The sequence below is a fragment of the Adiantum capillus-veneris genome, chromosome 30, assembly GCF_014529385.1.
Source record: "Adiantum capillus-veneris isolate H3 chromosome 30, ASM1452938v2, whole genome shotgun sequence".
Classification (NCBI taxonomy): Eukaryota; Viridiplantae; Streptophyta; class Polypodiopsida; order Polypodiales; family Pteridaceae; genus Adiantum; species Adiantum capillus-veneris.
Genome location: NC_140960.1, coordinates 105,043,823 through 105,188,001, shown reverse-complemented (window position 1 = coordinate 105,188,001; position 144,179 = coordinate 105,043,823). Strand labels below are relative to the sequence as shown.

At 40.7% G+C, this 144,179-nt stretch overlaps 1 pseudogene; it reads right to left on the bottom strand.

The window, feature by feature from the left end:
* Positions 1-99,417: 99,417 nt before the first annotated feature.
* On the bottom strand, positions 99,418-100,307 carry LOC147418565 (uncharacterized; annotated as a pseudogene).
* Positions 100,308-144,179: the final 43,872 nt, after the last annotated feature.

Below are 144,179 nucleotides of genomic sequence, written 5' to 3'. Positions count from 1 at the left end.
CAGTCCCAGAGACTCATGTTTGCCACATGTGGAATATGTATCAACTAAGGATGTCTGAAAAAACAACATCAAACAAGTACAAGATGTACTTGTGTGTGGAGGTAACTGCAAACACATTACGACGGTAGTGAGAGGGACCCTTATTAGCCTTGCTCCACACTGGCTAAACCAAACTCCCTCAGTCCCTAGACCATGTTGTATCCCATGTGACAACATGTCCCAAATCGAATTTGACAATTGGGTTCATAACAGCATAATGTACATTGGACACTACGGCCCAAAATACTTGTTGTGACATGCCCTTGGCATGGCCCTGGGGATTGAACTGAAACTTCAGTTACCCGTATTCAAATGCACAGGAGCACTTCTCATACCTGTGAAAAACAAAGCATCATTGCACTAGAAACCAAGGGTGTTGCCTTTGCAATCCAAGCCCATTGGGTAGAATCTACATAGTCAAACCCCTTGGTAAGACCCTTTGGAGAAATTGCTCAACTAGCACGTAACGGTAATCAACATAGTCAACCGTGTACCGAATGATTGGAATCAAGTTGAAAATTTGAATTTTCCCACTACCACATGGTAAATTGCAGAATTCGTTCCTTGAAAGTGTAACGGGCATAGATCAAACTGTGATCCTCAATGCCTATGGGAAGATTTAGCAATCACCCGTTGGGTAGTATCCCAAAACAGTATGTCCATAGACACTCCATACTGCTATAGAAGGAGTAGGAAACCAACAAAAGTGAAATGCCTAGCTCATATGGACAACAATGCTGTATCAACTGATTGCTGCATCGATACTTCCTTGTAGAGATCAACTGCTATGAGTTGAACATTATCAAAAACTCAACTTGAGTGTTGCACTGAAAACATGTAGTGCAAAAATGACACCCTTGACATCCGTACTGACAAGACGAGATTTGAGACCATAAGCAAGTGTGCTTAGGTCTTAGAAACTTGTCCTAAAAGTTTCGTTACGTTTGGATGTCATTTGATGTTGTAACGGATGTGATTTGTTTCCCGATGAGTGATTGGTTTTTGGTGATTTCAGTCACTTGAGTGTACAGTTAGATGCGAGTTGTTAGTTGTTTTCCGGGATATTGACAACCTGTTGTAGCCTCTATGCACTAGCTGAGTCAGCTTCGTCCCATGGATTGACAATCTAATCGTGGTTCTCCTTAAAATTGCAATAAGATAGGATAGTGAGGTTAGACACGCCTCCCACATCTACTTTCATCAATAGAGGAAAGATGCATACTTTTGATGCATCATTATTACGATTGGAGATCACACATGTGACCTCAAAACTATCCAAAAACTCCGTAATTAAATCTTCTCCCTTTTTCCCTCTAAATGTGGGGAACGAGACACCCACCATGGCGCCTTGCTTTTGAGCATAACAAAATGACACTTGCAAACTTAGTAGAAAAGTTATTTCCTTTAAAAAGAATTACTAAGTGAAAACATAAATCACAACATCATAAGAGAGTTGATAGTGGAGTCATGATGAATGGATGATTTGAGGCATTGATCTCTCGATAGAGGATCACCAAAATTATTTTGTACAAAGTTACAATTTACTCAGGCCACATTGGTCCTTAAGTGGGAGATTGTTGGGGTAACGGCCATGTGGATGGCCCTATATATAGGAAACTTATTATCTCTATTATATATATTAGTCAAACTAACATAATAAGGTGCACTTGGTAACACGAGGATAAGGGTCTCTTTGTGCCTGCTCTCTCTACCTCTTTCCTCCATCTCCAAGCTCCCCCTTGCCTCCTTGTCCTAGAGTTATAGAGAGGCATAGTTGTGATAGGTCAAAAAAATAAGATTAAAGAATATTTCAACTACATATACAATAATATGTGGGCAACATCTTTGAGACAACCAAATTGATGAACTACGTTAGACTTAAGATTCTTACAATGTCTCATCTTTTAGGCAATAGCCATGTGCACGTGCATGAGACATTAATATTATTGAAAACAAGTCAGCCTATGTGAGAACCATAGTCAATATTTATGAGCTAGGCTACCACCATAACTACAAGAGGGTAATATCATATGATAATAGTTGACATTTCTAGATTTATATTTTTCTAAAAAAATGCTATAAATATTGTACATTGACAAGGGAAAGTTGAAACGAGAACCCTCTATAGCTTGCCTGCGTTGCAGTTTAGAAAATATTCAGTAGACATTAAAGACATCTACTATTGACGTTGAAAATCATCTTATTATCAAACTTGAGACAAAACACAAGCCAATTGTATAGCTGGTTAGCTGAGCACACTAAATCAAGATAGGAAAATATGAATCAAGAGGGTGGCTCACAGCTTCATCACACCCTTTCCATAAGGCCCAAAACCATCCAGCCAAACCCGACTTGTGCATCCCAAAACCATCAACCAAATGAGGCTTAACAATCAGCCTGAATGCTACAGCTTTGCAGTATGAAATGCTCCTTCTCTAAAAGAGAGCATACACAAGAGAAAAGTTTGTTCTTACTAAACACGAAGTAGTTTTGTGTGGCAAGCCTAACATGAGCTACATAAGCGACAAAATTCCCCAGATGAGAAAATGGACAACTCTACAGGAACTCGAAGTGGAGGTGAACTGTGAGAAGAGGTGGAAGCCAACTGCAAATACATCAAGACCCTATCATCCCAAACCAAAAAGCAATAGCCGTAGAGAAATGGGGTTCAACAGTAGACCATAATGGGCAAAAATCCCTGAAGTGCAAGCAAAATCTTACTCAGCAAGAGCTGAGAAGGGCACTAAACCAAAAGATAGAGGACGATCATTCGCCATAGCCAGAAGTCTCCGAAAGGAGGCTCTGCCTCACCTTTTTTCCTTAGTGATGGTGCTTCTTTTCTCTATCTCTCGGCTTCCTTACACACACAATCTGCACCCTCTATTCCTCATGCTTGGAGGAGGTATGTGTTGTCTCGCCTCTCCATCCCTTACACCTAGCTCGATGCCTGATAACCCCTCTCCCTTAGCATGATTCATCATGCCTCATGAGCATGGTTGTAACCCTTTCTTTATGCATACTTGGTGCTTTCCTCTATGGCATAATCTCTCACGCTCTTGGCTTCTCATGCTGCCTCCCATGATGCCCATGTGCTCTCCATTCATTACTTTTGTCCATATTGGAAAGCCCCCTAGGTTGTTTATAAACCCCCCAATCCGCTAGAGCATTCATGCCAATTAGCAAACAAGAATTTATACAAATGTCAATAACTCTAAGCTTGTTGTTTCCTTATTGTCACATGCCTTGACCAAAAACAGTATTGCATACATTTGTTTTCAAACAAGAAATCTTCATCCCATTTGTATACATCCTCAAACAGTAGGAGTCGAGAAGGGAAGAAAACCAGAAGATAGAGGACAATTATCTGCTATATCTAGAAGTCTCCAAAAGGAGGCTCGTCGTCACCTTTTCTTCCCTGGTGATTGCGCTTCTTTTTCTTATCTCTCGGCTTCCTTACACAGACAGTCTGCACCCTCTTTTCCTCATCATTAGGAAGAAAATGGGGTCTAGGAGGGCCTCTTTATTTGCCATGATCTTATGGAGGCGATTAACATTTTGACCAATAGGTATACGCCATGTGTGCAAAAATGGTGGGTTTGTAAGAGATGTGTAAGACTGGTCAAAGGATGCACTTTTCCCCCCAAAAAGGAGGTAGACAATTTTACGATTTTTGGCCTTCCATAACTCCCATGAATGATCTTCGATTTAAGCGGAGAACATAAATCTACAATCTACACGTCGAGCTCTTTCCATAGATATGCTACATGATATGGTTTTACCCACTAGATTTTAAATTTCATTTTAGAGGGAAAATTTGAATTCAAATAAACTAGCCGTTTCGCCTATTTGAATTCAAAAGCTACCCTTTGATTACTTTCTTAATAGTAAAGGTTTAACTTCCTTAAACTGCCAAATAAAGAGGCACTCTTAGACCCCATTCTCTTCCTAATGGCTTGCAGGAGTTCTGTGTTGTCTCGCCTATCCATCTCTTGCACCTAGCTTGATGCCTGATAACCCCTCTCCCTTAGCCTGATTCATCCTGCCTCACGAGCATGGTTGTCCCCCTTTCTTTGTGCATACTTAGTGCTCTCCTCTATGGGAGCATCTCTCACTCTCTCGGCTTCTCATGATGCCTCCCATGATGCCCACATGCCCTCCATTCATTACTTTTGGCCACATTGGCAAACCCCCTAGATCGTTCATGTTGGCCACATTCCTCATATGATGGCTGCCCGCACCTTCGAGACAAAAAAAGTCGGCAAGAAATACGTCCAAAAACGTGAATAGGTTATGTTGAAGGTTGACTAGTTCTATGCTAAGTACAAACAGAGTTGGAGCACAATTTTTGGTTATTCAACTCTTAACTCCCATTACAAACAATACATATTATCCACATGCTATGAGCAGGCTTTGTTTTTTGTTGCCCCCGATTCTTGTAGTCCATGGAGGAAATTTGTGTTGTAAATCCTTAAGGAGGATGGTTGTGTGGCACCACCAACCAAGAGATGAACCAAGAAATTCTAATGGATGCGGAGATGCAAGATATTTCTTTTGAGAGTAGAGCGTCAACCACCTATAGCTCTACCACCCACTCTCGTTCTTGACATAGATTTGACAAAAGAGCATATTTGAGAAGTAATGAAGGACAATGGAGAGATTGAATTGATCATCAATCTCTTTCCAAACATGATTGAATCATAAAATCCAAGGTATAATATCAAGTTTGTGTTTGCAACTTGTTCTCAATTTAGAAGCAACTAGGTCTTAGATTCCTATCACTTTCTTGTTGATTGTAGGAAGATCATATATTATGCAATAGATCCATTGTGCTGACACACAAGGGTTTATTGGTAAGGACTAGCATTTTATTCACTGATCTTTTTAATCTTATGTACAATGGGTGGGTTGGGTAGGGAGTCTTGTGGATGATATCCTCCTTTGATTAGATCCGGGGCTCAACTTCCCACAAACTCATTTTTTTGTGTTGGAACAGGCTTTGTAGGAGCATCTATGATTTGTCTTTAAATTCTCAAGAACTAAAGGAGTTATTGGATGCCAAAACATCTTGTAATTTTTTAAGGAAGCTCATTTTAACACACAAAGAGAACTGTCTTGGGCTTCTCCTACTAGAGATACACAAACACAGAAAGACGCTACTTCAAAGTTCACTTTCAGTCAAAGTAATGACACAAAGATAGGTCACAAATTTCTTTGAGGGTTGTCATCCTCATCAAACCCAAAGAAGTCTCTAAACACCCACACAATGAACTCTCACAGATTTCTTTGAAGGTTGTCATCCTCAACAAACATAGAGGAGTCTCTAGACACCCACACAAGAAACTCTCATAGATTGAGCTACATAGATAAGCAGATTGAGATGACCAAGATTACATCTCTACAAATCACACCGTTGTATGATTCCTAGTAGTATTCACACCATCATTGAGAGGCATAGAGTGGCTTCAACCAGGGTCTTCATGTAGGAGGAGATTGAGGTACTGAGCCTTGAGGCATACGATTAAGAGAGACTTCATGTGATTCCCTTGTTTGGTATTTCTTTAATTTTTTTATTCAATACTTGCTGGGATATGGATCGTATAATCATGATGATGTAACCTCTTTTGGTGTCATAGGTTGTTTAGGCCCTTTGGAAACATTAATATGCATTTGTTATATTCTCTCTCTCTCTCTCTCTCTCTCTCTCTCTCTCTCTCTCTCTCTCTGATTCACACACACACACCAACTGCAAGAAGAGAGAAAGAGAGACAGACAGGTATACCTGTCCAGGGAGTGAGAGCTAGAGGTCTCTCTCTCTGTCTCTCTCTCTCTCTCTCTCTCTCTCTCTCTCTCTCTCTCTCTCTCTCTCTCTCTCTCTCTCTCTCTCTCTCTCTCTCTCTCTCTGTCTCCCTATCTCTCTCTATATGCGTGTGTGTGTGTGTGTGTGTGTCAGTGAGTGAGTGAGTGAGAGAGAGAGAGAGAGAGAGAGAGAGAGAGAGAGAGAGAGAGAGAGAGAGAGAGAGAGAGAGAGAGAGAGAGAGAGAGAGAGAGAGAGAGAGAGAGAGAGAGAGAGAGAGAGAGAGAGAGAGAGAGAGAGAGAGAGAGAGAGAGAGAGAGAGAGAGAGAGAGAGAGAGAGCGAGAGAGGCAAGCGGGGGGGGGGGGGGGGGTGGAGATCTGAATCTCTTGCACACACTTGCTCCTAAGGTAGTCATGCCAGAATTAGCCCAGTCCGTGAAGAATACAAAGAGAATTTGAACTGGCGGGCATTGCCTAAGTGACGGTTTTCATGCTGCAAGCATCGCATGAGGCATCACAAAGTTGCATTGCTTATGCAACCCAAACTGATATTTCTTATGCAATGCACAAGTATTGCATAAGCGATACCTGCTTATGCTAAAGATGCATGTCTCTACCCCCCGTGCTTCTTTTCTAGTGGTGTATAATCCTCCTTAGATGTCTTGGGTGGAAACACATTCTCATTGTATATGTGATAAAGTGTGTGCTAGACAGACAAAATGCTTGAAAGACTAGTGATATCAACCTTCTAGTAACATTATAAATGGTATGATCATATAGATCAAGGTATTTGGTGAGTCCGTACACTAGCTATTATTTCAAGCACGCATGTATGTATGGGTGTGTGTATATGTTAACCTGCCCTAAACCCAAACATCATACTCTATGTGGAAATTGGTCCATAGAGTATAAGCCATGTACCTAATTGAGGTGATGAAGTCCCTGTGATGAGCCTTATCCTAGCCCAATTACCTTCCTATATGGAAATTGCCTTTGTTATATGGAAACAAAAGATTTTTATAGGACTTTACTAAATTTTCTCAAACGCTACAAATGGACTAGAAGCAAGGATTTCATTACCGTAATCATGATCGGGTGATTACGTCAATAAATCTAGTATTTACACAAAAAAATCACGTGATCACGTTAATTGTTAATGTGACTTTGATTTTGACTTGCAAAAACCTATAGAGCCGGTTAGCCATCCGGGGTTTCTATTTTTCCCTGCGGAGAACGCCGTGCTTTTTCATTTTTCCGGCGGGAGTAATTATATATAGGAAATAGTGTGCTAACCCCAGTCTTTTATCTAGGAAAATCCTTGAGGAGTGTCTTTGAGTGCCGGGAATAGCCATCTCCTTGTGAATTGACCTAAGGTTGCAGAGTCACAGGTCCTTTTTTTGGGCCGAACGTGATTCTTAATTCGGTATCCACTTCTAAAATTTTTTAATTCGTTTACCGACATAAACGTACAAAATCAAAACAACTAAAAACTTGGAGAATCATGCTCATTGCGAAGAATCCATTGGTCCAAATGAGGGTTGTAATTGGTTTTAGAAGATGAGCATATGTAAATGATGAGTCGATAGTCAAGGGTCGAATGTCCTCTACTAGTGTACCGGGCATATAAAGATCCTTGAAGCCTTGCATTTGAGTTGATTTACACTTGTCACTCCACAATATAAGAGCTATAATCCTTGATTGGGTTAAAAAAGCTTTTATATATTGGATTGGTTGCATGGGTGGGCTACAATCCTTCACTGGGTACAAGTAGTCCTCAATTGAGTGATTATATTGAAAAATTATTTGCGTTAGTTCATGCATTGGTTTATACAGAGAGTGCATTATGTACTACGATAGATTATTAGTGCATGAAATGACCAATCATATATTTTATTGGTTTCCTTTGTTTTTTTGTAGCAAATGAAATTAAATGTGTCTTATTGTTTGGAAATCAAAGTGGACATATAAATAATCATTATAATAATAATTGCATAGAGAGATTCATAGCATTGTTATAGTTATTATGCCATGCATAGACTACATTGAAATGTGTATGGTTGCTCACAATATATGTGATCGATATGTGGATTGACTAGCGTGCATTGAAAATCTCATATTGTGCATCATGGTTACTTTCATATTGAATGGTTTTTAAATTATAATATATATTGAAAATAAGAAAAATGTTTCAAAAATTGAACATCTTGTTCTTTTGTCTTCAGTTTAATTTAAAAGCAATGGAGAAAAATGTGGGCACAAGTGGTACGGAGAAGCCAAAGAATACAAAAGCTCCCGGCAAAGAGTAGGATTATGCTTACAACATATGCGGCCGATATATGGAGTGGCAACGTAAATTTTGTCACACAACAAAATCAGGCGGTGCACCACGTATTAGGGATCATTTTTTGGGTAGCGCTAAGAATAGTTGTAAGAAATGTGAACATTCTCACGCACCTGTAGTTGCAAAGCATTTGAGAGAAGAGCTCGCCAAAAAGGGTGGCAAGAGACAACAAATATATAGCTGTGTGCCTTCGAGTCAAGAGTTCCCAGAGCCAAATATTAACTTTGCAGATCTTGTAGTGATGCCAACTAACCTTGGAGAACAACCTGCACAAGGAGAGAAAATTCCAGGCAGTGTTCCTTTTAAACGTTGGTACAGCTGAAGATGGTCAACCTATGGAAGTGCAAGAAGTCGAGGCATGGAAGTTTGTAGGCAAATGTCAAGGACCTTGAGCAGGTATTTGATGGAGCCAGGAGACAGGTACACTGAGTTGGAGCACTTGCTAGTCAAAACTGCAAGTGTTCTTTTGCTATCACAGGTGACAGGAGCAAATGTTTATATCACAAGGTTGGGAACGAGGCAAGTGGTACTGGATGCAGGTGCTATCAGGTTTATGCTATGGGATTTGGAACGAGATGTCTGCAGGACACTCTACTTGCCGGGATGTGTATGTCAGATATAGCATTTGGTAGGGCAAGGATGGCTTTCCACAATGTTGATTGGGAGACTCAAAGGTATTGAGAAGATTGATGGATACCTCTGTCAGATCATGCTGTAGTGTTGCAAAATGAGGGCACCATTCGACGGTTTCAAAGCATTTTGAATTCTTAAAAGTTGAGGGCTAGTAGCTCGGCTCCAGTTTGTCAACGGTCATGGTAGCCATGCCATTCTCGGTGTAATGCTTTTCATCCGAGATACATTGTGCGAAAAGAGTTCTATCAGATTGCAACACAGCTTGTTGGTCCTCATAATGGCTTTGCGCTTCCCGGAGAAGTGCGCCATATCAAAGTGTTCTGAGAGACCGGGGGGCCCGAGCTTGCATGGCAAGGCGGGATTGGAAGGGGAGAGAAGGCTGATTCTTTTAGCACCGGGGAGAAAATCCTCATGCTGATGATATGAAAGGATGCCACAACAAAGTTTTCCCGCATTGGTGGTTTGCGAGCATGTGAAACCAAGCCAAGTTAAAGTTTTTTAAAAAAAGAAAGAAAGTGGAATCTTTTTTTTCACTGCACTTTTTCTCCAACTAAGGTTGGTGTACCCCATGCAATCTTGCTACAAGGCGCCTTGGTTATGCAGAGTTGAAGAGAGGGGAGTGTGACATTGGGAGGGCAAGAAAGGGACCAATTGGCATAGAAAAGATGGCCACTTGTGTCAAGCGATGGGGAAATCTGCATGCGGCTGAAGGCTGAGAGCTGCGGTGCTCTAAAACAAATATAGAGTAGATACATCAGGGGAGACGTGGGTGGAAGTTGCATGGGAGTGGGCCAGGTGGGCAATACATGAAAAGCAAGGACCGCCTCCACTGCATGAAAGGTCTAATCAAGAGAGGGAGAGTGAGTAACAACTGCAGGGGAGTAGGGCCGCCAAGTGTAGAGATGAGGAGCTGCCCTTGAGGAGGAGTGCCATACAAACATGAAGGGATGATCGGTGTGGCCGGGGGGAACAAGAGGAGGGCGTCAAGATTTCCGAGAGAGGAGGTTGCTTCCCAAGGCGCTATAGCTAAAGACTGCACGGTCACGAGGGGCAAAGGACTGCGAGATGAGGAGGGCCCATGAGCTTAAGGGTTGAAGAAGGTCAGAGAGAAGCAAAGAGGTTGGCCGAGTGTAGAAGGTCAGGAGAGCTGAGGGCTTTAGGTATGAGGGGTTAAGGGAGCTTTTTAAGAGCTGCAAAAAAGGTCCATTATCTTGTAATGCCAGAGATAAGGACTGCCATATGAAGGAGGTAATCGAGATGTAAGACGAGCCTACTAGGTGGGTCCCTTGATGTGTGGCAGATGTCAAAGGCGACATGGAAAGAGTGTTGTCCATGGTGTTTTTTTTGAGGACGATATTTGAAGAGGAAGTGTAGCCGAAAGCATCGGAAAGAAGCCAATCAAGACCATCATTGTAAATTAATCCCATACTGTTGAATTGAGTTTAAGTGGGTCATAACCTGAAAGTTTTCATTTTCCGTCATCGTCTCTATCTCGGCTCGATGATATCTTGGGTCTTTGCTTCGTTGAGTGCATGTGTTGCCTCCCAAGTTGCGTGTGTGTGCGTCTCAAGAAAGAGCGAGAGAGATTGTGTGAGAAGATAGGAGAGAAGTGTCTTGTATGAGAAAACATATGTATAGGTCAATTATGTGTGGGTGTTCAGGAGTGATTGTGTATGTTCGGGGATGCTAGTAGGCAACCTATGCATTGGAATTTTACAAAAAAGTGAGTGTGTGTGAGAGTATTTGTGTGGGTAGGGGTGCGGACTATTACCTTGGGCTATAGACAGGCTGTGTATTGTGTGCTGGGTGTTGGTCCCTTTTCTCCCATCCCATTAGTGGTTCCCCCACCGAGGATCTACTGATTGCTCCTCGGTGAAGTTATAAAGCCTGAAGATGATGCATAATATTGACTTGGTGCTTGCTGGAGAAGAAGAGGCTACGGACTGGTTTTTCGATATAGAGCTATACTTGTTGCAGTTGAGAATTTATGGACATGAAGCCAAATTGAAGGCCCTACCATTGGTTCTATAAGGATGATCCAAAGCCTGATTTGAAGGATTGAGGTTTGCAGATCGTCAGTCGTCAGTGAGCAAGATTCGTAAACAGTTTGTTGAAGCTTTTGAGAAGCGGGTTTCTCCATCGGACTTGGGTGAGCAATTGAGCAAGCTAAAGCAGGATGTAAGTGAAGATTTTTCTTTGTTTTTGGGTAAATTTGAGTCTATTTGGGAGAGACTAGTTGCTGTTACATGTGTGCAAAATGGAGACCATTTCAAGCGAGAGCAGTTTCTAGCCTGCTTGCATCCGCGAATCAAAGAGAAGGTCGATTGCGGTGGTGCAGAGGACTATGAGCAAATGGTTTTCTTGGCAAAGGCAAAGAGTAGGAAAGCAAAGAAGAAGCTGGAGATGGGTTTTTTGAAGCCGACAGACTATGGATATAGCTCGACAACGGAGCTTCATCATGTGTCAAAAGAAAATTCAAGCGTCAAAGGGGTAGCTACTTTGTCATTGCTAAGCCATTCTGGTCATTCGTTTCAGTTTGTACCTCCAATTTGGTGTGCTGTTGTACAAGAGTTTTTAAGCCCGGCTAGCAAGGATGCGGTCCTAGCTGAAGAGTGTATGCACGAAGAATCAAATGAAGCTAGGGATCAGGGATCACAGGATACATTTGAAGATGTTGGCAAAGCAATGGTTGAAGCTGTACAGGAAGAAGCTAGCCAGGGGGTTGGCCAACCTTGCCCTATCAATTGTATTGAAGAGCGGCAGTGCATTCCAGAAGGTGTGGATGGTGTCGACATACCAGAGAACGCGGTAATAGATCATGGATTCTCTCTCACTTAGTAGATGATATGGTCATACAAGAAGTCCTTTAGGAGTAGGTTAATGTTCAAACAAAGGTGGTTGAGCAATCCGATTTGCTCTCGCATGAAGTGGTTGAAGATAAATCATCGTAGGCTATAGTGGCCGCAGATTGGCATGGTAAGTCATGTATAGAATGTATGTCATTTGAAGGACCTATAATAGGGGATATGCTTGAAAATTAGGAGGCTTGGTTCTCCAAGAAGCAGTGGTAGTGGAGAACAGGTTGCCAAAGGTGGCTGTTATGCTATTGATGGACATGCTTTTGAAAGTTTCTTTACAAAACGTTTTGCACGGTTTGCAAAGCTATCGTGATGAGAGGTATGCTATGGAGAGCTCTCTAACAGGTGAGGAAATCATGATGTATGGTGCAAATGCTTCACAGGTTGTAATACAAGCTTGTTTTGTGTATGAAGCCCACGTATGGATACAGGTAATTGAAGATCGATGCTATGCCAAACTGCATGAGAGGCTTATTTCTGGGCTTACACGTGAAAAAAAATGGCTGATTATGCATGTAGTAGAGACAAATGGCTGTGTTCAATGCCATGTATTTGATCCTCGCGGAGTTTGCATCACAGTTGGGAAAGCTCGAGGCTTTCCATTGGATTCGGGGGGTTTATGCATCTGATACGATCTCCCTCTCTATCTATCTATATAGCTCTACATATTACATCTAGCTTCTTATTATGCTATCATGTTCTCGCTTCTTATGCAATTTTCTAATACCTAAATAATACTATGGTTCAGCATGAATGCTCAACGAGGGGTTGGGAAATGATGGTACAATTGAAGATGGTCGACCTATGGAAGTGCAAGAAGTTGAGGCATGGCAATTAGCAGGCAAATGGCAAGGACCTTGAGCAGGTATTTGATGGAGCCAGGAGATAAGTACACCGAGTTCAAACACTCGCTAGTCAAAACTGCAAGTGTTTTTTTTTCTATCACAAGTGACAGGAGAAAATGTTTATATGACAAGGTTGGGAACGAGGCAAGTGGTACTGGATGCAGGTGCTATCAGGTTTATGCTATGGGATTTGGAGCGAGATTTCTGCAAGACACTCTACTTGTCGGGATGTGTATGTCAGATATAGCATTGGGCAGGGCAAGGATGGCTTTCCACACCGTTGATCGAGAGGCTCAAAGGTATTAAGAAGATTGATGGATACCTCTGTCAAATCATGCTATAGTGTTGCATAATGAGGGTCAAAGCTCTTTGAATTCTTGAAAGTCGAGGTCTAGTAGCTCAACTCCAGTTTGTCAACGGTCATGGTAGCCATGCCATTCTCGGTGTAATGCTTTTCATCCGAGATACATTGTGCGAAAATAAATCTATCAAATTGCGGCACAGTTTTTTGGTCCTCATAACGGCTTTGCACTTCCCGGAGGAGTGAGCCATATCAAAGTGTTCCGAGAGACCGGGGGGCCCGAGCTTGCATGGCAACGCGGGATTGGAAGGGGAGAAAAGGCTGATTCTTTTAGCACTAGGGAGAAAATCCTCATGCTGATGATATGAAAGGATGCCACAGCAAAGTTTTCCCGCATTGGTGGTTTGCGAGAATGTGAAACCAAGCCAAGTTAAAGTTTTTTAAAAAAACAAAGAAATTGGAATTTTTTTTTCACTGCGCTTTTTTTCCAACTGAGGTTGGTGCACCCCATGCAATCTTGCTACAGGGCTCCTTGGTGATGCAGAGTTGAAGAGAGGGGAGCGTGACATCTAGAGGGCAAGCAAGGGACCAGATGGCATAGAAAAGCCGGCCACTTGTGTCAAGCGATGGGGAGATCTGCATGCGCTTGAAGGCCGAGAGCTGCGGGCTCTAAAATAGATATAGATCAAATACATGAGGGGAGACGTGGGTGGAAGTTGCATGGTAGCTGGCCAGGTGGGCAATACATGAAAAGCAAGGACCGCCTCCACTGCATGAAAGGGCTAATCAAGAGAGGGAGAGCAAGCATCAACTGCGGGGAAGCAGGGCCGCCAAGTGGAGAGATGAGGAGCTCCCCTTGGGGAGGAGTGCCATACAAACATGGATGGCTGATCGGTGTGGACGGGGGGAACAAGAGGAGGCTGTCAAGATTGCCGAGAGAGGAGGTGGTTGCCCAAGGAGTTGTAGCTGAAGACTGTACTGCACGGTCACGAGGGGCAAAGGACTGCGAGTTGAGGAGGGCCCATGAGCTTAAGGGTTGAAGAAGGTCAGAGAGAAGCCAAGAGGTTGTTCGAGTGCAGAAGGTTAGGAGAGCTGAGGACTTGAGGTATGAGGGGTTAAGGGAGCTTTTTAAGAGCGGCAAAAAAGGGGCACTATCTTGTAATGCCAGAGAGAAGGGCCGTCATGTGAAGGAGGAAATTGAGATGTAAGACAAGCCTACTAGGTGTGGGTCCCTTGATGTGTGGAAGATGTCAAAGGGGACATGGAAAGAGTGTTTTCCATGGTGTTTTTTTTTAGGACGATATTTGAAGAGGAAGCGTAGCCTAAAGCATCAGAAAGAAGCCGATCAAGACCATCATTGTAAATTAATCCCATACTGTCCAATTGAGTTGAAGTGGGTCATAACCTGAAAGTTTTTATTTTTCGTCATCATCTCTATCTCGGCTCAATGATATCTTGGGTATTTTCTTGGTTGCATGCATGTGTTGCCCCCCAAGTTGTGTGTGTGTGCGTGCCAAGAAAGATCGAGAGAGATTGTGTGAGAATATAGGAGAGAAGTGGCAGGTATGAGCAAACATATGTATAGGTCAATTATGTGTGGATGTTTAGGAGTGATTGCATATGGTCGGGGATGCTAGTAGGCAAGCGTGTGCCTTGGAAGTTTACAAAAAAGTGAGTGTGTGTGTGAGTAGCTGTGTGGGTAGGCGTGCGGACTATTACCTTGGTCTATAGAGAGGCTGTGTATTGTGTGTAGGGTGTTGTTCCCTTATCTTCCATCCCAACGTCACAGTGAAGGTGAACTTTGTTAAATGCATCAAAAATCATTACATCAAAGCTTTCCAGTGCAGTCTCTAGAAGAAGCACAAGCTGCACTCGCCAAAGAAAATATTCTTTACTGGAAGTGCTTTGGTCATGGTAGACAACAATCATTGGAAGGCCGCTTGGAAGAAAATTGGTGAGTTTGATTTTCAGCTCCTTCTTATCACATGATAAGAATTTTTTTCTTGGACAAATATTACATCGAAGTCAAAGAGCCTGTTGGCAAAATAATACTTGGGAATATTTCGCTTTCAGGATGTACGATTGTGAGTGATGGCTGGTCAAATGTTCAGAGAAGACTGTTGATCAATGTAATGCTGGTTTGTCCAAGGGGAGAAACATTTATAAAGGTTATTGATAGTTCTGGTGCAATTAAAAGTGGCAAATACATTTCTGAGGTCTTGGTTAATGTAATTAAAGAAATTGGTGTTGAACATGTCATTCAAGTAGTCATGGACAACGCAAAGAATTGTAAAAACGCCAGTAAATTAATAAAGAAGTGCTTTCCACACATTTTTGCCAATGGTTGTAATACGCACAACTTGAACTTGGTGCTGAAATATTGGTACACTAGCGAAAAAACCACATGGTTCGCCAAAATAATTGATACAGCATATCAGGTTGAGAAATTTATCTTGAAACGACAAAGAGTGCTCGATTTGTATAGGATGCACATGTTAGTGATGAGGACCATATTAGGTATTTTGGTGAAAATCTCACATTATGGGAATCTCCAAATCGACTAAATTCATGTAATTTGGGAATTTTCCACTTAAAGTGGAAAAAATTGAGGTGTCTAGTTAGTAAATAAAGTGAAAATCTCATAGGATTGTGGTGTTGATAAACACCAAAAGTCAAGAGGATGCACAACACATGGATTTGAATAAAAACTACGAATTAAATAAAACAAAGGAAGATACAAAAAAGATTTTGTTTACAAAATTGACTAGTATAGTCATAATAGAAGCTCCACATAATTCTACTCCACATTCGATCGCATATCTAAACTTTGATCCAAGTGTGGTTGATGTGCACGAGTGAGGCCTTCTTTGGCTTTTATAGCATGCCTTTCTGGAATCTTTATTCTAGAAAATGGTCCTTCTTTGTTGGGTCTCTAGGACCAAACAATTGCATCTACATTTTCCCACACTTGTGGGTCCTTATAGTTGACAGCCCAATAGCCCTTCCAACAAGTACTGTAAGCTTGAGTATCTGTCATCTCACTTTTTCTCGTGCAAAGTGCCCAATATTGAATCAAGATTTTTCTATAGTTTGGTGAAGTAGGCTCATTATCAATGTCAGATAAAGCCATTGCAAGCCACACTGGATAGATTTCTGTGTCACTTGGAACAAGCATAAGAAAGTCACCTTGGTGCACATCAGACATAGGGTCAAACTCTTCCCTTGGCCTGTCTCGTTGAGGCCCACAAAAATGATCATTCAACTCTTCAAGGACTAGGAATCTTTCTGATCCTTGTTGAAAATTCATTGTAGTGCTTTGTAAGTGAGAATATTCTTGAGTTTTTGGCCAAAACATTTCATACAAGACTCCCTCTTACATGATTGGTTTTCCAATATCTTCAATACCTTACTCCAATAATCTATGACGGGTCTATAATATGGCGGAGTACTTGAACCATTCCCTAAATTTTTCCAAAATTTTATATAGCTCTTTAGCCCCAAAATGACTTCTTCGTGGACCTTAACATACTCCGCCATTGGTACTAGAGGTGGATCTCCATGTGGTAACATTGGCTTGCCTTCTGTGTCTGTTTTCCAAAGGCGAATACTTCCACTCCAACTTGATACACCTACATGTGCCTTATATTGCATCATTGGTGTCTCATCCTGCATAAAGAACCTGAACTGAAGCGGTTTGGAATGTCCAACAAGTATGTCTTGTCCATCACAAAGATAGCCATCACAATATTTCTTGAAATCGGGGATCTTTGTGAGAAAAAAATGGAGCTGGAGATGAAGATGAGCTGTTTCGTAATGTATCCATCAAATGTGGCAAAGTATAGGTTTGTGTAACTCTGAAAACCTACTAAACATGGCGTCTATGTCCTCATGTGTATGCCCAACCATTAAAAATCCTAGCTGGATGGTTTTGAAAACACCCCTTGCAACAAGCATTGACAAATAGGAAAATAAGTATCGATTTTTGTTTTCCCCTGCACAATTATCCAATTGTAGCAACAAGTTCTCTAGCAACCTGCGAAATGATGACCCCAATTCCTCTTCTGCAATTTCTGATGGCTGCACAATGGGCTCTTTTCCATCACTCAAGTTATGGTAGTCCAAATCATCCCTTGAGTTCAAAGCATGTAGTAGTGAAATATTTCTCCTTGGAAGTCCATTTGTTATCAGATCACCAAGAGGATGCTTATCTATCCTCTCTAGGTTATGTAAACAATTAGCAATTGAGCCAATTGTAAGATTTGGATCAGATGGCCACAAACCATTCAAGACAAAGTGTCCGTAATGACCTTCTCCATGTCCATGAGTGATGATGCCAATCAATGCCACCTGCAGATTATATCGTGAATCCACACTCTTAGGAACAATGCGTAATCTAGGAATGGCAGTCTTCTTTTGATCCATCTTATCATGGATTATGCATACATATTTTTGTGGTTGAGTTTCTGAATATGTGCACCATGCATAATATAGGCTTCTTCAACTCTTTTGTTGTGCCATGTGAACTTCTCTCTCCCTCAAGAGAAGATCTCTCTCTTTAAGAGAAGGTTTAGCTTCTAACCTTGCCTTGATTGAGCTACAAATATTGCACTTAGAGAACTCACTCGTCTTTGTTAAAGTGACAAGTGGGTACTCTTTGTTCCAAACTCTACCAAAAGAAGATTGGGATAGCTTCTTCTCATAGCCCATTTGGTCAAGTGTCGTGTTGATTCCACATAAAATATCCACTTGTTTGTATGTTGATGGAATCACCAATTGAGTCTCTCTTGAGCCATCTAGCAGTGTTCTACTTCTATGTGGCATCTTCTCAGAGTTGTTTTCCACAAACTCATTTAGTAGTGCTCTTGCTAAACTAGTATGTTGAAGTCCCCTTCTCAATGTACATGTGTTCCCATGTACATATTGGTGCACACCATTTTCAAAGTTCTCCTTGTATCGATAAATGATGTCTTTGGTATTCCATGCAGCTCATACCATGCTCTACAACAAACAATAGATCCATTTAGCCTGAATTGGTGTCGTGACTTCTCATCTTTCTGATAACATATAGAAAGAACATCATAAACATAATTAGTGCGTGATTTTTGAGACTCTCCCCAAAATTGTTGTCGTAACCTTGTCACCATATCACGATCTGCAAGCTTGCAACATTTTTGTGCACAACAATCAATGCATGATACCCTTTGAATTGATTTGTTTGAAAGGTAAAAAGTGGAAGCTGGTGCTGCTTTTGATTTTTGGGTCCTATTCATGAAAGTGTATCGTCTCTTCCTTGAAAGCTGGACAACATTACTCCCATCAAGTGTTTTTCCAACATTGTCATCATTGGATGCATCCTCATATGTAGCATGCATGCCATCAACAAGAACAAAGCGTTGTAATGGGCTCACATTCAACATTGTTGTTTTCTTGATGGGCCACTTTAGCAAAGTGATGCTGCCCACTTCAACCACATCATCAATGCTTGGATTTTCTTTTTCAATACCCACACCCACACAATCATGACCAAGTTCTTGAAAGTTGACATAATCATGTGGAAATACATATAAGATGGTCCCTTCATTCATGGTTTGCATCATTGTGTCATCTTTTAAAAGGACCTTGTTATTTCTCCAAGACTCTCGAATCACTTCTTCAAATTCTGGTCTGGTCATAGGTATTGCATCTAAAACTAGAGGATCAGAATGATCCTGTTCTTCATCACCATTGTAGCTTTCCTGTGGATCAATTAAGTTCCCATTCAATGTAAAAGATCGCTAAAGAATCTTTGACCATCGAACATCACTCCATAATGAAGCTTGGAGAGATGAAGTATCCATTGTAGGAAAAGGTAGGACCACATCCTTCAAGCATTCCTCCACTAGTATGGAGACATTTCCGTCCATATCTTTGTACCACCACAAGTGGAATCTAGATCTGTTCTACACACACAACCAATACCAACAATTTCATTGTCAAGTATCATATGTACTTTCTCCCCAGATTTGAAGTCCATCTTGTAAGTGAAAAAGATTACATTGTTATATCCATAGTCATAGAAAAATACTCTTCAAACAAAAAATCATGCAACAACATGAAAAAGGTTTGCATAGGTTGGACAAGTGGTGAACCTTGAGACCAAATCCTCCTTGCTATATTAATGGAAGCAAGGTTGGAAATTATTGCGGATCTTGAAACCAAAGCCTCCTTGCTATATTAGAGCATAGGTTGGACAAGTGGTGGACCTAGTTGTAATACCCACTGCCACCCATCAACTCTATAGGACTATGCTTTCCAATGTCCAAGTATCCCTTGAGTTTTGCAAGGTTGAACACGTGGTGGATCGTGAGACTAAAATCCCCTTTCCATATCAGAGCATAGCTTGGACAAGTGGTGGACCTAGTTATAATGCCCAATATCCAAGGTGAAATACCTTCGGACCTTTCTGCCTTGCTTGCCAATGTTTACGTAGCCCCTCATTTCTTTAATGGAAGCAAGGTTGGACAAGTGGTGGACCTTGAAACCAAAGCCTCTTTGCTATATTAGAGCATAAGTTGGAACTAGTTGTAATATCCACTGCCACCTATCAACTACTATAGGAGTATGCTTTCCAATGTCCAAGTATCCCTTGAGTCTTGCAAGGTTGAGCACGTGGTGGTTTCTTGAAACCAAAATCCCCTTTCTATATCAGAGCATAGCTTGGACAAGTGGTGGACCTAGTTATAATGCCCCTCCTTTCTTTAATGGAAGCAAGGTTGGAAAAGTGGTGAATCTTGAAACCCAAACCCTTTGGCTATATTAGAGGATAGCTTGGACAAGTGGTGGGCTTAGTTGTAGTATCCAATGTCCAAGGTCCAAGGTGAACTATGTAAAGACCTTACTTCCAAAAACAAAGTCGTACAAGTGGTTCTCCTTGAAACCAAAACCTTCTTAGTGTATTAGAACATAGCTTGGACAAGTGGTGGACCTAGTTGTAATGGTGAATGTCCAAAGCAAACTATTATAGGACCTTGCTTCCCAAATCAAGTTTGGACAAGTGGTGGATCTTGAAACCAAAACCCCCTTGCTCTATTAGAGCATAGCTTAGACAAGTGGTGGACCTAGCTGTCATGAAAAATTTTCAATGTGAGTTGCTACATGACCTAGATATTAAATGTCTAAGTAGAGCTAGCTTCTTTAATGGAATCAAGGTTGGGAAAGTGGTGCATCTTAAAACCAAAAGCGGTGAATCTTGAGACCAAACCACTCATGCTACTAGGGATAATAGGTTGGAAAAGTGGTAGACCTTGAATTTCAACCCCACATGTACAAAATATCGTGGGTTTAAGGTATTTCAATGAAGCCTAGCATCTTGGAGACATGGTGGAGCTTGCTTCTCTGCATGTTTCAATGGAGCTTATCTTGGAGAAATGGTGGAGCATCCTTCTCTCTATGTTTCAATAGAGTTAGCTTGGACAAGTGGTGGACCTTGGAACCAAACTCCCATGTAAAACATATCATGGTCATTCCAAGTGGTGAGAAAGAATACCCTTTAAGATATAGCTTTCTAGGTTGGAAAAGTGGTAGACCTTAATACCTAGATCTTCTTCCTATAATGACATAGAGTGGAAAAGTGGTGAATCTTGAGACCAAACCACTCATGCTACTAGGGATAATAGGTTGGACAAGTGGTCGGCCTTGAATTTAAACCCTGCATGTATAAAATATTGTGGGTTTAAGGTATTTCAATGGATCCTAGCATCTTGGAGAAAGGGTGCATCTTGCTTCTCTTCATGTTTCAATGGAGCCTCTCTTGGACAAATGGTGGAGCATCCTTCTCTTCATGTTTCAATGGAGCCTTTCTTGGACAAATGGTGGAGCGTCCTTCTCTTCATGTTTCAATGGAGCCTAGCTTGGACAAGTGGTGGACCTTGCACCAAACCCCCATGTATAACATATCACGGTCATTCCAAGTGGTGAGAAAGATTTTTTTTTAAGATATACGCTTATAGGTTGGACAAGTGGTGGACCTTAACACCAAGATTTTCTTAATATAGTGACATAGAGTAGAAAAGTGGTGAATCTTGAGGCCAAACCACTCATGCTACTAGGGATAATACGTTGGACAAGTGGTGGACCTTGAATTCAAACCCCACATGTACAAAATATTGTGGGTTTAAGGTATTTCAATGGATCCTAGAATCTTGGAGAAAAGGTGAAGCTTAGTTCCCTTCATGTTTCAATGGAGCCTCTCTTGGAAAAATGGTGGAGCATCCTTCTCTTCATGTTTCAATGGAGCCTTTCTTGGACAAATGGTGGAGCATCCTTCTCTTCATGTTTCAATGGAGCCTAACTTGGACAAGTGGTGGTCCTTTGCTTCTCTCTATGTTTCAATAGAGCTAGCTTGGACAAGTGGTGGACCTTCGAACCAAACCCCAATGTAAAACATATCACGGTCATTCCAAGTGTTGAGAGAAAATACCCTTTAAGATATAACCTTATAGGTTGGATAAGTGGTTGACCTTAACACCCAGATCTTCTTGATATAGTGACATAGAGTGGAAAAGTGGTGAATCTTGAGACCAAACTACTCATGCTAGTAAGGATAATAGGTTGGGCAAGTGGTGGACCTTGAATGTAAACCGCCCATATACAAAATATCGTGGGTTTAAGGTATTTCAATGGAGACTAGAATCTTGGAGACATGGTGCAGCTTGCCTCTCTTCATGTTTCAATGGAGCCTATCTTGGAAAAATGGTGGAGCATCCTTCTCTCCATGTTTCAATGGAGCCTAGTTTGGATAAGTGGTGGACCTTTTCTTCTCTCTATGTTTCAATAGAGTAAGCTTGGAAAAGTGGTGTACCTTGGAACCAAACCCTCATGTAAATCATATCATGGTCATTCCAAGTGGTGAGAAAGAATACCCTTTAAGATATAGCCTAGTAGGTTGGACAAGTGGTCGACCTTAACACCCAGATCTTCTTGATATAATGACATAGAGTGGAAACGTGGTGAATCTTGAGACCAAACGACTCATGCTACTGATAGCCGTTTTTCGGCTTTCCATAATTTCCATAGTAAGCTACCTCACCCTACCAAACTCACCCAAACACTATGGCTATCCCTACCATTTCACTGTACATAGGAGTGTGTGAGTTACGGGACTTTTCCCATATCTCCTTAAAAACCCTGAGCTAGCTAGTCACTGGGCTAGTTGAGCCAAAAAAATAAAATATATTATGGCCCATTTGTGTGTAAATATTGTATTATATATATGGCTTAAATATAGGGATTTTTATAATTATTCTGGTATTTTATTTAAATATTTATACTTAGGTGTGTGTTTTATTAAACCTATGTACACCTTCTTTCATCCTCTTACACAATAAGTATATTTTTTGCCAATATGTACATACTCTAACCTTATATTTTTCCTTTATACAAATCACTCCCACATTTTCACCCTCACCCTCGTGAAAACAAAAAATTGATTTCTACTCATTGGTCACGTTTATTATATTATTTACTTGCATACCTTTTCCTCTTTCACCCAAAATAATTCAAAGAGGGACCATATCATATGATTCCAATATCTTTCCATATCCATAACTCCTCCATATTTTTATTATTATTTTTACTTATTATTCTAACACCATGTGTTCATTGAGCTAAAGTCCATGAATAGTCCATACACTAGTCCCACCATGTATATATTTCTTTATTCACCAATAATCCTCCTCCATGCATGTGTTAAGGGCAACTTGGATGCTTTGTATTATGATATGACAAAGGAGGGGCTCACTCTTGGATGCATTGTACAAATTCAACAAAGGAGGGGGCCACTGAAGACTTTTTGTGAAGAAAAAACAGGTCTTTTGGTGGGATTTCTAATATCCATCTCCACTCCGAATTTGAAGCGGTGGTCAAAAGAGAAAATGTAGCCCACGCTTCGAATAATCATCTCAAAGTTTTTCATGATTTTTGAAGTAACCACCGCTGAGCTATGATTTTTTGAGTGGACCCCAGTCTGCCCACTTTTCTCACAAGTAGCCCATAGTCTTCTCTCACCTCTTTCCACACTTCTACACACACACACACACACACATCCGTCTCAAACCTGCACCTTCAATGGTTTCTCTCACATTCTTCACCATTAACCTCCCCACTTACTCCCATAGCTCTCATATGAGCTCTCCATGTACATACACCATCGCTATGCCTGTCTCTATTATCTCCAAAGTACAATTCCATCTTACTCCTTATATATATACACACATTCAGTATGTGTACCATGCTTAACCTCTGCAAATCAAGAGATCTCATCAACGGAATTACCATTTTCATCACGATAATCAACCTTGGTGGCGGTGGCGTAAAGAAGGGAAGACGAAGAAGAAGATCGATAGTCATTTTGAGAACCTACACAAGTAAGTCCAAAACTTCTTCAAGATTCACCATCACAAGGATTTCCTCACTTCATTCAACCATCTTACTTCAACCATCCACCTCATTCTATCCATTGTAAATTCATCATTAACTTTCTAGTGATTACTAACACTAACCACTAACATACTAACACAAAATAGCATTGGCCTAACCATAAAAGACACCTCACCTCAAGATATGTACAAAGTAACTCTCTCTCTCTCTCTCTGTCTCTCTCTCTCCTTTTCCTTAAAACCCTACTTTCACCTTATTCACCATCAATAATGCTCTCTTTTGAGCCCACACCCATGACTCAAGCAGACAAAGAAGGCCCGCTATGTTTTGATATTCAAAAAAATCATAATCCTGATTTGTTAGCTTGTAAATTAGGATTTCCAATAATCTTAATGAGGGGTCTCCAACCTATAAATAGGCCCCTCTCCTTCTTGTAAAACAATCTCCAACATCTCACATAGCATCCCAACACTCTATGCGTGAGGAGAGACTTAGGTGTAGCAACCACTTGTGAGCTTCACTCTTGGTGTGAGAGAAGCCTTCAAGCTACACACACTACAAGAGGTTGTGTGCTCTTGTGACGCTGTTAGCGACGGAAATACATTGGGTTTTTATAACCCCCGGCGTCGCTAAAATCGTCGCTACGAGAGCGTCGCTATTTGCGTCGCTATATAGAGACGCTCATAGCGACGGTCATAGAGATGCTTATAGTGACGTTTAAACAGAAGTCTATAGCCACGCTCATAGCGACGCTACAGAGCCATAAATAGCGACGGTTATAGCGACGCCCGAGAGAAATTTTTTTGGTGACAGGGCATTGAATGCCCTGCCACCCATCAACCATATTGTACTTGATTCACTTTTTAAAAAAAGTGCAAGGGTAGATAATAAACCCAAAATAGTCACCCACAAGACGCATTGTTTGCAAAATTGACAAGCGTAAAATTGACAATTGTACACATCATAGGCAAAATGAATTGATTGGCAAATGTAATAATGACAATTGTACAATATCATAGGCATAAAGAATTGATTGGAAAAATGAACTGCGGTGACAAATGTAATAATATACATGGTTCAAAAAGACGTATAAAATCCGTCTCATGATACATAAGCTATGAGAAACCCTAAACTAATGCTATCTAGCTACGGCTAAACTGACGTCGTCTAGTCCGACGTCTCATCGCGTCCAAGCGGTGTATCTGTCGGATTCTGCAAAAAAAGACAATAAGACAGCTTTCAGTAAGTATAAACATATAACGACATTTATAAAACAATACAGAAAATAGAAAAGAGTAAACCCTAATACTAACCATGCCGCCGCGAGAACTGAGAATGTCCATCAGGGCGTTTAAGCCCTTCCTGCCTGCGTACTCGCGCTCGTACGGTGTGGGATCACGTCCTGTCATCGACCACTGTCAAAACATACAAAGAATTCATTATGTTAGAATTAAAAAACTCATAAACCCTAAACTATCGAACATAAAGAGCAATGCGAAAACACTTACAAAATCGGCTTCAAATGATGCCCATCCACCGCTCCCCAAGTGGTGCGAGCTCCCTGCCTCTACTCGCGCTCTGGCTGCATCCTTTTGTTGCTTCCACTTGTCGGGATTCTCGCGCGCTGCTTTCTTCGCATTCTTCCAATCTTCTTTGGCCAGCCAATCTGTCCTGTTCCACCCATGCTTGATTGCTTTTTGCACTTCGGAATGCTTGTGTTTGCAGTATTCGCGTATTCGAATCTTCATCAGGTCTTCATTGAAGCCCTGATCCCGTGTTGGAACGGGAAACTCATCATGAAGTATGCTGATGACTCTGTTTTTTAAATCACTTGGTACTTCACTCCATTTGTTTAGTATGTAGTGTCTAAACAGCCGAGAGCAAAGACCACGCATGCGCGAGATCACCTTCTTGCCATCATCATCCATGATGATGTCGCCGCTGAAGTCGACGGAGTAAGGCAAGCCCTCTGGCCGGTGACGTGTGAACCTGGGTGTCCCGGCAGGGGTCTCTAGCGGCGTGTTGATGGGGGTACGGACGTCAGGTGTCTCCACCAGCGTCCGGGCCCCGAAGCGAGGAGTGTCGAGTGGGGTGGCCCCTGGCGAAGTAGGTAGAGGTGTGTAGCTGCTAGGAACCGTCAGCCGTGCAAAACCTGGTGTAGATGGCGATGCTGTGGCTGGTGTGGGGGCGGGCAAACAAGGGGAGGGTAAAGAGCCTCGTCGAACACGAGGCGGTGTGGAGGCATCGGTGGGGGAATCCCCACAACAACCGCCACCACCATCACTAGAGCGCCGGTGTCTAGACGAGTGTGAAGATCGTCTCGTCGACACCGAAGCTTCGGAGCACGCCGAATGCTCCGAAAGAGAGGGAGATACGGATGGAGTAGGAACGCGCGATGATGTGCCAGAGCAATGACGCTCCACGTACTACTGTCTCTGCTGCGGTGACAAAGAAGAAAGAAACTCCTCATCATCCATACCTGCATTAAACACACGAATATTTAAACTTAATATTGAATGAATATAGTAGACAATGACGCAAAGACCATTAAATACAATGACGTAATGACGCAATGAATTGAGTGATAGAAGAGGCAAGTCGAAAACTTAGAATTTTCAATCAAAAGATGTGAGCGCCATGGAAGGTACTTAGAGAGCCAGAGCTTTTACAACCCGGAGCAAAATTGTTCAAATACAATATTTGTGGCTTTAAGAGATCTCTCTCTCATCCTCGCATAACTTAGCATAACTTCCTATATCTATATAGAGCTCTCTGTTTAAACACATATCCTCTGTTTCATTTTGTAGCTCCTCTGCATGCACCCCATATAGAGTAGTAGCATCTTGATGCTCGTTTCGCACCACCGCAGCGGCTTCTGATTGAGCATCTTCTCTGATCTCCTCCATTGATGCCGTTGTGATTGGCACATGGTAGCCTTCATACGTCCTTGCACTATGAGGGGCTACCTCTATGACGTACCACCTGTTTGATGTAGACTTTGTAGGATGAAATATTACCTGCCAGAGCCACATAACTTACATGAGAGCTTTCAAGCACATAACTTGTAAAAGGGGGATGTTAACTATTTACATACTTACTTGTTCACAATGCTCTGGTAGTACGAAAGTGTCTCTTAGGTCAGTCCATTTCTTAGTAGAATCCACCTCAAGAAAACCAGACTCTCCTCTACGCACAGTAGCGTTGCGACCCTCCACGATTATCTTGAACCATTGCACGTCGAACATGTCGACAAAAAATCCTCTGTAATCGATCCTCAAAATCTCTTGCAGCGTGCCGAAGTAAGTGAGTTCCGCCACCACAGGATCTGCATCAGAGGAACGTCGTCGACTAGACTGTTCAAATTTTGCCATGATTCCACAATCTCGAGTAAAACGCTTTTTGTCGATTCGTTCCACCCTAAAATGTCGACCTTTACACCATGCTGCTGTGTATGACTTATACTACAACGAACAAAGATTATGAGTGGCCGTTCAAACGTTTAGAAATAAAGTCACTAGCATGTCGTACATTGCATGTCGTACATTGCAAACCCCAAGAGTACTCCCACTCTTCCTCAGTCACTTCGTCACCGCATTGTTGTGCGCTTTTCAATTGGTTGTGCAACCATCTTAAGATCATGAAGGTTGGTAGGCTCTCCAGAACCGTCGGATAGTGCATCGATGGTCGTCTTCCCCGTCTCCACTCGATTCGTGCCCTCCAGAACCCGTCGGCTAGTGCATGGTAGTAGGAAAATGTTTCTCAAATATGCACACAAGCTCCGCAGCATTTAGTTTGGCGAATGGTATGGAGTCTACGTTGGTCTCCTTTTGTGAGATCCATTGCACCAGCTTTGCAAGTTTGTAGATTGTGTTACGGATGTCGAGAGACAAACATCCCTCAATGGCAACCGGTAAAATAAACTGTAAAGTATGTGCAACAATGATATTAAAGTCCACATTTTATGCAATGATATTAAAGTCCACTATGAACGTACCTGACACATTTTATGCCAATCGTGTGACTTCAAACCGGTAAGCTTTCCTTATTTAGTAAAACACGTTCGGAGCGAGTGCATTACGCCAGTGGGGGTCGGCAAAGATCGAATGGTCTCTTTTACTTTGCGTTCTTGGGCTCCTGTGAAAATCCATGGTGATTTAGGGAGTTTTATCGATCCATCAGACGCTGTTTGCGGCCAATATTGCTCCATACGATCCACATTTCTAAGGTCAACTCTGGCTCCCAAAGTATCTTTCTTACCGGTCAGATGGTCCCATAGTAGATTACCCACATTCTTGAATATGTGCATTTGATCGAGCAAGTGATTGATCATGAGTCGAGGCCAGTATGGTAACTCGTACCATAGAGATAGTCTCTTCATCCTTGGAGGCAATCCGTCATCGCACATCTCCTTCTGCTCTAACCATGCTTGTGCAGACATCCTTGGTGGCTCTCTTCCCAAAAAGCCGTCGCGTAACACATGATTCTCTGGAAGATACGCTTGATGACCTTCGTAGATTTGCTTCTTCAGTGAGGACGCCCTACGTGCATTCAGTCTAGGTCCACATGTGACACATGCTATGTATCCGCTTGTTTGAAGCCCTGCATGTATACACATGATAATAGATCAACTATGGGAAAAAACAAGATTTACAATGTCTGAGTGAGGAGTGTCAATAGATCACCTGAGCATTCTGTTAGCCCGGGATAGTCATGCATGGTCCACATTAGAATGCCTCTGATCAAAGCATTCCGTCGTCCTGTGTGTTGGCTCATATCCACCACCTCTATGCCAATCCACAATTGTTGTAGCTCTTCCAATAGTGGACGAACATACACATCCATATTCCCCACTTTATATCGCCCTGGCACAATCAAGCTTAGCCATAGGTGCCCCTTCTTCGTAGTCAACCACGGGGGAATGTTGTAGTTGACGATGACAACGGGCCATACACTGTAAGATGTTGATCTTTGACCAAATGGATTTACGCCATCCATAGCCAGGCCTAAGCGCAAATTTCGACCTTCCCTGGCAAAATCCGACCATGTTCCATCTATATGTTTCCAGGCTGCGCAATCTGCAGGAATTCGTAGCACACCATCCGAAGATTTATTCTCCTCATGCCATGATGCTAGGGCGGCCATGGACTTACATTCGAAGAAATGCTTGATGCGAGGAAGCAGAGGAAAATGTCGCAAAACCTTTTGTGGAATTTTTGTCCCGTGGAGATCTACTCGATATCTTTCGGAATCACATTTCGGACACTTCTCCATGTCTATGTATTCCCCTCTGAAAAGAATGCAGTCATTAGGACAAGAGTGGATAGAATTGTAATCCATCCCCAAGTTTCGCAAAATATTTCTTGCTTCATCTCGGGAATCTGGCATCACATTGTCAGCTGGTAGTATGTGCTCTTTAAGCAATCTACACAACATAAAAATACGATACAGTCGTGTAAAAATCTATCAGATCATTATACATTTAGAGTTTTATTAAAGTAAACTAATTGTAATAGATCACCTGAAAAGCGCTGTGATGCTAGTGTCACTCCATCCAAACTTTGCCTGCATGTTGAGAAGAACCAGGAGTGCTTTCAATCTAGACATACGTGCTCCATTATACAATGGCGTATCGGCTTCACTTTTCATATCATCATAGATAAGCCTTTCTGAATCCATGATCGTCTCGATCATTTCATCAATCTCGGGCTCAAACATTGCATCGTTGGGAATGTGCTCTGCATGATCATCCCCCAAGCTGTCAGAGGCTACATCTTGTGGCCTCACATATGCTGCTTGACCAAAGCGCCTGCAAACACGTCTATTGGGTTGCAAGATTGCTGCTTGTTGGCCAGCGTCAGAGTCCGACGAGTTATAATTCGCAACAACTCGATCTATAATAGATGGATCGAACTCACCAAATTCGCGAACGTGCTGCAAAGAAACACGTCTTGTCCGTCGCACAGCATGCTTGCATTGATTACAAGGACATAAGACCCTCGTTGAGAGATAGGTGTTTCGGTTGGACGGTCCCACATCCTCATCACTACTCATAATGAGGATAAAAATCTTATAACCTGGACCACAAATTTAATATTCTATTGGCATTCTTCGTCTTATCTCTCTCTCTCTCTCTCTCTCTCTCTCTCTCTCTCTCTCTCTCTCTCTCTCTCTCTCTCTTTACCTCACATTCTCTAGTCATGTCCAATCCCCGCACACCTCGGTCTAGAGGTGCACGAAGATCAAAACCACCGGGTTATAATCTCGTCTTTATTGGTCAATACCTATATTTGTGGGTACAAGAAATCTACAAACCCACGTCTACATGATACTGCATGTAGTGGACAAAACCCCTTTGCCTCTTCTCTAGCTGTAGCACTTCACAGCATCTTAACATCTTTTCACAGTAGATCTTTTCACTGTTCGTCTAACTCTAAACCCTAAACCGTAAGTAATTCTTGCGTGGACTCGATCTAACGTAAATAAGCGTAAATCTAAATAAACGTAAATCTAACTAAAAATAAACCTAAATCTAATTTAACGTAAGTCTACATCTAACCTAATCTTTAACGTCTTTTGGGATAGTTTCCTACGACGTTAAAACTCTCTTCTTCTTGTGTGTGTGTGTGTGTGTGTGTGTGGGTAAACCTAAATAAACCTAAGTCTAATCTAATATAACATAAATCTAAATCTAACGTAAATTATGTTATATTTAAAACAAAGAACTAAACTAACAGGGATTATAAGAACCTTAAAACTGATTTAACACATAATTTTTCACATAACTCGGCAAGAGTTGGCATTCTCATCACTAAAGATGTGAGAGTCAACTTCCGGCGGTGACGCTGCCTCATCTCCATCCACATCTGATGACAGCAATTGGCCCTTTAGACCGTTCTTGCTCTTGTTACTAACTTTGAAGTTGCTGTTGAATGACTAGAGGTTGTCTAGATGGTCATTGTGTCGGGGATGTAGTGACTCTTGCCGCCCTGAAGATCCACCTTCTTCCCTATCTTCTGAAGACATTTCACCAGTACTTTTGGATCGACGGAGCCCACCATGAGTGAAGGCAGCAATACCCTATATTCCATTGAGGGCTTTCTTCACCCGCTTCATGCAGGCATCGCAGTCTATGGAGACCTAAATCTAATCTAATATAACATAAATCTAAATCTAGCGTAAATAAACGTAAATCTAATTAAAAATAAACCTAAATCTAATCTAATTTAACTTAAATAAACCTAAATCTAATTTAACGTAAGTCTACATCTAACCTAATCTTTAACGTCTTTTAGGATAGTTTCCTACGACGTTATAACTCTCTTCTTCTTGTGTGTGTGTGTGCGTGTGTGTATGTGTGTGCCAATAAAAAGAGATAAATGGTATAACCTTTCTATCACCCATGCCAAGTATGATAGATTGGTTATGCCATTTCCCTCTTGAATAATAGGTCTTGAGTTCAACTCCTCGTCGGCTAGATCTTTAGGTCTTTTAATTTTAATTAGTTTCCTACGACGTTAAATTAGTTTCTCTCTCTTTCTCTCTCAATGTGTGTGCGTTTTTTGGGATCGTATGCATGTTTTCTCTCTCTTTTCCTCTCTCAATGTGTGCGTTTTTTGTTTATGCATGTTCTCTCTCTCTTTTCCTCTCTCAATGCGTGCGTTTTTTGTCTATGCATGCTCTCTCTCTCTTTTCCTCTCTCAATGTGATTGTGCATTGTTTGTTTATGTATGTGTGTGTGCATTTTTGTTTATGTTTGTACTCTCTCTCTCTCTCTCTCTCTCTCTCTCTCTCTCTCTCTCTAAAAAACACTATGTGTGTGTGTGAGAGAGAGAGAGAGGGAGAGAGAAAGAGGGGAAGGGAACATGAGAGTGAGGAGAGGGAAGGAGCATACCTGGCTCTCCTTCCTCTCCTCGTGTGTGTGTGTGTGTGTGTGTGTGTGTGTGTGTGTGTGTGTGGAGAAGAAAAAGAGAGAGAGAGAGAGAGAGAGAGAGAGAGAGAGGGAGAGCGTTACTTGCTCCTTGCTTGAGGGTGCCAAAAAACTCAGATCTGAGATCTGAGTTTTTGGGCGCACTCTGTTATTTTTAGCCCAGTCGGCGTCGCTATAAGCGTCGCAAATTTACAAAGAAATTTGCGACGCTCATAGCGACACCGGGAAATTTGTTTTTGAGCGTCGCTGTGTGAGCGTCGCTAATATGAATAGCCTCTTGTAGTGACATTGCAAGTGAGAGAGCGTGAGTTTCTCAAATCTCAAAACCACTATTGTATATGCTCCTTCATCATCAATAAATTGAGGTTTGGTGCATCAAAGGCGTGATTCGACGTTCAAATCTTCGTCCTTCCATTTGTGCAATAGGGTCTGGTGAATTCAAGGTGACTTGTGTATTTTGAGTTTCCATCGGTTGATCTTGATTTTAGAAAGTGTTTTAGTGTGTTTTTCATTGCCAATTTTGTGTCCATTGTAAGAGGGTATTGTGGTGAGAGGTCTCCCACACCCTAAGACAGTGTGTGTGTGTGTTTTGGCAATGATTAGCAATCACTAAGCATTGAGTGAGTTTTTGTACAAGCTCTACAATAGCATCATAACAAACCATCTCTATTTGCAAGTCACAAATAAGGTATTACGCAAGATCCTTTTCTCTCTCTCTTCCCTTTGCTCTAGCTCTCTCTGGTCCATTTTGTGTGTGTCTTGGTGTGAGGTTGCTTGTGTGTGTTGTGTGGTGCATCTTCTTGGTTGTACCAAAATCTCTCTTGCGTCCTAGTTCGCATACCATAACTAGGTGGTGCCCCTATCTTGTTTGGGTTTGGCTGTGGGTTTGCTGTTTTGTTGTACTTGTGGTTGCCCCAGCCCCAATTGAGCAACACGGGAGCCTTGAGGGGTGTTTAGAGGTCGCCTCTCTTGTTGCCCGCCCCGGACCGCCTCAATTTTGGTGCCCCCACTGAGGAACGATCGTGTGCTTAGTGTTGTTGTATTGCATGAATGCTTGAATTTCAGCATAATCAAGTAGATTTTATGAATCATGAAAACATGTATGACCGAGTTTAATTTCAAGGAAACAAAAATTGATCTAGAATATGGTTCGAATTATGCATAACATAAGAAATGAAAAAAACATTTTCACATAAAAGTCTAGAATTCATGTTGAAAGACCTTTCAAAACTTTGTATAGTTAGTTGATGATTGTTTGGAACTAATCTTTGTGTGGTTCTAGCATTGAGAGACTATGACACGCTATACCTTTGATGATATCCCAATCTTCTTCGGAAATCCAGAAGAAGATGTTGATGATTTTCTTGCTGATTTTAGAATGGTTTGTCATATCCTTGGTAAAAGGGATGACATTGAAAAAGGGTATTTTCTATTGTTATGCCTTAGAGGCAACGCTGGGCAATGGTTTTGGAGTATGTCTTCTCAGATTGAAGATGGATATACCCAAATTTCCAAAGCTTTGAAGGCCAGATTCTCTAAAGTTCCAACAACGGAGAAAGCATGGGCTTCACTAGGGAGACTTCAACAACATGGTGAAGACTACTATGCTTATGAGGATATTTTTTCTCGTCAATGGGAAGGATGTGGATTTAGTTCTACATTTCCAGATTATGTGAAAATGGATCAATTTATTTCGGGTTTGTCTCCTTTCCTAAAGACTAAGGTTACTTGTAGTGGATCCTCTACCTTTGAAGAAGCGGTCACTATTACCCGAAGGAAGTTTCACAAGTACTTCTACGTCAAAAATGGTTTCCTTCATGCTGGAAGAACCAACCATCATGAAAGTGTTTCTATCAAGAAGTCATCTCCTTTGCCATACTTGTCTCCTTCTACTCTGACAAATGTTGAAGAAGTTACTTACATGCCAACTGATTATTCAAGTGCTAAAGTGTGTGGCCAAGATTCAAATGTGGAATCTCTTTCTTCTACCTTTATCACAAGCATGAAAAAATCGACACAAGATATCTCAAATGGCATTGATGATTCAATAATGGATACATCCAACCTTTTGGCAGAGGATCAATTTCTAGTCCGAGCAGACGAAGCTTTTGTGCAACATGACTCTATGGAGAATGAAGACCTTGAAGGTAACCTTGATCTTATGGAATGTTCTGAGAGTGTATCTTGCCTAAAAGAAGAGAGTGAAGAAGAAGATGAAATCATAGGTGGAGAGATCATAGACCACATTGATCATAAAGAGATGATTGTGTACATAGAATGCCAACTCCAAAACAAAGTAGAAGAGTGTGAGTTGAATCCATGTGAGGATAATCTTGAAGAAGTGTTTGAGGATGTTGAAAAGCATTGGTATGACCCATGTATGTTAAGCATGGAGGAACCTATCATGCAAGAAGCCAAAGTTTTCACAAAATCAAACAGTAATCCATCAACCTTTGAGGTGGTACGATGTGAGGAGTTACAACCTTGCCAAAGGGGGGGCTTAGAAGGGGATGAAGAACATGGGAGAGTAGTAAAAGATAAAATCATAAAAGGAAACTATCAGAAGGGTATCATTCTCTCCAATGGTGTTTTAGTGGGTGGCTCTTCATTCATGGGACAATCTCTTAGCAAGGAAATCCAAGCTTTTGAAGCCCCAATCATCTTCACATTGGGTTTCACCTCTTCAAGGTCAACTTCTCCTCTCTTCACATATACCTTTCATCGGGGACACCATACCTTCTTAAGTGGAAGAGGACATGAATACTTGGTGATAAACGGATGTTTCCAAATCTTCTTCACTTGGTTCTTTGGTGTATGGAGGTCGCACATTGTGATGCTTCTGGTCTTCATCATAGATGAAAAACTTGTTGATTGCTACATGTGGATATTTCATCAATCGGTACCAAAATCTATTCTCTTCCAATGTGTTGGAAGCAATAAAAACCTTCATCTATTATCTACTTATGTGGTTAACTATTTGCAATACCTTCCAACAGCAGCTAGAAGCATGGATCAAGCTTTCCTAAATCATAAAGATCATAGAAATTTTGACTTGATGAGCCTACCCAAGTTGAATGAAATTTATGAGCTACAGTTCAGGAATTTGCTCATACAAGCTCTTGAAGATCGTAGCAGATACATCAACTTTACACAGGAGAAAGAGCAACAAATATTTTATATCACATTCATAGTGATATATGCAATGATGGACAACAGTAAAATCTACAAAGTTCTTCAATCAAAATCAGTAAGTGATTCCATACCATACATCTCGCTTTGGGAAAGATATTTCAAGATCTTTGATCCTGGGGGGTGCTTATGGAAACTTTCTCGATGGAGGAGGTTTACTCCGTCACTTCATTTCATCCTGCTATTGGCTCTGAGAACCTTTCATATCACACAAGGTTTCTTAATCATACAAAGATGAGAGCAGACAAGGACAGACGTTACACAATCTACATGTTGTATGATCGGATAAATGGTACATGAATGTACCATTATCTAAGGGGGGGGGCTAATGATAGCCGTTTTTCGGCTTTCCATAATTTCCATAGTAAGCTACCTCACCCTACCAAATTCACCCAAACACTATGGCTATCCCTACCATTTCACTGTACATAGGCGTGTGTGAGTTACGGGACTTTTTCCATATCTCCTTAAAAACCCTGAGCTAGCTAGTCACTGGGCTAGTTGAGCCAAAAAAATAAAATATATTGTGGCCCATTTGTGTGTAAATATTGTATTATATATATGGCTTAAATATAGGGATTTTTATAATTATTTTGGTATTTTATTTAAATATTTATACTTAGGTGTGTGTTTTATTAAACCTATGTACACCTTCTTTCATCCTCTTACACAATAAGTATATTTTTTGCCAATATGTACATACTCTAACCTTATATTTTTCCTTTATACAAATCACTCCCACATTTTCACCCTCACCCTCGTGAAAACAAAAAATTGATTTCTACTCATTGGTCACGTTTATTATATTATTTACTTGCATACCTTTTCCTCTTTCACCCAAAATAATTCAAAGAGGGACCATATCATATGATTCCAATATCTTTCCATATCCATAACTCCTCCATATTTTTATTTTTATTTCTACTTATTATTCTAACACCATGTGCTCATTGAGCTAAAGTCCATGAATAGTCCATACACTAGTCCCACCATGTATATATTTCTTTATTCACCAATAATACTCCTCCATGCATGTGTCAAGGGCAACTTGGATGCTTTGTATTATGATATGACAAAGGAGCTCCCCACTTACTCCCATAGCTCTCATATGAGCTCTCCATGTACATACACCATCTCTATGCCTCTCTCTATTATCTCCAAAGTACAATTCCATCTTACTCCTTATATATATACATACATTCAGCATGTGTACCATGCTTAACCTCTGCAAATCAAGAGATCTCATCAACTGAATTACCATTTTCATCACGATAATCAACCTTGGCGGCGGTGGCGTAAAGAAGGGAAGAAGATCGATAGTCATTTTGAGAACCTACACAAGTAAGTCCAAAACTTCTTCAAGCTTCACCATCACAAGGATTTCCTCACTTCATTCAACCATCTTACTTCAACCATCCACCTCATTCTACCCATTGTAAATTCATCATTAACTTTCTAGTGATTACTAACACTAACCACTAACATACTAACACAAAATAGCATTGGCCTAACCATAAAAGACACCTCACCTCAAGACATGTACAAAGTAACTCTCTCTCTCTCTCTCTCTCTCTCCCCTTTTCCTTAAAACTCTACTTTCACCTTATTCACCATCAATAATGCTCTCTTTTGAGCCCACACCCATGACTCAAGCAGACAAAGAAGGCCCGCATTGTTTTGATATTCAAAAAAATCATAATCCTGATTTGTTAGCTTGTAGATTAAGATTTCCAATAATCTTAATGAGGGGTCTCCAACCTATAAATAGGCCCCTCTCCTTCTTGTAAAACAACCTCCAACATCTCACATAGCACCCCAACACTCTACGCGTGAGGAGAGACTTAGGTGTAGCAACCACTTGTGAGCTTCACTCTTGGTGTGAGAGAAGCCTTCAAGCTACACATTGCAAGTGAGAGAGCGTGAGTTTCTCAAATCTCAAAACCACGATTGTATATGCTCCTTCATCATCAATAAATTGAGGTTTGGTGCATCAAAGGCGTGATTCGACGTTCAAATCTTCATCCTTCCATTTGTGCAATACGGTTTGGTGAATTCAAGGTGACTTGTGTATTTTGAGTTCCATCTGTTGATCTTGATTTTGGAAAGTGTTTTAGTGTGTTTTTTATTGCCAATTTTGTGTCCATTGTAAGAGGGTATTGTGGTGAGAGGTCTCCCACACCCTAAGACAATGTGTGTGTGTTTTGGCAATGATTAGCAATCACTAAGCATTGAGTGAGTTTTTGTACAAGCTCTACGATAGCATCATAACAAACCATCTCTATTTGCAAGTCACAAATAAGGTATTACGCAAGATCCTTTTCTCTCTCTCTTCCCTTTGCTCTAGCTCTCTCTGGTCCATTTTGTGTGTGTCTTGGTGTGAGGTTGCTTGTGTGTGTTGTGTGGTGCATCTTCTTGGTTGTACCAAAATCTCTCTTGCGTCCTAGTTCGCATACCATAACTAGGTGGTGCCCCTATCTTGTTTGGGTTTGGCTGTGGGTTTGCTGTTTTGTTGTGCTTGTGGTTGCCCCAGCCCCAATTGAGCAGCACGGGAGCCATGAGGGGTGTTTAGAGGTCGCCTCTCTTGTTGCCCACCCCGGACCGCCTCACTACTAAGGATAATAGGTTGGGCAAGAGGTAGACCTTGAATGTAAACCCCCCATGTACAAAATGTCGTTTGTTTACGGCATTTCAATGGAGCCTAGCATCTTGGAGACATGGTGCAACTTGCCTCTCTTCATGTTTCAATGGAGCCTATGTTGGACAAATGGTGGAGCATCCTTCTCTCTATGTTTCAATGGAGCCTAGCTTGGACAAGTGGTGGACCTTTTCTTCTCTCTGTGTTTCAATAGAGTTAGCTTGGAGAAGTGCTGTACCTTGGAACCAAACCCCCATGTAAAACATATCATGGTCATTTCAAGTGGTGAGAAAGAATATCCATTAAGATATAGCCTTATAAGTGGTCGACCTTAACACCCAGATCTTCTTGATATAATGACATAGAGTGAAAAAGTGCTGAATTTTGAGACCAAACTCCTCATGCTACTAAGGATAATAGGTTGGGCAAGTGGTGGACCTTGAATGTAAACCCCCCATGTACAAAATATCATGGGTTTAATGTATTTCAATGGAGCTTAGCATCTTGGAGACATGGTGTAGCTTGCTTCTCTTCATGTTTCAATGGAGTCTATCTTGGACAAATGGTGGAGCATCCTTCTTTCCATGTTTCAATGGAGCCTAGCTTTAACAAGTGGTGGACCTTTGCTTCTCTCTATGTTTCAATAGAGTTAGCTTGGACAAGTGGTTGACCTTGGAACCAAACCCCCATGTAAAACCTATCATGGTCATTCCAAGTGGTGAGAAAGAATAACCTTTAAGATATAGTCTTATAGGTTGGACAGGTGGTGGACCTTAACACCAAGATTTTCTTAATATAATGACATAGAGTGGAAAAGTGGTGAATCTTGAGACCAAACCACTCATGCTAGTAGCGATAATAGGTTGGACAAGTGGTGGACCTTGAATTTAAACCCCACATGTACAAAACATTGTGGGTTTAAGGTATTTCAATGGATCCTAGCATCTTGGAGAAAGGGTGCAGCTTGCTTCTCTTCATGTTTCAATGGAGCCTCTCTTGAACAAATGGTGGAGCATCCTTCTCTTTATATTTCAATGGAGCCTTTCTTGGACAAATGGTGGAGCATCCTTCTCTTAATGTTTCAATGGAGCTTAGCTTGGACAAGTGGTGGACCTTTGCTCCTCTCTATGTTTAAATAGAGTTAGCTTGGACAAGTGGTGGACCTTGTAACCAAACCCCCATGTAAAACATATCATGGTCATTCCAAGTGGTGAGAAAGAATACCATTTAAGATATACCCTTATAGGTTGGACAAGTGGTGGACCTTAACACCAAGATTTTCTTAATATAATGACATAGAGTGGAAAAGTGGTGAATCTTGAGATCAAACCACTCATGCAACTAGCGATAATAGGTTGGACAAGTGGTGGACCTTCAATTCAAACCCCACATGTACAAAATATAATGGGTTTAAGATATTTCAATGGATTCTAGCATCTTGGAGACATGGTGCAGCTTGGTTCTCTTCATGTTTCAATGAAGCCTATCTTCGACAAATGGTGGAGCATCCTTCTCTCCATGTTTCAATGGAGCTTAGCTTGGACAAGTGGTGGACCTTTGCTTCTCTCTATGTCACTACAAGAGGTTGTTTGCTCTTGTGACGCTTTTAGTGACTGAAATACAGTGGGTTTTTAAAACCCCCGGCATCGCTAACAGCGTCGTTATTAGCGTCGATACGGGGATGTCGCTATAAGCGTCGCTATAGGCCATCAATAGTGACGCTTATAGCAACGCTGCAGAGCCTAATATAGCGACGCTCATAGCAACGCCCAAGATGAAAATTTTTGGTGCTAGGGCATTCATCAACCATATTGAATGTTTCATTTGTCTACCTTTGAAAAAAAAGTGCAAAGGTAAATATAGACCCAGAATAGTCACCCACAAGACAATATAATCATTAACTCCATCATCCATAGTACGTATTGTTTGCAAAATAAAGATACAAAAATGACAAGTGTGAATTGATGAAAATAAATCAATGACAATTGTACATAGCAACAAAATCACTTGATTGTTAATCAGTGCAAATGTAATAGTTACAAACCATTGTCATTATTTAAAAAATGTACATGGTTATCAAAAAGACATAGCTACATGGTCTCATGATACATAAGCTATGACAAAAAGAAACTAATCCTATCTAGCTATGGCTAAACTGACGTCGTCTAATCAGACGTCTCATCGCGTCCAAGCGGCGTATCTGTCGGATTCTGCAAAAAAAAACAATAAGATAGCTTTTTGTAAGTATAAACATATAGCGACGTTTATAAAACAATACAATAAATAGAAAAGAATAAACCCTAATACTAACCATGCCGCCGTGAGAAGTCAGGATGTCCATAAGGGTGTTTAAGCCCTTCCTGCCTGTGTACTCACGTTCGTACGGTGTGGGATCACGTCCTTTAAACGACCACTGTCAAAACATACAAAGAATCCATTATGTTGGAGTTTCAAATCCCATAAACCCTAAACTATTGAACATAGATGCGAAAACACTTACAAAATCGGCCTCAAATGATGTCCACCCGCCGCTCCCCAAGTGGTGCGAGCTCCCTGCCTCTACATGCGCTCTAGCTGCCTCCTTTTGTTGCTTCCACTTGTCGGGATTCTCGCGCGCTTCTTTCTTCGCATACTTCCAATCTTCTTTGGCCAGCCAATCTGGTCTATTCCACCCATGCTTGATTGATTTTTTCACTTCGGAACGCTTATGCTTGCAGTATTCGCGCATTCGAACCTTCATCACATCTTCATTGAAGCAGTCATCCCGTGTTGGAACGGGAAACTGGTCATGAAGCATGCTGATGAATCTGTCTTTTAATTCATTCGGTACTTCACTCCAGGTTTTTAGTATGTAGTGTCTAAACATCTGAGAGCAAAGACCGCGCATGCGCGAAATCACCTTCTTGCCTTCATCATCCAAGATGATGCCGCCGCTGAAGTCGACAGAGTAAGGCAAGCCCTCTTGCCGCTGCTGACGCGTGAACCTGAGTGTCTCGGCAGGGGTCTCTAGCGGCGTGTCAATGGGGGTACGAACGCCAGGTGTCTCCACTGGAGTCTGAGCCCTGAAGCGAGGAGTGTCCACTGGAGCGACTCCTGGAGGAGTAGCTACTGGTGTGTAGCGATGGGGAATGGCAGTCAGCTGCGCAAAACCTGGTGTCGATGGCGATGTCGTGGCTGGTGTAGAGATGGGAAAAGAAGGGGAAGGTAAACAGCCTCGTCGAACACGATGCGGTGTCGAAGCATTGGTGGCGCCACCCACACAACAACCACCACTCCCACCACTAGAGTTCCGGTGCCTAGACATAAGATCCTTGTTGAGAGATAGGTGTTTCGGTTGGACGGCCCCACATCCTCGTCACTACTCATACTGAAGGCAAAAATCTTATAACTTGGACAACAAATTTAATCTTCTATTGGCATTCTTCGTCTTTTATCTCTCTCTCTCTCTCTCTCTCTCTCTCTCTCTCTCTCTCTCTCTCTTTGTTCACACTGTAAACTACCTCACATTGTCTAGTCATGTCCAATCCCTGCCCACCTCGGTCTAGAGGTGCACGGAGATCAGAACCACCGGGTTGTAATCTTGTCTTTATTGGTCAATGCCTATATTTGTGGGTACAAGAAATCTACACACCCATGTCTACATGATACTGCATGTAGTGGACAAAACCCCTTTGCCTCTTTTCTAGCTGTAGCATTTCTCAGCATCTTAACATCTTTTCATAGTAGATCTTTCTTTGTAGCATGCAGGTACGCCATTCTTGCAATGTAGTTGATGTCTTCTCAAGGAACTTAATTCTTAATCTAGATTTGACGGGATGTGGTGTGTTTGTGTGTGTGTGTGTGTGTGTGTGTGTGTGACCCTTGGAATCATCATCTTGCATCACTAATTTCTGTATAGGCTCAATTTGCTCTTCCATTAGGTGAACATGACAGCTTATTGTATGGTAGCAACAGTCAAACATACAGGTGGAATTGTTGGTCCGCATGGACTGTCGAGGCTGTGAGCGCAGAAATTTTTCTCGCCATTTCTTCTAACCTTATCTTAAACGATTTTCTCGCCATTTCGTCTAACCTTAAATAACCTAAATCTAATCTAATATAACATAAATAAACCTAAATCTAATCTAACATAATGTAAATCTAAATCTAACGTAAATAAACCTAAATATAATCAAACGTAAATCTAACTAAAAATAAACTTAAATATAATCTAATTTAACTTAAATAAACCTAAATCTAATTTAACGTAAGTCTACATCTAATCTTTAACGTCTTTTGGGATAGTTTTCTACGACGTTAAAACTTACTTCTTCTTGTGTGTGTGTGTGTGTGTGTGGGTGTATGTGGGTGTGTGTGTGCCAATAAAAAGAGAAAAATGATATAAAATTTCTATCACCCAAGTGTGGTAGATTGGTTATGCCATTTTCCTCTTAAATAACAAGTCCTGAGTTCAACTCCTCGTCAGCTAGATTTTTAGGTCTCTTTAATTAGTTTCCTACGACGTTAAATTAAACTCTCTTCTTCTCGGGTGTGTGTGCACGCCAATAAAAAAGGAGAAAAATGGTATAACTTTTCTATCACCGAAGTGTGACACTACAAGAGGCTATTCATATTAGCAACGCTCACATAGCGACGCTCAAAAAAAAAATTCCCGGCGTCGCTATGAGCGTCGTAAATTTACAAGTAAATTTGCGACGCTCATAGCGACGCCGGCTGGGCTAAAAAAAATAACAGAGAGCGCCCAAAAACTCAGATCTCAGATCTGAGTTTTTCGGCGCCCTCAAGCAAGGAGCAGGTAACGCTCTCCCTCTCTCTCTCTCTCTCTCTCTTTCTTCTCCACACACACACACACACACACACACACGAGGAGAGGAAGGAGATCTAGGTATGCTCCTTCCCTCTCCTCACTCTCATGTTACCTTCCCCTCTCTCTCTCTCTCTCACACACACACACACACACACATACACACACATAGTGTTTTTGAGAGAGAGAGAGAGAGAGAGAGAGAGAGAGAGAGAGAGAGAGAGAGAGAGAGAGAGAGAGAGAGTACAAACATAAACAAAAAGGCACACACACATATATAAACAAAGAATGCACACACACATTGAGAGAGGAAAAGAGAGAGAGAGAGCATGCATAAACAAAAAACGCACACATTGAGAGAGGAAAAGAGAGAGAGAACATGCATAAACAAAAAACGCACACATTGAGAGAGGAAAAGAGATAGAAAACATGCATAAACAAAAAAACGCACACACATTGAGAGAGAAAGAGAGAGAAACTAATTTAACGTCGTAGGAAACTAATTAAAATTAAAAGACCGAAAGATCTAGCCGACGAGGAGTTGAACTCAAGACCTATTATTCAAGAGGGAAATGGCATAACCAATCTATCATACTTGGCATGGGTGATAGAAAGGTTATACCATTTATCTCTTTTTATTGGCACACACATCCACACACGCGCACACACACAAGAAGAAGAGAGTTATAACGTCGTAGGAAACTATCCTAAAAGACGTTAAATATTAGGTTAGATGTAGACTTACGTTAAATTAGATTTAGGTATATTTTTAGTTAGATTTATGTTTATTTACGCTAGATTTAGATTTAAGTTATATTAGATTAGATTTAGGTCTCCATAGACTGCGATGCCTGCATGAAGCGGGTGAAGAAATCCCTCAATGGAATATAGGGTATTGCTGCCTTCACTCATGGTGGGCTCCGTCGATCCAAAAGTACTGGTGAAATGTCTTCAGAAGATAGGGAAGAAGGTGGATCTTCAGGGCGGCAAGAGTCACTACATCCCCGACAATGACCATCTAGACAACCTCTAGTCATTCAACAGCAACTTCAAAGTTAGTAACAAGAGCAAGAACGGTCCAAAGGGCCAATTTCTGTCGTCAGATGTGGATGGAGATGAGGTAGCGTCACCGCCGGAAGTTAACTCTCACATCTTTAGTGATGAGAATGCCAACTCTTGCCGAGTTATGTGAAAAATTATGTGTTAAATCAATTTTAAGGTTCTTATAATCCCTGTTAGTTTAGTTCTTTGTTTTTAATATAACATAATTTACGTTAGATTTAGATTTATGTTATATTAGATTAGACTTAGGTTTATTTAGGTTTACCCACACACACACACACACACACACACACACACAAGAAGAAGAGAGTTTTAACGTCGTAGGAAACTATCCCAAAAGACGTTAAAGATTAGGTTAGATGTAGACTTACGTTAAATTAGATTTAGGTTTATTTTTAGTTAGATTTACGTTTATTTAGATTTACACTTATTTACGTTAGATCGAGTCCACGCAAGAATTACTTACGGTTTAGGGTTTTGAGTTAGACGAACAGTGAAAAGATCTACTGTGAAAAGATGTTAAGATGCTGTGAAGTGCTACAGCTAGAGAAGAGGCAAAGGGGTTTTGTCCACTACATGCAGTATCATGTAGACGTGGGTCTGTAGATTTCTTGTACCCACAAATATAGGTATTGACCAATAAAGATGAGATTATAACCCGGTGGTTCTGATCTCCGTGCACCTCTAGACCGAGGTGTGCGGGGATTGGACATGACTAGAGAATGTGAGGTAGAGAGAGAGAGAGAGAGAGAGAGAGAGAGAGAGAGATAAGACAAAGAATGCCAATAGAATATTAAATTTGTTGTCCAGGTTATAAGATTCTTATCCTCATTATGAGTAGTGACGAGGATGTGGGACCGTCCAACCGAAACACCTATCTCTCAACGAGGGTCTTATGTCCTTGTAATCAATGCAAGCATGTTGTGCGACGGACAAGACGTGTTTCTTTGCAGCACGTTCGTGAATTTGGCGAGTTCGATCCATCTATTATAGATCGAGTTGTTGCCAATTATAACTCGTCAGACTCTGACGCTGGCCAACAAGCAGCAATCTTGAAACCCAATAGACGTGTTCGCAGGCGCTTTGGTGAAGCAGCATATGTGAGGCCACAAGATGTAGCCTCTGATAGCTCGGGGGATGATCATGCAGAGCACATTCCCAACGAGGCAATGTTTGAGCCCGAGATTGATGAAATGATCGAGACGATCATGGATTCAGAAAGGCTTATCTATGATGATATGAAAAGTTAAGCCGATATGCCATTGTATAATGGAGCACGTATGTCTAGATTGAAAGCACTCCTGGTTCTTCTCAACATGCAGGCAAAGTTTGGATGGAGTGACACTAGCGTCACAGCGCTTTTCAGGTGATCTATTACAATTAGTTTACTTTAATAAAACTCTAAATGTATAATGATCTGATATATTTTTACACGACTGTATCGTATTTTTATGTTGTGTAGATTGCTTAAAGAGCACATACTACCAGCTGACAATGTGATGCCAGATTCCCGAGATGAAGCAAGAAAGATTTTGGGAAACTTGGGGATGGATTACAATTCTATCCACGCTTTTCCTGATGACTGCATTCTTTTCAGAGGGGAATACATAGACATGGAGAAGTGTCCGAAATGTGATTCCGAAAGATATCGAGTAGATCTCCACGGGACAAACTTTCCACAAAAGGTTTTGCGACATTTTCCTCTGCTTCCTCGCATCAAGCATTTCTTTGAATGTAAGTCCATGGCCGCCCTAGCATCATGGCATGAGGAGAATAAATCTTCTCATGGTGTGCTACGAATTCCTGCAGATTGCGCAGCCTGGAAATATATAGATGGAACAAGGTTGGATTTTGCCAGGGAAGCTCGAAATTTGCGCTTAGGCCTGGCTATGGATGGCGTAAATCCATTTGATCAAAGATCAACATCTTACAGTGTATGGCCCATTGTCATCGTCAACTACAACATTCCCCCGTGGTTGACTACGAAGAAGGGGCACCTATGGCTAAGCTTGATTGTGCCAGGGCAATATAAAGTGGAGAATATGGATGTGTATCTTTGTCCACTATTGGAAGAGCTACAAAAATTGTGGATTGGCATAGAGGTGGTGGATATGAGTCGACACATAGGACGACGGAATGCTTTGATCAGAGGCATTCTAATGTGGACCATGCATGACTATCTCGGGCTAACAGAATGCTCAGGTGATCTATTGACACTCCTCACTCAGACATTGTAAATCTTGTTTTTTCCCATAGTTGATCTATTATCATGTGTATACATGCAGGGCTTCAAACAAGCGGATACAGAGCATGTGTCACATGTGGACCTAGACTGAATGCACGTAGGGCGCCCTCACTGAAGAAGCAAATCTACAAAGGTCATCAAGCGAGTTACCATACTGGCCCCGACTCATGATCAATCACTTGCTCGATCCAATGCACATATTCAAGAATGTGGGTAATCTACTATGGGACCATCTGATCGGCAAGAAAGATACTTTGGGAGCCAGAGTTGACCTTAGAAATGTGGATCGTATGGAGCAATATTGGCCGCAAACAGCGTCTGATGGATCGATAAAACTCCCTAAAGCACCATGGATTTTCACAGGAGCCCAAGAACGCAAAGTAAAAGAGACCATTCGATCTTTGCGGACCCCCACTAGCGTAATGCTCTCGCTCCGAATGTGTTTTACTAAAGAAGGAAAGCTTACCGGTTTGAAGTCACACGATTGGGATAAAATGTGTCAGGTACGTTCATAGTGGACTTTAATATCATTGCATAAAATGTAGACTTTAATATCATTGCTGCACATACTTTACAGTTTATTTTATCGGTTGCCATTGAGGGATGTTTGTCTCTCGACATCTGTAACACAATCTAAAAACTTGCAAAGCTGGTGCAATGGATCTCACAAAAGGAGATCAACGTAGACTCCATACCATTTGCCAAACTAAATGCTGCGGAGCTTGTGTGCATGTTTGAGAAACATTTTCCTACTACCATGCTAACCATTCAGGTGCATCTTCTTGTTCACATAGTTGATGAGGTGGAAATAGCTGACACAGTTCATTCGAGATGGATGTTCTTCTTAGAACGTTTCATGAAAACGCTTAAGGGATATGTGCGTCAAAAGGCACGTCCGGAGGGTAGCATGGCAGAAAGTTGGTTGGTATCAGAGTCCCTAGTGTACATTGGAGAGTGGCTAGACAGATTTGATAAAGCCCGGGACACGCTATGGCGAACCATAGATGATGAGCGCATATCTGGGATTGTCATGTGCAATCTCGGTGTTGAGAAGAAGATGACGGAAGATCTAGAGGCTAAAATCAACCGATTTTGCATGCTTCACAATCCAGTGATGCAAAAGTGGATTTCACAATATGAGGATGCAAAGCAAGAGCGACAAAGGGCACGAATCGAGTGGAGACGGGGAAGACGACCACCGATGCACTATCCGACGGGTCTGGAGATCCTACCAACATTCATGAGCTTAAGATGGTTGCACAACCAATTAAAAAGCGCACAACAATGCGGTGACGAAGTGACTGAGGAAGAGTGGGAGTACTCTCGGGGTTGCGCGACCAAGGTAAGTTTGCAATGTACGACTAGCTAGTGACTTTATTTCTAAACGTTTGAACGGCCACTCATAGTCTTTGTTCGTTGTAGTATAAGTCATACACAGCAGCATGGTGTAAAGGTCAACATTTTAGGGTGGAACGGATCGACAAAAAGTGTTTTACTCAAGATTGTGGAATCATGGCAAAATTTGAACAGTCTAGTCGACGACGTTCCTCTGATGCAGATCCTGTGGTGGCGGAACTCACTTACTTCGGCACGCTACAAGAGATTTTGAGGATCGATTACAGAGGATTTTTTGTCGACTTGTTTGACGTGCAATGGTTCAAGATAATCATGGAGGGTCGCAACGCTACTATGCGTAGAGGAGAGTCTGGTTTTCTTGAGGTGGATTCTACTAAGAAATGGACTGACCTAAGAGACACTTTCGTACTACCCGAGCAATGTGAACAAGTAAGTATGTAAATAGTTAACATCCCCCTTTTACAAGTTATGTGCTTGAAAGCTCTCATGTAAGTTATGTGGCTCTGGCAGGTAATATTTCATCCTACAAAGTCTACATCAAACTGGTGGTACGTCATAGAGGTAGCCCCTCGTAGTGCAAGGACGTATGAAGGCTACCATGTGCCAATCACAACGGCATCAATGGAGGAGATCAGAGAAGATGCTCAATCAGAAGCCGCTGCGGTGGTGCCAGACGAGCATCAAGATGCTACTACTCTATATGGGGTGCATGCAGAGGATCTACAAAATGAAACAGAGGATATGTGTTTAAACAGAGAGCTCTATATAGATATAGGAAGTTGTGCTGATTTATGCGAGGATGAGAGGGAGATCTCTTAAAGCCACAAATATTGTATTTGAACAATTTTGCTCCGTGTTGTAAAAGCTCTGGCTCTCTAAGTACCTATCATGGTGTATAACGCTATTTTCTACTTGCGCTCACATCTTTTGATTGAAAATTCTGAGTTTTCGACTTGCCTCTTCTATCACTCAATTCATTACGTCATTGTATTTATATGCGTCATTACGTCATTGTATTTAATGGTCTTTGCGTCATTGTCTACTCTATTCATTCAATATTAAGTTTAAATATTCGTGTGTTTAATGCAGGTATGGATGATGAGGAGTTTATTTCTTCTTTGTCACCGCAGCAGAGACAGTGGTACGTGGAGCGTCATCGCTCTGGCGCATCATCGCGCGTTCCTACTCCATCCGCATCTCCCTCTCTTTCGGAGCATTCGGCGCGCTCCGAATCTTCGGTGTCGACGAGACGATCTTCACACTCGTCTAGACACCGGCGCTCTAGTGATGGTGGTGGCGGTTGTTGTGGGGATTCCGCCGCCAATGCCTCTACACCGCCTCGTGTTCGAAGAGGCTCTTTACCCTCCCCTTCTTTGCCCGCCCCCACACCAGCCACAACATCTCCATCTACGCCAGGTTTTGCGCGGCTGACTGTTCCTAGCAGCTACACACCTCTACCTACTCCACCAGGAGCCACCCCACTCGACACTCCTCGCTTCGGGGCCCAGACGCCGGTGGAGACACCTGACGTCCGTACCCCCATCGACACGCCGCTAGAGACCCCTGCCGGGACACCCAGGTTCACGCGTCACCGGCCAGAGGGCTTGCCTTACTCCGTCGACTTCAGTGGCGGCATCATCATGGATGATGACGGCAAGAAGGTGATCTCGCGCATGCGTGGTCTTTGCTCTCAGTTGTTTAGACACTACATACTAAACAAATGGAGTGAAGTACCAAGTGATTTAAAAGCCAGAGTCATCAGCATACTTCATGATGAGTTTCCCATTCCAACAAGGGATCAGCGCTTCAATGAAGACCTGATGAAGATTTGAATGCGCGAATACTACAAACACAAGCGTTCCGAAGTGCAAAAAGCAATCAAGCATGGGTGGAACAGGCCAGATTGGCTGGCCAAAGAAGATTGGAAGAATGCGAAGAAAGCAGCACGCGAGAATCCCGACAAGTGGAAGCAACAAAAGGATGCATCCAGAGCGCGAGTAGAGGCAGGGAGCTCGCACCACTTGGGGAGCGGCGGATGGGCATCATTTGAGGCTGATTTTGTAAGTGTTTTCGCATTGCTCTTTATGTTCGATAGTTTAGGGTTTATGAGTTTTTTAATTCTAACATAATGAAATCTTTGTATGTTTTGACAGTGGTCGATGACAGGACGTGATCCCACACCGTACGAGCGCGAGTACGCAGGCAGGAAGGGCTTAAACGCCCTGATGGACATTCTCAGTTCTCGCGGCGGCATGGTTAGTATTAGGGTTCACTCTTTTCTATTTTTTGTATTTTTTTATAAATGTCGTTATATGTTTATACTTACTGAAAGCTGTCTTATTGTCTTTTTTTGCAGAATCCGACAGATACGCCGCTTGGACGCGATGAGACGTCTGACTAGACGACGTCAGTTTAGCCGTACCTAGATAGCATTAGTTTAGGGTTTCTCATAGCTTATGAATCATGAGACGGATTTTATACGTCTTTTTGAACCATGTATATTATTACATTTGTCACCGCAGTTCATTTTGCGAATCGATTCTTTATGCCTATGATGTTGTACAATTTTCATTATTACATTTTCCAATCAATTCATTTTGCCTATGATGAGTACAATTGTCAATTTTACGCTTGTCAATTTTGCAAACAATGCGTCTTGTGGGTGACTATTTTGGGTCTATTATCTACCCTTGCACTTTTTTTAAAAAGTGAATCAAGTACAATATGGTTGATGGGTGGCAGGGCATTCAATGCCCTGTCACCAAAAAACATTTCTCTCGAGCGTCGCTATTTATGGCTCTGTAGCGTCGCTATAGACTTCTGTGTAAACGTCGCTATAACTGTCGCTATGAGCGTCACTATATAGAGACGCTTATAGCGACGCTCTCGTAGCGACGCTATTAGCGACGGTTTGAGCGACGCTGGGGGTTATAAAAACCCAGTGTATTTCCGTCCCTAACAGCGTCACAAGAGCACACAACCTCTTGTAGTGTGATAGATTGGTTATGCCATTTCCCTTATGAATAACATGTGTTGAGTTCAACTCCTGTCGACTAGATCTTTAAGGTCTCTTGGGATAGTTTCCTACGATGTTAAGAATCTCTTCTTCTTCTTCTTTTCTCTCTCTCTCTCTCTCTCTCTCTCTCTCTCTCTCTCTCTCTCTCTTTTGCTCTCTCAATGTGTGTGTGTGATTTCTTTGATTATGCATGTGTGTGTGCACATTTTTGGTTTATGCATGCTCTCTCTCTCTCTCTCTCTTTTCCTCTTTCAATGTGTGTGTACTTTCTTTGAATACGCATGTGTGTATGCGCGTTTTTGGTTTATGCATACTCTCTCTCTTTACCTCTCTCAATGTGTGTGTGCTTTCTTTGTTTATGCATGTGTGTGTGAGTTTTTTATTTATGCTTGTGCTCTCTCTCTCTCTCTCTCTCTCTCGTTCTATCTATCTCTCTCTCTCAAAAACACAATGTGTGTGTGTGTGAGAGAGAGAGAGAGAGGGAGAGAGAAAGAGGGGAAAGGACCATGAGAGTGAGGAGAGGGAAGGATCATACATGGCTCTCCTTCCTCTCCTCGTGTGTGTGAGAGAGAGAGAGAGAGAGAGAGTGAGAGAGAGAGGGAGAGAGAAAGAGGGGAAGGGAACATAAGAGTGAGGAGAGGGAAGGAGAATACCTGGCTCTCCCTCCTCTCCTCGTGTGTGTGTGTGTGTGTGTGTGTGTGGAGAAGAAAGAGAGAGAGAGAGAGAGGGAGAGCATTACCTTGCTTGCTTGAGTGCGCACGTCGAAAACTCGGATCTGAGATCTGAGTTTTCGGACGCTCTCGGCTATTTTTTTACCACTGTCGACGTCGCTATAGGCGTCGCCATGAGCATCTATATGTTACTGAGATCCAAGTTTTCGAACGCTCTCGGTTATTTTTAAAGCCATGTTGGCGTCGCTATATGCGTCGCTATGAGCGTCACTATGTTACGAGTAACATAGCGACGCTCATAGCGACGTTGTGCTTTTTCAATTTTGAGCGTCGCACTACGAGCGTCACTATCATTAAGCAGGTCTTGTAGTGTGTTTCAATAGAGTTATCTTGGACAAGTGGTGGAACTTGGAACCAAACCCCCATGTAAAACATATCATGGTCATTCCAAGTGGTGAGAAAGAATACCCTTTAAGCAATAGACTTATAGGTTGGACAAGTGGTCGACCTTAACACCGAGATCTTCTTGATATAATGACATAGAGTGGAAAAGTGTTGAATCTTGATACCAAACTACTCATGCTACTAAGGATAATAGCTCCGGCAAGTGGTGGACCTTGAATGTACACCCCCCATGTACAAAATATCATGGGTTTAAGGTATTTCAATGGAGCCTAGCATCTTGGAGACATAGTGCAACTTGCTTCTCTTCATGTTTCAATGGAGCCTATCTTGGACAAATGGTGGAGCATCCTTCTCTCCATGTTTCAATGGATCCTAGCTTTAACAAGTGGTGGACCTTTGGTTATCTCTATGTTTCAATAGAGTTAGGTTGGACAAGTGGTGGACCTTGGAACCAAAACCCCATGTAAAACCTATCATGGTCACTCCAAGTGGTGAGAAAGAATAACCTTTAAGATATAGTCTTATAGGTTGGACAAGTGGTGGACCTTAACACCCAGATCTTCTTAATATAATTACATCGAGTGCAAAAGTGGTGAATCTTGAGATCAAACCACTCATATTACTAAGGATAATAGGTTGGGCAAGTGGTGCACCTTGAATGTAAACCCCCCATGTAAAAAATATCGTGGGTTTAAGGTATTTCAATGGAGCCTAGCATCTTGGAGACATGGTGCAGCTTGCTTCTCTTCATGTTTCAATGGAGCCTATCTTGGACAATGGTGGAGCATCCTTCTCTCCATGTTTCAATGGACCCTAGCTTGGACAAGTGGTGGACCTTTGCTTCTCTCTATGTTTCAATAGAGTTAGCTTGGACAAGTGGTGGACCTTGGAACCAAACCCCTATGTAAAACTTATCATGGTAACTCCAAGTGGCAAGAAAGAATACCCTTTAAGATATAGCCTTATACGTTGGACAAGTGGTGGACCTTAATACCCAGATCTTCTTAATATAATGACATAGAGTAGAAAAGTGATGAATCTTGAGACCAAACCACTCATGATACTAGGGATAATAGGTTGGACAAGTGGTGGACCTTGAATTTAAACCCCACATGTACCAAATATCATGGGTTTAAGGTATTTCAATGGATGGTAGCATCTTGGAGACATGGTGCAGTGTGCTTCTCTTCATGTTTCAATGAAGCCTATCTTCGACAAATGGTGGAGCATCCTTCTCTCCATGTTTCAATGGAGCCTAGCTTTGACAAGTGGTGGACCTTGGAACCAAACCCCCATGTAAAACATATCATGGTCATTCCAAGTGGTGAGAAAGAATACACTTTAAGATATACCCTTATAGGTTGGACAAGTGGTGGACCTTGAATTTAAACCCCACATGTACAAATTATCGTGGGTTTTAGGTATTTCAATGGATCCTAGCATCTTGGAGACATGGTGCAGCTTGCTTCTCTTCATGTTTCAATGAAGCCTATCTTTGACAAATGGTGGATCATCCTTCTCTCCATGTTTCAATGGAGCCTATCTTGGACAAGTGGTGGACCTTTGCTTCTCTCTATGTTTCAATAGAGTTATCTTGGAACAGTGGTGGACCTTGGAACCAAACCCCCATGTAAAACATATCATGGTCATTCCAAGTGGTGAGAAAGAATACCCTTAAAAATATAGCCTTATAGGTTGGAGAAGTGGTGGACCTTAACACCAAGATTTTCTTAATATAATGACAAAGAGTGGCAAAGTGGTGAATCTTGTATTAGATCTAGCTTGAACAAGTGGTGGACCTTGTATTCACACAAACTTAATCCATTACAAAAAGTATATGTTAAAATAACATTTGGTTTTTTTTTTGTTTCAGGAAAGATGGCTCCAAAAACACAGGTTGCAAGGGTTGTTGTCTCAGTTGACTATACTTGCAATGTTCTTAGGAAATGGTATTTGGACATACATGGTATAGAGGGTGCACAATTTCATAAGGTGCATCTATTTATTGCCAAAAAGGAGAATGATAGCTTGTTTGAAGATGTTGGACAAGTTGTGGAAGCATCTGTCTCTGTAGTTGATAGTCATCCGGAGGTGGAACTCATTGACATTCTAGTTCCAATGAATCTAGAATTTCAACTATCTCAAGGAGCATATGCATTGGAGCGCATGTTTAGAAACAAAGAAGAGACAATGTTTTCTCGAGGATGGAAGTTTGTAGAATCAAATCCAAATTTCACAGCAGATTAACTTCAAAGATCCATCATTGCCACAGTACAATGAAAAAAGGTGAAAGCTTCACGACCACCATCCACAAACAAGCAAGCAAAAGTGCAAAAAGTAGCAGCTAAGCGAACTAGTTCCATTTTGGATGTAGACAAGGCATCTTTGGCATCCTCATCAACAGAGGGTTCAATGTCAAAGATGAGAATTGTGGCTCCAGATGTTTTAGAAGCTGAGGCCATGAAAGGACAAGAAAAAGATACAGGAGGAATGAATAAGTACATAAACTATTTTCCTTTCCTATATAGGGAATTTGATATCCCTATTCAAAATTGTTGGCTTGCCCTGATTAGAGGAACACCCCATGCCAATTGATTGTTCTTTTCTTTAAGTAGTAGATAAAGATAGGTCAGATTTGCAATATTTGGAGGCCAAAAAAAGAGCTTTGGTCAAGCACTACATTCGTACATATTTTTTTGAAGACCGCAAGCTTGTTGATGTTTTTGGTGATGGCTCCTTGGTTGCACAAGAAGGAATACAACAGAAAAAAGAAGTTATATGCTTAGTTGACAGTGTGGAGGAGGCAAAAAATGTGGAGACCAGGCTGCTAGACTTTGTTAAGTCTCATGAAGATATAGAAAAATGGGATGGACTTCAACAATCCACTTTGCAATTAGATGACACTGTGTCTATTACAAAGGAGTGCTCTCCACGAAGAGAAGAAGAACAACAACAACATCCTCTGTCAATGGAGGACTTTTTGGAAATGGAGACACGTATGTTTTGAGCTCATTGTGCATGCTAGTGTTTCTTGTTGCTGATTTGATACTTTTAATGTTAGATTTTTCTTTATATAGTATTGATTGAGTTTGTATTTTTTATCTCAAGCATTCAAGGTTTGAATGTAGATAGTAAATTACTTGAGTTTTTGAATGGTGGATCTTTAGACTAAAACTATAACATTTAATACTCATGAAGACTTAATTACTTAACAGCTTGAACTCAATAAGTTTTGGACCTTTTATCAATACCCCCTTGATATGCTACATTAGATCCTAGCATGGTTAAATGGTGATGCTTCATAAATTGAACCTAGCTTAGACAAGTGCTGGAGCCTAAATTTAAACTAACCTTGCTAGAAGGGATCTTATGTTTTTGGACTTTGAGAACTAGCATAAGTAATCAATTAGAGCATAGATTAGACATGTGGTGGTGGCCTTAGAGACCAAAATCTTAATGAGCTTGAAAAGGTATTTAAGTACTGAAATTTACTTAGTTTTAGTACTCACTGAAGGCATAGCTTGACAAAAGGTGGACCTTACATGGATCCTAATTTCAAGAGGTGTGGTAGACCTTCAAACCAAGCTCATATAGCTTGGACATGGGGTGGACCTTGCATGGAGACTAGTTTAGACAAGTGTGGTACACCTCGTAACCAATACCCATTTGTTACATTAGCTTGGACAAGTGGTGGACCTTGCTTCTATGTTTCCATGGAGCATATTTTGGACAGGTGGTAGACCTTGTTTCTCTCCATGCTTCAATGGAGAGAAACATTAGCTTGGACAAGTGGTGGACCTTGCTTTTATGTTTCAAAGGAGCATATTTTGGACAAGTGGTAGACATTGTTTCTCTCCATGCTTCAATGGAACCCACCTTAGACAAGTGAAGTACCTTGAAACCAAACCCCCATAATACAACATATTAAATAGGTTGGAAAATTGGTGAGATATGAAACCATCCATGATAGAGCATAGTATAGGTGAAACGTAGCGGTCCTTATATCAATTACCCATGCATAGCTTGGACAAGTGGTGGACCTTGATTCTCTCTATGTTTCAATGGATCCTAGCTTGGACTAGAGATATATCTTACTTATTTCCATGCTTCAATGGATTCTAGCTTGGATAAGGAGTGGACCTTCAAACAAAACTCCACAACATAGCATATATTAACAATTCATGGATTTTACAGATATTTTCTTGCCTATTTTGGAGAGTTGGTAGATCTTTGCTCTCCATGCTTCAATGGATCTGAGGTTCGACAAGCGGAGCTGGAGAAGTGGTCAACCTTAAAATGAGACCTCCCATGCTACAACCCATCATAGATTGTATATGTAGTAGACCTTGAAACTCTATTATGTCCCTAGCTTAGAGAATAATTGCACTCTTGATTATCTCCATACATGAAGGCAAGTTTGGACAAGTGGTGGACCTTCAAACAAAAATATCTATGCAATAATAGGCAAGTGGTGGAGCTTGTTTTCTCCATGTTCCAATGGAGCCTAGCTTAGACAAACAATGGAGCTTGCTTCTCTCCATGTTTCAATGGATCCTAGCTTAGAAAAGTGGTGGAGCTTTGCTTCTCTCCATGTTCCCATGGACCATATCTTAGACAAGTGGTGGACCTTGAAAAACACCCCCCGTATACAACATATTATGGGTTTTTCATGTTTCAGTGTCACCTAGCTTGGATAAATGGTAGAGCTTGCTTCTCTTCATGTTTCAATGGATCCTATCTTAGCCAAGTGGTGGACCTTAAAACAAGAACCACCCCCCCCCCCCCCCCCCCCCCCCCCATGTACAACGTATCATGGGTTTTGAAAGCACAGGGAGAAAATAATATCTTTGATAAGTGGTGGACCTTGCTTCTCTCCATGCTTCAATGGAGCCGAGGTTGAACACATGTTGGAGAGAAGATGGTTCCCCATGAAATAAGACCCTGCATGCTATAATCAATCATATGTTGTACACATGGTGGACCTTTCAATTGTTTTATATGCCTAACTTGGACAAGTGGAGGACCCTTGATTACCTCCAGATATCAACAACAAGCCAAGTTTGGACAAGTGTAGTACCACCAAACCAGAATCTCTATGCTACAATAGAGTATAGGTAGGACCATCCATGATATAGGTAGGACCAAACTTGATATCAAACCATCCATGCTACTAGAGATGATAGGTTTCACATGTGGTGGAACCTTGTATCAATGTTCTATCTATAGTTTTTGACTAGTGATAGACCTTGAAACTAATCCCTCTAGGCTACAAGAAAAAAGAGATGGATGAGGAGTCTAGACTAATTTTGTTGCATCAACGCATCCCATGGTACCACATATACTATAGGGTTATTGGATAAGGGTTGGAACTTGTGTCAATGCTCCATGTCTAGCCTGGACAAGTGGTGGACCTTGGTTCTCTCTATGCTTCAAATGGGCAATAGATTGGAGACACAGTGGCGTTTTTTTTCAATGATTTTATTTTTTGGAAACCTTGGAGGCACCATGTAAGAGGCACTCTAAGTCTTCCATACAATGGACCTATTGGACTATAAAATAATGATATCTTTCTTTGATCTTGTCATTATTTTATGCATAATATTTTCTTCTTTTTGCAGACACAAAGGAGTTAAGTGATATAAAAACTAGATGTATTTCACACTATGATTGGCATGAAGATCCTTTTGGGACACCAACTTTTCCTATTCCCAAAGATGTAATTTTCCATATTAACGGGGTGGATTTTGAAGTGTGACTTTCATGTATTCAAGGAGCTGGTTATGGGCTATTTGTGCATACTACCCTGGAAAGTGGTGTGACTATTATAAACTATGGAGGGCATAAGTATAGATTTCAAGACTGGAAAAAGATATGCAAAATATTTCCAAGAGCTTCTAAATATTCTCTTCTAGAGGATCCAAACATAGGAGAAGAGGAAGATCAATCATACATTATTGGTTGTGTAGACGAAGGAAACATGTCGGGCTATATAAATAGTTCTCACAGTACAAATGGCTGTCCCAATGTACGCTATACATTTGATCCAAATTTTCCACCATGGCATAAATGCACCTCTTCACACCAAGTCAGAAGAATATGGCCATGTATGCATTGAGACTATTTGTCAAGTTGAAGCAGGAGAAGAGTTGTTTGTTGACTATGACTTACTTGACATTGTAAAGTATTGTACATGGATGGAAATCTCAAGTAAATGCATCATTTTCATTTTTCATGGATGAAATATGAAGTGAATGTAACATTTGATTATTGTTTTCATGGATGAAATCTGAAGTGAATGTAACATTTGATTATTGTTTAGTTTATGCTCAACAAGAATCTAGAGTGCTCTTATTCTTTGTGTGTTGTCTAACTTATTTGATTACCTTGGCCATAGAATCTTGATTCTACTCTAGATTTGTGATAAATTTACCAAAATTTAATCAATGTCTAGGTTGGACAAGTGGTCGGGCTTCAAACATTACTTTCTTAAACAAGTGGAGTTATCTTACTTGAATAAGCGGTGGCCTTTGAATCCAAATCTAAGACAAATCTCTAATTGTTTGCTTGTAGTCTAGGTTGGACATTTGGTGGACCTTGTATTCATGTTTCCTGAACAAGTTGTGTCTTTTAGTTTTCACTTTAAGTACTCATCTTTAATAAAGTGTAGGATGGAAAATGTTGAGTTAGTAGATTGTATTTTAGAATAGTGGTGTTTTGTGTACGAATGCTGAAAATGGTTGCAAGGATTCTAACAACGATTTTACCTTAAATAAATTTCTTACTAGGAGTTCTACATGTAGATATGGTGAATAAAATTCTAGTGGTTTTGAGATACCATTTGTGTGTGTGTTTTCTTAGATTCACAAACTGGGATGGATAATGCTCCTATGGTTCAGTCAACAACTATAGAATCGATAGATTCTATGGTTTCTGAAGTACCCAAGATGGATGATATTTCTATACTAGAGTCTAGTGTTGTGCAGCTTGAGCAAGATTGCAATAATGAGAACCAAGAAATCAATGATTCAAAAATGCAACATACATCAAAAGAGATTGAAAAGTCCATTAACGAGCTATTGCCAATTGCTACTACTTCATGTAGTGTAGATGTTGAGAAATCCATGCTTACAATTATACTGGATTTAAATGGTCTATTGTTGAAACGTTTCTCTCAAACATCCTCACACCACAACTCAGTGCAAATGGATTCAAAACGATATATTATACTTAGGCCAGGTTGCATCCATTTCTTGAAGACTATTTTAGAGAAGTTTAATGTTGCAATTTGGTCGCCAGCTACTAGGAATAATGTGTATCAAATCCTTGGAGCACTAAACAACTTACCTGAGGATACATTGCCTTTCTTTGCAATTTGGTCGCAAGATGTTTGCTACACCGCTCAAACTCAAAAAATGTTTAGACCCGACAATCCGAACGTTGAGGCAATGTTCAAGCCTCTAGCCAAAATTTCCATGGGATTTAATTGTGATCCACAAAGAGAAATGCTTATTGATGACTCTCCTTACAAGGGATGTATTTCACTAGCAAACAATTGCATTTTCCACCACAATTTGATGCTGAGAAGATGGTTGACAATATGCTCTTGGAGTAGCTACTGCCATACTTGTTTCAGCTTGATGAGAAAAGGAATGTGCGTGATTTAATTGCTTCTAATCCTTCTTATTAAGATTGCTGATCTTCTTCTTGTTCAAAACTTTCAATTGTGATTTATAGTTTTGTTAGCATTAGATTGTGCTTTTTTAGTTTGAAAAAAACTGTCAAAGATCCAAGTCTTTTTGGCTTTACTTAAGTTATTAATTGTGAAAGATCCAAGTCTTTTTTCTTTACTTAAGTTATTGATTGTTTATGTAATAGTCCTGAAAACAATATCGGATGGCTTTAATGCTCCCATGTCTCACATTGGTCTTTAGGTAAGACAAGTGGTGACCTTGAAAGTATGGTCTCATACCTCGATCAAGTGAAGAGACATGAAGCTTAAATATCACTACTATGTATCTAGCGTTAAACTCCATCAAGACAAAGATACTAGAGTGCCAAATTGTAATATAGTTTAAGTGAAAATCCATTTGAGCTAAGGTATAACTTATAGTGCCTCATTTTTCTAGGATTCTACCCCATCAAGAAAGCTAAAATCTAGTACAAACCAATTAAGACTCTTTTGGAGCGTAGATAGGACAATTAGTGGAACTTAAGAAACTTATTATTGAGTTAGAGTCTAGTTTAGACAAGCAAAAGATCTTGAAACCAGCACTTGATTTTCTTACTATTCAATATTCAAAGTCCCTTGAGGCTAACAAATTACATACCTACTTGTAACCTAACTAATGAGTAAGTATATAGATCTAAGCAAGTATATATAATGAGTCTTCAAACTAATGATAGACGTTTTTCGGCTTTCCATAATTGCCATAGTAAGCTACCTCACCCTATCAAATCACTCAAACATTTTGGTTATCCCTACCATTTCACTATACATAGGCGTGTGTGAGTTAGGAGACTTTTCCCATATCTTCTTAAAAACCCTTAATTAGCTAGTCACTGGGCTAGTTGAACCAAAATAAAAATAAAAAATATAAGTATATTATGGCCCATTTGTGTGTAAATATTTCATTGTATATAGGGCCTAAATAAAAGGATTTTTCATAATTATTTTGGTATTTATTTAAATATTTCTACATATGGTGTGTTATTTATGCTATGTACATTGACTCATCATTACCATATTTTTTCTTACCATTTTGCATACTCTTTATTTCATATAAAAATAATTTCATGCAAGCCTCTCTTATTTTTTGTGTAACTCTATCCCAACAAAAATCCAAAAAAACTAGTTTTATTTATGTGTATATTTTTTCACTATTGTGATTTTTCCTTCCTACATCTATTCTCTTTTACTCTCATAAATTAAAACACCAAAAATATTCATCTTTTTATGGTAGACTTATACTGAGAGAGATTTATTTTGACCCCTTTATATTTTTTCCACCTATATTATTTATGTTTGACATGTATATATTTTTTTAGACCCCTCAATATTTGATTTTCTTAGTTGTACTATTCACTTATATCATGATCTCAACAATATCTTCAATTATAGACCTACCAAATAAGGTCAAGGGTATGTGGCATGCATGCATGCACCATGGGGAGCTCACTCTTGGAGGTATTCAAAAGAATCATCCAAAGAAGGACCTCACAAGGACCTTGTGTAGTGGAAAAAACACTCGGTTTTGCTGAATTTTTAAAGATCACATGCTCCCCGAATTTGAAAAGGTAATACAAACAAAAGTTGTAGCTCGGGAGTTGAAATTTCACCTCAAATGTTTTCATACTTTTTTGAGCTACGAGCTATGAGCTATGAGTTTGCCCATGCTATGTAGCCACACTCCCTCTTCCACTTTATCATTTTCCTCTTTCACACACACTCCTCCCTCTCCTTCCCACTCCCAAACCTGCAACTCCCATGTCTTAATTCACCCTTTTCATCATTGCCACATCTCTCACACTTCCATAGCCTTCATCCTCCATTTCTACACCCTATGTGTCCCCCTTTCTCTCTACATATATGTCCATATTACCATACTCTCTTCAACTTTGTAAAGAACTTCAAAAAATCAGCAAAAATCCAAGGATAACCTCTGCAAATGAAGGCTTTTATCATGAATTTTCCAAGGTTTGAAAGAACATAGCTTCATTGACACGCGCTGCTTCGCCATGCTAACTGCTTCTTCTTCCGGTGCTGTAAAGAGGTGAATGTCAACTTCTCCAAAGCTTCAACCTCTATTTACAAGCTCATCCCTTCTCTAACTTTTCTCATCATATATCTCACCATTTGGTGAATGATTTTGTAAATATTTTTTAGTGATAATTATTAGCTACTAACCACTAACCTTATTGTAAAATGCACCCTCTACTAGAGTAGGCACTCCCAAATTATTCACTCAATCCTCTCTTCTATCATCCTCAATAATTCTCTTCCCTTGAGCCCACATCCATGTGACTCAAAGGACAAGAGAGACCCACCCTCATTAAAATAAAAAAATAAAAAAAATAGGCATAATCTTTTATTCCTTCAAATAAACTTGATTAGGCCTAATCATAATCGGGGCTTCTAAAACCTATAAATAGAGCCCTTCTCTCCCTTGTAAATCATCACATGATCACACTACACCACACCATTCTCAACACATAACACACCACTCTTCAAGCATAGTTGTGTAGAGTGTGTGCATCGTGAGTGCTCTATTCCATCATTACACATAGGTGCATGGAGAAGCTTGAAGTTAGTTATGCCATCTAGAGGAGTGGATTATATGCCATACTCTTCACCACACTTGTAGCCTACTCTTGTGCATAAATAAGATTTATAGTTTTGGGTGCATTTGTATGCTGCAACTACGACTCTTCTCTCCAAATTGACTTGATAAGTTGGCTAATCAGGTGGTTGAAGGTATATTGTCCTTGAAGTTTTTTGTGCCATTTCATGCTTGGTAGTTTGAGGGCTTGTTGAATTGTTTGCCTAAAAGGTCAATTGTAAGAGGGTGCTCGGTGAGAGGGCTCCCGTGACCCTAAGACAATTTTTGTATTGGAAACAAGGTCAAGTTTTGTTTTGTCTCTCTATTTCTCATCAAGCTTTGTGTGCATCTAGTCTTTAAGGCTAAGACTGAGTTTCTCAAGTTGATTTGTGCTTCATCTCTCTCTGGCGTGGTGAATGTTTGTGTTTGGTGTGTGTGGCTATCTTGCATTCCCCTCTCTTTGTGCGTTTGAGTACAAGGAGATATCACGTGCGTCCTAGTTCGTATCTACAACTAAGTGGTGCCCCTTTTCTTGTTTGGTTTCTGGCTGTGGGTTGTTGTTGTCTCTGATTGTGCTTGCCCCAGGCCCAATTAAGCAGCACAGGAGCCTTGAAGGGTGTTTAGAGGCCGCTCTTCTTGTTGCCCGCCCCGGACCGCCTCACTAATAAACCAAGGGAAGAGAGTAGCAAGGTCCACTACTTGTCCAAGCTCAGCTTTAGACAACATAGAAAGATGCTAGTTCTACTATTTGTCTAATTATAGGCATGGAGAAATGATAGAAGGTTGACCACTTGTCCAACCTATCATCTCTAGTAAGATGGGAGGTTTGGCCTTAAGATTCACCATGTAACCAACCTATACGTCATTGTATTATAAAGAGTGGAAAATAAAAGTTCCACCACTTGTCCAAGCTAGTTCTAAAATCCACATGGAGATAAGTAATCTCCACCATTTGTTGAAGCTCTCTTCTATTAAAACATGAAAAAACTTAGCTATGTTGTATAGGGGGGACTTTTTTCCAAGGTCCACCACTTGTCCAAGCTAGGATCCATTAAAACATGGAAATAGAGAAAGCTCCACCACTGGTCCAACCTTTCGAGTTGCAAAGTATATGGGTTGTCTAAACTAGGTATGGGAAAATAATTGAAGGTCCACCAATTGAAACATGGAGAGAAGCAAGCTCCACCATGTCTCCAATATTCTAGACTCCATTGAAACACCCTAAACCCATGATATTTTGTACATAGGGGATGTACGTTCAAGGTCCACCACTTGTCCAACCTAGTATCCCTAGTAGCTTGATAGGTTTGGTCTCAAGATTCACCACTTGTCCACTCTTTGTCATTGTATTAAAAAGGATTGGTTGTTAAGTTCCACCACTTGTCCAACCTATAAGGTTATATTTTAAATGGTATTTTTTCTCACAACTTGAACTACCCATGATATATTTTACATGGGGTTTTGTCTCAATGTCCACCACTTGTCCAAGCTAACTCTATTGAAACATAGAGAGACCAAAGATCCACCACTTGTCCAAGCTAAGCTATATTGAAACATGGAGAGAAGGATGATCCACTATTTCTCCAAGATAGGCTTCATTGAAAGATGGCGAGAAGCAAGCTCCACGATGTCTCCAAGCTAGGATCCATTTAAATACCCTAAACCCATTATATTTTGTAAATGGGGGTTTTATTTCAAGGCCCACCACTTGTCTAACCTATTATCCCTAGCAGCACGAGTGGTTTGGTCTCATGATTCACCACTTGTACACTCTATGTCATTATATTGAGAAGAGCTATGTGTTAAGGTCCACCACTTGTCCAACCTATAAGGTTATATCTTAAATGGTATCCTGTCTCACCACTTGAAATGCCCATGATATGTTTTACATGGGGGTTTCATTCCAAGGTCCACCACTTGTCCAAGCTAACTCTATTCAAACATAGAGAGAAGCAAAGGTCCACCATTGTCCAAGCTAACTATATTCAAATATAGAGAGAAGCAAAGGTTCACCACTTGTCAAGGGTAGGCTCCGTTGAAACATGGAGAGAAGTAACCTCCATCATTTTTCCAGATAGGTGCCATTCCAGCATGGAGAGAATCAAGATTTACCAGGTCTTCAAGATGCTAGGCTCCATTGAAACACTCTAAAACCATGATAATTTGTACATGGGGTATCTACATTCAAGGTCCACCACTCGTCTAACCTACTATACCTAGTAGCATGAGTGGTTTGGTCTTAAGATTCACCACTTATCCACTCTATGTCATTATATTAAGAAGAACAGGGTGTTAAGGTCCACCACTTGTCCAACCTATAAGGTTATATCTTGGAACCTAGCTTGGAATCCACCTATAAGTGATAGACATTGTTTCTCTCCATGCTTGAATGGATCCTATCTTGGACTAGAGATATATCTTACTTATTTCCGTGCTTCAATGGATTCTAGCTTGGATAAGGAGTGGACCTTCAAATAAAACTCCACAGCATAGCATATATTAACAATTCATGGATTTTATAGAGATTTTCTTGCCTATTTTGGAGAGTTGGTAGACCTTTCTTCTCCATGCTTCAATGGATCTGAGGTTGGACAAGCAGAGCTCAAGAAGTGGTCAGCCTTAAAATGAAACCTCCCATGCTACAACCCATCATAATTCATATATGTAGTGGACCTTGAAACTCTATTATGTCCCTAGCTTAGAGAAGCATTGCACCCTTGATTATCTCCATACATGAAGGCAAGGTTGGACAAGTGGTGGACCTTCAAACAAAAATCTCTTTGCAATAATAGGCAAGTGGTGGAGCTTGTTTTCTCCATGTTCCGATGGATCCTAGCTTAGATAAACAATGGAGCTTGCTTGTCTCTATGTTTCAATGGATCCTAGCTTAGAAAGGTGGTGGAGCTTTGCTTCTCTCCATGTTCCAATGGACCATATCTTAGACAAGTGGTGGACCTTGAAAAACACCCCCCGTATACAACATATTATGGGCTTTTCATGTTTCAATGTCACCTAGCTTGTATAAATGGTAGAGCTTGCTTCTCTTCATGTTTCAATGGATCCTATCTTAGCCAAGTGGTGGACCTTGAAACAAGAAACACCCCCCCCATGTACAACATATCATGGGTTTTGAAAGCACTGGGAGAAAATAATAGCTTTGATAAGTGGTGGACCTTGCTTCTCTCCATGCTTCAATGGAGCCGAGGTTGAACACATGTTGGAGAGAAGATGGTTGCCCATGAAATAAGACCATGCATGCTATAATCAATCATATGTTGTACACATGGTGGACCTTGCAATTGTTTTATATGCCTAACTTGGACAAGTGGAGGAACCTTGATTACCTCTAGATATCAACAACAACTAAGTTTGGACAAGTGTAGTACCACCAAACCAGAATCTCTATGCTACAATAGAGTATAGGTAGGACACGTGGTCAACCTTGATATCAAACCATCCATGCTACTAGAGATGATAGATTTCACATGTGGTGGAACCTTGAATCAATGTTCTATCTATAGTTTTTGACTAGTGATAGACCTTGAAACTAATCCCTCTAGGCTACAAGAAAAAAGAGATGGATGAGGAGTCTAGACTACTTTTGTTGCATCAACGCATCCCATGTTAGCACATATACTATAGGGTTCTTGGATAAGTGTTGGACCTTGTGTCAATGCTCCATGTCTAGCTTGGACAAGTGGTAGACCTTGGTTCTCTCTATGCTTCAAATGGGCAATAGATTGGAGACACAGCGGCCTTTTTTTTCAATGATTTTATTTTTTGGAAACATTGGAGGCACCATGTAAGAGGCACTGTATGTCTTCCATACAATGGACCTATTGGACTATAACATAATGATATCTTTCTTTGATCTTGTCATTATTTCATGCATAATATTTTCTTCTTTTTGCAGACACAAATGAGTTAAGTGATATAAAAACTAGATGTATTTCACACTATGATTGGCATGAAGACCCTTTTGGGGAACCAACTTTTTTTATTCCCAAAGATGTAATTATCCATATTAACGGTGTGGATTTTGAAGTGTGACTTTCATGTATTCAAGGAGCTGGGCATGGGCTATTTGTGCATACTACCCTGGAAAGGGGTGTGACTATTCTAAACTATGGAGGGCATAAGTATAGATTTCAAGACTGGAAAAAGATATGCAAAATATTTCGAAGAGCTTCTAAATATTCTCTTCTAGAGGATCCAAACATAGAAGAAGAGGAAGATCAATCTTACATTATTGGTTGTGTGGAAGAAGGAAACGTGTGCGGCTATATAAATAGTACTCACTGTACAAATGGATGTCCCAACGTACGCTATACATTTGATCCAAATTTACCACCTTGTCATAAATGCACCTCTTCACACCAAGTCAGAAGAATATGGCCATGTATGCATTGAGACTATTTGTCAAGTTGAAGCAGGAGAAGAGTTGTTTGCTGACTATGACTTTACTTGACATTGTAAAGTATTGTACATGGATGGAAATCTCAAGGACATGCATCATTTTCATTTTTCATGGATGAAATCTGAAGTGACTGTAACATTTGATTATTGTTTAGTTTATGCTCAACGAGAATCTAGAGTGCTCTTATGCTTTGTGTGTTGTCTAACTGATTTGATTACCTTGGCCATAGAATCTTGATTCTACTCTAGATTTGTGATAAATTTACCAAAATTTAATCAATGTCTAGGTTGGACAAGTGGTTGGGCTTCAAACATTACTCTCTGAAACAAGTGGAGTTATCTTACTTGAATAAGTGGTGGCCTTTGAATCCAAATCTAAGCCAAATCTCTAATTGTTTGCTTGTAGTCTAGGTTGGACATTTGGTAGACCTTGTATCCATGTTTCCTCAACAAGTTGTGGCTTTTAGTTTTCACTTCAAGTACTCATCTTTAATAATCTGTAGGATGGAAACTGTTGAGTTGGTAGATTGTATTTTAGACAAGTGGTGTTTTGTGTACGAATGTTGAAAATGGTTGCAAGGATTCTAACAACTATTTTACCTTAAATAAATTTCTTACTAGGAGTTCTACATGTAGATATGGTGAATAAAATTCTAGTGGTTTTGAGATACCATTTGTGTGTGTGTTCTCTTAGATTCACAAACTGGGATGGGTAATGCTCCTATGGTTCAATCAACAACTATAGAATCCATAGATTCTATGGTTTCTGAAGTGCCCAAGATGGATGATATTTCTATACTAGAGTCTAGTGTTGTGCAACTTGAGCAAGCTTGCAATAATGAGAACCAAGGAATCGATGCTTCAAAAAATCAACATACATCAAAAGAGATTGAAAAGTCCACTCACGAGCTATTGCCAATTGCTACTACTTCATGTAGTGTAGTTGTTGATAAATCCATGCTTACAAACATATTGGATTTAAATGGTCTATTGTTGAAACGTTCCCCTCAACCATCCTCACACAACAACTCAGTGCAAATGGATTCAAAAAGATATATTATACTTAGGCCAGGTTGCTTCCAATTCTTGAAGACTATTTTACAGAGGTTTAATGTTGCAATTTGGTTGCCAACTACTAGGAATAATGTGTATCAAATCCTTGGAGCACTAAACAACTTAGCTGAGGATACATTTCCTTTCTTTGCAATTTGATCGCAAGATGTTTGCTACACCGCTCAAACTCAAAAAATGTTTAGACCCGACAATCCAAACGTTGAGGCAATGTTCAAGCCTCTAGCCAAAATTTCCATGTGGTTTGAATATGATCCACAAAGAGCAGTGCTTATTGATGACTGTCCTTGCAAGGGATGTATTTCACCAGCAAGCAATTCCATTTTTCCACCACAATTTGATGTTGAGAAGATGGTTGACAATATGCTCTTGGAGGAGCTATTGCCATACTTGTTTCAGCTGGATGAGAGAAGGGATGTGCGTGATTTAATTGCTTCTAATCGTTATGGACAACCTATAGTGACAAATGATAGTGAATACAAATAATTCATGGAGTATTGGAAGCAAAAAAATGATGTTTGGTCAGCTAAGGTGTTCTTTACAACAAGAATACCACTTGCAAAAGGTGACAGAGATGAAACTATCATTGAAGACACAAGTGACACAAGCCACCGCAATGAAATGAGAAGAGCCCAAATACAAGAGATCTTGGAAAAGGAGCGTACACCCATTGAAAGCATGAAGGCATCACAATTGACCACTTTAGCTAGGCAATTGGGTTGTAACACAAAAGGAGTTTTGAAGGCAGTCACAACAAAGGCTTATAGAAATAAGGTGAAAGCTGAGAACAATCTTCTAAGGCTGGATAGAAACCAAGCCTAAGGTACTAGTGACATGTCATATATTCTTGATACACATGCTTGAACACTCATGTGCATGGTATCTAACAAATCTAATTTCTTTTTATTCCTTTCTATAGGATCTTACAAAGGATATTACTAGATGGAGCTCAATCAATAGAGATTTTGATATTTTTGCTCAAAATAATGAAGCAATCACCTACATTTTTTATTTATCAATTTCTTGAGACATTTTCTTTTAATTTGTAATCATCAAATGAAATGAAAAGTATCCTTCTTATTAAGATTGCTGATCTTCTTCTTGTTGAAAATTTTCAATTGTGATTTATAGTTTTGTTAGCATTAGATTGTGCTTTTTTAGTTTGAAAAAAACTGTCAAAGATCCAAGTATTTTTGTCTTTACTTAAGTTATTAATTGTGAAAGATCCAATCTTTTTGCTTTACTTAAGTTATTGATTGTTTATGTAATAGTCCTTAAAACAATATCGGATGGCTTTCTTGCTCCCATGTGTCACATTGGTCTTTAGGGAAGACAAGTGGTGACCTTGAAAGTATGGTCTCATATCTCAATCAAGTGAAGAGACATGAAGCTTAAATATCACTACTATGTATCTAGTGTTAAACTCCATCAAGACAATGATACTAGAGTGCCAAATTGCAGTCTAGTTTAAGTGAAAATCCATTTGAGCTAAGGTATAACTTATAGTGACTCATTTTTCTAAGATTCTACCCCATAAAGAAAGTTAAAATCTAGCACAAAAAAATTAAGAATCTGTTGGAGCCTAGATAGGACAATTAGTGGAACTTAAGAAACTTATTATTGAGTTAGAGTCTAGTTTAGATAAGCAAAAGATCTTCAAACCACACTTGACTTTCTTACTCTTCAATATTCAAAGTCCCTTAAGGCTAACAAATTACATACCTACTTGTAACCTTACTAATGAGTAAGTATATAGATCTAAGAAAGTATATATAATGAGTCTTCAAACCAAAAAAACCAAGGGAAGAGAGTAGAAAGGTCCACTACTTGTCAAAGATCAGCTCTAGACAACATAGAAAGATGCTAGTTCTACTATTTGTCTAATTATAGGCATGGAGAAATGATAAAAGGTTGACCACTTGTCCAACCTATCATCTCTAGTAAGATGGGAGGTTTGGCCTTACGATTCACCATGTAACCAACCTATACGTCATTGTATTATGAAGTGTAGAAAAGAAAAGTTCCACCACTTGTCCAAGCTAGTTCTAAAATCCACATGGAGATAAGCAAGCTACACCATTTGTCGAATCTCTCTTCCATTAAAACATGAAAAAACTTAGCTATGTTGTACATGGGGGACTTTTTTCCAAGGTCCACCACTTGTCTAAGCTAGGATCCATTAAAACATGGATAAATAAAGAAAGCTCCACCACTCGTGCAACATCTAGAGTTGCAAAGTATACTGGTTGTCTAAACTAGGTATGGGAAAATAATTGAAGGTCCACCACTTGAAACATGGAGAGAAGCAAGCTCCACCATGTCTCCAATACGCTAGAATCCATTAAAACACCCTAAACCCATGATATTTTGTACATAGGGCATGTACATTCAAGGTCCACCACTTGTCCAACCTAGTATGACTAGTAGCTTGATAGGTTTGGTCTCAAGATTCACCACTTGTCCACTCTATGTCATTGTATTAAAATGGATTGGCTGTTAAGGTCCACCACTTGTCCAACCTATAAGGTTATATTTTAAATGGTTGTTTTCTCACAACTTGAACTACCCATGATATATTTTACATGGGGGTTTTGTCTCAATGTCCACCACTTGTCCAAGGTAACTCTATTGAAACATAGAGAGACCAAAGGTCCACCACTTGTCCAAGCTAGGCTATATTGAAACATGGAGAGAAGGATGCTCCACCATTTCTCCAAGATAGGCTTCATTGAAACATGGAGAGAAGCAAGATCCACCATGTCTCCAAGCTAGGATCCATTTAAATACCCTAAACCCATTATATTTTGTACATGGGGGTTTTATTTCAAGGCCCACCACTTGTCTAACCTATTATTCCTAGTAGCACGAGTGGTTTGGTCTCAATATTCACCACTTGTACACTCATGCCATTATATTAAGAAGAACTATGTGTTAAGGTCCACCACTTGTCCAACCTATAAGGTTATATCTTAAATGGTATCTTTTCTCACCACTTGAAATGCCCATGATATGTTTTACATGGGGTTTTCATTCCAAGGTCCACCACTTGTCCAAGCTAACTCTATTCAAACATAGAGAGAAGCAAAGGTCCACCACTTGTCCAAGCTAGCCCTATTCAAACATAGAGAGAAACAAAAGTTCACCACTTGTCAAAGCTAGGCTCCGTTGAAACATGGAGATAAGTAACCTTCATCATTTTTCCAAGATAGGTGTCATTCAAACATGGAGAGAATCAAGATCTACCATGTCTCCAAGATGCTAGGCTCCATTGAAACACCCTAAAACCACGATATTTGATACATGGGGTGTTTACATTCAAGGTCCGCCACTCCTCTAACCTATTATACGTAGTAGCATGAGTGGTTTGGTCTTAAGATTCACCACTTATCCACTCTATGTCATTATATTAAGAAGAACTGGATGTTAAGGTCCACCACTTGTCCAACCTATAAGGTTATATCTTAAAGCATATCCTTCACTACTTGTCAAGGTCCATCACCACTTTGCCAACCTATAAGGTTAGATCTTGAATGATATTTTTTCTCATCACTTGTAATGCCCATGCTATGTTTTACAAAGGTGTTTTGTTCCAAGATCCACAACTTGTCCAAAATAACTCTATTGAAACATAGAGAGAAGCAAAGGTCCACCACTTGTCCAAAATAGGCTCCATTGAATCATGGAGTGAAGGATGCTCCACCATTTCTCCAAGATAGGCTCCATTGAAACATTGAGAGAAGAAATCTCCACCAAGTCTCCGAGCTAGGCTCCATTGAAATACCCTAAACCCATAATATTTTGTACATGAGGGGTTTACATTCAAAATCCACCACTTGTCCAACCTATTATCCCTAGTAGCACGAGTGGTTTGGTCTCATGATTCACCACTTGTACACTCTATGGCATTATATTAAGAAGAACTATGTGTTAATGTACACCACTTGTCCAACCTATAAGGTTATATCTTAAATGGTATCCTTTCTCACCACTTGAAATGCCCATGATATGTTTTACATGGGGGTTTCATTGCAAGGTCCACCACTTGTTCAAGCTAACTCTATTAAAACATAGAGAGAAAGAAAGGTCCACCACTTGTCCAAGCTAGGCTCATTGAAACATGGAGAGAAGGAACCTCCACCGTTTCTCGTAGATAGGCTCCATTGAAACATGGAGAGAATTAAGCTCCACCATGTCTCCAAGATGCTAGGATCCATTAAAATACCCAATACTCATGATATTTTCTACATGGGGGGTTTACATTCAAGGTCCACCACTTGTCCAACCTATTATCCCTAGTAGGTTTGGTCTCACAATTCCCCACTTGTCCACTCTATATGTCATTATATTAAGAGTAATTGGGTGTTAAAGTCCACCACTTGTACAATATATAATGTTTTATCTTGAATGGTATTTTTTCTCACCACTTGTAATGCCCATGATATGTTTTACATGGGGGTTTTGTTCCAAGGTCCACCACTTTTCCAAGCTAACTCTATTCAAACATAGAGAGAAACAAAGGTCCACCACTTGTCCAAGCTAGGCTCCATTGAAACATGGAGAGAATGATGCTCCACCATTTATCCAAGATAGGCTCCACTGAAACATGGAGAGAAGAAATCTTTACCATGTTTCCAAGCTAAGCTCCATTGAAACACTCTAGGGGGTTTTATTTCAAGGCCCACCACTTGTTTAACCTATTATCCCTAGTAGCATGAGTGGTTTGGTTTCAAGATTCACCACTTGTACACTCTATGTCATTATATTAAGAAGAACTATGTGTTAAGGTCCACCACTTGTCCAACCTATAAGGTTATATCTTAAATGGTATCCTTTCTCGCCACTTGAAATGCCCATGATATGTTTTACATGGGAGTTTCATTCCAAGATCCACCACTTGTCCAAGCTAACCATATTCAAACATAGAGAGAAACAAAGGTCCACAAATTGTCCAAGCTAGGCTCCATTGAAATATGGAGAGAAGGAACCTCCACCATTTCTCCTAGATAGGCTACATTAAAACATGGAGAGAAGTAAGTTCCACCATGTCTCCAAGATTCTAGGCTCCATTGAAATACCCAAAACCCATGCTATTTTGTACATGGGGGATTTAAATTCAAAGTCAACCACTTGTCCAACCTATTATCCCTAGTAGGTTTGGTCTCACGATTCACCACTTTTCCACTCTATGTCATTATATTAAGAGGAATTGGGTATTAAGGTCCACCACTTGTCCAACCTATAAGGTTATACCTTGAATGGTATTTTTTCTCACCACTTGTAATGCCCATGACATGATTTACATGGGGGTTTTGTTCCAAGGTTCACCACTTTTCCAAGCTAATTCTATTGAAACATAGAGAGAAACAAAGGTCCACCACTTGTCCAAGCTACGCTCCATTGAAACATGGACCTTACTACCAAATTATTCCTAGTAGCATGAGTGATATTTTGTATATGGGGGGTTTGCATTCAAGGTCCACCACTTGTCCAACCTACTTTTCCTAGTAGGTTTGGTCGCAAGATTCACCACTTGTCCACTCTATGTCATTATATTAAGAATAATTGGGTGTTAAGGTCCACCACTTGTCCAAAATATAAGGTTATATATTGGATGGTACTTTTTCTCACCACTTGTAATGTCCATGATATATTTTACATGGGGGTTTTGTTCCAAGGTCCACCACTCGTCGAAGCTAACTCTATTCAAACATTGAGAGAAACAAAGGTCCACCACTTGTCCAAGCTAGGCTCCATTGAAACATGGAAAGAATGATGCTCCACCATTTATCCAAGATAGGATCCATTGAAACATGGAGAGAAGTAAGTTCCACCATGTCTTCAAGATGCCGGGCTCCATTGAAATAGCCAAAACCCATGATACTTTGTACATGGGGGGTTTACATTCAAGGTTCACCACTTGTCCAACCTGTTATCCCTAGTAGCATGAGTGGTTTGGTCTCAAGATTCACCACTTGTCCACCCTATATCATTATATTAAGAAAAATTGGGTTTCCATATCTAAATGAATCTTTGCTTGGATAAGTGGTAGACCTTGAGACCTAAATACCCATTCTACACTAGAGCATTGGTTAAGCCTTATGCACTTCAAGCATACCTTTAACAACAAGTAGTAGTTATAGTTGACTTAAGTCTAGTTGAACTCCATGGTATTGAGACTAAGAGGGAGTGTAGCATAAAAAAGAGTCAAGATTTTAATTTGACTTTCTTTCTTTTAACGAGTAGATCATAGATGGATTTTGGTATCTAATACACCCTTAGGGTAGACAATGTAAAACTCATGTCTATTGTTGTGTTTTCATTAAGTGTTCTTGTTCTTTAATTTCAGAATCATTACAGAAAAATGGATTGGCTATATGCTGGCATAAATTGAAGAAAACTATTGAATTACCCATCCAACCTCATCCAAGACCTTGTCCAAGGAATCAACCACCTCCTTATCACCTACCACTTTCTTTCAAGGACATCAAAAGAGTACTTATCTTGGATCTAGAGGGGCTACTTCTCAAGACAATTGAAATGAAACATGGAGATTCTATGGCAGCTTGGGCTCAACACATGCGACTTGTGGAGGATAAAGATGAAGTTTATCATGTGGTGCGACCAGATGCACAAAAGTTTTTTGGATTTTTGTGTTGAATACTTTGAGCCATGGATATGGAGTTGCTATAACTTAACAAGGGTGCAACGCATCACACAAAAATGTTTTCATGAGCAGTATACCAAGTTCAAGGTGTTTATGAGTAACAAAAATTGCCAAAATCCAAATATCATGTTAGGATTTACAAGGGTTTATCACAAAAAATTGAGTGATATTTGAGGATTTGGATGTAAACAATACCTTAATTTTTTATGACACTCCATATAGGGTGATGTGGAACATGCCAGGGACATATCTTATATTTCCAAAGATGTGGAGGCAAACTTTCGAGAAACTTCAAAACTTCTTGTAGAGAACAATAATCCCATGGTTGGTAGGACGGTTGTATGCAAGAGATAAGAGAGTCTATACATACAACACAATTTTAAATCAGTATAGTGATTCTGAGACAAATTATGTCCTTGGTGTGTACTTGTCAACACAAAACCATTGAATAAATATGGCCATAAGATGCTTTCTTTATTCTAGTGTGTATCTTTCAACATTTGTATAATTTAATATAGTCTTTAAAAAAAAAAACAAAGGTGTCAATTTTATGAACACTTCAATGGAGTGCACCCTACTCTAAGGGGACTTCAATGTACTATTGGAGTGCATCCTATTGTAAGAGAACTCTGATGTATTGCTAGAGTGCACCCGAGTTTTTGGGGACTCATTTTTTATTCGATTGGGGCCTATGTTGGATCATATAGTAAAAGAAATTCATTTTTTGTCAATTCATATCGAGCTTGCATTTATTTTTAACTAGGAAATAATTGATGTTTGATGTCAAAATAAAACTTATAAGTGTGGATTAGAGAATTCATGGACTTTAAATATGTGAGAGGGGTCTTTTTCTTGGGCACAAATGTTTGCTTCAAGAATTTTATCACTACATCCTTTATGTAAAAGAGTTTTAGAACCTAAAAGACTTTGAAAAGAAAACTATGGAATCTAAGTGCATGTATTATTATGTGCATTTGGAACCTAATTGCTTGACCTTCAAACCAAGATTCCTATGTTAGTTTTTCATATACTTTTTTGTAATGGATTAAGATTGTGGATACAAGGTCAACCACTTGTTCAAGCTAGATCTAAGAAAGTATATATAATGAGTCTTCAAACTAGTAAACCAAGGGAAGAGAGAAGCAGGGTCCATCACTTGTCCAAGCTCATATCTAGACAACATAGAGAGATGCTAGGTCTAATAATTGTCTAATATAGTCATGGAGAGATGATAGAAGGTTGATCCACTTGTCCAACCTATCATCTCTAGTAAAATGGGAAGTTTGGCCTTAAGATTCACCATGTAACCAGATTATACTTCATTGTATTATGAAGAGTAGAAAAGCAAAGCTCGACCACTTGTCTAAGGTAGTTCCAAAATCAACATGGAGAGAAGAAAGCTTCACCATTTTTCCAAGATAGGCTCCATTAAAACATGGAAAACCTCATATATGTTGTACATGGAAGATTTTTTCCAAGGTTCACCACTTGTCCAAGCTAGGATCCATTAAAACATGGATAGAAACAAGGCTCCACCACTCGTCCAACCTTTAGAGCTGCAAAGTGTACCGGTTGTCTAAACTAGGCATGGGAAAATAATAGAAGGTCCACCACGTATCCAATATATTATCTCTAATAGCATGGGAGGTTTGGTCTCAAGATTTAGGAATTGGTTGACCTGTATTTCATTGTATTATGGCGAATTTGGTTTTAAGGTCAACTACTTATCCAAGCTATAAGTTTATATCTTGAATGTTAATCCTTCCCATCACTTAGAAAACCAATGATATGTTGTACATGGGGGGGTTTGTTACAAGGTCCACCACTTGTCCACGCTAGTTTCATTGAAACATGGATGAAGGCAATCTCCACCATTTGTTAAAGCTAGACTCCATTGAAATCTAGAAAATCCATGCTATGTTGTACATGGGGTTTTTGTTTTAAGGTCCAACACTTGTCCAAGCTAAGCTCCATTGAAACATGGAGAGGAGAAACACTCCACCACTTGTCCAAGCTAGGAAAAATTTATAGTAGTTGTTTTAGTTTGAAGATCCACCACGTGTCTAAGCTAACTCTATTGAAACATAGAGAGATGCAAAGGTCCACCAATTGTCCAAGCTAGGATCCATGGAAACATGGACAGAAGCAAGCTCCACCGTTTCTCCAAGATAGGCTCCATTGAAACAAGGAGAGAATCAAAGGTCCACCATTTCTCCAAGGTAGGCTCCAATTGTCCAACCTATAAGGTTATATCTTAAATGGTAATATTTCTAATCACTTGGAATACCCATGATATGTTTTACATGGGGGTTTTGTTCCAAGGTCACCACTTTTCCAAACTAACTCTATTGAAACATAGAGAGAAGCAAAGGTCCACCACTTGTCCAAGCTAGTCTCCATTGAAACAAGGAGAGAAGCAAGCTCCATCATTTCTCCAAGATAGGATAGCCTGGATAAGTGCACCTTGAAACCAACCTTCCTATGAGGCAATAGAGCATATGCTACATATTTTATGTATGCCCCATGCCTCAAATTAATAAGTTCTAGATTAGAAGTGGACCTTGCTTGAATATCACATGCAATAAAGTAAGGAAACATATCCAAGTGGATTGTATTCGTCAATGGATCCTTGCTTTCACAAGTTGTGGTGACCTTGAGTCACTTTTACATTAACTTGGACAACTGGTGGACCTAGAAACCAAGCTCTCCACATTGAGATAAGTTGTAGGTTAGACAGTAGAACATAGACAATGATAATGGATGCAATATACTCCTCTCCTAATAATCCAATTGATTGCAACCATGGAACTTTAGTTGTTTTCATTGTGTATTGTATGTGCATAAAGTGGAATGAGACTTTAAGAAAACTCAAATTTTTGACAAAGTCTCTATATTTTGTACATGATATATTGAAAGTTGTCCAACCTGGGAATTGGGATTTTCCCACTTTACCTAATATGGTCTTGATGCTAAAACTTCCTGTTGAAACTCGGTTCTGCACACACTTTTACACCTTGGAATCACTTCTCCGTAATAAATGTGTTGTGATTGATACATTCAATTGCACGCCCTTTGATGAATGGCAACTTGAGCAGAAAGAAAAAGTGAAAGATAAAATTACATCTCTACGTGGCAATGTAAACAAGGTTTCTTGGTGGAGGAGTGTACTGGATGCATACCATGTAATGATGCCTGTTATGTTCGCAATCCGCAATCTTGATCAAAGGGCGCCAAACTTGGGCAAAGTGTGGATCATGACATGGTGGTCAGTCCAACAGAGTCTTGAAAATCCTAAAGAGTTGAAAATCTGTAGTAGAGGAGTGGCGATTACCATTCTCTGGCAAACAACGACAAATTTTGGCTAAGTATTTTCATGCAAGGTGGAAGAGCGCTCATAGTCCACTCCATAACGTGTCTTACATACTCGATCCAGAGTATTGAAATTTAGATCTGATATCCAATACTGAGATGATAGGTGATTTCTATCACGTGGTCAACACGTTCTACTCCAACATTCAGGACCAAATTGATTGCATCAAAGAAATGAGTGCATTTAGATTAAAAGAAGGTCCTTTTGTGAATGATTTTATACAGGTAATGGCAAAAGAGCAACGTGCATGGAAGTGGTGGATGATGAATGGTGGAGAGCATTACTCTACCTTACGTCCCCTTGCAACAAAAGTACTCGCATAATGTGTAGCAAACTCAAGTTCAGAGACAAACTGGAGTATGTAGAAGTATGTTCACAACACTATTCGCAACAGACTATTAGCAGACAGAGCGGAAAAGTTAGTGTATATGTATTGCAATGAAAAGATACTGAATCACATCGAAAGTGTTACCTACGAGGAGGAAATGCCAACCTAGTTGTATGATTGTCAAAACGAAGATGAAGAAGAGTTCAATGTTGGTGTATCTCAATGCACTGTAGACAAAATATAAGAGAATTTGATAATAGATGTGGAGGTTGAATTACAAGGAGAACCACAACACTCAGGCTTAGAACCAGATAGCAACTCAACTGATTCAATATAGCTTGAGAGTAGAATGAGTGAATGTCAAAAAACATTGTAAAAGAACTTGTATTCAAATGTGTTTTGAGTAATTACGATGCTTCATATTCGCGATAGTACATACTTTGTCGATCTCGATTGTGTTGCCCTGAAGCATCATCTTGCTCATCAAATAGATTTCTAATTGTGTTAGGGGTATCTGGGCGTGCTTGCTTGAATTTATATTCATTTGCCATGCCAAACATAATATATATTCCTTCCAGAATATCTTGTGAATAGATTGCACATCGACTACTATTTTACATCAAATGAATAATACAAACTAAATGATAATAATGACCACATATCAATGTATAATATCCACTCCATCCATCAAAATTCTTGTAGAAAATTGGACATTGGGAAGATGAGGATGCATCTGAAGTAGACGAGGGGACCAACTCCGGATGCAAGATAAGGTGGCTGATGTGTGTCCCTTGTACATGTGTTGGATTCACTCACTGTGTCAGATTTTGAACATCCGGACTTAAGTGGTGAATGCTTTTCTCCATCCGAACTTGTGAGGGTTGCGGTGTCTGGGTGGCTATAGAAAGCCGTGTTATTTCTTCATCTTTCCCGGCCAATTGTGTCGTGTAAATATCCTTCTCCCTTTTTAACTGTAGGTCGGCGCATTCCACTATCAATGCCATCTCATCTCGGGTGAAAGTGACACAACTCTCCCTTAAATCATGAGTGGTAACAGTTGTCTCCTTTGACGAGAAGTCTACTGTCGTTGTTGCACAAAGTGAACATACAACATTTTTGCAAAATATAGCGCACAATCTGCATTGTGCAGGGGATGGCCATAAACCTCCAAATAAATCCTCTCAGCATTATCTTTGATCGCATCATGGTTGCACTTCAAAACCTTCCACCTTCCTTTCTTGATCTCTACGTCCTCACATGGCCATATTGTCTTGATCATGTCCTTTGTCACTTCTTTATTGATCTCTTTCCGTTGCATATGGTTTGGATTTGCCCACTTTAAGAGTCGACGAGCAGTACGCGTCGCTTGTTGTGTCGACATGCCGTGTGCCAGAGATTTCATGCGCTGAAATGCATTAACAGCCGCTTATTGTTGATCATCAGGTAGTGATTAGGTGCCAATATCTTGTTCTTCATCGGCCATTTTCTCTTAGAGTTGCAGTCAACAAATAGAAAAATATTCAATATCATTGGCAAATATATATTCTCACTCATTGGGACACTGCGCGGAATCCACTAAATCAAACCACAACAAATGCGACTAATTGAACCACAATGCAAATTTTAAATACTGCCAAGTAAATGACAAATTTGAAATGACTAAAGATAATTGACTCAATTAGGTGAACCACTTCAAATCAGAAAATAAACTTCAATAAAAAAAAGAATACCCTGGACAAGACATATGTATATCATAGAAATGTTTAAATCGGATAAAATCATGGTGCAAGTTCAACAATTGGACGTTGGATAGGGTTAGGGTCTGTCTTTAAATGTTCTTTGAAAAATATCAACACGTCAGTTCCTTCTTTGGTCCCTCTCTTTTAACTTCATCCAACAATATACTTTAATTTGAATAGCCCTCAAAATATCTTCGTCCAGGTGGTGAAAAACTTCTTCTAGAAAATAAACTTTTTTGACTGCACTCCAAAAATCTGCTAGCATGTCGAATAGGTAGCCCAATGCATAAATGTCGCTTGCTTTTGTGTATGCATTTGTGCACCGTGGATAGTATAGTTCGGAAGCAATCCACGGTCGCTTAGCCATCTTGGAATTCCATGCTCTCTGTGCATTCAAAACTGCTTCGTCCGACTGTGCGCTTGGATGTAGATAATTATTTGCTACGCGCTTAGCTAGTGTTCTTAGCATCATACCCAAATCAATGATGCCGACGCGGGGTTTATTGGCACAAGTAAAGTCCAACATCACATTAAACGGGTGCACGTCATTGTGCACTATACCAGCCGAGTGGGCAGCCGCAACGCCGTCGATTAAGGCATGACATTTTGCTGCACTACAAGAGGTACTTAATATTAGCGACGCTCGCAGTGCGATGCTCAAATGAGAAAACCCAGGGCATCGCTATGGGCGTTGCTAAGTTATAAGTAACTTAGCGACGCTCATAAAGACACCCACAGGGGTAAAAAAATAACCGAGAGCCTCTGAAAACTCAGATCTCACATTTGAGTTTTCGGCGCGTGCTCAAGCAAGCAAAGGTAACCCACGCTCTCCCTCTCTCTCTCTTTCTTCTCCACACACACACACACACACACAAGGAGAGGAAGGAGATCCGGGTATGCTCCTTCCCTCTCCTCACTCTCATGTTCCGTTCCCCTCTTTCTCTCTCTCTCTCACACACACACACATTGTGTTTTTGAGAGAGAGAGAGAGAGAGAGCACATGCATAAACAAAAAACGCACACACACATGCATAACAAATAATGCATACACACACATTGAGAGAGGAAAAGAGAGAGAGAGAGAGAGAGAGAGAGAGAGAGAGAGAGAGAGAGAGAAGAAGAAGAAGAAGAGAGTCTTAACATCGTAGGAAACTATCCCAAGAGACCTTAAAGACATAGTCAACGAGGAGTTGAACTCAAGACCTGTTATTCAAGAGGGAAATGGCATAACCAATCTATCACACTTGGGTGATAGAAAGGTTATACCATTTTCCTCCTTTTATTGGCATGCACACACACCCACACACACACACTCGAGAAGAAGAGAGTTTAATTTAACGTCGTAGGAAACTAATTCAAGAGACCTTAAAGATCTAGCGGACGAGGAGTTGAACTCAAGACCTGTTAATCAAGAGGAAAATGGCATAACCAATCTACCACACTTGGGTAATAGAAAGGTTAAACCTCTTTTTATTGGCGCACACACACACACCCACACACACACATACACACACGAGAAGAAGAGAGTTTTAACGTCGTAGGAAACTATCCCAAGAGACGTTAAAGATTAGGTTAGATGTAGATTTAGGTTTATTTAAGTTAGATTAGATTAGGTTTAGGTTTACTTTTAGTTAGATTTACGTAAGATTAGATTTATGTTTATTTACGTTAGATTTAGATTTACGTTATATTAGATTAGATTTAGGTTTATTTTGAGTTTAAGATTAAATTAGATATAGATTTATGTTCGATGGACTAGCTTTTTTAGATTTAGGTTAGATCTTAGTGCATGTCAATGAAGGTGCGCTCATGATGGTAAGCATTGTATGAAAAACACTTGCTCATATGAAAAACACTGAAAAAGACTCAGTTTTCCTACATGATAAAATTTCCTACGCTCACAGCCTCCACAGTCCATGCGGGCTAGCAATTCCACATGCATTTTCAACTGCTGCTACCATACAAGCAGCAATCTTGCAACCCAATAGACGTGTTCGCAAGCGCTTTGGTCAAGCAGCATATGTGAGGCCACAAGATGTAGCCTCTGACAGCTTGGGGGATGATCATGCAGACCACATTCCCAAGGAGGCAATGTTTGAACCCGAGATCGATGAAATGATCGAGATGATCATGGATTCAGAAAGGCTTATCTATAATGATATGAAAAGTGAAGCCGATACGCCATTGTATAATGGAGCACGTGTGTCTAGATTGAAGGCGCTCCTGGTTGTAACAAGACTTGATTTTGAAGTGTTTTAGCAATAAATTTTGTTTTTCTAGGAAGTTTTGGTCGTGTTAAAGTTAGTCCACTGTGTAGAAGGATGTGTGGATTGTTTTCATCCAATAAAATTTTTTGATCCGGAAGGCACTTTCTGGGGCATTTTTGAAGGTGTTAACGTGGGATTTTGGAAAAGTGATGTATGAAGCCATTGAAGCCTATGTTATAAGGAACAACTTTGGTTCTCAGAGTCTTTAGAGATTTTGATGTTTGATGCTCGTTGAGGGCCAAAGATTAAGAAAAAAGTGGGATTTGCTGTTTTTGCATCGTTTTTGTAGAAAAGGTTGTTTTCCAGGTTGATTTTCAGCAAATCAGAGGAGGCTATGGAAATTTTCCATCACATAGCCATCGAAGAGCACAGCGAGGGCAACAAGATTGTGTGAGACAGACTTGGGCTGTTTTGGCTCCGTTTGGGAGTTATGTTCAATTGAAGACAACTGAAAATTTGTGGATCTAACCTTTACGGATCGCTTCACGATCACGTTTTTACCTTATTCTTGCAGGTATACTTGGCGCGCAAGTCGAGTTGACCGAACGCCAAAATTAGAAAAGCGGCTATTTTGGGAGGTCGCATGCTTTTGGAGGAAAAAAACCAGAAAAGAAAGACGGGTGGTGCGTTTTGGGGATCATTCACCGATCTCTCTTCTGCGAGTGCGAGTGCGAGTGCGAGTGCGAGTGAGAGTGAGAGTGCGAGTGCGAGTGCGAGTGCAAGTGAGATGTTGCATGCAAGCGAACTGAAGCTCGGGGGTGGTCGGGAGGTTCGAGCTCCGTACAACGGAGTGCGCCCATATATTTTATTGCTCCTCTGTTGTATCAAACACTATCAATACAAAGATCTCTTTCTCTGTCTTTGTTGTCTATCTCTATTATTCTGTTGCTGTGACACTGGTTCTTCTCAACATGCAGGCAAAGTTTGGATGGAGGGACACTAGCGTCACAGCGCTTTTCAGGTGATCTATTACAATTACTTCACTTTAATAAAAAACTCTAGATGTATAATGATCTGATAGATTTTTACACAATTGTACCGTATTTTTTTCGTTGTGTAGATTGCTCAAAGAGCACATACTACCAGCTGATAATGTGATGCCAGATTCCCGAGAGGAAGCAAGAAAGGTTTTGCAAAACTTGGGGATGGATTACAATTTGATCCACGCTTGTCCTAACGACTGCATTCTTTTCAGAGGGGAATACATAGACATGGAGAAGTGTCCGAAATGTGACTCCGAGAAATATCGAGTAGATCTCCACGGAACAAAAATTCCGCAAAAGGGTTTTGCGACATTTTCCTCTGCTTTCTTGCATCAAGCATTTCTTCGAATGTAAGTCCATGGCCGCCCTAGCATCATGGCATGAGGAGAATAAATCTTCAGATGGTGTGCTACGGATTCTTGTAAATTGCGCAGCCTATAGATGAAACATGGTCGGATTTTTCTAGGGAAGCTCAAAATTTGCGCTTAGGCCTAGCTATGGATTGCGTAAATACATTTGGTCAAAGATCAACATCTTACAGTGTATGGCCCGTTGTCATCGTCAACTACAACATTCCCCCGTGGTTGACTATGAAGAAGGGGAACCTATGGCTAAGCTTGATTGTGCCAGGGCGATATAAAGTGAAGAATATGGATGTTTATCTTCGTCCACTATTGGAAGAGCTACAACAATTGTGGATTGGCATAGAAGTGGTGGATATGAGCAAACACACAGGTCGACGGAATGCTTTGATTAGAGGAATTCTAATGTGGACCATGCATGACTATCCCAGACTAACATAATTCTCAGGTGATTTACACTCCTCACTCAAACACTGTAAATCTTGGTTTTTCTCAAGCTTATCTATTATCATGTGTATACATGAAGGGCTTTAAACAAGCGGATACAGAGCATGTATCGCATGTGAACCTAGACTGAATGCATGTAGGGCGCCCTCATTGAAGAAGCAAATCTACGAAGGTCATCAAACGTATCTTCCAGAGAATACGCGATGGATTTTTTGGGAAGAGATCCACCGAGGATGTCTGCACACGCATGGTTAGAGCAGAAGGAGATGTGTGATGACGGATTGCCCCCAGGGATGAAGAGACTATCTCTATGGTACAGAAGGCACGTCCCGAGGGTAGCATGGCAGAAGGTTGGCTGGTATAAGAGTCCCTAGTGTACATTGGAGAGTGGCTAGACGGATTTGATAAAGCCCGGGACACGCTATGGTGAACCATAGATGATGAGCACATATCTAGGATTGTCATGTGCAATCTCGGTGTTGAGAAGAAGATGACGGAAGATCTAGAGGCTAAAATCAACCGCTTTTGCATGCTTCACAATCCACTGATGCAAAAGTGGATTTCACAATATGAGGATGCAAAGCAAGAGCGACAAAGGGCACGAATCGAGTGGAGATGGGGAAGACGACCACCGATGCACTATCCGACGGGTCTGGAGAGACTACCAACATTCATGAGCTTAAGATGGTTGCACAACCAATTGAAAAGCGCACAACAGTGCGGTGAAGAAATGACTGAGGAAGAGTGGGAGTACTCTCGGGGTTGCACGACCAAGGTAAGTTTGCAATGTACGACTAGTGACTTTCTAGATGTTTGAATGGCCACTCATAATCTTTGTTCGTTGTAGTATAATTCATACACAGTAGTATGGTGTAAAGGTCGACATTTTAGGGTGGAACGGATCGACAAAAAGCGTTTTACTCAAGATTGTGGAATCATGGAAAAATTTGAACAGTCTAGTCGATGATGGTCCTCTGATGCAAATCCTGTGGTGGCAAAACTCACTTACTTCGGCACGCTACAAGAGATTTTGAGGATCGATTATAGAGGATTTTTTGTCGCCTTGTTCGACATGCAATGGTTCAGATAATCATGGAGGGTCGCAACGCTACTGTGGGTAGAGGAGAGTCTCGCTTTCTTGAGGTGGATTCAACTAAGAAATGGACTGACCTAAGAGAAACTTTCGTACTACCTGAGCATTGTGAACAAGTAAGTATGTAATAGTTAACATCCCATTTTAGAAGTTATGTGCTTGGAAGCTCTCATGTAAGTTATGTGGCTCTGGTAGGTCATATTTCATCCTACAAAGTCTGCATCAAACTGGTGGTACATCATAGAGGTACCCCCTCGTAGTGCACGGACGTATGAAGGCTACCATGTGCCAATCACATTGGCATCAATGGAGGAGATCGGAGAAGATGATCGGTCAGAAGCCGCTGAGGTGGTGCCAGACGAGCATCAAGCTGCTACTCTCTATGGGGTGCATGCAGAGGATCTACAAAATGAAACGGAGGATATCTGTCTAAACGGAGAGCTCTATATAGATATAGGAAGTTATGATGAGCTATGCGAGGATGAGAAAAAGACCTCTTAAAGCCATAAATATTTTATTTGAACAATTTTTCTCCATTTTATAAAAACTATGGCTCTGTAGGTACCTTCCATGTTGTATAACGCTCTTTTGATTTTGCTCTCACATCCTGGGCAGTCCATGGCCACATGTAGCTCCACCACCTGGTTTTTCTACTGCAAGATTTGATTGTGTGCGTGCTCTCTCTCTCTCTCTCTCTCTCTCTCTCTCTCTCTCTCTCTCTCTCTTTCGATTGAAAATTTTGAGTTATCGACTTGCCTCTTCCATCACTCAACTTGAATAGAAGAAGAACGCGTTCTGTTGTTGCTAGCCTTTGAACATTCCAAAGCTACAAGCACCTTCAAGTTCTACGTCAAAAAAGAAAGAGATGGTTGGGATTCTTGTAGGATTCTCCATTTTGAACAATTTTGCTCCGTTTTATAATATATATTGTATTCATGTGGCTTTTTGTCCATTTCTGTTTATATGCGTCATTGCGTCATTGTATTTAATGGTCTTTGCGTCCTCTCCAGGTATGTATGCTTTAGGTATTTTCTCACAAGCAGGGACGACGAGCACTGCTCTCGAGTGGGATGGAGACTAAAGCTGCAATCGCAAAGGGAGTGATCTGTCTCTACTCATAGATGCAGCTCGTCCCACCGCTAGATCTAATTGATCGGGTGAAAGAGACACTAAGAAGCACTACTACTGATTACTTAGCATCTCTTTCACCCGATCGACTAGACTTAGTGGTGAAAGAGATGCTAAGGAGCACTACTACTGCTTCTTAGAGTCTCTTTCACCCGATCAACTAGATTTACTGGTGGGACAAGCAACATCTATCAGCAGATACTGACTTCCTTCACGCTTGCAGCTTCAGTCTCCATCGCACCGAGAGCGCAGTGCTTTTACAAATTCACAAAAATTCAACGAAAACTCTCTGCACAAGAATCCCTCCCCCCCCCTCTCTCTCTCTCTCTATCTACTTATCTATGTTTTCTACTCCATTCATTCAATATTAAGTTTAAATGCTCGTGTGTTTAATACATGTATCGATGATGAGCAATTTCTTTCTTATTTGTCACCCGAGCAGAGACAGTGGTACGTGGAGTGTCATCGCTCTGGCGCACCATCGCACGTTCCTACTCCAGCCGCATCTCCCTCTGTTTTGGAGCATTCAACGCACTCCGAAGCTTCGGTGTCGACGAGATGATCTTCACACTCGTCTAGGCACCGGCGCTCTAGTGGTGGGGGTGGCGGTTGTTGTGGGGATGCGGGCGCCGATGCTTCAACACCGCCTTGCGTTCAACGAGGCTCTTTACCCTCGCCTTCTTTGCCCGCCCCAACACCAGCCACGACATCACCATCGACACTAGATTTTGCGCGACTGACGGCCGTTCCTAGCGGCTACACACCACTAGCTACTCCTCTAGGAGTCACTCCAGTGGACACTCCTCGCTTCGGGGCCCAGACTCCAGTGGAGACACCTGACGTTCGTACCCCCATCGACACGTTGCTAGAGACCTTTGCAGGGACACCCAAGTTCACACGTCACCAACGAGAGGGCTTGCCTTACTCCCTCGACTTTAGTGGCGCATCATCTTGGATGATGAAGGAAAGAAGGTGATTCGTGCATGTCCGGTCTTTGCTCTCAGGTGTTTAGACACTACATACTAAACACCTGGAGTGAAGTACCGAGTGATTTAAAAGACAGAGTCATCAGCATGCTTCATGATGAGTTTCCCGTTCCAACACGGGATGAGAGCTTCAATGAAGACCTGATGAAGGTTTGAATGCGCCAATACTGCAAGCACAAGCATTCCGAAGTGCAAAAAGAAATCAAGCATGGGTGGAACAGACCAGATTGGCCGGCGAAAGAAGATTGGAAGAATGCGAAGATAGCAGCGCGCGGGAATCGCGACAAGTAGAAGCAACAAAAGGAGGCAGCCAGAGGGCGAGTAGAGGCAGGGAGCTCGCACCACTTGGGGAGCGGCGAGTGGGCATCATTTGAGGCCGATTTTGTAAGTGTTTTCACATTGCTCTTTATGTTTGATAGTTTAGGGTTTATGGGTTTTTAAATTCTAACATAATGGATTCTTTGTATGTTTTGATAGTGATCGATGAGACAGGACGTGATCCCACATCATACGAGCACGAGTACGCAGACAGGAAGGGCTTAAACGCCTTGATGGACATTCTAAGTTCTCGCCGCGGCATGGTTAGTATTAGGGTTTACTCTTTTCTATTTGTTGTATTGTTTTATAAACGTCGCTATATGTTTATACTTACAAAAACCTGTCTTATTGTTTTTTTTTGCAGAATCCGACAGATACGCCGCTTGGACACGATGAGGTGTTTGATTAAACAACATCAGTCTAGCCGTAGCTAGATAGCATTCGTTTCTTTTTGTCATAGCTTATGTATCATGAAACGACTTTTATACGTCTTTTTGAAAACCATGTATATTTTTTCAATAATGACAATGGTGTTGTAACTATTACATTTGCAAAGTTTAACAATCAAGTGATTTTGCCTATGATGTGTACAATTGTCATTGATTTACTTTCATCGATTTACGCTTGTCATTTTTGTATCTTTAATTGGTAAACAATACATACTATGGATGATGGAGTTAATGGTTATATTGTCTTGTGGGTGACTATTTTGGGTCCATATCTACCCTTGCACTTTTTTTCAAAGGTGAATCAATTAATGAAACATTTCAATATGGTTGATGGGTAGCAAAGAATTCAATGTCCTGCCACCAAAAAATTTCCTCTCGGGCGTCGCTATGACCACGGCTATATAATGCTTTGCAGCATCGCTATAAACGTCGCTATAGATGGCCTATAAATATCGCTATAATCGTTGCTATAACCATCGCTATATAGCGACGGTTATAGCGACACATAAAGTGACCGCTATAGCGACGTTCCCGTATCGAATTTGTTAGCGACGGTCTTGGCGACGCCGGGGGTTATAAAAACCCAAGGTATTTCCATCGCTAACAGCGTCACAAGAGCACACAACCTCTTATAGTGCTGGCATCTTCTCAATCACTGCTTTGATCGGCACTTTGTCTATCTCGCTTACACGAAGATTTGCTATAGGAAATGACCTCCAGGCGTGTTGTCGCATGTGCATGTGTCGTCTGAACAATCCGTGAGCGAACTGTAAGTGACACATCATGTCGCCCACGGTACGCACATTGTAGCATGGTAATATCGTGATCCAAGGAGCTTGTGTAGTAACCCAATGCACCTTAGAATGGAGGGGTGAAGCGTTTTTCATTTCTTTCTCTGTCTGAAAGCTTTCAAATTTCACCTCACTCCCTCCCTTGTAACATTTTCCCACATATGTAATGTGGTCTGGAAAAAATGAGATGCCTTTGATGGTGTACAATGTGCACACACCGAAGGATCTTGCTCCAATCCTCATACCTTCTACCAAGGCTTTGTTAGGGATGCCAACAATATGAGCGCACTTTGCATTCAAAGTAGTGCGCATGATTGTGCTGGTGCCGCTGGCATTGGATCGACCTCCCAAAGCTGCTTGCGCATCTTGGGCCATCTTCAATCTCTTGGGTAAGGCTACTTGGTCCTGCGCTTTCACAAGCTTCATCTTTACCTTCTGTTCTTCCCACAATTTATTCCAGAGCTCTAATTTTGACATGTCACAGACAGATGGGATATCTTCCTTTAAGTCTCTGCAACATACTTTCATATTGCCCAACACTGTCCTCACCTTGTGGTGGGGGTCAAATTCTTGTATCCCAGCTGGAAGCAACAACTTGTATTGGCCTTGAAGTTGCAACCTGCGCTCTGTGTTATCCCATATAGCACTCGTGATGTCTTTGATGTAGACATCACTTTCACTAATCTGCTGTATGCGATCAGCTGCACATGATCAGATTGCCAAAATACATTCTTTACGAATGGTACGCATAATACATTTCTTTTGATATGGCGTCATATTTGCACTAGACAATAGAAAAACAACATATCAAATACAAATTCATGGTTGCGAATGACACTAACACTCTCACACAATCTCACGTAAACTCTTAACCACCACTTAAAGACTTTAACAAATGTGTAAGGAAATATTGATAAAAATTGAAAATAATCTTCACTTAAAATTGCAATCTGTTACACGTGTAAAAAGAAGTTCAAACAAATGGTTTATAAGAACTTAATTCAGATCAAACAATACATGTTAACAGTCTGGCACATTTTAGCATATATTGAATTTCTAACTTATATTTTTCTTCGTGCGCACATACTAATTCAAACAAAGCATACACCAACTTAAAAACTTAAATGACATTTAAAACATTGGAAGTATACAAATTGGACTAGCAAATTGTGTTCCCACACTTTTTCACATAGAATTTATGTAAATGTAGCAATCAAAATGCAATGATAATTGATGCTCTTTTTAAAAGATACAAAAGAATATTTAACATGCAAACTGTGCGCATTTAGATTTTTTTACAGAGAATTTATGTAAATGAATCATTAAAAATAGCGATAATGCTTGAGAGTCCTTTAAAAGATTAAAAAAGAATATTAAACATACAATTTGTGTGCAAATACTTTTTTACATGTAATTTATATCAATGGAACATTTAAAATAGCGACGATTGATGAATAAAGTATTCTTTTGAATATGATTAGCTAGTATATAATTTCAAATGGATAGTTAAAAACAACAAAATCAAACAATTCATACATTTGTATGTGAAATAATCTTCACAGCCACGTTACCGACCAAGTATGTCATATACTTAATACTTAAAAAATTAATTACACATGCACATACAATTATATGACATTCGTACGGCCCGGTTAATGACCTGAATGCCACATTTATGCAAAAACAGATGCTTCTAACAAATGACACTCTATTAGCCGCGTTACTGATCAAGTGCCGCATGAATCTAAGGAAAAACAATGGCCTGCATAGGAACATCATATAGCCGCGTTACCGACGGATGCCCATATGTTTTTTGGGAAAGGGGAAGGGAAGTTGACTTACCATAAGGATACGAGATTCGTCGTGTTACCGACGTAGTACCCAGACAATAAGCCAATACTTACCACAAGGACATCATCTTCCCCAGGTCACCGAGGTGATGCCCCATGATAAGCATTGTTCCGTAGAGCACCTTACACACACACCCCCATTGTGTGGTAAGGTACATTATTATTGCTGCACACTACAACAAAAGGAATGCTACCATACAACGCATACACACGCACAACACATACCCGGATCGTGTGGTCAGGTACTCTACTACTGCCGCGCACTCCGACGCAGAGCACGCTCCCACACGACCCCCTCTCTCCCTCTCTCCTCTCTCCTCTTGACGTACCTGCAAAGTTGGTCGCAATCTCTCTCTCTCTCTCTCTCTCTCTCTCTCTCTCTCTCTCTCTCTCTCTCTCTCTCTCTCTCTGAAGATTAAAGCAAGACAAAAATACACCCAGCGGCCCCGATAGGGCCCGCATATATATAACGCTAAGAGCCCGCCGGGCTTTTTAGTAATCCCAACGGGCCCGTAGGGAAAATGGTGAATCTCGGCGGGCCCGCAGGGGATACTGAAAATCCCGGCGGAAATTTTGTGGGTTTGCAGGTCACTATCAACCGGGTTCTGTGTGATTATGTTTACTGTGATCATGTAAATGTGTCAATAAGACCTTGTGATCACACAAAATTTCACGTAATTACATAAATATTAAATCCCTAACTAGAAGAGGAATACATGATTAGATATAGCATCCCTAAGAAAGTGTGGAAAGTTTCTTTTGATCATATGCTTTTTTTTCCAACAAATTAAGATGGTAGGATATTCAATTTAGCTCTTTTCCAGTTATTGTTACCATATACATGTGGTAGTGATGTGTGTGAACACACTAGGTCGACGGCCGGGGCATTTTTTCCCTCTTTAGGAGGTTTTCTCCCCCGTGCATTGTATATACGCCCATCACTCTAGGGCTATCTATCTTTCCATTGCACACTAAGTAACACACTCTCTATTTGTATGCCTTGAGCTTCCTTCGTCTTCTCCAAGCTGTGTGTGTTTCTCTGCAACCCTAATTCCAACAATTGGTATTCTTCGTAGGTTACGTCCTCCCGGGATTAGTCGCCATCTGCTCCAGCACACGCCTACTCACTTTCTCTGATTGGCTCGTTTCAGCCTCCGTTTCCACTATAGGCAGTACTGCACAGGCTATTTCGTTATTTTGCGCAGAATTTGTGTCAGTGCTGTTTTCTGCATAACAGGTGCCTTATAGTCTTCTACTGTTTGTGCTATATAGCACAGGTTGTTCCTGCTCCGTTTCTCCTATTTTTGGGCAGTTTTCACATCAGGTGCAGCATTTACCATGGCTGACAACAACAACACAGATGTGTTCCAGATGTTTGCTGCTGAGGACAGGTTGGATGGGGACAACTACCCTATGTGGGCTTATATGATGCAACATGTTCTTGTGTCAAAGGGTGTCTGGAACATTGTGCAGGGCATTGATGTACGTCCTGGTTCTGAGGATGTTTCAGGTCTTGCTGCAAGGATTGCAACTGTTAGAGTTGTTTTTCCTACGGCAGAACAAGCTCGTTGGGATGTTAAGGATGGGCAGGCTCATGCATTGATTGCGTTGTCTGTGAAGCGCACCATTGTTCCTCACATCCGTTCAACAAAATCTGTAAAACAGGCTTGGGATATTCTAGCAGGTCTTTATGCAAGCCGCAATGAGGCTAAAATTGCTTTGCTGCGTAAAGAGCTGGAGTCGAAGATTATGCATGAGGAAGATGATATGGACACTTTCCTTGCTATTATCAAGGATATCAATGAGCAACTTATTTCTGCAGGTGAAGTTATTTCTGTAGGTGAAGTTATTTCAGACAGTTCCCTTGTGCAGACTGTTCTTGATGCCTTACCAGATTCTTACCAGAATTTTGCTAGTACTTGGAGACTTATGACCCAAGGAAATCCAGAAGTCGTCAAGTTTGATGCATTATGCACATTGCTGTTGCAAGAGTCACTTTCCAGAAAAAATAGGACTAGACAGCGTGCAGTTGAACAGGATTTTATTGCTTCTCAAAGAAAGGGTGGTAACAGCAATGCAACCACTTCTTATGGTTCTGCTGCGAGTGGCAAAAATTCTGTTCCTAATGCTTCTGCTGGCAGCAATTCATTTGGAAATTCTGGTGATAAGGGCAAAAAGAAGATGTGTTGCCATTATTGTAAATACAATGATCACTTGATCAAGTGGTGTCCTAAGTTGAAGCCCAAAGAGGCTAAGAAGAAAGAGGGTGGTTCCACTGCAAATGCTGGTTCCACTACAAATGCAGCCATTGTTGACTCTTCTGTGAAAGGAGACTACGTTGCTGATGTTGATGCGGAATGGGCTTTTAGCGTAGAGTGCACTTACAATCCTGTTGTCCATGATGCATGCTTGTCAGTTGCTGCAGATTCACATGTGTGGTATTTTGACAAAGATGCTACAAAGCACATTATCTCACATCATGAATTGTTTACCTCTCTCGAGTCTGTCCCTCATGGGAATTCAGCCACTTGTGCCAACAACGCCTCTTATCCAGTTTAGGGAGTTGGAAAGATTGTGCTCACTGCTGCTAATGGCATTTCCTTCACACTTGTTGATGCACTTTATGTACCTGGGATCAAGAAGAATCTCTTATCCGTATCCGCACTTGCTAGACTTAGACTTGTAGTCAAATTTGTGGATGAAAGATGTACAGTTCATGATCTCAGTTTTGGTGATGAAATTGTTGCATCTGGCCTTTTGTGCCGTGGGCTGTATAAGCTCACTTTGTATGACAAGTGTGGACAGAATTTTGCAAATGTTGTTTCAGATTCAAGGGCTATTTCAGATGCAAAACTTTGGCATGCACGTTTTGGTCATCTGAATTTTGCCAGTTTGCTACGTTTGCACAAATCAGATATGGTTGCTTCTTTGCCGCCTCTTGAAGCACCCGTCAAACATTTTTGTGAAGGTTGTATTTTGGGTAAGATGCAGCGTTCTAAATTTCCAAAGGATGGTTCAGTTCGAGCCACATGCCGATTGCACCTTGTGCATAGTGATGTTTGTGGGCCCATGCAAACTCTGTCCTTGGCCAATTACCTGTACTTCATGACTTTCATTGATGATTACTCCAGGCATGCATGGGTATTTCCGCTTAAAGTGAAGTCCGAAGTTTTTATGTGCTTCAAACAATTTCTATGGGCACCCTTCGTTCCGATCGAGCGGGGGAGTATATGTCTCATGAATTTGATACATTTCTGGCTAGTCGTAGGATAAAAAACCAATGTACAGTGCCTTATACACCTCAGCAAAATGGTGTTGCTGAGAGGAAAAACAGGTCGCTGACGGAAATGGCACAATGTATGGTCAAAAGTCAAGCTTTACCGCATTCTTTTTGGCTTGAGGCCATCATGTGTGCCACTTATGTACTTAACAAGTGTCCTACAAAAGCTTTGCAGTCTATTACTCCATATGAAGCATGGCATCATAGAAAGCCTTCTATTGAGCACATGCGTGTTTTTGGCTGTTTGGCATATGATTTGGTGCCACAAGTGCAGCGCAGAAAATTGGATGATAACGCTGTCAAATGTATTTTTGTTGGTTATAGTGCTGAAAGCAAAGGTTACAGGTTGTATCATCCGCAAACAAAACGTATTCTGGTTTTTCGGGATGTAGTGTTCTGTTTACAGGTTGTATCATCCGCAAACAAAACGTATTCTGGTTTTTCGGGATGTAGTGTTTGTGGAAGATTCTGTTCAGCCCTTGCTATCATGTACTAGAGACAATAATGTAAGCTCACAGGACATTTATGGCACTTTGTTGCCTCTTTTCAGTGGTGGAAATACGAGTGTAAGTTCCAATGAAGCAAATGCACAACCTATGGGGTTTCTGAAAATGTTTTAGATCAGCCTATTACTGATGCAGATGTACATGATGTACTTGATGAGGAAAGGGCTGAAAATGAGCAGCCTAGAGGTATGCCAAAATGGCTGGTGCACACTTTGCGTGACAGTAAATTGGATGCACCTTTGTCTATTCGTACTCGTTCACGCTCTCGCCATGCTTTTTATGCATCGGATTGTTATGCTTTGGCTGTGTCTAGCTTACATGATGTTGAGGAGCCTTTGTCTTTTGATGAAGCACATAATTCAGAAAATTGGATGGCTACCATGCAATCAGAATATGATGCACTTATAGAAAATGACACATGGACTTTATGTGATTTGCCTCCTAGAAAAAAGGCCATTGGTACGAAGTGGGTTTACAAGTCAAAACTCAAGCCGAATGGTGAGATCGATCGCCATAAGGCTCGAAAAGGCATAGATTATGAAGAGACTTTTGCTCCCACTTGTCGTATGACTACTGTGCATTTTCTATGTGCATTGGCAGCTCATTTTTGTTGGGATGTACATCAATCAGACATTGTTACTTCTTTCTTGAATGGTGACATATTTGAGGAAGTTTATGTAACGCAACCTCGCGATTTTGTCATAAAAGGACAAGAGGACAAAGTGTGCAGATGTAAGAAGGCTTTGTATGGGTTGAAGCAATCTCCTCGTGCTTAGTATGAGAAACCTGACACTCATTTGGTGAAACAAGGCTTGTGTAACTGTCCAACAGAAAGAACATTGTATGTAAAGCGTGAGGATGATGTACTTCTCATTGTGGTTCTTTATGTTGATGATTTGCTGATCACTGGACCAAATGAGAGACATATTGCTGAATTTAAGGCTGATTTGAATGCTACTTTCAAGATGAAAGATTTGGGGCTATTGCATCATTACTTGGGTATACAGTTTAAGCAGTGTGATGGTGGTATTGCCTTGTGTCAGAAAAGTTACATAGAGACATTGCTATGTAAGTTTGGACTAGAGGATTGCAAACCTATTGCCACTCCCATGGAAACAGGTTTGAAGTTGAGTCTACATGATGATGGCGATCCTGCTGATGTCACTCTTTACCAAACTGCTATTGGCTGCCTCATTTATGTATGCAACATGAGGCCGGATATTCAGTTTGCAGTCTCACAGGTCAGCAGATTTATGCATAACCTAGGGTCTAACTATTGGCAGGCTGTCAAGAGTATTTTCCGCTACCTTAGTGGCACTTTACATCTTCGCTTGTTTCATCCCAAGGGGGGATCATTGCCGCCAGACTTACATGCTTTTTCGGACTCAGATTGGGCTGGTTGTTTTGGCACGTGAGTGTCCACAAGTGGTTTTTGTTTCATGCTTGGCAGTTCATGGATATCATGGTTGATCAAGGAGCAACCTACTGTGGACACTTTGAGTTGTGAGGCTGAGTACAGGGCAGTCTTCACAGCTACGGTTGAGTGTGTATGGCTCAGACACCCTATGGCTGATTTGGGTGTTGGACAGAACACTGCCAACACTATCTACACTAAGAGTCAGAGCGCATTGACAGTTGCGAGGAACCCAGTTTTTCATGCTCGCACAAAGAACATTGAGGTGCATTACCACTATGTCAGGGAGAGGCTCTCAGCAGGAGAGATCAGCTTGGCTTATGTGCCAACACAGGACAACCTTGCAGAGCTTTTCACAAAGGCATTGTCTCGTGAGAAGCTTGAAGCTTTCCGCAAAGCTTTGGGCTTACTCACCTTTGTGGACTGATCCTGTCCTCAGGGCATGGCACTTCCCTTTACTCATGTGCTAGCTCTCGTTCACCGCATCACTCCAGGGGGGATTTGTTACCATATACATGTGGTAGTGATGTGTGTGAACACACTAGGACCGTCGGGGCATTTTTTCCCTCTTTAGGAGGTTTTTCCCCCCGTGCATTGTATATACGCCCATCACTCTTGGGCTATCTATCTTTCCATTTCACACTAAGTAACACACTCTCTATTGTGTGGCTTAAGCTTCCTTCGTCTTCTCCAAGCTGTGTGTGTTTCTTTGCAACCCTAATTCCAACAGTTATATCTAACTATAAATTCTCCTGCAAATGGAGGTACCAAGGTGATCTCCATGTCTAGGTAACACATTTTTGTAAGAAAATGGACTTGTCAATACATTTAACTTTAGAGAAGGTTATTTATTGTTTGATAACATGAGGATAGATCTTCCTCGACTCCTCGACTCCATTTTTGTTATTGGCATCTATATTTAAGCAAAGAGTTCTTATGAGATCAAGTAAACACTCATATTTTGTTGGATCCTTCATACCTAAGGATTGAGATCCATTGACACTCAAAATAGGCAAAGATTTAGATTACACATAACCAGAGAACAAGCAAGTCTTTTGGGTATTCAATGAATTTTGTGTGTCCCATCCGTATAAAACAATTGTTCAAGATCATAATGCATATTGAATTACATTGTTCTTATCAAAATCTTTGGGGGGTTAATCTTTAAATTTCTCATCCATCACTAATGAGGTTCTTGTAAGCTTTGACTTCTCCTTTGTTTCTAGAGGCCATATTAATTACATTTTCCAGCGCTACACTAATTGCATTTTTTGACTGTCCAAAAGGGATTTACAGGGCCAGATATTACACACACGGAGAGAGAGAGAGAGAGAGAGAGAGAGAGAGAGTAGAGAAGAGTCTGAAGGTTGCATGACTCATGAATGAATTCAATTTAAATAATGAATACAAAGACAAACTTGAAGCAAATCTTACAGAGCCCTTAGATACTCAAGAAGTACGGGATTCATGGGATTCCATAACATGTCGTAAGCTTGTAATAAAGCTCAATGTAATATACAATGAGAAATGTCTTAGGTTGTTCCTACTAGAGATACACAGACACAAAGAGACACTACTTTTAAGTTTAGCTTCAATCAAAGTAGTGACACAGAGGTACATCACAAATTCCTTTGAAGGTTTTCATCCTCAACAAACCTGGAGGATTCTCTAGACACCCACACAGGGAACTCTCGTAGATTGAGTTATATAGATTAGAAAAGCGAATCTATATATTTCCAAAAATAAGATATATATATCTTTATATCTAGACACCCACACTAAGAACAACTCATGGGGATTATGGTCCAGGTTAGTGTGGCTCTTATGAGAAAAGAGAGTCAAAATCTGAGCGAGACCTATCACAAGAACTTCATGACCAATTCCTTGTTGGAAAAGTAACCCATTTTTCTATTGAAATTTCTAGTTTCAAGTGGAAATGTATACGGGTATTCTGATTTCCATTATGAGAAAAGAATGGCGTTTTCATTTCCATGTTGGAATGTTTTCCATTATGTAAAACACTTCTAAGAATCTTTGCCATAAGGAAATCAAGACTTTCCCTCATAGGTTTCTTTGTGGCATGTGGAAATCTAGTTTCCTATGTGGAAAAATCTTTCCCTCCCAACTTGAAAACGTCTCCACTTGACATATTCAAATTTCCACATGAAAAAAACTAAGTTTCCTTATGGAAAAATTAAATGTGCTCATGCACTTCAAATCGTATAAGAAGAGTTAGTGTTAATTTTTGACACCTCCTTTGTCCTTCATATTTTTAGCGTTTTCCGTTGCTATAACTCGACAATATTACCCCAAGAGATTGCACAACAAAGAGCAAACATGGCTATAGTTTATTTAGTGACCACTAGACCATATCCATAACTCATCCCCTTTACAGTCTCATACCCTCATGCATCTACAATTCATTTCCTTATCTTTATTTAGTGAAATACAAGTGATGTGTATCTTTTACTAACCTACATGGCACACATATGGAAGATTATACTTCTAATTTATAAACAAATTGGTCTCATAAATGCTAAATGCTAGAAAAAAATCACATGATCACATTGAACCAACGCTTTAAACAACCATTTGTCTTTCCTTAAGATTATTTTGATATATTTAAGAGACAATCAAAGAAGATAACTTATCAAGGCTTCATTCTTGAAGTGATTGAAATTAAGTAAAGCCTTCAAAAAGCTTTAGTGGCAGCAATCCACTCTACACAACATCTCAAAAGATGTTCTTGATTTGATTTGCTAGTACAATGTTTGAAATGTGCTTTGTGTGTGATCTTTAGAACCCTTATGGTTGGCCAAAGTGATCCATACATCTCATCTACATCATTTAGGCCAAGTACAACCATTGCAATTTCCTCCATGCGATCAATGCTCAAGAGCTCCACCACAATCTTAGACATCCCATAACACAATAGTTAGTGATTTGCAAGACACTAGTTTTCAATAATTGATTGACCGTTGAAAGTCACACTTTGTCAATCTTACCTCTTCTTCATAGCTCTCATTGAACCTTGGTGGCTTTTTAATAATTCTACATGACCTAGTTGCCTTAGGCATCTATACACAAGAGGAAACCATTTATCAAAGAGTAGCATTAGCTAAGTGAAAACATCTTCACATATTCAAACATGAGTTTCACACTCACTGCTGATGATTTTCATTGCACATGGAAGGTAGAATTTGATTGGAGAGGTCACATAGTGCCTACACAAGATAGAGAATATTGAGATTTGATGTATAATTTTGAAATCTAAGTTTATTGCACAAACGCACCTTCCTTTCACTTGGAGGTGGTACCTTCTTTCTCTTTTTAATAAGATCCTCGCTAGAGGTGCTCTAAGATAAAAATTTCTTGTTAAGTGCAAGGCATACGTCTCCTGTAAGCATATCTAACAAACATAAAATTAGATCAACTCAAGTTGCTAATGGTTACCATCACCGAAGATAGGCTTGCAATTTTTTTTGTCTTCTTCTTGGTATTGATTGATTTTTCTTATGAATCAAAACTACAATTTAACAAATAGCTCATAACATTTATGTAAATGGGGAGAGAGAGAGAGAGAGAGAGAGAGAGAGAGAGAGAGAGAGATGGGAAAATAAATAAAGCAATTTTCATACTAATATTACTTACAAAAATTTCTAACTCTATGCTGCAAATCTTTTGTTGAGAAAAATCATCCCTCACACTTGAATGCTCATTACCACCCAAACATTGCACATTGGAATCGTCGCTTGGCTCATTAAGCTCTTGTAAGACACTTGCGTGAGAGAGAAGTATGGTTTCCTACACATGTTTGCAATGAATTACTTATAAAATAAATTTTTGAATATTTCATTTTTAAGAGTTTATTAGAACTTAGTTTACTTTTAAATACAAATAAGCCACTTAAGGAAGAGAGAGAGAGAGAGAGAGAGAGAGAGAGATGTAAGAGGATAGTGCTTTTATTTTTGTAGTAGGTGTAGAGAGAACATATCCCTAAGTAAATTAAAAAAGAGATGGTGAAGGGAAAGAATTATTTTTAGTCTAATTGATATGAAAAAAATGATTGCTGCTTTTCCCTACTATACTTATGCATATTTATAAAGGCATAGAGCATCGACACACTTTGCAAAAAAGAACTTGTGGAAAAGAGAGAAAACCCCCTTTCCTATTTTACAATAGCATGAACGTACACTTCACAAAGCAGACAAGACCTCCTCCATTTTACATAAAGCATGAACATACACCTTACAAAATAAAACTTGTGAAAAGAAACCCTTTCCTATTTTACAATAGCTTGAGAACCTATTTTACAATAGCCTGAGTAACATAAAGAATAGACTTATACAAAACAAGAGAAGGTAAAAAAACCTTGCGTTAGACTTTCTAAACCTATAAACAAAAGATTAGAGCATAAACACACACATACTATCCTACATTCATGTAAAAGTATATGACAGTGTGAGAAATGCCATCAAATTCACTTACAGAAAACACATTTTCCAAATTTATTGGAGTTTGCTTATCTTTGTAAAAAGAAAGACTCATTGTGCAATCTTCAAAGTTACTTTTAGGGAAATGTTCCTCCACAATACCCATCGATTCCTGTCAATAAAACCATCAAAGGAACTATGAGTGCAAGATATAAGACAATAGCACAAAATCAAATAAGTACTTAAAACTTGCTAGAATAATGAGCTTTTTAAACCTTACCAGTTGATAATGACTACTATGGCAATCTTGTGTATCCAAGATATCTTTATCAGTACAAGGGTGGAGGGTTTCATAGCTTGCTTGTAATTGTCCTTGCAACCAAGCCTCCTACAATGTGTATAATGCATAATTATTATAATAATATTATAGGTTTTCAATAAAATTTTCCAACAATTATCTCATCATTGTCATCGAGGGCAATGACCCCTTGGACGAGACCCGTGTAGAATGCACTTTGAGGCTGCCCTATTTAAGCAATGTTTTAGATGTAATACTCACATCATAACAATGGGTGCTCTTAATAGGAGTGTCATTCATGAATGCCTCATTCTAAAAGATTGACAAATTGAGATAAAAATTAGAATAAGAAGCAAGAAATACATAAAACACTAAGACATATACAATACCATTTGTTTTTCGATGTGCTTAGGAGCGCCACTTTGATCAATGTTGTCGTCTTGTGCGTAGCAACGCTGCCTCTTTGCATCGACCACCGCCTTGCCACATTTCCTGATGTAGTTCCTATGTTCCAAGACCTTCATGTACACATCTTCGACTCGCCATGGCAAGGGGCCAAGTTTTCCAAAGTCGAGAGGTGGAATTTTCTTCATATTTGCCTCAATAAAATCAAGAATTTGATTCGATTTTTCTCGACTATTGCGTAGATTAATGGACGAAAAATCCTCCTTGTCTTGCCCGCAAAATCCATTTCGAACAATTCTCTAATTTTCACCATGCCCTTATTAAAGGACACCCATGCCTCACGATAATGTTTTACAAGAAAGGCTTTCCCCACAGTGGTGTACATTTCCTTAACCTTCCTAGGATAGAATATTCTATCATATGTTATTGGCCATGCATCATTAGTAGGGGTACCAATATTACTTACATTAGGAACATTGAGAACATCAGGCAAAGTAGGTTTGTCTTGAGATTGGAGATTGTATTCTAGAGCTTCGTTCCCTAAGTTTGTACTCATATTTTGTGATGAATGAAGACTCGATGATGTTTGAGGCTTTGGAACAAAAGTGTGACCACCCTCTAATACTCTATTGGACCAACCTACCAAAGCATGCCTATGGGCCTCTGACCTTATACCTATTTCATTCCAGCCTTCAATGGTCATGTAAAGGAAAAGTTTTCCATCAATGAAATTTGTTAAAATTGCCTCAGAGTAATGAGATGTACCCAAAAACTTTTCAACAAATTCAATCACTATTGGAGTGTCCCATGCCACCACCAAACTAGTGTCAAGGTTCACATTTGGAGAACTGCACATTGCACAACTCACAAGAGTGAAAGGGAATAATTAAAACACTAAAGCTAAAGACAAGACAAGACAGGAGTGAAATATTTTATGTTGAAACACTACAAGCATGGAAAAGGTATCCAGTAGCAAAAATTGAGTGTTATATACCATTGAGAAGCCATCTCAATCCTTGAGCTAGAGGTATGGCGTGCCTTCAATTGAAATTTCGAAGTTGGAGATGAGGGTGGCCAGACTGAGTAGAGTGATTTTACGTTGGCGCAATTGAAGATCATGATGATTGTGATGAAGCGCCAAATTCATGAGAAGCAACGTCTCGATGCGTTGTTGAGGAGAAGGTAACGAGTGGGTATTGCGTTGCAATTGAGAGAAAACTAGTTACAGCTTGAGTTTAGAGAGCATGAGAATCACCCTCTTGTCATATCTCTAGGGAATGCAGATTGTAGAGAGGCTGAGGTGCAAAAAATGGGTGCTCCATAATATGTGACATGTGTGTGTGGAGGCGGGAACCCAAAGAACTTCAACTTTCCCCAAATCCTCCAGCACTGTGAAGAGAACGAGCTATATACTTATTCCACATCGTTCTACAGTGTGTGCACTGTTTGTGTGTGTGTGCGTGTGTGTGTGGGTAATTGGGCCCGATGTTGGTAGGGGCAACTGCTTGGAAGTAGCGCCACCCTTACAGAGTGTGCGTGTGTGTGTGTGTGTATGTGTGTGGGGACGTCGGGCCCGATATCAGTTGGCAGGGCAGGTGCTTGGAATTAGTAGTGCCATGAAGCAGCATGTGCCAACGCCTTTAAGGCTCCAGAGTCCAGACTCAAATTCGCCAAGTTGGCTGGCCCTCGAGCCTACAGTCGAACTCCGTTTTTTAGTACTCTGCAAGCGGCACAGAAGTTTGCGCATTTGACTGTACAGCGCCAGGTTGTCGAATTCCTTTTTTTAGTACTCTGCACAAAAGTTTGCGCATTTGACTGTGCAGCGCCCGTGCCACGACACCGCCCACGTGTGTATAACGTGTGCGCGCAGTCTTCGGGAAGTAATATCATGCCGTTTTCAATTTCAAAGACGCCCATTGAGGGCATGAGGCAGCGTCCTGGAAAAATGATACAAAATTCCATTCCTTGCAGTTTCGCGAAAATTCATTTCCAAACATGCAAAATTCCTTTCTTTGATAATGTCAAGAGGAAATTTTAGAAAATTAGGGTACTTTTTTAGATTTTTGCACTATTTTTTCCTATTTTAGGGCGGAATCTCTCCTTTTCCTCTTGCCCTCAATAGGCATTTTTGAAATTGAAAACGGCATGATATCAAGTTGAGACACATATTTCTCGAACACTGTTTCCTTGTTTATTTCAAGAGGAAAACTAGGCTATTTTTTAAATTTATACACTTTTTTTGTCTATTTTGGGGCGCCATATCTCCTTTTCTTTGTGTCCTCAACCGGCATTTTTGAAAGTGAAAACGGCACGATATATTAAGCTGAGACACATTTTTCCCGTACATTGTAGAAACTTGAAAAAATTAGGCTAATTTTCTAAAATTTCCTCGAGGTTAATTCAAAGAAAATAGTTTTGTATTTTTTTTAAAAGGATTTTTCTCGAACGGTGTTTGTGAGAGAGTCTAGAGAGAGAGAGAGAGAGAGAGAGAGAGAGAGAGAGAGAGAGAGAGAGAGAGAGAGCGGTTCAGCATTGCAGAGTGTACAAATTACGATGTTCGGAAAAAATGTGTCTCAATTACGAGCACTTATTTGGGGGCAGAGAGAGAGAGAGAGAGAGAGAGAGAGAGAGATATGAAATGAAATGTTATATTGAACGTATTTAAAAGGCCATAACTACCTACGACGCAAAACTAATACAATCTTGGTGGATCTACACATCTACGATTTAGGATATGAAATGTGCACAATATAGATGTGATACCCCTATATAGATGGCTAGAAGATTAACGATTATGCATGATAATGTGCACAATGTAGATGTGATACCCCTTTATATATGGCTAGAAGATTAACAATTAGGCATGATAATAATACTATCTTTGAGCTACAATATTAATATTGCATGGTAATAATTATGGTATTCCTAAGGTAGCTGTGATACCCCTATATAGATGGCTAGAAGATTAACGATTAGGCATGATAATAATACTATCTTTGAGCTACAATACTAATTTTGCATGGTAATAATTATGGTATTCCTAAGGTAGATGTTAGAATATAGTGATATACAATATAAACAAGAATCTACGATAACTTATTGTGGGTGTATGTGTGTTTGGAGAGAGAGAGAGAGAGAGAGAGAGAGAGAGAGAGAGAAATGTTATATTGAATGTCTTTAAAAGGCATAACGACCTATGAGACCAAACTAATACAATCTTGGTGGATCTGATGTTGGTGGACCAAACAGACTTAAAACTGACTTGGAGAGGAGAGTCCAGTAAAATGAATGTGTCGCAAGAGCGTTGGAGTAGCGGATGGCTCATTCAAGAAGAAAATGGTTTTCATGGCCTGCGTAACGACTATGACAACTAGTTGGGTACTCATGAATGAGTGCCTACTGGTGTAGCCCTTCCCCTCTCAATTATAGGTGATGTGCCTTAGCTCGTCCATTGTATGTATATATCGAGCATTGAAATATCTTAAGATTAGACATATACATGTTGAGAGTTATAGGACTTGTTGTATTTCCATGCATGTGTATGCAAGATCCATTTGATATTATCTCCTTCCACATATCTACGATTTAGGATATGAAATGTGCACAGCAGACATATGATACCCCTATATAGATGGCTAGAAGATTAACAATTACGCATGATAATAATATTTTCTCGAGCTACAATATTCATAATGCATGATAATAATTATGGTATTCGACCTGAGGTAGCTGTTAGAATATAGTGATAGAGAGAGATGAAATGAAATGAAATTTTATAGTAAATGTCTTTAAAAGGCCAAAATGACCTATGAGACCAAAGTCATACAATCTTGGTGGATTGAAGCATATGCACAAAATATAAGAATTGATGTTGTATAGAACCATCTGAATAAAAGATCTCAAGATTAGAAATATACTCGCAAAGAGAAACGGGAAAAGAGTATCTAGACAAGGGTTGAAAATATAATCCTTGAATTACTGCAAGTACATTTCTATACATACCTAGAATATTAATGATTATGCGCTGTGAAAATAATAATATACATTGTCTAGATGGATAGTGATGTAAAAATATATAACATAGAAACCATTTAATGATGTATCTAGAATATTAACAATTAGGCATGATAATATATAATAATATCCATGAGCTATGATATCGATATTGCATAATCATAATTATGTTATCCCTAAGGTATTTAGAATATAGTGATGGAGATGTTATAATATAAACATAGACCTGTGAGAGGTATCTAAGTAAATAAGATATCATTGCTTATTTAGATAGCCATTCCTGTAAATCGTTAAATTAGTTGGATATATATCCCAAATTTTAAAAGAGGTATGACACCCCTAGGCTCAAGGATAGTGATGATACCCTTTCTGTAAGAGCCAAAATGATTCTAATCCTCTAGTTTCAACAATAGTCTATCTAATAATCTCATTGATATTGTCAACAAACTTGTTCTCCAGCCAAAGGGTAGATTGTACATTTCTTTTTTAAAAATGTCATTTTTGATATATACCTCTAATATTAATGATTATGCATGATAATAATAATACCTTCGAGCTATGATATCGATATTACGGTGATAATGATTAATAATGGTAACCCTAGGGAGTTGAAATATAGTGAGGCATGAAACCACATTTAAAATTGAACGATTAGAAAGATGTTGGAATAGGACAGTATTTGCCAAACAATATGAAAACATTAACCTACTGGAGTTATCATACCCCTAATCTGGATGGATAGTGACATAGAAATATATATCTTAGCAACCATTATCATTATATATACCTAGAATATTAACGACTAGCTATGTGTGATAATAATTATGGTACAACTAGTATCAATAATGATAGCAGTGGTAGTCTAGCTGGATAGGGACATTGGAATATATAACCCAAATTCTAAAAGAGGTATGACATCCCTTGCTCCAAGGATAGTGATGATACCCTTTCTCTAAGATCCATAATGATTCTAATTCTCTTGCCTCGATGGCTCTCTACATGTATCTAATAATAAACATTGAGACCTAAATGGCTATATATGACATATTTTTAAATATAGTAGATATACATATGTCTATCTGGGAGCTTACTGTGTGAGTGTGTGTGTGCATGTGTGTGTGCTGGGGGGGGGGGGGGGGGGGGGGAGAGAGAGAGAGAGAGAGAGAGATGAGCTGAAATGTTATATTATATGCCTTTAAAAGGCCAAAATGATCTACGAGACCAAACCAATACAATCTTGGTGGATAGAAGCATATGCATAAAATATAAGAATTAAGTATCATTGTTTTTCTATTTGCTCATAGCGATTTGTTTTCAATGTAATTTTTCTCAACGTTTAGATCCACAATTACTCTCTTGCTCTCTTACAATAGAGCCCCGGGAGTTCACCTAATAAAAATGTAACCTATCACGTGAGTTCAACAGAAGGGTATTTAAAGTTCTTGAAACTTACAGAAATATATATACAGAAGGGCATTATTTTTTCAAATTTTAAAAAAACTTACAGATTTTAAAAGAAAAGGGTACATTATATTCTTAACAAAATTCACATATAAGGGGTTTTACAAACATGTCTTGAACGCACGTGATATTGTAGTTTTACACATAGTGAACCCCCCGAGCAATAGGGCTAAAAGTCTCGGCATCTAATTTAGTGACTCACGTACTTACAATGGCAAAGTTTACATACAGTATCATATGTGTTTGTTTCTTTTTAAGGTAAGCGCTTAACCATGTTGTAGTTTCTTCAATGCATTTTGATTTTCTTGATTGCATTGTTATATTATAACATTGTATCACATTGGCTTGTTGATTAAAAGTTGTCATCATGTTGATGAGTAATATTTTGTAGTCATTTGTTTTTCATTTTTCCTAGATTTATGAATTTGTGAATGGTACATATTTTGTGTAGGTTCTCCATAAATGACGACTAATAAAGTCACAAAATTGAGCGTCAAGTTGTGATGGAGTTCATATACCTCTAGATTTATTCCATTAGAGAGTATAATCTCCAATTCTCATTAAAAGAGTTGAGATACAAGCCATTTCATGATACTTTATGCGTGGATACATTTAATGCTTTCGCTCAAAAAAATGGCAAAGCATGTGGCAGCATAGAGGTTTTGGTAGAAGGGAAACTAAAAAACAAATCCATGCAGATTTTTGGGTAAGTATTAAGGGTTGTTGAGAGTCTTAATCTAGAAGTGGATACTTGACCAAGATTTATGGATCTATTTAATCTTGTTGAAACTCTTTATGTCAACTAGAATAAGAACAGCAAGTGTCCACACACTAATGATGATTATATCCATACTAGAGAGACTAGCGATAGGAGCGTCTACTATTGTAAGACTGAGGGGACTAGAATGTGCAACTCTCCACCCATCCATGCCTTATATAGGCCATACCTTGCTAATAATAGGCCCCCCTTGATCGCATGGGTCCTTCTTTGCCCTTGGCATGCCCAATATTACCCTAGGCCTAACATTACTCCCCCCTTGGGGAAGCGTTTTTTTCCTCAAAAACAAATTTATTGTATCTTCCTAAGAACACTAATGGTTTCTGCAGTGGCATCCTTCATGGATCCGAATATTTGTTTTACCAAAACACGATTTATTAGGAGGTTTAATGAAATTAAAAATAACAACTTGATTCTCCACATTGTTGTCCCTTTGCAACGTCTTATGTAACCGGGCCATATCTAACATAGCATATAACTCCATTTAGAAGGCACATAAGCGTGCTAAACAGGTTATAACAACAAAGATGTACCGTAAAGAGTACCTCTTTTCATTTTTCATGAAAGTAATTGGCTGACGTAACTTATCAGCAAAACTTAAGTCCTTGACTTGGTATCTTATCAAATCGGTAAGCAACCCCACCATAACTAGTGTTCAAGGTTGAGAACCTGACTTAAACATGAAGGGACCAAGTTGAGTAACAAACATGCTTTACCTTATGGTAAACAAACTTCAACAAGAGAGATACATGCTTGCTAATTGGAGTCTTGGTGCTAATGTACTCTCTTTGCATATCCTTTAGCACAAGATTACACTTGTAATATGTCTATCCTCTTTAAATAACTAACAATACTTATTTTAGGGTGTGCAAGTTCCCTTAACACTGGAGAAGGTTGACAGTTGACCTACAAGAAATCAAGCGTGCTTAGGCTTGTTGCGTTTGTGCTACCATCAAGGATATTTTTTTTCTATGGTGGCACCCGATTTGGCCTCCTCTACGGGTCATTTCGACTCTATTCATTGGGGCGACAAAACATACACGTTGCCATGGCCTATTGGGAACGGATTTTCAAACCAAGGCACCCAATTAGGGTACCTTGGCCACCCTGAAATAATTTAAGGGTGCATGCCCACCCATCACTAGTCACAACAAGGAAGTCCAGGTTGCAAAAATCGGAAACAACTTTGGAGATAAACTAGGCAAGCATGCAAGGCATGCAGGCAATAGGCTCACACCTCAAAGTTTGTATGAAACAAGAGCCTACAACTCTCCATATAGCCATGCCCTATATAGGCCCTTTCTTACTATGAATAGGGACCCCTTGACTGCATGCCTCCGTCCTGGCCCTTGGCCTACCTAGTCTTACCCTAGGCTTGACAACTACTCCATCACCACCAATAGATACAGGCTGCAACGTGCCTCATGTGCTCCACATTTGCACCATTGTTGCATTTTCTATTTGGAAATTTTTAATGCTGGTGCTCAAAGTAAAAGTTGTTGAGGATAGATTTCAAGAAGATGTCTCTATAGCAAAGGTGTTCAAAGGACAAAATATTGATGTTGTCAAACTTGTAACCTAGAAATATTGTGCCTATTACAAATGTAGGTATTAGTTCACTATTAGGGATTCCTTCCCACCTTCATGCCTACTAATTCTGATGTTTTGATTTTGGAATGGAGGCACCCTTGATGGTTGGCTAGAGAGACTAAGCAAGAAAGAAATAACCTCCAGTACAGCAAGTCCATTAAAGATGTTGAGGGCAGTATGGATCAAATTAAATCCAACACATGTAGCATCATTGATATATTGTCACACACCATCAACTTTTTGCATACACACGTAACAACACCCATGGAAGTCATATCATGCTTCAATTTGGATGGCATGTCATCTATATGAGCTCGTGCATATGGGGTCAACCTACCCTTTATCTCACTAAAAAGAGGTATCTAGATTTCCAAACCATTTGTTTTCCACAATTGAGGAGTAAACAAGTTGATATTGAAAGGTTTCACATACATTCGTATCTATAAACCCATCAATTTTCACCAAACCACAAGATATGTATGTATTGGTAAATTATACACTATATTTCTTGAAGTACGTACCAATGGATGAAGACACCAATTATTTCCAATGGGAGTCCTAACTATAAAGGATCACAGAGATATACACAATCTTTTAGAAGGCTTGGGCAGGTTAAAGCAGATAGGCTATGGATTATCACCCACAATAGGGTTACAACAGCCAATTGATGATTCGTAGCACAAGTCACATTTTTGTAGACCCATTTTTGTGACCCTAAAGTACTATTGATTATAACATTGATTATTCTACATCTTTCAAGTGTTGTTATTATTTATGTGCACCTTTAAATGGTTTAAAATGTTTATTTCGAGTATTGATTTTTTTTGTGAGCTTCCACTTTGGTACTGAGGGATGTTGAACTTTAAGCTATTCGTGTAGAATTTGTTTTCCTAGAACCTTTGGAAATGGTTTGATATGGTTTTATTTGATAGTAAATGACTGCAACTCAAATTCTAGATGTTGCCACCAAGATTGATTATGATGAATCACATTGCATCCTATAAGAGGAGTCCCACAAGTTTGGCATGGAGGGACTATCTTGCTTTTCTAGATAGGATGTGGATCTTAAGGGGCTCTAAGGCAAGCCTCTTGACCTGATCTTGCTGGTATATGTTTCCATCTGCATCTTGATATGCATATGTGAGCTTGGTTTCATGCAATCACTTAAACACTATTGGGTCGGTTGGATTTTGACTTTGACTTGTTGAAGTCAATTGAAACCTTTTTACTTGATGATTTGCATAGAGTCATTTGTTAGCAGATTATGATGGAATCTGGGTCAACTAGGAACTTCGAACAACCATATGGTGTGGTAATGGATTTTATGTATGATGATGCTTCTTAAAGGGAGTCTGTTAGGATTGTGAACTCTGGTAGTTTCTCCAGATTCTTCTTGTGGCTCCACTTCTATGGGTTGCCCTTGGTTTCAGGCTTTGTAGCTCTTATAAAAATTTATCATAGTTTAGTGAACTGTCAGAGCTAAATTTTCCATTTCCATGTCCCTAGGCATTTGTTGGACTTGATGGTGTTCACTCTTGCTTAAAACAATAATATAAACCATGCAAAGTTTTCAAAAACTCAAAAATCATTCCTTACATGCAAGATGAGGAGAAAAACATGTTGTTTTCCTAATTGTGATGAATAGCAAAAAAAATTGGACTCAGACTTCATGGGCTTGATGTATAATGTAAGAATAGGTCTTGGTGTATAAACCGTGATAATTGGATGAATGGTTTGTCTAGAGATGAAAAAAAAAATGTGTTTTCTTCTACATAGCAAAAAGAAGAAATTTCTCAATCATGCAAACATCCACAGATGTCATGTACTCCTTTAAGATTCATTTGAGGTGCCACTTCAATAGTTGGTTGGTATAATGGACTTGGGTATCCACACCCTTTAAAAGATCCTTTGGGATCTCTGAATTGGACCCAAAGCTATTGTAAGCCACAATGCAGCATAGAGGACATGTGGGGATTTGACCTATGGAGGCCATGAATGAAGTACCGCCCCATTCTAATGCCACATGCACAGTTTGCAGCAAATTAATGCTTTCTTTGTCCATGGAGATTTTTTGATGTTAGTTCACTCTCACCCATGTTTTTAACTAATGTCCCTTCACAAAATCTGTTATTCTATTTGTCTCTAAACAATTGGTGAAATTAGGTGGTCAAATGGCTAAAAGAAGAAAATGCATTTTTTAATGTAGGGTTTCTTTTTGGGGTCTGTCATGGTTTTGAGGCACCCCCCCATGGATTTTGGTAGGGTTTGGTTAGACACGATGAGTGCTATGTTCTGATTGGTGTTGTTGCAGGTCAAGGTCCCACACAGTCTCTACACATTCTTTTTTACATGCAAGCAAATAAAACAGAAGCGCACGTGGTAGAGAGCATACCTCGCATGGTTGGTGTCACAACTTGATGTGTGCATGGATAATGGCATGCTCAAAGGATGCACCACAAAGAAGCTCCCTCTCTCTCTCTCTCTCTCTCTCTCTCTCTCTCTCTCTCTCTCTCTCTCTCTCTCTCTCTCTCTCTCTCTCTCTCTCTCTCAGCCTCACGAAGTAGAAATGAGGCTCCTAAAGGGAGGTTAGTCTATACACACCTTGGGCTGCAGACTCACTTTCTATAGAAACTTCATAGTTAGTCCTACCTCATATGTGCAATGATCCTTCAATCCAAATACTCTAAAAAAAACATTGTATGGCCAATTTTCATCAATTTTGTCAAACCTAGGCGTTTCAGCTTTAAAAATGATTTCCACAATTTAAGTGGCCATGGCCAAATCTTGATCAAGCAGTCTTCAAATCTATATGTTACTATCACTTCATAGACTCTATGTGCCTGTACCCTGCTTTTCTTGAAATTTTTTGGCTCTTTTTGTTATTTTTTGCTTAAAATAATAGTAAAATGATTTTAAAAAAAACCAAAAATTTATTGAAAGTTTCTAAGAATTAGTTAGAATATTCAAAATGACTAATTTCAAAAGTAGAACCCATATTTGTTATTTTTTTGTGTGGATTGTTCCAGTTTTTATTAAGACTTTAGCAACAAAAAGAACAAGGTGTGGCTTTGTGATGTTTTTTGGGTTATGTGATGCCCTTTCTTTCACCTACATAGAATAGCCTATGGCCATTGGTTCATAGGGTGTGACTTTGAGATGTGTATGGGGTTATGTGGTGCTCTTGTTTACACCTACATAGAGCACCTTATGGCCCTAAGACCGTAGGATGTATATACACTCTGCTTGAGGTGCCTTAATGGAGAAGTTTATGACCCTAGGGCCATAGGGTGTCATGATATACATATTGGATGTTTGGAAAAATATAGATAGATCTTTGTAGAGGTGTCAAGTAGGACCTATATGTACCTGACATGACCCTACGTGCATAAGGTATCCATATGGCCCTACGTGCATAAGGTATCCCTTTCAGCTGGTTCTTGGCTTGTGTGGTTCCCTTTCACACACCTACAAAGAGCACTCTTTTTCCCTAATTCCATAGGATGTATATATACTTATCATGAAGCACCTACATATAGCACCCTATGTCCCTAAGTACATAGGATGTATATATATTTATCATGAAACACCTACATATAGCACCCTATGGCTCTAAAATCATAGGATGTATATTAACTCATGATCAAATACCTACATATAGCACCCTATGACACCTAAGTCCATAGTATGTATATATACTCATCACAAAATTCATACATATTTCACCTTATGGCCCTAATGCCATAGGTTTGTATATATACTCATCATAAAACACCTACATATACCATCCGATGGCCCTAAAGCCATAGTATGTATATATACTCATCGCAGAACACCTTCATATAGCACCCTACGGTCCTAAGTCCATAAGATATAAATATAATCATTATGAAATGCCTACATATAGTACCCTATGGCCTTAGGGCCATAGGATCTATATATACTCATCATGAAACACTATATATAGAACCATATGGTCTTAAAGACATAGGTTCTATATACACCCATCATGAAACTCCTACATATAGAACCTTATGTCCCTAAGTCCATAGGGTGTATATATATTGGGCATGGAACACCTACATATAGCACCCTATGGCCCTAAGTCCATAGGGTCTATATATATTCATCATGAAACAACTACATAGAGCATCCTATGGCCCTTAATCCATAGGATGAATATATACTCATCATGAAACGCCTCCATATAGCACCCTATGGACCTACATCCATAGGGTCTATATATACTCATCATGGAACACCTACATATATCACTCTATGTCCCTAAGGCCATAGTATGTATATATACTCATCATGAAACATTTACATTTAGCACCCTATCGCCCTAAGGCCATAGGATCTATGTATCAAGCAGATCTTTTAATGGAAACTTATGCTAGGTTGAAGTTGTGGGAACAACCTCCTAAATGGGGTGATCCCTACAAGAGGGGGGTAGAGATACAACACACACATCCTCACACAAGGAAATCTTGGTACAAAGAAAGAAAATAGGACACTTGTTAAGCTCCTCCTCATGTCTCCCTCATGGTGTGCCTAAAGCCTATTGGTTGGCCTCCCAAAGGTCCAATAATAAATTCGTTAGTTTAATTGATTGTTTTTGCATTTATCAAGTCCTCTCTCTCAAATGGAAAAGGGAGACACTTATTCCAAGACTACCCTTGTTGCTTGTAATGCATCCTGCATGTGATTGTCTAGGCTTGCAACAGTCTAGTGAGCTTCAAGCATGAGCTACAAGGTGGGGGGGGGTTAACCAAAGAAAGAAGGGGGCTAAGTTGAAAGGTATACTCTCCCACACACACTCTCATTGTGTGAAGTGCAAAGTGCAAGAGCTCCATATCCTTCTCCAACCTAGTAGAGAAGTCGAGAGCCTACACCAACAGTCTTCTCTATGGAATGCAAATCATTGGACCTTGGCCTCCCAAGGGTCCCATAGTGACGATGAGTAAGAATACCTGCTAGACTAGCGCTAGTGGTGTTTTCTACCTGCATGTTGTAATCAAACTCTTGTAATCTAGCAAGCCACTTAGAGATCCTAGATGACACATCCATGTTTGCATCACATACAAAAAGACCTCTTCCATTGTCAAAATTAAACAGGGTCTAGGCAATAGATAAGAGCGGAACTTTGTAGTGGAAAAGATAATGCAAGCACCATGTTCTCTACCGTAGTGAATCCTTTTTCTGATGGGTTAATGACACAACTAGAGAAGTGGATAGGACGCATGATTCACATAAAATGGCTCGTCCCATCTAGGGGGTGCAATGTTGGGAAGTGTAGCCAGGATTTGTTTCACTTCAGTAAATTGTTTCTCATTCTCCTCACTCGATGAGAAGACATATCTATGGGTGACTTGTTGTAGAGGGAGAACCACCTTAGAGAGAAAGAGAATGAACCTGCTCAAATACCTTACCATTTGAAGAAAAGAGATCAATTGCTTAGCTGTGGTGGGTGATGACAAAGATACCAAAGATTGAATCTTACTAGGGTCAGCCTCAATCCCTTTTGTTGAAACTACATGGCCTAGAAGAGTGACCCTGCTTTAACCAATGTGACACGTATCCACGTTAAGCTGGCCACCTAAGGCTTGCAACCTAGCCAGACCATCATAGACCTTGCTCAAATGGAGGGAGCGTGAGCTGTAGATGCAAAAATCATTTATGAAGACTTGTATTGACGTTCCAAAGTCACTACGAAGTGCTGGAATGTGGCGGGAGTGTTGGTGAGGCCAAAAGGCATCACCCTGTAAGCAAAGCATCCCTATGGTGTTATGAAAGATGTCTTTTTTTGGTCTTCTTCTGCAATGCTAATCTGAAAGTAGCCTGAGTAGCCATCACATAATGTGTAGCACTCATGATCTACCTCATTGATAATTTCATCTTGGAATGGGAGGGGAAAATGATCCCTTTTTGTGGCTGTGTCTCGAGGGGTTCACTATGTGTAAAACTACCATATCACGTGCGTTCAAGACATGTTTGCAAAACCCCTTATCTGTGAATTTTTTTAGGAATATAATATACCCTTTTCTTTTAAAATCTGTAAGTTTTTTTCAAATTTGAAAAAATAATGCCCTTCTGTATATATATTTCTGTAAGTTTCAAGAACTTTAAATACCCTTCTGTTGAACTCACGTGATAGGTTACATTTTTATTAGGTGACCTTCCCGGGGGCTGTGTTGAGAGGTCTTTAGTCTACACAAACTCTCCACTTATCGTTCTTCTCTCGTGTGACTACCACTGGAGAGACCCATTCTGAGTCTTCGACGGGGTAAATGAGACCTACTTGTAGCAAATTCCTTACCTCTTTGAGCAATGCTTCTTGTTGAATTACCCCAAGTCTTCGGGTCTTATGCAGTACAGGCTTACTTCCTTCCTTGAGTCTTATGCGGTGTTGTACCATGTGATTCATGTGATCTTGTCATAACCATGAATGAACAAATGTGGTGAAGTTACCTAGCACATACACATATTATTTCCTCTCTTCACCATTCAACTCACTAGAGAGCATCCGATGAAACTTACTTGTAGCCACCAAGGGTTGCATACCTGTTAATCCCTCTTGGTTTGCTGGTGGATTGTTTCAGATTGTGTCAATCTTTTTGGGTCTTTGAGGATTGTTAGGAAATATGACGTAGCTAAATAGACATTTGAGTAGATTACTTAATGGAGAGAGATAGATTTCACACACAAGATATTATAGAGTAGAGAGAGAGAGAGAGTACACATGGCTTTAGTAATTTAAAACAAGAAGTAGTTTACAAAGGGATTATACCCTTAATAGAGCTCCCACCTTTCTTCACTTTCACCACCTCACACCCACCTTGTTACTTCAACTTCAAACTATAAAATGTGTGTAGAAATGGCCTCCTTTTATAGGTCAAAAGGGCTACCCTCTCTCATGAGAGGCAGTCATGTGTAGCCGCCCTTGTGTAGATAAGTCCAAATCAGACCCTCCAATCCGCCCATATGTGGCCGCTCTTGAGAAGACAAGTCCACTTTTGAATTCGGCCACCGGCCACCGGCCATTAACTACCGGCCACTTGACCCGGGGGATTCACCATGAAAAACTTACCGCACCACGTGAGTGCAGGGGAGGGTTTTTTTTTTACAAGTTACATAAGCGTATAAGTTAGGGGTAGGCACCCAATAATTTATATCCCAAGCCTTAAAGTAAGGGAGGGGGTATCATATTTAAGGGGGGGGAGGGAGAAGTGAGAAAAGGGAAAAATGAGAGGAAATTTTTGTGTTTCAAAATCATTGCTTCCCAAAAGAGTCTTTTCTCGAGCTTTTGAGTCAATAGCTACAAAGATACATGTAAGAACTAACATTGATCTGTATCAATTTCTTATTTTGTGATTATGGTTCATTTGTTGAGGGATGAAAGCTATAAAGAGTTTGTATATATACAAATTTACACAGAGAATCTAGGACAACTTTATAGCCATGTTTTTTGAGTAATTAAGATGCATTAGAATTGGACAAGTAGCTAGAGTGTAGGCTGAATGGGCACATGATTTGAAAGTCAAACTAAGACACATTGAGGATACATCTAGTAATCAATAGAGGTGGTTCCTTAATATGTTGCCAGTCACTATGCTACATGCTCTTTGACTAGTTTTACTCAGTTAGATCATGTGAGAACTAAATTGTATATGTAAGATAGGGGTATGGTAGTTTTTTGCATTGAGTGTCATATAAGCGTAGAAAGGGGGGTCATATTCTCTAATATGAGTCGTATATAGGGGTTTTATCAAAGTTGTTCGCTCGGACGTGGCGTCCCATTTTGTATATAGAGTGAATCGCCCGGGCCACCTGACTGGTCCTTTTCCGACCACTTTCCGACCGCCGTCCCGGCCATAATATTCTGGTAAAAGGAATATGCCGACGAATGAAAAAATAAGTTGCCCCTGAAATTTGGCCGTGAAAATTGTGGTTTCCGGTGAGTGATTTTTATTTCTGCCTAGTGATTTTCCTTCACGCACGATGGCTTCTGCTCATACTGGGGCCCTTACAAATGTGAGTTTTTACCGCATAAATTTACAAGGGGTAAATCAGGCTCCATACTTAACAAGGATGACCCCGATTTACTGTCACTCTCTTTGGTTGTTGTTGTCTCTTCTCCTAAGGTGGACAAAGAGCCACTGATGGACTCATCTTCTGATGCCTCCAAGGTCATGTTGAGTTGCTTTCTAGTCTTCATGTCGTAGAATATGGACTTCCCTTTTGCATCATTCATTTTAATCCTTCTGGTACTCTAGACAGTGTTACTTATCCTCCATAGCCATGAGCCAGGGTCTTCCAAGAATGATAGGGTAACCCTCCCCTTTGTGTGGCATGACCAAAATGTCTACCTCCACTTCTGTGTTGAATGCCTTCAGTTTGACTGCATTCACTAAGCCTACACACTTCACTCTGACATTATTTGCCATTTTATCTCAGCAAGGTTCCGGCCTACTTACCTCTAGGTCTAGATGGTGCATCATTTTCTCACTCATGACACATACCTATGAACCACCATCTATGTATACATTTGAGATACGTTGCCCCTTGATGTGGGCATCCATGGTTTGTAAGATGTCGTCAAGATTCCTCCTAGAGATAGCCCTAGCTATCCTTGGTCATGATTTCCTTGTACTTACCATTCGTCCATTGTCTCCTCATCCTTGGTGCAAGATGGAGTATTTGGGGCCAAGTTATCTTTGGACCCTGCATCAATACATCCTGAACTAGGTCATATGGTTTAGCATACTCACCGAGTGAAAAATCCACAATGTCGATCTTTCGTCAAGGCTTAGATGCTTTTTTGCTAGATTTGCCTTTTCCTTTGATATTCTCCTCCCTTTGAGACTCTTCTTCGTGCTTAGCACACTTCGCTCCCATGGCATCCACTTCTTCTACCTTTCCTTTTCCTTTGTTCTTCTCTCCGACCGGATCTTCTATCTGTGTCTTCCCTTTAGCTTCCAGGCTAATGACACTCACTACTTGGTTTCCAGTAGGTGGTGGAGGTAGCAGTGGGATAAGAGGTTGTGGTGGGGGTGGTGGTTGTACAGGTGTTCGAAGGTTTTGGACCGGTGGAATGGGCCCTCATTGCCTAGGTGGTTGTGATCTTGCCCTTGGTGGGGAGATCTGATTTTGTCTTCCTCCTCTATTGAAGTTATGCCTTCTCGAATGTGGGCAGTAGTACATGCCATGGCCGTCTTTCCCACAATTTTAGCAGTGGTATTCTTGGTTTTGCCTTCGTTGTCCTCTCCCTTGTTCTGGATTTGTGACCGGTGTATACCTTTGATGCACTAGATGCACAAAAACTTTCAAGCTAAGTAGTGATGCGACTCAACAGGTCTTGCTGCTCTTCTGATGCCTCTTGTGGTTGGGTTCTATGAGGGTTGTTTCCTTCACTAGGGTTAGTCAGACTAATCTCAATTCCTCTGACTCATTCACTCTTTCTTGCATGCACAACTTCTTATCTTTAAGGCGGGCTACTTCCACTGCCAACTCATATGTTGCAGGGAATCTCCCCTTCACATTCTCTTTAAGCGGCGACCACAAGCCAGCAATGAAACAGTCCTTCTCAAGGAAATTAGGTGCTCCTTTGCCTTCCTCTAGTGAGGCAATGCATAGCTCCCACAAATCCAAAAACTTGGATTCGTAAGTGGCATACTCTAGCATACCTCTTTGCTTTAACTCTGTCAGCAGCTGCCATAACTTTTTTGAGGTTGTGCCTCCACCAAACCTCTTCACAAAGGCATCACGTAGTACATCCCATGCATTCTTGGTAGCTTGGGTCAAATCATTGTACCAAGACTTGGCCTCTACTTTCATCAGTAGAGGAAAAATTTATAGCCATGAGGCATCGTCATCCTTGTTGGAAACCACACAAGCGATGTCAAAGTCATCCAGAAAATCGGTGGTGATATCTTCTTCCTTTTTTCCACTAAATGTAGGAAAAGAGACACTTGCCATGGTAGTAACTCAATGAGCAAGAAATTACAAACTCTTATATATATATATATATATATATATCACAAATGACATCAGTGGCTCATAGTTTCTTTCTTACAGGGTTGGGTGGATGGATTTAAACATGATAAAAATGGAAACATTGAAACGCTAGAACAGAATAAAGATGCATTAGGAAGAGGATGGGGTGTAGGAGGGCCTCTTTATTTTCCATGAGCTTATGGAGGTGATTAACATTTTGACGAATAGGTGTAAGCCATGTGTGCAAGAATGGTGGGTGTGTAAGAGATGTGTAAGAGTGGTCAAAGGATGCACTTTTCCCCCCAAAAACGAGGTGGGCAATTTTATGATTTTCGGCCTTCCATAACTCCCACATGATATCCAATTTGAGCAGAGATCATAGATCTGTAATCTACACATCGAGCTCTTTCCCTAGATATGCTACATGATATGGTTTTACCCACTAGATTTTAAATTTCATTTTGGGGGGAAACTTTGAATTCAAATAAACTAGCCGTTTTGCCTATTTGAATTCAAAAGCCATCCTTTAATTAATTTCTTAATACTAAATGTTTGAATTCCTTAAACTGCCAAATAAAGAGGCCCGCCTAGACCCCATTCTATTCCTAATGCTTACATCAAAAGAGTGGTAGTAGTCAAGAAAGGGTAAGATGATAGGACGTGGAGATCTCACGATTTCATCAAACATTTTTGCTTCGAACAGAAAAACAATATTTTGATGGTAGAATATCTTCCTATCAATATATACGTTTACATGCATGTGTTGCAAGAAATGGAAAAGAAAGACTTATGGCCTATTGTTATTATCCATTTCGGGTGTAGGGAATTGATTACTTAGAGTTTCATACCTTAAGTGCCAACAAGGTGACACCTTCACCACATACCTCTACCTCCTGTTGAAGTGTGCACAATCCTCCACATTAGGCTCAAAACAGACAGGGCGAGAAGAGTCTACCTCAATTGGCTTTCCATTCTGCATGCGGCGAGGGTGCTTGGGTGGTCGCACTTCACTTGAACTCTCCAGGCCTAGAGAGGGCGTAGGCCCACTTGTGTCCACCAACTGCTTTAGGCTTTGTGGATTTTTGATGACTCTTCTCGGACCATTAGAGAAAAAACACTTGGTGCTATACAAAATCTGACCGTCGTGAGAGTGTTGCGGTTCTTAAAAGTAAAACTCACCGTTCTTTCTTTACCTCCTCTATCGGAACTCATTGATAGAATGCTTTGGTTGACAATAGTAATAACATTTCATAGTCCTCCCACTTGATGCTCTTGATTTTCAACTAGCACGAGCAATACGAGATGGGGAGCTTACCTCTTGGATATTGAAAACGCTACAACCTGGCAGTAGCACTTCAATGAAGGCAGACAATGTTTGCTCAATCTCTTCTTCTTCCGTTCTCAAATTGGATAATTCTTGAAGCCATTCGTCTATGGTTGATGATGTGAGTTGTCTTCATAATTGTAAACCGGAGGTTTCTGAGAAGCCCTCCTCAATGGGGGCACCAAATGACAAGCACAAAGCACAACACGCACCCCGACGGCCTCAAACGCAAGGACCCCATGCACGTCAAGCTGTCCACGGGAAATGAAAAGGGGGCACCACCTAGCTTTGAGAGGCTAGGACGTGGACAACAGTGATTTGAAATAGCACAAACTCTGCACATAGAGAGAGAGAGAGAGAGAGAGAGAGAGAGAGAGAGAGAGAGAGAGAGAGAGAGAGAGAGAGAGAGACTCAGGTGATGAAAACCCCTCCAGGTGTGAGGGAAAACTGACTTAATGCAGTATTTACATGAACCTTATCTTTGGCGAGGTGGCAACCATGGTGATAGAGAGAGAGAGAGAGAGAGAGAGAGAGAGAGAGAGAGAGAGAGAGAGAGAGAGAGAGAGAGAGAGAGAGAGAGAGAGATAGTGAGCCTATAGTGCGTTCTCTAGAGGTGAATCATAAGCACGGAGATTTCTACTCCTGTGGGTGTGTGGCGACCATTGGAGTCAAGGTGTAGACATGGCTTCTTCCCCTAGTGCTAATTCCCAAAATGCTACACTAAAATCCCCTCTCTCTTGATGCAAGTGTTGCCATTCCACATGTTACTAGATACTGACCCCCGAATAGTGACCTCTTAATGCCTTTTTATAGGTGCAGGTTGCATTAGGTTACAATAATTTGATTAGGTTAGGTCCCTAATCAGGCTCGGGTTGTGTGTGTGGGAACAAGATATATATATATATATATATATATATATATATATATATATATATATATATATATATATATATATATATATATATATATATATATATATATATATATATATATATTATTGTAGCTTTAGTGTTATTTTTTAAATTGCCCGTGCTAATTTCTTACATGTAGGGTACAGAGACGAAGGAGAGAGAGGGGGAGGGGAACGAGAGGGTGGGGGTGTGTGAGTGTGTGTGTATAAGTAGAGAGAGAGAGAGTGGTTTACTTTGTTGCACCCGCATGGACTGCTTACATAGAGAGTTCCAAAGAGAGAGAGAGAGAGAGAGAGAGAGAGAGAGAGAGAGAGAGAGAGAGAGAGAGAGAGAGAGAGAGCAAGAAGAGATGGGTAGCTTGGTGTCGGCGGGGGTGAGTGGATGAGGGATGGGGTGAAGTGTGTGTGTTGTGTGTTTGTGGGTGTGCTATGAGAGAGAGAGAGAGAGAGAAAAACAAAACTGGCAGGTTCGGGCTCCCTGGCAGGACAGGAAACGAGAGGGGGTGTGAGAGTCAACGGGGTGGGGAATAGGGTGAGGGAGTAGCGGACCGGGGGGGGGGGGGTGTGAGGGTGAGAGAGAGGGTGAAGGGGTGTGTGTTGGGTGGGTGCTATGAGAGAGAGAGAGAGAGAAAGAGATTAATTTTGGTTGCGTCCGCATGGGCTGCTCGGTCGACACAGAGAGCGAGGGAGAGAGCGTGAGAGAGTTTGCGACGGGTGAGTAAAGGGGGGGTGGGGGGGGCACTACAAGACATACTTCATATTAGCGATGCTCGCAGTGTGACGATCAAAGTAAAACCCCGACGTCGCTATGAGCGTCGCTATTTTGTTTGTTACTTAGCAACGTTCATAGAGACGCCCATAGCGACACTGATAGCAATGCCGACACGCTTTAAAAAAAAACGAGGAGCGCTCAAAAACTCATATCTCAGATTTGAGTTTTTGGCGCTCAAGAAAAGAGGTAACCCGCGCTCTCCCTCCCTCTCTCTCTCTCTCTCTCTTTCTTCCCCACACATACACGAGGAGAGGAAGGAGAGCCAGGTATGCTCCTTCCCTCTCCTCTCTCTCATGTTCCCTTCTCCTCTTTGTCTCTCTATCTCTCTCTCTCTCTCTCTCTCTCTCTCTCTCTCTCTCACACACACACACACACACACACATTGCGTCTTAGAGAAAGAAAGAGAGAGAGAGAGAGAGAGAGAGAGAGAGAGAGAGAGAGAGAGAGAGAGAGAGAGAGAGAGAGGAGAAAACAAAGAGAAAGAGAGAGAGAATAAAAAACCAAAGAGAGAGAGAGAGGGAGAAAACAAACGAGAGAGGTAAGGGGAGAAAACGAAGAGAGAGAGAGAGAGATTAGGTTAAGATTTAAATTAGGTTAGATTTAGATTTACGTTAAACTAATATTAAGTTAGATTTAAAATAGAAAAGTATTAAAGATTAGCTAGTTATGTTAGATTAAAGCTAGATTACATTTAGGTTTATGTTGAGTTTAATATTAAATTAGATTTAGATCTAAGATTAAGACAAGATTTAAAATTAACTAGATTAAATTTAGGTTTAGGTTAGATTTAGGTTTAATTTGAATTTAAGATTAGATTAGATCTAGATTTATGTTCGATGGTTTAGGCTAGATTTAGATTTATTTTGAGTTTAAGATTAGATTAGATGGATCGAGATCTATGTTCGATGGGATAGCTTTCAGGTTTAGGTTAGATTTAAGATTGACTAGATTAAGTTAGATTACATTTAGGTTTAGGTTAGATTTAAGATTAGATTAGATTTAGGTTTATTTTGGGTTTAAGATTAGATTAGATAGATCTAGATTTATGTTCGATGGACTAGCTTTTTTTAGATTTAGGCTATATTTTAGCGCATGTCAATGAAGGCGCGCTTTGCTCAAAGAGCAAACACTAGTTACACAACAATATGTATATTCCCGTCAGAATCTGGCACCTATTAACTCACACACTAACCATATTCAATTAGCCACGAATTATCACATGTTCAATTAGGTTAGATTTAAGATTGGATTTTGGATTGAGTTTTATATTAGAGTCTACCTTCGGGATTACAATTAAAAAAATAGAGTTAGACGAACGGTGATCCCTCTCTTCCTCTCTACGGATGCAACCTTAATTAAGTTGGAAAGCTTTCAACGGCGGGATACTCAAATTGGAGGCCAACATGTAATGTGCTATGTAATCCCTCAAACAAAGATCTACTGTGAAAAGATGTTAAGATGCTATGAAATGCTAGAGCTAGAGAAGAGGCAAAGGGGTTTTGTCCACTACATGTACCTTCATGTAGATGTGGGTGTGTAGATTTCTCGTACCCACAAATATATAGGCATTGACCAATAAAGACGAGATTATAACCCGGTGGTTCTAATCTTGGTGCACCTCTAGACCGAGGTGTACGGGGATTGGACATGACTAGAGAATGTGAGGTAGTTTATAGTGTGAACAAAGAGAGAGAGAGAGAGAGAGAGAGAGAGAGAGAGAGAGAGATAAAAGACGAAGGATGCCAATAGAAGATTAAATTTATGTTCATGTTATAAGGTTTTTACTTTCATTATGACTAGTGAGGATGTGGGGCCGTCCAACCGAAACACCTATCTATCAACAAGGATCTTATGTCCTTGTAATCAATGCAAGCATCCTGTGCGACGGACAAGAGGCGTTTCTTTGCAGCACGTTCGTGAATTTGTCGAGTTCGATCCATCTATTATAGATTGAGTTGTTGCCAATTATAACTCGTCCGACTTTGACGTTGTCCAACAGGCAGCAATCTTCCAGCCCAATAGACGTGTTCGTAGGCACTTTGGTCATGCAGCATACGTGAGGCCACAAGATGTAGCCTCTGACAACTCGGGGGATGATCATGCAGACCACATTCCCAACGAGGCAATGTTTGAGCCCAAGATCGATGAAATGATTAAGACAATCATGGATTCAGAAAGTCTTATCTATGATGATATGAAAAGTGAAGCCGATACGCCGTTGTATGATGGAGCACATGTGTCTAGATTGAAGGTGCTCCTGGTTCTTCTCAGCATGCATGCAAATTTTGGATGGAGTGACACCAGCATCATAGCGCTTTTCAGGTGATCTATTACAATGTGTTTGCTTTAATAAAAAACTCTAGATGTATAATGATATGATAGATTACTTACACAAGTGTACCACATTTTTTTTTCGTTGTGTAGATTGCTCAAAGAGCACATACTGCCAGCTGATAATGTAATGCCAGATTCCAGAGAGGAAGCAAGAAAGATCTTACAAAACTTGGGGATGGATTACAATTCTATCCACGCTTGTCTTAACGACTGCATTCTTTTCAGAGGGGAATATATAGACACGGAGAAGTGTCCGAAATGTGATTCCGATATATATCGAGTAGATCTCCACAGAACAAAAATTCCACAAAAACTTTTGTGACATTTTCCTCTGCTTCCTCGCATCAAGCATTTCTTTGAATGTAAGTCCATGGCCGCCCTAGCATCATGGCATGAGGAGAATAAATCTTTGGATGGTGTGCTACGGATTTCTGCACATTGCACAGCCTGGAACCATATAGCCAAAACATGGTCAGATTTTGGCAGGAAAGCTCGAAATTTGCACTTAGGCCTAGCTATGGATGGCGTAAATCCATTTGTTCAAAGATCAACATCTTACAGTGTATGGCCAATTGTCATCGTCAACTACAACATTCCCCCATGGTTGACTACGAAGAAGGGGCACCTATGGCTAAGCTTGATTGTGCCGGGGCAGTATAAAGTGAAGAATATGGATGTGTATCTTTGTCCACTATTGGAAGAGCTACAACAATTGTGGATTGGCATAGAAGTGGTGGATATGAGCCGACACACAGGTCGACAGAAAGCTTTGATCAGAGGCATTCTAATGTGGACCATGCATGACTATCCCGGACTAATAGAATGCTCAGGTGATTTACACTCAAACTCAAACACTGTAAATCTTGGTTTTTCTCAAGCTTATCTATTATCATGTGTATACATGCAGGGCTTCCAACAAGCGGATACAGAGAATGTGTCACAGGTGGACATAGACTGAATGCACGTTGGGCGCCCTTATTGAAGAAGCAAATCTACGACGGTCATCAAGCGTATCTTCCAGAGAATCATGTATTACGCGATGGCTTTTTGGGAAGAGAGACATCAAGGATGTCTGCACAAGCATGGTTAGAGCATAAGGAGATGTGTGATGACGGTTTGCCCCTAGGGGGGATGAAGAGACTCTTTCTATGGTATGAGTTACCATATTGGCCCCGACTCATGATCAATCACTTGCTCGATCCAAGGCACATATTCAAGAATGTGGGTAATCTGCTATGGGACCATCTGACTGGCAAGAAAGACACTTTGGGAGCCATGGTTGACCTTAGAAATGTGGATCGTATGGAGAAATATTGGCCGCAGACAACATACGATAGATCAATAAAACTCCCTAAAGCGCCATGGATTTTCACAGGAGCCCAAGAACGCAAAGTAAAAGAGACCATTCAATCTTTGCGGACCCCAATTGGCGTAATGCACTCGCTCCAAAGGTGTTTTAATAAAGAAGGAAAGCTTACCGATTTGAAGTCACACGACTGGCATAAAATGTGTCAGGTATGTTCATAGTGGAATATATCATATTGGGGATTGTGTAACAAATTTGTGTGTGGACTTTAATATCATTGCTGCACGTATTTTGCAGTCTATTTTACCGGTGGCCATTGAGAGATGATTGTATCTTGACGTCCATAACACAATCTACAAACTTGCAAAGTTGGTTCAATTAATGAATCTCACAAAAGGAGATCAACGTAGACTCCATACCATTCTCCAAACTAAACGTTGCGGAGGTTGTATGCATGTTTGAGAAACACTTTCCTACTACCATGCTAACCATTCAAGTGCATCTTCTTGTTCACATAGTTGAAGAGGTGCAAATAGCTGGCACAGGACATTCCAGATGGATGTTCTTTTTAGAACATTTCATGAAAATGCTCAAGGCATACGTGTGTCAAAAGTCACGTCCACAGGGTAGCATGGAAGAAGGTTGGCTGGTATCAGAGTCCCTAGTTTACATTGGAGAGTGGCTAGACGAATTTGATAAAGCCCGAGACATACTATGGTGAAGCATAGATGATGAGAGCATATCTGGGATTGTCATGTGCAATCTCAGTGTTGAGAAGAAGATGCTGAAACATCTATAGCCTAAAATCAACCGATTTTGCATGCTCACAATCCAATGATGCAAAAGTGGATTTCACAATATGAGGATGCAAAGCAAGAGCGACAAAGGGCATGAATGGAGTGGATACAGGGAAGACGACCAACATTCATGAGCTTAAGATGGTTGCACAACCAATTGAAAAGCGCACAACAGTGCGGTGAACAAGTGACTGAGGACGAGTGGGAGTACTCTCGGGGTTGCGCGACCTAGGTAAGTTCGCAATGTACGACTAGTGACTTTCTAGATGTTTGAACGACCACTCATAATCTTTGTTGGCTGTAGTATAAGTCATACACAGTAGCATGGTGTAAAGGTCAACATTTTAGGGTGGAACGGATCGACAAAAAGCATTTTACTCAAGATTGTGGAATCATGGCAAAATTTGAATAGTCTAGTCGGCGACGGTCCTCTGATGTAGATCCTGTGGTGGCGAAACTCACTTACTTCAACACGCTACAAGATATTTTGAGGATCGATTATAGAGGATTTTTGTCGACTTGTTTGACGTGCAATGGTTCAAGATAATCATGGAGGGTCGTGTAAAGAATGAGGATGCAAGAGAGCTACACAAGACAAGCACAAAGCACACAGAGATGGAAAGCTTCTTCTTCTTCTTTACAGAAAAGAGAGTACAAAATGACTAAGTGCTAAAGCTGAAAAGTAGCACATATGTACATGCGGTCACTAAGTGTGAACTCGCTAGAAGCGTACCAGGCTGGCACTATAGGTGTAGTCCAGCTGTAGAATCACTGGCAGAGATCCTCCGTGTCGGTCACCTAACGCGCCAGTGAGTAAATGCCGTAAGCGACCAAGACCCGTAGTGGATGCCAGCTCAAGGTGTAGAGCTCGACATCTCAACACTCCCCCTCGAGCTCTGCATGTCGCAGAGTCCAAGCATAGTCCGGAAACGTTGAAGCTTCTCAGCTCCGAGGGCCTTGGTAAAGATATCCGCTATCTGCTTCTCTGTGCTGACGTAGACCAAGTCGATGTCGCCCGCCAACACTCGCTCTCGAACGTAGTGGTAATGGACCTCTATGTGTTTGGTCCTAGCATGGAACACTGGGTTCCTAGCCAACTGCATGCTGCTGAGGTTGTCACAATGAATGAAAATCTGTTGGTCCACCTGCACTCCCAAGTCCTCAAGTAATGTGCGTAGCCAAGCTACCTCGCACGCCGCAACTGCTGCACCTCTGTACTCGGCCTCTGTGCTCGATAAAGCAACCGTAGGCTGCTTTTTGCTACTCCAAGTAACAGCAGCACTCCCAAAAGAGAACATGAAGCCACTCGTAGATCTCCTATCAACAATGCTACCTGCCCAATCTGCATCTGTATACCCATACAATGCTAATGGTGCATCTGCTGCATAGAACAATGCGTAGTCAAGAGTCCCTTGCACATACCTAAGTGTGCGTCGTACTCCATCCAAATGTGGCTTCCTCGGAAGCTGCATGAACTGACTCTCCAAGCCTACTGTGTAGCTCAAGTCTGGCCTTGTGATAGTCAAGTAGATTAGACTACCCACCATCTTCCTGTACATATTGACATCCTCAACAACATCACCCTTCTCTGCACTCAGCTTTGCATTCACATCCAAGGGAATGGAAATCGGCTTACAATCAGCCATACCATACTTTGACAACATGTCCAAAGCATATTGTCTCTGTGACAGCCATACACCCTCTGGAGTCCTGATCACCTCAATGCCAAGAAAGTAGCGCAACTCGCCCAAATCTTTCATTTCAAACTCCTGTTTGAGAAGACCCTTCACATGGTCAATCTCGATAGCATTGTCACCAACAATAATAAGTTCATCTACATATATGGTAATGACCACAATCCCCACATCACTCTCACGTACATAGAGTGAATGATCAGCATGAGCTCTCCTAAAACCAATACTGACAAGATACTTGGCAATCCTGTCATACCATGCTCTAGAGCCCTGCTTCAAACCATACAAAGCTTTGAGAAGTCTGCATACATAATCTGGGTAACCTGGATCGACATAACCAGGTGGATGATCCATATACACTTCCTCTTGCAACTCACCATTCAAGAAGGCATTCTTTACATCCATTTGATGCATAATCCATCCTCTAGATGCAGCCACTGCTATGACAGCTCTCACAGTCGTCATCTTTGCCACTGGAGCAAAGGTCTCCTCATAGTCTATGCCATACGTCTGTGCATAACCCTTTGCGACCAGCCTTGCCTTGTGACGCTCAATGTTACCATTAGCCTTATGCTTGGTTTTATACACCCATTTACAGCCAATAGCTTTCTTGCCACTTGGCAATGGCACCAACTCCCATGTGTCATTTGCTTCCAATGCAGCCATCTCTTCATTCATTGCATCATCCCAATGCACATTTCCAACTGCATCCTCAAAACATGTGGGCTCCACATCCTGTATCACCTTAGCCATGTAGGCTTGGTGATGCGCTAGATACCCACCATAAGTCAATTTCTGAACTGGATTTCTGACTCTATTAGATCTGCGCGGTCCTTGGTCACTCCTTTGCCCTCTAGCATCTTCTTGTACTTTCCTTACACCAGGTGTCCTGACAGCCGGAATTCCAAATTCCTCATCAAGACTTTGTTCAGAACCATCTGAATCCATGTCTACATGTGAAAAACCTGATGATGCATCAACCATAAAGGGAGGTTCATGAACCTTTTCCTTTCCTTTTCGTGATACATTCCCTGTACCTGTTGGTGGAGTAACCTGCGTACGTAGTCTACCATTCCATGGTTTCTCAACAGAGCCACGAGAAGAGGACTCTTGTGGTCCACTCAAAACCTGTGACTGTGGCCTCACATTTTGTACAACCACATCATCTTTTACATCAGCCCCAATAGTGCCATGTGCATTACTGTACCAGCTGCTCATCTCATCAAAGACTACATCTCTGCTCACTCGTAATTCTCGTGTAGTAGGATTGTAGCACCTGTACCCCTTTTGTTCAAGGGAATATCCCACAAGAATACATTTCTCTGCTTTAGGATCCAATTTCCTACGCAACTCATCTGGTACATGCACGTAAGCTATGCAGCCAAACACTTTCAAGTGTGCCAAATCAGGCTTTGTACCTGTAAACTTTTCCTCAGGTGTTACATCATGCACCGCAGCTGTAGGTGTCCTGTTCATAATGTACACAACTGTATTTACAGCTTCAGCCCAGAAATGATGAGGCATGTTCTTCTCATTCATCAATGCACGTGTAACCTCTGCAATGTGCCTGTTTTTCCTTTCTGCGACCCCATTCTGCTGTGGAGTATATCTGCATGTAAACTGCCTGTGTATACCATGCATTCGCAGAAAATTTGAAAAATCATTGGAGAAGTACTCTCCCCCTCCATCTGACCTCAATGTCTTGATTTGCATATCTGTCTCCTTCTCAATCATGACTTTGAAGTCTTGAAAGTGACCAAACACTTCACTTTTGTTACGCATGAAGTAGACCCATACTTTCCTTGTATGGTCATCAATGAAAGAGACATAATACCTGCAACCATGTATACTTGCAGTATCGGTTGGACCCCAAACATCTGTATGCACCACCTCAAGTGGCCTTTTACATACATTGCGCTCATGTGGAAATGAGCCCTTTGACTGTTTTCCAAACTGGCATGCTGCACACACTTTATGCATACCATCCACCTTGAATTTGGGCAAACCTTTTACAATCTGTTTTGATTGCATGCTGCGCAATCTCTGCTCATTGCCATGGCCAATGCGTTTGTGCCAAATGTCAACATCAGCCACAACACCTGTGCCCTGTGCAAATAATGCAGCTTTTACCTCAGGCATGTCTACATTCAGCGTAAACATTCTGCCCACACATTTGCCCTCTGTGATCAGCTTACAGCCATTCTGGAAATCTTCTACATAACAGCCATTTGAATTGAAGCGAACCTGCAAACCCTGCTCAACCATTTGTCCAACAGAAACAAGATTCTTTGTAATGTTTGGGACATGAAGTACATCTGCTAAGTACTTTGATTTCCCACTCTTCGTATTTAGAGGTATGTCCCCTACATGAGCAATGCGGTGAGCTGTGTCATCTCCTGTCTGCACATAGCCTGACACATCTGGTTTGCGCATATCTCTAAACCACTCTCCACGAGACGTCATGTGATTAGAGGCACCTGAATCCACATACCAAACATCATCTTGGGTGGAATTCTCTGCAGTCATTGTATTCATTACATGCTGCATAACAAACATGCGCTCGTTTTTGCTGTCATTTGCATCTCTGCTAGTAGATGCATAGTTGCCCTGTTCTCTCTTTCTACTTGCTTTTCCCTTTGGACAGTCACGTGACATGTGACCTCTTTCACCACAAGTCCAACATTCTCTACTATCTGGAGTATGTTGCTGCCTGCTTGATCCTGCACCACGACCTCTTTGACTCCCCCTGCCTTGAGACTGGTTTCCCCTGCCACCTGTATTGTTTTGATTTGATTGACCTTCCAGAAATTGGCCCCTGCAACCCCTTGGGCCTCGACCAGGACCTCTACCTCTACCTCTATTGGAGTTAGAATAGAAGGCCTGTTCAGAATTATTTCTGCCATGAGAAGAAGATGTGTCAAGGTTCTTCTCCTCAAGAATAAGCATAGAAATCAAATCTTGGAACACGGGGATGTCGTCTCTTGTATTCATGGAAGACCTAAAATGTACATACTCATCTCCTAGACCATCCAAGCATGCACGGACAATGTCATCGTCTTCCACTGAGACTTTAATAGATCCAAGAGCCTCAATGATACTCTTGATCTTCAAGGCATAATCATTGATTGAGAGGTTGTTCCTCTTAACCTGATTTAGCTCCGACTTTAGTTGAAGCTTCCTGGCCTTGGTGTTCACCTCGAACACTCTGCCTAAGTTTCTCCATGCAATGGCAGGGGTTTCAGCATCCTGTAGATAGCCCATCATGCCATCTGTGATGCTCATAGACAGCCAATACATCACTTTGCTCTGGCCTTGTTGCCAGTCCCTCAAAGCTTTCCTTTGTTCTGCTGTAGCATTTGCCTCGGGAATCTCTGATTCCTTTTCATTGTCTCCTTCTACATAGTCCCAATAACCTTTTCCTTTTAGGAAATTTGTTATTCTGAACTTCCATGCAGGGTAGTTATTTTTCTCAAGCTTCTCAGTAACAATCTGACTGAAACCGTCAGACATCTTGAAGCACTAAGACAAAATAGCTGCAATCTGCAAAAACCTGCAAATCTGCTGAACCTGCTATCGTGGTTCTTGTAACGCTTTCTACACTCAACGAGTGTCCACAATCAAGCGTACATACAACCACTGTACTTGTACAGTAAATCTCTGTATACTGCACTTTGGAGACCTGTTCAATCTGGTCGTGGATTGCGAACGAAGGGATTGTGATGCTCTTGCTCTCTTAGCCTCTCTTGCCTGCACCAGGCTCTGATACCATGTAAAGAATGAGGATGCAAGAGAGCTACACAAGACAAGCACAAAGCACACAGAGATGGAAAGCTTCTTCTTCTTCTTTACAGAAAAGAGAGTACAAAATGACTAAGTGCTAAAGCTGAAAAGTAGCACATATGTACATGCGGTCACTAAGTGTGAACTCGCTAGAAGCGTACTAGGCTGGCACTATAAGTGTAGTCCAGCTGTAGAATCACTGGCAGAGATCCTCCGTGTCGGTCACCTAACGCGCCAGTGAGTAAATGCCGTAAGCGGCCAAGACCCGTAGTGGATGCCAGCTCAAGGTGTAGAGCTCGACATCTCAACAGGTCGCAATGCTACTGTGCGTAGAGGAGAGTCTGGTGTCCTTGAGGTGGATTCAACTAAGAAATGGACTGACCTAAGAGACACTTTCATACTACCCACTCATTGTGAACAAGTATGTATATAATTAACATCCAATTTTAGAATTTATGTGCTTGGAAGCTCTCATGTAAGTTACGTGGCTCTGGCAGGTGATATTTCATCCTACAAAGTGTGCATCAAACTGGTGGTACATCATGGAGGTAGCCCCTTGTAGTGCATGGGCGTATGAGCTCTACCATGTGCCAATCACAGCGGAATCAATGGAGGAGATTGAAGAAGATGCTCATCCATAAGCCGTTGAGGTGGTTCCAGACGAGCATCAAGCTCCTACTCTCTATGGGGTGCATGTAGAGGATCTACAAAATGAAACGGAGGACATCTGTCTACATGGAGAGCTCTATATAGATATAGGAAGCTATGCTGAGCTATGCGAGGATGAAAGAGAGACCTCCTAAAGACATAAATATCGTATTTGAACAATTTTGATCCGTTTTATAATATATATTGTATTCACGTGGATTTTTGTCCATTTCTGTCTATATGCGTTGTTGGGAAACAAGCAAACTGAAACACCTCTATAGTGATGTCACCCAAGAGTGTTGAAATAGAACTACAAGACACCAAAATCTTCGCAAAATCCTTTTGAAACACCACAAGTCCAATAGGAGTAGACCCTTGGGAATTTACTAGCCGTCGCCCACCCAAGAGACTATGTCACATAGGAGCAAAACCCTGCCAAAGCATGGATTTACAGCACACGCCGACCAATGAATATGAAGACAAGAGCCTCTCCTTTCACAATCAAACATCACAAACCCACAAATTCAACATCAATTCCACAATTCATAGATACATGCCCTCCGAATCTGTCTACACACAATTTGCCACTAGGCTGCCATAGCCATAACCCTGCAGAGAACTAGTCGTGACCTGATGAGCACAACTCCGATTGGGGCACTTTAAATCTTGAGAGAAATCTTGAAAAATGAATGGCGAGAAATCTGAAGATGACTAAAATTGATTCCATACGCCCCCATGAGCAAAATTGACGCGAACAAAGAGCTGTCCCAGCACGACTACACGTAGAGAAGGCTAGTCGGGGCAAAAAACTGCATCCAAGAGCACCAAGGAGACAGAACGAGCTAAAACCTACAAATTTCTGATCTTTGGCTGAATTTTTTTTAGTTTGTACATGAGTTTAAGTTATATACAAGTCTCACTTCAAGAAACTCACTCACGGGCACTTACAGTAGCCCGACAGTTGTCACTAGATTAGCGACTTGCAGTGCATGTACATGTGCTTTCTAAAGCAAGCTAAAAAACCCACAAAAATAAATCCCACATGCCCTTTTGACATCGGGCATCATGTCCGTATGTACAAATTTACAAAAAACGGGGTGTCAGAAATGCGTCCAACATAGTTTGCCACACCCCAGCCTGCTAGATCATTCATGATCAGCAGCACAAAATAGATCCTGTAAACCACATGAGGGAGTCTTCAGCTCATCTTCATCATTAACAACATGATCAGAAAATTCTTCAAAAGAAGGCTCATCCTCAATCACAGTCATCAACCTTGCAATATACTTCTTTAACCTGTAGCCATTCACACGTGCTTTATGCGGGGTACCATCCAAGTCAGCAAGCTGATATGTGCCATTCGGAAACCTATTTAAGACCAAAAAAGGACCTTGCCACTTGATTTGAAATTTCTTTTCAAAAGTGATATCAAGCTTACTATTGTAACGAAGCACCATGTCACCCTTCTTGATGTCCTTGTTCTTTACCTTCTCATTTGCCTCTGCTTGATTCTTCTTCAAGACCTGCTCATAATTCTCAAAAGCTAACACCCTATCCAATTGTACACATTGCAAATATAAAAGTCTTTCCTTGAATGCATCCTTGGGATCTTCTTCAAGCTTTAGCATCATCTTCAAGGATGGTATCTCCACCTCAATAGGAAGTAAAGCCTCTTTGCCAAAAATTAGATGAAAGGGAGAAAAACCAGTACCCGATTTGATGGCAGTCCTATAAGCCCATAGAGCACAAGGTAGCTCTAAATCCCAAGTCTTCACATTGTTTCTTGTCATATTTGTAAGCATTCTTATGAGCTCTCCATTAAACCTTTCATTCATGCCATTGCATTGGGGATAATATGGAGTAGTAAACCTGCAATGCACATGAAGCTTCTCACATAGATAATCCACCAACTCTCCCCTGAAACCTGGACCCTTGTCAGAAAGCAACTCCAATGGCATGCCAAATTTGTAGAAAATATATTCATATATGAATAAGGAAACATCTTTACTCGTGATGTGCTTAACAGCTTTGGCTTCGGCCCACCTGGATAGATAGTCAAGAGCAGTAAGTATGTAACATTTGCCTCTAGCTGTCATAGGTAGAGGACCTATTGCATCAATACCCCCCCCTTCTCAAACACATCATAAGCCACAATGGTGCCTCTAATTTCTGATTTGAGAACCCTATTTTCCATGCTTTGACACTCTTTACAAGACGTGCACCAATGATGAACATCACGTTGAACACTTGGCCACACATAACCCTCCAGACTTTATGCAAAGTGATCTTTGCAGCAAAGTGACCACCACAAGAACCCTCATGATTCTCCTCTAAAATTTTGTAAATTTACTCTTTCCAAGGCACTTTTCTCATCACAAGATCAGCCCCCTTCATATACAAGGCATCACCAAGTAGCACATACCTTTTGGCACGACGTAGGAAGGCGTACTTTTTTGGCTTTTCCAACTCTGATGGAAGCATACCTGTTTGTAGAAACTCTTCCTCCCTCTCTAAAGCTTCCCTTCCCAAATAAAGAGGAGAATCAGCCCTTATCACATACAATTGACCAATTGAAGCTTGCGTTGCACCATGTGCTTCTTCATTTTGAGACCTGTCCACATGCCTTAAACTCCAAGCTTCAAAATGCTTAAGCAGATTCTTCACTTGAAAACACATATTTTTCAGCCTTGGATTCTTACTTTGCCACACCCCAAGTACTTGCTTCACCACCAAAAGAGCATCACCTCTTACCCTCACACGACGGATGCCAAGCTCAAGGCAAAGGTTGAGACCTTTCTCGAAAGTAGCATACTCAGCTTCATTGTTGCTTTGTGATGTAAGCTTCAAACTCCTTTTAGTTACCAAAGCACCTTGAGTATCATAAACTACCACACCTCCTGAAGCTTCACCATGCGCTTTCCTGTAAGAGCCATCAAAAAACAATAGATAGGCATTGTCTATGTCAGAAGCTTCCATGTGTTGCTTCTTCACTGCATCCTCCTTAAGAAGAAGAGGGATTTCCTTATAGGTAAGGAAATCATCCAATGTAGCCCTTGTACTCTCCTCAACAAGAAAAGAGAATTGGAATTCCTGTAGCTCCGCAATCCACTTCATGAGCCTCTTTGACAAAGTAGGGCTATTCACCAATTGAAGTAGAAGAGTGTAGCTAGTGAGGAATGTGAATGGTTTAGGGAGAAGGTAGTGCCTAAACCTTATACATGCATAAATCACACTCACCATAATGAGCTCCACCTCAGTATAGCCTCTCTCCACCTCTAGCTTCACCCTGCTAGCACAATAGATAGGCTTCATGTAGTGGGAATTTTTACCTCGTTGAAGAAGCATAGCTCCAATAGCATTCTCACCTACTGATGGATTCACATAAAACTCCTTATCCCAATTAGGAGCTTGCATAGCAGGAAGAGAACCAAGAACCTCTTTGATACCTTGATAAACCTCTTCACATTCATTTGTCCATTGTAGAGGATCCAACCTTGCTACTTGTTGTAGAGGATAAAGAAGTTGAGAGGACAAAGGAATAAACCTTGCCATATACTTCACCTTTTGAATAAAAGTAGAAAGTTGCTTTGTATCTTTAGGTGATGGGAGTAGCACCAAAGCCTTCACTTTTTCAGGATCCGCTTCAATCCCATTCTCTGAGATCATATGCCCCAAAAACTTCACTCTTGGTTGAGCAAGATGACATTTCTTTGGGTTGAGTTGACCTCCACTTTCATCATATTGCTTCAATGCCATCCCAATCTTTGCACAATGATCCTTTCTAGAGCTATAAACACAAAATTCATCAATAAGATCCTTCACAAACTTGCCAAGAAAGGGAGAGAACACCTTGTTAACGCGCTTTTGATACCACGCACAACCATTCATAAGGCCAAAAGGAAGTACACAATAACAAAAGCATCCCCATGGCGCGATAAATGTGGTCTTCTTTCGATCTTCCAAAGCCAAGGTGAGCTGAAAATATCCAGAGAATCCATCACATACGCTATACCTCTCATGCCCTGCAATAGAATCAAGTATGTCATCTATGAAAGGAAGAGGGTATGGATCCCTCTTCATGGCTGCGTTTAGAGGCTTAAAATCAACACATATCCTCCAATTTCCATCCTTCTTGGGTGTGACCACAACAGGACTCACCCATTCTGTAGTGCTCACAGGACATATGAAACCTGCTTCAAGAAGCTTGTCTACCTCTTCCTTTAAAGCATTAAGTTGTACCTGTCCCATTCTCCTTAGCTTTTGGCGTACGGGCTGAGCTCCTTCCTTGATTGGAATGTGGATTTCCTCTCCCTTAAAGCCTCTAATTTCCTCATAATAAGTGATGAATAAATGGGGAAATTGTTGTATCATATGTAGGTACTCACCCTTCTCATGACTAGTCAAGTCAGGAGACAACATACCTTGTATCAGCTCCTGTTTGACATTAGGTTGAACTTTGGGTTGCATCAGCTCTTCAACTTGCTCATAAGGACCAGAGATATCCTCATTCTCCATAAGGCCAAGAAATCTTTGTTTCTCATCATGCTCTTCTTCAAGAAACAAGGAGGAAACATCTAGATCACTATCGTTGCTATCTTCCACTTCACTGCCCTCATCCCCATTGTCTTTTTCTTCACTTGAGTACTCTTCTTCATCACTTTTTTCATCAAAATAAGCATCCAAATATTGCTTGCTAGCAATGTCAAACCTCTTCTTATCACCCCTTCTATTGTAGAGAGTGATGGTACCATGTCCACAATCCTATATAGCTTTGGTTGCCTGTAACCATGGTCTTCCAAGGATGAGAGGGAAAGCACCAATACCCGCGGGCATAACATGGCAATTGACCAGCACTTCAACACTAGAATGGTAACAGGACACTTTTATGTCCTTGGACACTTTTGTGTCATGTTAAGTGACCATTTTGCTTGAATTATTTGAAGAGTATGAAAATGAATTTTTAGGTGCTATATATCCACAAAGTTGCCTTATGAGCTGAAAAAAACTTAGATTTTTTTTTTGAGTATCGATCTCACCATTAACCTTACTCTTGCACAACATTTTTGAACCTAAACTGTGTGAAAAAACGGGTCCTGTTTTTGGCTTTTTTGCAATTTTTGGCAACTATACCACTCTAAACTTCATGTTTGTGAGGTTTAGATGGCTAGAGGTTAGGCCTTCATAGTTCTCAACATGTTTTGATGCTTGTAGGGAGAGCTAAGTGTTAAAATTGAAAGTTATGACCAATTTATAAGAATTCCATAATCCTGTTTTTTGGCCAAAATTAGCACTTTTATGATTTTTTTGGTGGCTTTCTTGATATCCAAATTCAATTTTGACTGTGTAAGTGTAATGTATAACATAAAGGTAATCTTTCTTGAGTTTTGGGGGACCTAATATGCTATATAGCATAGTATATGATGATGGTTGAGTATTTTGATTGCTGAAGAATACGATACATTTTAGAGTAGCAAGTATAACGTTCTCAATATTGCTAGTTTCTTAGGCCAATTGTGTGTATTTTGTAGGTCGTAACCATATCTAATCATAGACTACAAACTTGGCTAGATATTGAGTAGTTTCTATGGGTTTTTAGAGGTCATAATGCTAAACCCAGTTTTTTCATGTTTGTTGTATTTAGCACTTTATCATTGCCCCCAAGGTTCCAATTGTAAGAGATCCATTATCCTTTTGACATGCTCCATGGCTCCTTTTGAATCCAGATGCCCAAAGGGAACTAAGAAAACATGTATATAGTATATGTATTGAGCGTGACTATAGAAACTTTGATGATAGGTACGCAGAATGGCAAAAATGCAACTTTTTTGTACCTATTTTTTTTAACCCAAAAAAAATTCAGTGAGGTGAAAGCAACCATATGTTTTGGTCACCAACCCATTGAAGTTAACGGGGCATTTTATCTCATGTCCTACAAAAATATCCACTCTTATTTATATGCAATCAACCGTAAGAAATTGTTGTTTTGGGCAAAATTCACTAGTCCATCAACTTTGGAGGCTTGTAGTGACCAAGGGATGAGAAAAATTACAAGATTCTCATTTTTTCCATATGCAGTAGTTATTAAACTATAAGCTCATGAAAGGATTTTTCAAAATGAGTGGATCTACTATGGTTTTGGAATTTTTTCCCAAAACCCCGAAAGGAAACTTTTATGTCCTGTTAGGTTACCATTCTAGTGTTAACATCAAATACATCCAACTCCAAGTCCTTTACAACTCGCAACCACCTCACCCTTGATTGGTTGGCAAGCTTTATGCAAAAACCTGAATTCTTCACCATGTTGAGTCCCAACTTTGATACACAAGCTTGAGTAATAACACATACCTGTGCACCTCCATCAATATAAGCCTCTCTAATGCACTTCCTCTTATGCCATGCATCCATAGTAGGACATATATTAGGTAGCTCATTCAAAGACAAGACTCTCACTGACCCCCTTGCAGGCTCCTTCTTCATGGGGTTGACTACATGCTTCCATTGCCTCTTTAACTTGGGACACATCTCCATGAGTTGCCCAAAGGTAACATCAGCCTTTCTACCCACTAAATCAGCCCTTAAACTATAATTTGGTTACCCTTCCCCCAAAGGAAATTCAGATGCATTGTAATGTTTCCTGGGCTTTCTCTTCTTCTTCTCTTTACCTGTACCTGTTTCAACCTGTTTCCCTCTTTTATGGCTGGGACTTGCATCACTCATGTCATGATCTCTTGTAACCCTGTTACCTACAGGCATGACCATAGCTCCCAAATCATCCTCTTTCTTCTCCAAACGGATTATGCTTACCACTTTTGTTTTGCCCTTCTCTTCTGCTGTCAATCCACTTGGTCCTGCTTCCTCTTTAATCTCAATACCATAATCTTGAGCTCGAGAAGGAATTTGTGGAGGAAGAGGAAACATGTCTCCACCCATTCTCTTTGGCTTGTCACATTGAGGGCTTTTATGACCCCATTCACCACAATTGTAGCATTGAAACATATCCCCTCTTCCAGCCATGCCTCTTCCTCTACCACCTGTATAACCCTCATTGCTTCCATAACCACGTCCATATCCATAACTTTGACCTCTTCCACCTCCCATCATATGCACACTAAGATTCTTCATAAGACCTACCACCTCTTGCATCTCCTTGTGAAAGTCATTCACATCATGAGAAGCTTGTTAATCATTACCTGGCTCCCTGATGAGGACCCTTGGTTGCTCTACCGCTTTCACTTCAAGCTTTGGCTCCACGTTGATTCCAAGTTGATGAAGATGCTCTGCTTTCCACTCTTTATTATTTGCAATTTCAACTGCCTCCTCAAAGGTCCTTGGCTACTTAATCTCTACCTTCAAGCGTAGGTTACTCCTCAAGCTTGCAAGAAACCTGTCCTTCTTCAAAATGGCTGGAGGAATTTCAGCCCCAAAACATGTACACCACTTTGCCCATAACGCATTGAATGCCTTGACAAAGTCTTCTATGGTTTGGCCTTCATCTTGTACTAAGCTTTGAATAGACTTCCATACCTTTTGTGGGTCTTCCACCTGTTGAAAGTGTGTAAGAAAAGCATGCCTTACCATTTCATAAGTCATAAATTGAGGAGGTTGGGCTGATTGTAGATCCTTTTCGTAGCCTTCCAACCATTCCCTAGCATCTCCCTTCAAACAAAAGTAGAAGATTCGTAGCACCAACGATGGGTCTTGCTTGTCAGCAAGAAGGCAAGAAAAATCCATTCTCTCAATGAAAGATTCGGAAATTTCATTTAATTTCCCACTAAACTCCGGAAAATTAAATGCCATGTCTTCAAAACCTGTAAATTGAAGGTAACTTGAAGCGATTCCTCTGTGGCGGGCACCAAAACACTGTTGGGAAACAAGCAAACTGAAACACCTCTATAGTGATGTCACCCAAGAGCATTGAAAGAGAACTACAAGACACCAAAAGCTTCGCAAAATACTTTTGAAACACCACAAGTCCAATAGGAGTAGACCCTTGGGAATTTACTAGCCGTCGCCCACCCAAGAGACTATGTCACATAGGAGCAAAACCCTGCCAAAGCATGGATTTACAGCACACACCAACCAATGCATATGAAGACAAGAGCCTCTCCTTTCACAATCAAACATCACAAACCCACAACTTCAACATCAATTCCACAATTCATAGATACATGCCCTCCGAATCTGTCTACACACAATTTGCCACTAGGCTGCCATAGCCATAACCGTGCAGAGAACTAGTCGTGACCTGATGAGCACAACTCCGATTGGGGCACTTTAAATCTCGAGAGAAAGCTTGAAAAATGACTGGCGAGAAATCTGAAGATGACTAAAATTGATTCCATACGCTCCCATGAGCAAAATTGACGCGAACAAAGAGCTGTCCCAGCACGACTACACGTAGAGAAGGCTAGTCGGGGCAAAAAACTGCATCCAAGAGCACCAAGGAGACAGAACGAGCTAAAACCTACAAATTTCTGATCTTTGGCTGAACTTTTTTTAGTTTGTACATGAGTTTAAGCTATATACAAGGCTCACTTCAAGAAACTCACTCACGGGCACTTACAGTAGCCCAACAACTGTCACTAGATTAGCGACTTGCAGTGCATGTACATGTGCTTTCTAAAGCAAGCTAAAAAAGCCCACAAAAAGAAATCCCATATGCCCTTTTGACATCGGGCATCATGTCCGTATGTACAAATTTACAAAAAACGGGGTGTCAGAAATGCGTCCAACAGGGTCATTGCGTCATTGTATTCAATGGTCTTTGCGTCCAGTCCAGGTACGTATGCTCTAGGTATGTTCTCACAAGCACGGACGATGAGCACTGTGCTCCGAGTGCGATGGAGACTGAAGTTGCAATCGTGAAGGAAGTGATCCATATCTACTCATAGATGCTACTCGTCCCACCGCTAGATCTAGTTGATTGAGTGAAAGAGATGCTAAAAAGCACTACTACTGATTCTTAGCGTCTCTTTTACCCGATCAATTAGATCTAGTGGTGGGACAAGCAACATCTATGAGCAGAGAGGGATCACCTTCGTGATTGCAGCTTCAGTCTCCATCGCACCTGAAGTGCAGTGCTTTTACAAATTCACAAGAACTTCAATGAAATCTCTCTACACAGGAATACCTCCCCCTTTATGAGTCCTCTCTCTCCCTCTCTCTCTCTCTCTCTCTGTCTCTCTCTGTCTCTCTCTCTACTTGTCCATGTTTTCTTCTCTATTCATTCAATACTAAGATTAAATGTTCGTGTGTTAATGCAGGTATGGATAATGACGAGTTTCTTTCTTCTTTGTCACCCCAGCAGACGAGGTGGTACGAGGAGCGTCATCGCTTTGGATCACCATCATGCGTTCCTACTCCTTCAGCGTCTCCCTCTATTTTGAAGCATTCAGCATGCTCCAAAGCTTCCATGTGGACGAGACGATCTTCACACTCGTCTATGCACCAACGCTCTAATGGTGGCAACGACGGTTGTCCCCACACCAGCCATGAAACTGCCATCTACGCCAGGTTTTGCGCGGGTGACAATTATTCCTAATAGCTACACACCACTACCTACTCCTCCTGGAGCCACCCTAGTCGACACTTTTCGCTTTGGGGCCCAGACCTCAATGGAGACACCTGACGTCCATACCCCCATCCACACACCGCTAGAGACCCCTGCCGGGACACCTAGGTTCACGCGTCACCGGCGAGAGGGCTTGCCTTACTCCACGGACATTAGTGGCGGTGTTAACCCTCACGGCACACGGACACCCTATGATCTATAAACGTTGTATTATTTAGAGTCAGGTACCGGGCTTGTCGGACCAATAGGAAAAGGGTAAGGGTGATCGCCGATGAGAGGCGCACTCTAACTGGGACATTCAAGGGATTAGTTGGCTAAGCATGGGCGCCCAAGTGTGAATGGGGTGAGCTCATATAAAAGCCAACTAAACCTAATTTTTACTCATTCTCTCATTTGTGCAATAGAAGAGTGCTCTTGCTCCATCTCCATCTCCATCTTCTTCTTCTTCACCTCCTTGTGTGTGTGTGTGTGTGTGTGTGTGTGTGTGTGTGTGTGTGTGTGTGAGAGAGAGAGAGAGAGAGAGAGAGAGAGGGAGAGTGTGTGTGCGATCGAGCATTACGAAGTCACGACGGCGGCGAAGCGGTTGAGCGTGGCACGACTGCAGCTTCTTCTTCATCGCGGCAAGGAATCCACCACGAAGGCGAGCGTAGAGCGGTGAGTGACACACCCTTTGCTCTCTTGAGCTTGCTAGTTTAGGCTTGTTGTGTGCTTGGAGCCATTTGTGGCTCGCACACGGTGTATTGGCAAGTCCCTTGCTTCGATAGTGCGGCAAGGAGCGCACATTTTTGGCGCCATTGCCGGGGATATGCCCTACACTAAGCTCGGTTAGCACTTTACGCTTTCTTGTGGTGCAATTTCTATCATAGGAAAGGCAGGGAATGAGTGTGTGTAGTTGTGTGGAGATTTCTATTTTTTGCGTTTTCTACGTTTTCTGGTTTGCACTGCACAGTTAGCATTTCTTGCGATTTTGCATCTTCTGCATTTTCTGGTTCTGTCAAGTTTCAATTTCTGCATTTTTCTGCATTTTCTGTGTTTTTTCAATTTTCTGCATTTCTTGCGTTTTTTCAATTTCTGCATTTTCTGCATCAAAGAAAAATAATAATAAAATTTTGAAATTTTTTTGTTAAAATAAAGAAAAAATCGGAAAATAAAAAACGTGAGTTTTAAAACGGACGGGTTGGTTTGTATAAAAGATAGATCGGGATCGTTTCCCCAAGCCCAAGCCCAAGCCCAAGCCCAAGCCCAGGCCTCAGTCCTCAGTCTTATGATATATACTAGACTCACTCTTATATATATACCCTACTCCCTCAACAGAGAATGAGAGCATGTGGGACAAGTCCTCCACTCTCCTCCCTTCTCTTCCCACTTGCACCCTTAGACTTTCTAGTTTGGGCCTAGTTCCCTACTGGAAATTGACAGTTTTAGGGATTCCGAGGGCATAGAGTGACCAAACGGAGGACTGTAAAGCACGGCACGACCCTCTGACGGAGACGCTCGTTTTGAGCTATCATACGCTCTATTCTATAGCCGGGTCAGAAAAAAAGGACCAAAAAGTCAAATTAAGGAAAGACTTGGGTTGCAAAACACCCAAAAATACTAGGTGAGCAGCCTTCACGCGCACTCACTGACACTTCTAGGGGATCAAGTCATATGAACCTACGCTCTGGACGAGTGTTAGAGCACGATCACATTGGTAGTGCCTCTGTTCATACGGACACCCATTACCCATCCACGATAAGCTCTAGACCCTCAGCGGGGACACAAGGTAGCACCACCCAGGACCCTAAAATAGCCGCTAGTGATTCCTCCTCCGACTCAGAAATCATGGAAGCATACCCTACCCAAAACACTGAGAGAGAAGGCCATGCACCTCCCGAAGCTCCACAGCCTAGTACTAGTATGTTTAGCCATTTCATGGAAACATTAGGTAGAGCTACTCGCTCGGAACCTGATGCAAATGAAGCACACGAAGGGGGTGGGGAAGTGGACTCTCCTTTCACATCGCACGTGGACCCCACACCCCCAAAGAGTGTCCATATGGATATCCTACGTGGGATGACTGAGTCGGACAATGTGGATTGGGTCCACCTAGCAGCAACCATAGACACTTGGGGAAATAGGGGGACGACCTGGGTAACACCTGAGGGGGATGAAATGCCTGTACCCTTAAATATGCTACAAGCAATGCATATCGCTTTCGACAAGACTCATCCTAATGTAACGAAGAAAACATACAAGTGGGTCCCTAAAGCTTCTTTAGTGACCATAGCTAGTGCTAAAAAACAGAAGCCTTGTAAGAAACGTACCACTCACTCCAAGAAAAGTAAGAAAATGTTGCGATGGATCCCTAAACGACTATTGGAAGCCCAAGGCTACTATCAAGGAAATGATCAAATCTGGGTGCCAAAACGTAGATTGTGCTCTTACCTATCACCTGACCCAAGTGAGCCCAATCCCGTATCTCCAAAACGAATCAATGAACGTGGAAAGAAAAAAATCATAGAATGCTACACACCCGCTCCCGAGCTAGTTTGGGTACCAAAGAAAGAACGATTTGTTCCACCTAGCTCAGGAAGGGGGGAGTCCCATGAAGCTTCTAGCTCCTCATGTAATACATCCATAGAGGTAAAAGCTTCTACACAGCCTCCATCTATAGTAGTGGATCTCCATGAAGCTACAAAAGAATCCACACCTCCCAGTGTTCAAGAATCACCTGATGAACCACTTCAGATTCAATCCTGGGAGAGTACCTTACCACCCTTGCAGCTTGACGAGGCACCTAGGGTAATAGAAAACTACTGGCAAAAATCCTCACCTATTACCAACTGGAACAATTGGTTTCAAAGGGTGACAAGCTCATTTCAAACGGTATGATCTACCCAAGGAAGGGGGGAGTGTTTGCTGACAGTCATCATTCACTTGCTTCCCTCTCAACCTTTCTCCCTGACCTCTTAATCTCCGATCTTAGGGAATGTACATATAAAGCTTTATACTCACAAAAAACAAAAAAATAATAAAGAGCAAGAGCAATTAGCAAACGAGTATGCACATTAAAAGTCAAAACATTGACTCAGACCTACACATGTCACATCTGGTACAGTGAAACAGAAACCTATGCCATGAAACACCTTTGATCCTCATCACTTGAGTGATGGAGGGTAGGTAAGATTAGTACGATAGGAGTGTTTCTGTTTTAGAGTTGAGAGATTAGCGAAGTTCTCTTTTCCCACTAATGTGCCTCCTGGAGGTATTCCTTTTGTTTCCTAGTGTGTACAGGAACGTGTTGCTATTGATAGGATTTGGACCTTCATGGAACCTTTCTCTCGTTCACACTTCAAATCAAGCGCGACCATCAACACAAACAGGTGTTTTATGTCCATTAGCATTGCCCTTATCTTTTGCATCCATGTTTGTCTGCTTTAATTGTGATTGGTAGCATAATATTCAGCGCATTGGCTTAGTATCAAACATTTAATTCAATGTAATGTTTTGTCATAATCACTTGTTTAGGTGTAAAAATCAAGCAGTCCGACTAAGCTAGTTTGACCAAGCTAGGTATTAGAAATCTTCTCTTAATACCATGGGGAATGCCTTCCTAATAAGCAATGGTTACTCAGGTACTTAATCCGATTTAGGCAGCATTGTGTGAAATGTACTAGGGCTTTCTAGTGGGCTTAACCCTATTGACCTTTAGCTTAAGTATTATAAAGGGAGTTTACTAATGTGATGAGCCTGGGGAGGGTAACAGTGTTATAT